We start from the raw sequence: 142,221 nt of genomic DNA on the forward strand, positions 1-142,221 counted from the left end.
CACTTTTAGAGTTATTATATACTTAAAAATATTCGCAGGTACGAATTAGCCTTTTCAGTTTGCATAAAAGGACGTAGCAGCCAACACGTGAAGCTCAACATTTTTGAATTTTCGTCTGCTAAGCAGACCCTTTTTTGTTTTATCGAATAACAGACGAAAATCCAGCAATTTATAAACTTAAAGCACTGACTAAAAAGGCTAATTACCACGGAGAAAAAAATAAGGAATCGTACTGTAAAACAATTTTAAAGATTCATTTTTATGCAGAGAGAGAATGGGTGCAAAACACCAGTTGTTTTTTCACTGGTGATGACGCCAAAGAGACGGCTCTATGGCTGTAACGTCCTTACGAACAAAGATGACCCACTAGAACCCCAGTGACGCGTTACAATTTTCTTACAATACGACTCCTTACATTTTTCGCGTTAAATTCTTAAACAAAACTAACTAATTGAAATTTAACCGGTACGAAACGAGGATTTTCCGACCATGTTAGATTCGTTATTATTACTTGTCCTTGATTTATATACACGTTAAAAAAATGCAATTTTTAAAATTGAATTTATACCCCTATCACGATAAACGGTTTCCTTTTAAGAAATAGCGGAGGCTAATTTTATTAAAGTTTCTTCAAAATTGAATCAGTCGATCCTTTCTCTATACATGATAACTATTAGTTTCTCAGGGAGCCAAGTCAAAAGATAATTACGTTAAAGAACATTTTTCTCGGCCCAAAAATTTCTTATCGCTTAACTTCAATCGCGGAAAGGAATGTATACTATCCCTGCTCCAGGAACCCCTTTTTATCAGAGGGAGAAATAAGGTTCATTTTTTAAACTCGGTACGTATAAGAATAAGTAGATAAGGGGTTAAAAACACACGAGATATTTTTCGTATTATAGAAAATAAGATTAATTTTTCAACCGTAACACGTGCGGTAAATTTGTAATTGTGCTTGTAGAAGAAAAAAATCGAGGGGTTTGTCTGATATCCGAATAGTTTCCCTGGCAATTAAGTCAGAGACGGATGAGTTAGGGTCGATGCCAAGATAAAAGCACCGTTTAACAATAAATGGTTAGTCTTAATTAATTTTAACCCTTTTTTATCTCTTTAGAAGAAAAAACGGAATGACTTTTCAAAAAGATAACATTTTAAATTAGCTCATTTTTTAAACAATTAGAGCTGTTTGGCCAAATGATTAATGCTTCCACTTTTGAGCGAACTCGTTAGACCGAGGAGCCTACTACCAAGGGGCAGATAATACATTTAGCCAGCCCAACTCCATGACGTCACTAACACATACCAGCTAATCTTTTTAATTTTTGTTTCACTAATTAAATTATTCATCATCAGAGTAATCTGATTTAAATCGCGATTTAAAAAAATCATTATATTTAAACATCTTATAATCTATTTATGAAAAGGTACAAATGTAACAATTTCGTTTCAAACTAAATTACAAGTAATAATTAAATTTAACTGAGATTAACTATGAGTTTAGTTTATATTACCGCAGCGCGTAAATTATTTATAAATTTTTCAAGAAAAAGGTCGTTGCTACATTTCACATCCTACATAGACAACGACTTTAGAATTGAACCGAAAACGCTTGAAAGTTTTACATAACTTAATATATAATGTTTTTGAGTAAACGGTACGCTATCTTTGTTGTAAATATTGGCACAAAGAGGGTCTACTCAAACTAAAAGCTGTTTTTACAATTAGCGCTTCCAACTGCCAACTTTTCCGGTTATTCAAGTCGTAATTTTGAGAAGTCTGAAAAGAATCAGTTAGTAAGATCACGTTTATCTTTTATATTTACCTCACGGAGAAATCCTATTTCAAAATGTATCTGATTCATTATCCCACCCTAGCAAACAAAAGATATCCTTGTGATATTCCCAAGAGCTCTTCTAACCAATATGATATCCTACAGACTTATATGATTAATATATATATTATCTTGAGGAAGCGAATCAAAATAAACAGTCATTAAAATGAATTTAATCGGGGGCAAATGTAAAATCGATAACTGCGAGCAATCTAAAATCCGTTCTCCTTACAACGGATTCCGATTAGTTTCGGGTTTAAACTATACTCACATCAGTTGCGGGTTAAGAAAGGCAAAATATCTAGTACATTTGGCCGAAAGGTACTAGCATGAATTTCCGATAAATTGGCAGCTGGAATTTCGAATTTCGCCTATTTTCTGTTGAATTCCTAAAGGTGTGTTATATTAATTAATTTTAGAAATGTCAATTGCGTAAATTTCAAAGAGATCAATAAATATTTAATGTTGATTATTATTTTTAAGCTTAGCGTATTTTTAGTATTATGCTCCTAAACAATCGTCAAAACGCACGTTCATGTACGTCAACGTGCTAATCTCGGCATTACCCATTCTATACTTACCCTGGACTCAACAAACGAATTTTTTTAGGTATGCCTCACTAAAAATGAATTATTAGAATTATTCTTCAATCTTATCTATGTTAATTAATTATCACTTTGAAATATAACGCAGTAGACGTTATTTCCCAAAATTATATAACGCGCGCAGGAATATTCAGAAATTCAACCGTAAACAGGCCAATTTGAAATTCCCGCCGCCCGTTTACTGGAAATTCGTACTGGTATATTTTACCTTTCTTAACCTGCAACTGATTATATATCTGGTATAGATTTTGAACCCATATTAACTGATCTGTTAATATAATATGGGATAATCTGATAACTGATTTATCACCATTATTTTTTCTGAGAATCGGTTTAGAAGCACTACTTACTTAGAATTTAGTTTGCTCGTGCCTTTACGTATATTGCTTTAACTAGACGTTCACGTACGCGTTTCCGGGTAGATTCTAAGTCTCCTAAACATTTGAGGGCAATATGCACTTCTGTTTACAAAATTAATTATTTTTTGTAAGCCTCGCATCCCCCCACAAGAAAGAGATCATACGATACCAAATCGCGGGAGGAAAGCTATATTTACCAAATATAAAATTTAATTAAAAGCAAATGGACTTTTCCTTATTTTGGTTTCCTTTTGGGGGAACGTTTATCCATCAACCGAGCCAGATAAAAAAAAATACTTTTTTTTTAATTTTACGTGATACAAGGCGTTTTTCGCCTTTGAACTTAACGCCAGCGAGGGATAATTTTAATTAACGGGATTTCGTGTTTTTTATATACGGTGTATATACTGTTATAAGTCGGGGCATATTTTACTGAGATGGAGAAGATGAAATTGTTAGTATTCCAAGAATCTATATATTTCTACTTAGAGAAAATGACTATGATGGGAGTCGAACCTTCCACAGGCACGAGAGGGGGAAAGGAAAACGTCACAGAGACGTCAGTTTTAAGGAACCAATGAGCAGGCCCGTAACCAGCCGCCAAAACTCGGGGGTGCTCAATTTGTTTTGGGGGTGCCAATGACTTTCAATGATACTAAAAATCGTAATTTTTGAACTCCCACTCCTAACATTAGTAAATATACCAAAATTGGCTTCATTTTGTTACTTTTTAAATAATGAATTAGCCTAAAAATACCAAGGCAATGTTATATCCGTCGAAAAAATTTTGATTGGCTAGTTCGGTATTTCTTCAATTGAAATATTTAAACTTTTAGTGCAGTGAAACGCGCGAAAACTAAATTTTTCAAAACTATGGTAAAAACATTTGAAATATTTACTGAAATTAAATTGTGATGCAACTTTCTTTTTTGATTAATATTCAAATATTGTAGATCATATCTTTGTGTAGTTGAATGATCGACTTCTATTTTGGGTCGGTCGAGTTGGGGAAGCTGAAGTATTCATTTGGGGGCGTTGAGCATCCCCTGGCGCTCACCCCCCCCCCATATACGGGCCTGCCAATTGGATATTTTATGGGGGCGGAGCTTACTGTTAGAGCGTGAGGGAAATCGGGTAAAAAACATGATTAAATTAAAAAAACAACGACTAATTTCACACTCTGTACAGAGGCATTATCAGACTCTATCGCTGGTAAACTGAAAATAATTATAACAAGGAATTTCGCAAAGCACTAACGGCGCGCGACGCACTCTCGGTGGCGCGTTCTCATTAGCACGTGACACCGAACCGAGCGTGCGTCGCGCGCCGTTATGAAATAAAAGCGGGCCTAGCTTGCTACATACAACGATACGTTTCGGAAGGGGGGTCACGTGGCTCTGTGATCTCCCCCAGTCTACGCCACTGGGAATATGTGGCCAATATGTTCAGCGGTTGGCCTACCACCAGGGTATTTGTGCTCCACTAACAATGTAAGTTAATTTAAAGGGAGACATTCAGAAAAAACCTAGGCCTTTAATGAGATATATTATATATCTCTGACTAAAGGTACTACGATAAAACCCCTTTAAACAAAGTCTCAAATCATCTTTAGGGAATTTTCACGATGACCGAATGGAATAATATTTCAAAGCCTTGGGTTTTTATTCTGCGCGACATAATGTGAATGACCTTATAAATTTGTTAGGTAATAAATACAGGGACGACCAGTCATAAAAAATAATTGTTTGGGTTATAATGGCAAAAACTGTAAGTCTGAAATGCGACACCCCGCGATAGTTTCGAATTTATTTTGAGTTTTGAGAATTAAGCAGCAACAATGAACGTCTACGGAAAACGCGTAGAGCGGGTACATTTCTACACATCAATAACGACAGTTTTACAAGTTTTATTGCCAGGCGTAATCTCTCAATTATAATCGTGACTGCGCAGGCTAATAAGAAAAGCCTTCAAGAATTTTCCAGCGAATCAACTATTTTCCGTCACATCTACGATCTTGTTATTTTTTTATTTCTGTGAAATATTTGTTACGTTAATTTTTGCACGAGACAATGGAATTTAGAACGTTGATATAGAATTTCAAGTATGACAATATATATTTTTAATTTTTTTTAAAGGGTTTTAAAGTAATAAAAATACCGCTTGTGTAAATTAAATCCTAAAAAATACTCTGGATAAATCTACGACGTAAAATGTAACCAAATTTCACCTGATAATAGCCTCTCGAAAAACGAGCGATCACGCTTTGGTTTAAAAAAAATTGGGTCGGAAATTCCTTCCAAATTCGTGATTTGGGTTTTTTTTAAGAAAAAAACTTTCGGCGTGTCGAGAAAGAGAGAGAGAAAAAAGCTTCTATCTTCGATAATATTATAATTATTTTCCTCGGCTTTGACGTTTCCGGAAAAGTTTGTTTACGCCGGGCTCTTCACTTCACTCTGACTGACGCGAACGTCCTCTAGTGACGAACACGGCTACTACTTATTTTTTTTACATTTTTTTCATACCCGCCATGCCTCTTTGTAATTAAGTTGTCTGATATTGTGGGAAAAAAATTGTTTTTTTTTCTTCAAATAGTCGATTTGTTTGCACTGTACGGAGAATTCCCTACTAGAGAACTGTAACCAGAAGTATATAAAAAATCGTATGACAGAAGTATATAAAAATATCGTGTGACAGAAGTATATAAAAATATCGTGTGACAGAAGTATATAAAAATATCGTGTGACTGAAGTATATAAAAATATCGTGTGACAGAAGTATATAAAATATCGTGTGACTGAAGTATATAAAAATATCGTGTGACTGAAGTATATAAAAATATCGTGTGACAGAAGTATATAAAAATATCGTGTGACAGAAGGATATAAAAATACCGTGTGACAGAAGGATATAAAAATATCGTATGACAGAAGTATATAAAAATATCGTGTGACTGGAGTATATAAAAATACCGTGTAACAAAGGATATAAAAATATCGAATGACAGAAGTATATAAAAATATCTTATGACAGAAGTATATAAAATATCATGTGACTGAAGTATATAAAAATATCGTGTGACTGAAGTATATAAAAATACCGTGTAACAAAGGATATAAAAATATCGTGTGACTGAAGTATATAAAAATACCGTGTAACAAAGGATATAAAAATATCGAATGACAGAAGTATATAAAAATATCTTATGACAGAAGTATATAAAATATCATGTGACTGAAGTATATAAAAATATCGTGTGACTGAAGTATATAAAAATACCGTGTAACAAAGGATATAAAAATATCTTTTGACAGAAGTATATAAAAATAAATTATGACAGAAATATATAAAAATAAATTATGACAGAAATATATAAAATTTATCGAAATAGCAGACATAAATAACTTTAACCGGCGAAACCTAATTTCAAAATTTTTTACAAGAAGTATAGGAGACCATTATTAAAAACGGGAATAATTTCATTGGACGACCACAAAACGTTTGCCCTCGTGTGGACAATTTTTGTACTATTGCGACTCTCCAAAATTGAATATAACATTCAAATTTCAACTTCAATTTTTTTAAACTATTTTGGCAATTATACTATTTGTGTTTAGCTTTTTGCACGCAATATTCCTTTGATATCCACAAATTTGCTACTATTCGCATGAGTAACATAAGTATGACACTTCCAACTGATAAGTGTTTTTTGTATCTTTTATTATTGTAATCAGAATTTAGTAGCGTGCAGCTGAGGAAGGACCGTGGTCCGATAGCTCCTGTGTATTTTAAATATTTTAATTAACATAAACATTTTTATTGTCAATTAATACCACGCGAATTTTAAGGTTTGGGTTCGTGTGATAGGTAAAAAAGGACTTTGTAAACAAATCGAGGTAACTAGCGTAAAAAAGTAAACTTTAACAGTATTTAAAGTCCCCGCTGCTTGGTTTGGCGCTTGTTGCAGCCTATTTCCAGGGGCTAGTAGGCCACACTTTGAAGCTCTCAGGCGCTCTTTTAACTCATCGTAGGAAAATGGAACAAAAAAGATACACTTCTCAACTCACCCCTACAACTCCTTCAAATTTGCGCATAACCTTTTGAAACGCCCTGTATTTGCTTCCACGTTTTTTCGCTAAAAAACTAACAATATTACCGAATTCGTAAATTACATAATCCTCAGATAATTGTTTTTAACAAAATGTATTTCAGTCTCGTGTGATCTGAAAGCAATTCCCCATCCACGATACCCAATCTTCCCTACACACCTCAATCATCAGCAGCCATAAGTAAAACGTCAAAGCAATTAACTTAAGTTATAAAGGGAAGCCAATTAAAAACTACTCTTAATTAGCGGGCCAAGTCTTCCCAGGAGCTATTAAAGCGGGTAAGGAAAAGGGGGACGCTTGTCCTCATCAATTAACGGCATTTCAATATTGAAAAGACCGGTGCCGCCCTCTACCAACGTTCTTTTCGTGACGAAAAGGATTCGCAAAAAGTATCCTGGAAAATAATCAATCATCGATTTTAACGCCAAATTTATATTACAACAGAGGCGCTCGCAGGCTGCCGTAATTTCATTCAAAAGAATCAAGAACTTTAATGTGGGTTAAAAACTAACGTCTTTCTTCGTGGCTTATTTTGCGCGCGATATTAAGGGGGTACATTCCTTCCCACTACGCGGTGGGATAACGCTCGCAGCGCCACTAGTAGCCGACACGTGCCATTGAGAATATGGCCATTCGTGCCTCACGTAACTTGTAAGTTGCTAATCACGATTCTAACCCTATTTTTTCTTCTCTTTTATCGTAAATAATGAAAAAAAAAAGCCGCGGTAATAATAATATTATTCGTCCTTGCTCAAAACCAATTTCCCTGTTGGCAAACAAGAAGTTCGTACCCGCGTATTCCTGACGTCAAGAATTTGCATATAAACCGCGATTTAGACGAATATCGGCCCAATTTAGAGCTACGTCCACTACAACGTGGCATATCCATTATATTAGTTTCGCACTAACGACGATTAAGGGTCAAGTTAAAAACGGGAAAATAACTCGCGCGAATAAAAAATACAGCTTATTATAATAAGCACATTCATAAAACGTGACCAGACGCCGAGTTCGATCTTTCCCGCACTTAAGTTTAAATTTAATTTACTAGATTTACCAGTCCTTTTTAGGGATACTAACGACGTATTTTTCTGGCATTTAGTCCGTTTTCCTGCTCAAACAGAAGTTGCTTCGACCAAATTAACTCTTGAAAGGGTAAGAGGTAGAACTAATCCCGTTTCGAGATGGTAGCTGTCATAAACAGCTTATTTATATTTTGGCTATTTACCAGCTCGGGTCCTACACTACCCCCGAGTGGCCAGACATTACCATCGCCTACTAGAACTTTCTGAAGGATTAGAGGCCAATTTTCGGACCTGTCCCCAACACATGACCCCATTATATTTGCCGAGAAACTCGCCAAAACACTTCAAAGTTAATAAGCTATTCGCTCATCTTTATATCTAACAAGCTTTACAAATATGCCAGTTACAGTACTGGGTAACAAAATATTTCGCGAACCATCGTACAAAATTCGGGCGAAAAAATATAGCCATTTTTATTTAATTTTAGACCGGTATAATATTAAATTATAAATCGCGTTTTCTTTAAATTACAAGGCTTAGGAAAACCGCTCCCATTTAACCAAATACCGATGTCAAAAGAAGGGAATAGGTAAAAACTACACTCTAAAGGGTATGGATGGGAAGTTGGTTAACCCTTGGTCCGACAAAGTTTCGGAAAGTTTTCGCGTCTATTAATTAAAAGGCCTCTTTCGGGTATTATTCGCTTACATACGCCATCTGGAGGCATTTCCCGGATTTATCCCTACAATTTTTTTTAAACAAAATAGTAGTGAAAAAAATATTAAAGTGGGGGCCCTAAAGTATTATAAAGGTCAAGTTTCATCAATTACCAAAATTTCTAAAGCATTAAAAACTGAAGAAAATATATATAAAATATATTTTTTAACCCCCCCCCTCCCGATAGCATTACCTTCAAATATATAAAATTTCTTTAGTGAAAGTTATTTCTCAAATGTCGTGAGTAGGCATGGCGCTTGGTATGGCTTAGAAGGTGAGCAACGTTTAATTCGGCTCAACGCCGAAAGGGGCGCTAGTTACGCGCTTTGTTTGAGATAAAGCAAAAAAAGGGCATCGTAGTATTAATTTAATTAAACTTTGAACCGTAGAAAGTTTGATTCGCGGGTGGGGAAACAAAATCGGTATTAGCACCCCCCCCCCTCGCGTTTTATATTTTTCAGACATGAAATATGATTTTTCGGCCTGGGAAAATATAATATTTAGGTCTCGATTTTACGTTGTAGCGTACTATTTTTTTAGGGTCAGTTTTATTGACCAAATATCTGTAGCGTAATGGATATAATTTGCCAGCGAATTAGCCCAACAATTTATTTTTAAGTGATTACATTGGGGGGGGGGGGGATTTTGATGTATCGATTTGCTCCAATTTTCGCATTTTTTTGTAGTTTTGAAGATATCGTATGTAAATTTCATATAACATAAATTATATTAAATTTATATTATATATATAATTATATTTTGTAACGCGCAGTTACCTAACGGTTTTCTATTCCAAATTAATGGTCTTTTATATTACGAAAAGATTACTGAAATGAAATATTTCCATAAAAAAATCGCCATTGATAGCGTAAGCTTAACTGATTACTAGCTCCAATGTTTACAATTTATAACAAATTTTACACCCTTAAAAAGTTATTGTGAAATGTTGTAACTATGTTTTCAATATTATAATTGTCTTTCACGTAAGTATGCCAGTGATAAATTTATTAGATGGTGGAAAACCACTTAATTACAACTTTGAATATTTTTCTTTGACCTGATAAATAGCCAGTACTTACTTTAAACAACAATGGAAATTTTGAAAGGAATTTATAATACATAAAAAAACTGATAGCCTTTACTATTAATTCAGATAGGTTTCGGGCTTAAATATCTGGTTTGAATTTTAACCAATAACATCTGATCTGATATTGTGGATAAACTGGGTTTAAACTATCTTATATGCATTTTATGATAATATCTGAACGCAAATGTGGATAATCTAATACCCGAATTATCTTAATTATTTCCTCGTTATCTGAGAATCGTTTTGAAGCACTATTTATAATTACGCTCAGCATAACTGTGGCTGGGCTTCAGACTAAGTCATTAAGCTTAATAATCCCTATCGCCTCGTGCAGGGAAGCACGCATTAGTTTATATGTCACGTATTTTTGTCGCTAGAGGCGCTTATAACGTCAATTCTACGTAACTCGACACGTAGCTATCAGAAATAATTTCGACTAACTGACACACTTATATAACGTAATTATGGACTTATGGTACTAGAGACGAGAGGCCAATTGGTACCCCTTTGAAAAGGTACCGTCAAATCCTCGATTGAAGGGGCAAATACAGTGATCGAACGTTCATCGTTAAGAGTTATTCCCGAAAGTACAGGTTTGGTTGCTTCGGCAAATCCAAAGGGAGTCGATTCCGTTACGTAAGGCGAAATGGAAAAAAAGCTAGCATTTAATATGGGTCAAAATGAGCGTATAATGACAGTGCGGAACATTCCAGCACTCTCTCAAATAGAAATCTCCCGCGTAATAATCCCAAAGCGTTGACTATCTCGAATTAAAACCTCGTGGCCAAGCAATGACAAGTCCGCGGGATAATGATGAAGGATGACCTTCCACCAGCCAACTTGTTAGCTACATCCGTGGTTGGGAAAACGCGACAGGATTCGCTTCTCGAACGCGCCCAAGTGCAGAGACAGAACTACAGTAGGCCGAGTTGCGGTGCTTGTTTAAGAATGTATGAAATTTTCATGGCTCATTATTATATCGAAAGATTTTGGGGCCGCCCAAATAAATCACTCCGCAGCTTGGTGCGACTGACCAATTAAAAATTTCCCAAGTCTTATCGGCGACTAACCATCTTTATTCCGCGATTGCCGCTTCTCAGAAAAGGTACGGGTAAGTAGACTCGAAGAAGCGCGTTCTTCTAACGATTGTAAAGCTGTTTCAGAGCTACAGTTTGTTACGTTACGAATCGAAAAATACCATCAATGAAGTCGAAATCCCGAGCAACTCAACAGAAAAAGGTTTTCACAAATCTTGGCATTAACTTGAAAATTGTGAAATCTGGTTGAAAATCAAGAAATCTCTAAATTATTTAAACATTTCCGAAATAACTTTGAGATTCATTATCATTTGTAAACATATGACCACCTAGAGTAGAACTCGAAATTAATTTTAGTTACCTCTTCTAGAATCTTATTTCTGTGAAAATTATATACCCTTTCATAACGTGCAAGTTATTATTGAATTGATGTTAGGCCGTTGATTCCAATGATTCAAATGTGTACAATTTGTTGAAATGTTTAATGTTGATTTCCAAAGTGTTCGTATTTCAGTTGGTCATTTCCAAAGTATTCGTATTTCAGTTGGTCCTTTCCAAAGTGTTCGTATTTCAGTTGGTCATTTCCAAAGTGTTTGTATTTGTTGGTCATTTCCAAAGTGTTCGTATTTCAGTTGGTCCTTTCCAAAGTGTTCGTATTTCAGTTTGTCCTTTCAAAAGTGTTCGTATTTCAGTAAGATAATTGTACATTAGGTTTAAGGGTAAAAAACCACACAAACATGCAAACTTCAGAGCAGGCACCTAATTCATGGCCATTATAGAAAACGTAGAAAAATACACTTACTCCACGGTAAATAACTGTCCAGTGAAATACTATGCAAAAAAGTTTTAAACGTTATAATGATGATCAACATAGGCTTTGCAAAACCATACATACTTTAATCAGTGACGGGCAATTAGTTTTGATGGCTGGACAAATTAAGTTGAAACAATTGAACGGGTCACAAAAGTCATTTTTTCAACTAGTCCAACAATCACAAAGTCTCAAAGAACTGTTTCTACTGATAATTACAACTGCATTTTGGACATCACTGATTTAAATTTGAGAAAACAGGACTTAAAAAACCGATAAGGTTCGGGGCAAATTCACCATTTAGAATATACAATTCTTTCTCTCGCTAAAGGTTCTCTCAAGATTCACTTGGCAACGTTACGTTTCTTAAATACCTTGTTACCTTTAAAAAAATATATAAATATAAAAGGCAACTTCGAAAGATCAAAGCAAAAATTCCAATTTCCTTCGACGGGCGGGATGGCTAGAGAAAGCGTCTATTTATCGCTAATTTGCTCCTAATAATTCCTAAAACAACCCAAAGGGGGCGTTCCAAATAGTAGCCACGTTTTCCCACAATATATACACCTCGACTTGATTCGCGAATACCTCCTCTATAACCTCGACACACAAAAAAAATATAAATATATATACAACATACACTGTATATAAAAAAAATAAACGTTAAAAAATGGGGGAGAAGCGTCAACGCCATCTAGGTGCGTTTTTTTCTCTCTAAGAACATATCCACCCAGCGTATTGAAAACTGCAGGGAAACATGAAAGTCAAACTGACATGTTGAAAAGACGCCGGGTCGAGTTCGGATTAGACAACGCGGCTAAATCGGAAGGATCCCAAAATGAATATTTTTTGAAGGTTGCGTCCTTCTGAAACAATACACGAAGGAACAAAAACCTCCCCGACGCTAATTGATTCATTAGAATTGCTAAACTTCGTCGCCCACCACTTCGCGTCGCCTCTGTCGTCGGCGTCCCGTCCTTTGGTGACGCGATCGCGTTGAACGATGACGTAATCGTAGTCGGGGGCCGTCCCCCTCCTTTGTGAAAAGAAAGCCGCTATAAATGAAGTCATCATTTTCCGGTGCCGGCAAGATCCCACGCTCAAGTTTCGCCGTTATCTTCATTAGAGTTATTTTTATACATTTAATGTACTCGGTAGAAAGTTTTCTTTCTTTTAATTGTTTGGGTCGCTTAATTCCGAATTTATTACGATATTTTACACTCACTAGAGCTACCATCTCCCACACCCAATTTAACGGAACAAAACAAAAATGAGTCGTAGAAGTGGAATTAAGAAGTTGAGATAAGAAATATTGTTTTCTTTCTTTTATTTTATTTGGTAGACTTGAAATGAAATGAGACGGAAATATATTGTGACAAATTGATGTATAGTTTATTTTTAAAGACGACAATTGTTCGGAAGACTTGGTGTAGGCTGGTAGATTGGAAATATTATTTGGATAATTCATCATTTGGATAACGATATTTCGGGGAAAGTATAATTTGGGTCATATTTAGATTTAAGATCATTGGTGTTTTGAATTGACGATGGAATTGACGCGTTCGATGAAATGTAGTCCTATCAAAAGGTTAATTCTCCAAATAGTCATCCGGCTAAAACAGGAGTGCCCAAATTGCCATTTTTTTAAAAATCGGAATTTTTGAGGTTGAGATCACGATTTCAAGTCAAGGTCGCCCTTTTTTTAGTAGTTTTTTATTAAAAGATTTCAGTATATTTTGAAGGTCGACAACAATATTTTCGAAAAATTGCCCATTTGGAAACTCCTGGACTAAAAGACACATAAATAGTCGGCCAAATCAAAGACACATAAATAGTCGGCCAAATCAAAGACACATAAATAGTCGGCCAAATCAAAGACACATTTCGCAATTGGTCACCCGACTAAAAGATGCATTCTCCAACTGGTCGGCCGAATAAAAGACACATTTCCCAACTGGTCACCTGACTAAAAGATACATTCTCCAATTGATCACCCAACTAAAAGACACATTTTCCAATTGGTCACCCGACTAAAAGATACATTCTCCAACCGATCACCCAACTAAAAGACGCATTCTCCAACTGGTCAATCGATTAAAAGACACAAGAAACACTCCAAATGGTCGTCCGACTATAAGAAACACTCCAAATGGTCATCCGACTAAAAGAAACACTCCAAATTGTCGCCCGACTGAAAGAAACACTCTAAATGGTCGTTTGACTATAAGGAACTCTCCAAATGGTCGTCCGACTAAAAGAAACACTCCAAGTTGCCGTCCGACTAAAAGAAACACTCCAAATGGTCGTCCGACTAAAAGAAACACTCCAAATGGTCGTCCGACTAAAAGAAACACTCCAAATGGTCGTTTGACTAAGATACACATTCTCCAAAACGATACTTCAATTTGAGAAAAGTTGATTATTGAAATTTTTGGCAATATTTGTAGATGAAAACAATTAACTCGCGAGTTTAATATTCCTTAGACCAAATCTCCAATATTGAATTATCCTGAAAATTTAAAAAATCGGTATAATGATTGTGATATAAAAATGTGATTAATATCACTGGCCAATTGGTAATGGGAAAGTAGCTATAATAAATAAAAAATATATACCGAAGGCAATCAAATTTGCATAGAATTTCGAAATGATATTTCATATAAGTTAATTAGACGGCAAATCTTTGAGGTTCGGCTACACCTCCTGATTCGGCACTTTTCGTTCAGACATGCCGGCGACAATACCGTCGTCGAGAGAAGGGGTTTTACCTTATAAATAAACCAAGTCACCAATTAAAATGTTTCTAATGTCGTGAAATTTCCGAGTAAGTGCGAACAGTCCTCTCCGCAAATTTAAGATCATATTAGCGGCGCTTTTAGAAGAATTTTTCTGACACTCATTTTCAATCACTGCAATGAGAATTCATTTTCCCCGTATCTATATTAAGTGAGGATATTTTCGTTTTGCGGAGATTGGACAAGGCGCCTTAAGAAACGCCATGGGTCCGTATGGGAGGGTACAGCCGACTCCCCGTTAATTAGCTGACCGAAACTGTCTAAAAGAAAATCGATGGTAATTAATAACAAACCTTCGTAGCATAAACGTAACTTTTCCGATGCACCTCGAAAAGAACCGCTCCTCCATTAATATGTATTATATAATTATTTATTATTTATATATTTATATTATTTACGTTTGATCGCTTTGACGTATTATACTTTGATTTGGTATGAAATTGCTTTGACGAACTATATTTGGATTTCCTTTATATTGCAATTTTTAATCGATTTAGATTATTTTTAAGCAAACAAAAGAGCTTTTTTTTGACGAACTATATTTTGATTTCCATTATATACCAATTTTTAATCGATTCTTAAGCAAATAAACGAGCTTTTTCAGTGCTTTAGCGAACCATGATTTACCATTTATTTAATTTTTTAATTCGAGTTTGAATATTTTTAAGAAAGTAAACGAACGTTTTTATCGATTTGACTGTTTTTGATGATTTCCTATTCATTTTAATTGTTAAATTGAATTTTGATTATTTTTAAGCAAATAAACGAGACAATTGATTGATTTGATCAACCATATTTTTATTTACCTATATATTTTATTTTTTAAATGAATTTTAAGCAATCAATCGAGCTTTGATAAACTGTACTATATTACTTATTATTTAATTAATTTTGATTATTTTTAAACAATTAAACGAGATATTTGATTGCTTTGATGAAACTTATTTTGATTTGATAATCATTTTATTTTTTAATTAGGTAAATTTCGATTATGTTTAGCAATTAAACGAGACATTCCTTGATGCACCGTATTTTGAGTTTCTATATAGTTAATTTTTAATTCAATTTAAATTATGAAATTAAAATTGTTTTAATCTTTTAAACCTTTCCAATTACGAAATACAAAATTGCACAAGTTTTTGACGATTTTGGACATATTTTGATTTGATACTCTATTAATTTTTACCATAAAATAACAATGAAAGTGGTGCAAATAACGGAACATGCAATATTTAGCCTTAAAATATCTGTTTATATATATTACACAAAATGTTTGGGAAATCCATTTTATAATTATAAGTAAAATCGCAGTATTTCTGTAAGATATTCCCTCATGGCGCTTAAAAATTTTGCACCACTTTTAAACATTTAATTTCCTTATGTCAAAGTCACACAGACCAAATAGAGAAACGACCATGTTTAAAGGATTTTTCTAAAAGAATGTTTATAGTTGGTCCTCAATTTTATTTTTAAACCCCTTAAAAACATTTTGGGGGGACAATTTTTATTTATAAATGCTAGCTTATTAAATGCTCCCTGTAATAAATTTTAGTAGAATTTAAGAATTTCAAACGTTAACTTTTAAGAGATTTCGGACATTTGAAATTATTTGGGCCCCCTTGGTAGGATTTGGGCCCCCTTTAAAATTTCAAAGTAGGAAATTACTAAAATATATGAACCTTCATATATAATCTATTTTGATTATGTTTTTAGTAATTAAACGATCTTTTTGATTACTTTGACGAACTATTTTTTTAATTACTATATGATTTTTTTAAATCCGATTTTGATCATTTTTAAACAATTAATCGAGCGTTTTGATTTTGTATATATTTAATTTTTTAAATTACATATTTTTATTATATTTAAGCAGTAGATGTTTCTATAAAATAAATGCAATGCAAATTAAAAAATAGAATATGTTGCTCTTAAGACACAAGACACAGCTTTATTAGAATATTCTTATAAACAAATAGAGGTAACCAGCGTACAAAAGTATACTTAAACAGTATTTGAAGTCCCTGCTGCTTGGTTTCGCGCTCGTTGCAGCCTACTTCCAGGGGCTAGTAGGACACACTTTGAAGCAAACTGGCGCTCTTTTAACTCATCGTAGGAAAATGGGGGGAAAACAGGCATACTTCTCAACTCACCTCCACAACTAAATTTGTGCTAAATTTTTGAATAACCTTTTGAAACACCCTATATATTTATAATTACTAAAATATGTCGACCTTCGCGTATATTCTACAAAATAGTTGAAGTGAAAGTTTAAAGATGGAAAGCTCTAAATCTCCATCAATGTAGTAGGATTGTACGTTTTACAACTATATAGGAAGAGCCTAATCTTTCCATTTATAGCTGAAAATAAGCCCGCGGGTGGGCAGTCAAGAGGCGCACTCATCGTCAAAACAAAACCATTATCAGAAAGAAGAGACAAATACGTCAGCCTCCCAAAACAGCCGAAACGATGTCTGTAGGCCAAACCCTAACGACACCACTCATCCCCCAATTTTCAACGGAGCTAAAAAGAAATAAATTCGCTCTTAACACCTCCGACTTTCGAGTGACGTCATCGTCTCTACAACGTAAGGCTCGCGTCGTCCCACTTTCTCCCAGTCACGCGACGCCTTCGAACCACGGCCGCCATCTTATCCAAATTTCATCGCGAAACCTTCCCTAATACGCGCGCTCAATGGGAAGCCTTACGCTTCATTAATAACGCCGCCTGAGGAATTTTTCGCGCCTTCGTGGAATAAAACGTTTCTGTAAACAAAATACTCGACACGCCTTAAAAAAAGGCCAACTTAGGGCTACCGCTAAGTTATTCCGAAAGCTACGACGGGGGTCAAGTCAATACGTTATAGAGATAACGTAAGCCGTCCGCTAGTGTCCGGTAGGTTTGGCTTGTCGCTAAATCTTAACACCCAATTTCGTAAAATAAAATTTGTAAGAAGCTCTTCTACGAAATACCTTCGTGTTTTGTTTCGCGCGTAGGCCTAAAATCGCGTGTGATATTTCATCGCCAGTAAAATTTACTACGATATCATATACAAGACACGCTTCGGAAGGTACAAAATCGACGAGTAAAATGTAAATATGAGCCGGCGCTGAGGGGGTAATAGCTGGGTTGCGGCAGGAGGGTCCTGGCTGAACCGAGAGTTGCCGACTAACAACTGGAATTACAATACGTAATAGCTCGTAATCTTTTTCTTCTTGCTCGGGAAGAAAGAGACTTTTTACAAATTATGCCGAGAAAATCTACAAAGACCGAAAGACCGACTCGAGCGAGGAACTGGGGGCTTGAGAATGGATTACGCCAATTTTTAAGGGACCAAATATAAAGGTTAAACCTTCCAACGATAGAATATCACGTTACAATCTGTACTAGTGTTGTAAGTTGGAAAATGACCGAGGCCTCTTTTCCGGAAAAGTTTCCGTATTTTTCCGAAAAATACTTAAAAAGTTTTAAGTCCATGATTAGTCTAATATTGTTTGCAAATTTAAATAAAGCGCCATATTAGCCTCATTTTTTCGAATCTAAAAGTAAAACTAAACCTCTAGACTAGTTTAAACTGATTAACAATGTAACACTATTAATGTTTCGTAGTATGTTTATTGTTATTAGACATTTTATATCGATAAAAAGCTTAAAATAATTAAAAACCTTAAAAAGTAATTTATGTTTAAATTTTTTATTTTTCCGATTTGCGGAAATTTTTTGGAAATATTTTCGCATTTTATTTTTTCCGGAAAATTAACAACACTATCTGTACTCTTGGTATAAAACCGACGTTTGAAAAATGTTTAATTTATGTTATAAAATAAAACGTAGTTGACTGATAGCAAAAACCACGTATCATTATTTACGTGGTTTTGGCCTTTAAGAGTTATTTCAATTCTTTGGTAAATACTGATAGCAGTGGCGAAAACTGTAGTCTTTTATAACAAATTTTCGCTCAGATATCACCTTCTTATAATTAATTCAATCAATATTTCATAATACCCACTATATAGTTACGTGGCTTTTGGTTTCAGACAACGCAACAAATATACAAGTGTGGTTCTTGCATTCCAATAGACAGTGACGTCAGAGCTACATTAAAACAATGAAGCCACTTTACTTTATAGAATTTACATTTTCATTTGGGATCTTCAAACAAACATTTTGAACTCCTTGAAATTCGGTCGCACTTTACAAAACCTTCATACGCGAAGTTAAGTATAGTGCTTCCAACGGTCAACTGTTCCGGTTATTCAGGTCGTAATTTTCAAATATCTGAAGATATTCAGTCCGATTATTTTTATCTTTTATATTTCTCCGCACCCAGAAATCTGATCTCAAATTGTATCCTATTCATTATTCCACGTAACCGATCTGAACTGATTTACTATAATTCTTCTCATCAGAATTAGTTAGCTGAACAGATCTCCGACTTAGATGTTAAGTAGATATACCTATAATCTTGTCTAAGCAAATTGAAATGAACAGTCATTAAAGTTTAGAAAGGAATTTCATCCGGTGATGTGTAAAAACGATAACTTTGAGGCACCTGAAATAATATTAATAAATAATAATAATAATCAGCTAAGCTAATACCCAAGGCACCCAAGTCATCGAGCGACTTATAATGCCTTTTAAACAGGTGGGCGGGTTACAATCTACTCACCTTATGTTTTCCGGCTTACAATGAATTTTGATAAGTTTCGGGATTAAACTATCTAGTCTGTATCTAATATTTGATTTATCACAACTATTTTCTGGTCGCAGTTGGTAGCCCGACTTTTTCAACTTTCAAGCGCTTTTGCAAGAACTATCTTCGCCTCAACGACTAATGAAATGTTATCAAAAATGGAATGAACTAAATCGAAAACAATCGGAAAAAATAGCGAAGAAAAGAATAAGGTTTTAGTTGTAGACGTTCCCTACGCCGGTGAACGAAAACCGTGAAATAAGAACGGGAATAATTTAAGGTGCAAATATTTGGGCAATAGATGGCGCCTCAAATTCGTGCGGCCGTGCATGAGCTTGTCCATTACAGTGCCAAAGAAGCAACCTCCATTTAACTTTCAAACCCGGATTACGTAGTAACCTCCCCATCAGTCGAACATCCCATTGTTTCGCCTTCCCTACAGTCAAAAGACCCACCATTCGTAGCGACTAAATTCACGGGACAACAACGCCTAAGCGTACCGATGAGGTACGTGATTCGTTGTTTAAAGCTACTGTCGAATTTCCGGTAAAGCGATACTAGAGGATATCTTAACAAGGATTATGATTTACTAGCCGCGCGCCTGACCCGTACGAAATCGTAAATGCCACGTTGTACAGCGACCATTATATTACTCTCCAAGCGGAACCCGCGTCAGTATACACTAATGGGTACAAAAAAAGCAACTGCGCCAAGTGAAACCAAGACTGTACGCGGGTTGACAAAGAATACGTGGCCGCAACTATATCCTCTGTTTTCATGATACCCCGGATAATACTCTCCGCCCACTCTGAGAGACAGAGACTCCAATCGTACCGGAGTGCCTTCCCCCTTTTCCAAGAGAAGGGGGGATGGATAACGCGAGCAAAGGCGGAGAGGCGTGATTTATATCTAGGGGATCACGAGGAGAACAGATTGCTAACCACATATTATCCGCTCACACTGAATAGATTCTTGGCGCGTATCCAGTTTCCTTTAAAGAGAATCTTTTAACAAGTCCCCAAGAAATCATCCCCCTCTTCTAAGTCTATTATCTTGTTATCCAGCCGGGTACCTCGCAAAATTGGGCATGAAAAAGGGGCGCCCAAGGGTCCCCCTTCTTTCCCGGCACCCTTGGATGGGGGACGTCTGCCCCCTGGTGTATATTACGACTCGAATTACAGATAAGGCGCGATTAAATTACGGAAATTTGGGAACCCCTCCTTTTGATTCCGCTTGGATGAACATGACAAGTTCGGCGCGGAGAAAAACGAATTTGCAAAGAAACGGCAAACAGGGGGGTTACAAATCGTTTCTTAGGAAAGGAAATTCAAGCTGAAAGGCAAGCTCCTGATCTACCGCGGGAAAGGCAATTTACTAATTGTTTTTCTCCTCTAGAATCTCGTATTTAATCTATTTATAAACGCGCATAGATTTATAGGTAAATTGATTTCATTCGCGCCCAAGGGTGAGGTAATTGCCCCGTTATTTCATGTCTTTGGTAAATTAATGTGATTGTTGTGAATCTTACAAGGACAATAACCCAGAACTATAACGATAACCACTCACGAGATGGAAGAAATGCTATGGCTGAAAGGTGGGGTTTTCGTATTGTTGCAGTTCACAATTTTTAAAAACTGGAGGTTTGAAAACGACATATTTCACCTGATAATTAAAATAAGCTATTGATAAAAATTATACTAATTTTGTATAGAAAAACTAAGAACACTTAAAATGTGCAAAACACAATATAGTGAGAACCATTATTAAGGGACTAGTCTGCTAATCAGCTATACATTCACTTAATAAATAAAGGATATCAATGGCCCAGAATTGTTATAGGAAATCAATGGAAGTGACAGAATTGGTATAGGAAATCAATGGAAGTGACAGAATTGTTATAGGAAATCAATGGAAGTTATAGAATTGTTATAGGAAATCAATGGAAGTGACAGAATTGTTATAGGAAATCTATGGAAATAGCAGAATTGTTATAGGAAATCAATGGAAGTGACAGAATAATTATAGAAAATTAATAGAATAATTATAGAAAATTAATAGAATAATTATATGAAATCAATGATAGTCGTAGGAAAATTTAAATAAATAAAAAAAATGCAGAAACATCGTCGGAAATCATAAAATAATTGAAAGAAATCTATGGAAATAGCAGAATAGTTTTAATAAAGCAATGGAAACCGTAGGAAAATTGTAAAAAAGTCAATATAAATCGCAGAAATATTGTAAGAATCAATATAAATCGCAGAAAAATTGTAGGAAATCAATGGAAATCGCAGAAATATTGTAAGAATCAATGAAAATCGCAGAAATATTGTAAGAATCAATGGAAATCGCATAAATATCGTAAGAATCAATGGAAATCGCAGAAATATTGTAAGAATCAATGAAAATCACCTAAATATTGTAAGAAACCAATAAAAATCAGAATAAACGTTTAGTAAACCAGTAATCAGGAGTACAAAACATATCCTAGTGACCCCACTCGGAAATGTAACTTTTTACATAATCAGGAAATCAGTTTTACCATTACCTAAAAAACAACAGACAATGTTTTCCAATTAACAGAGTATATTTAAGCTTTCTGTAGGCAAATTAGGCTAACAGAAATACAAAACACCCCAAACCATTAATTTAAATTTGTCTGCCAAAAACCAGAAAGACCAGGTGCTAATTGTTAATTTCATCCGCGATCGGGGGGACGAACACACGACAATCCCCTTTCAAACAACACGAATAATACATTAAAAATTGTCGAAGACTAATTCATGAGAATGAATATACTATATATATAAGCTTCATCGTTTTATAATAACAGGTTTCCATAGCTATTATTATACCGCAGACTAACTCAGGTGCCACCCCATCCTTTAGTAACGAAAAATATAAATTGCTACGATAAAAACATCTGTTACAGATGATACCGGCGAAATATTAAAGGGTTAGAGTACGCTGGAAAATTTCCAAATTTCAAATACGCCAGAAGAGTTAATTTTCAAGTTGCATTTTCAAGTAAACTAAACGCAAACTTAAACAAGTATTAATCGCACTTTTTTCTTATTTATAGACAAATATTACGCTCTGAGATCGGGAAAAATGTAAGGGATGTTAATATTTCAAAGTGACCTAGGTCTAGTTTAATTTCAAGGTAATCTGTCAAAATTCGGGACACGAAAAAAAGCGAACGCCAAACGAAAAAAAAGTAGAAGTTGAACAATTTATATAAATTTTATTGGCGCTCTGGTCCCAACCTACGAGATTTTCATATAGCTTATATTTTACCTCCCCGAGAGAGATAATTGTTATGTTAAATTACAAGCCAGTTTCCCTCAAAAGTGACAAAAAATTGACCTTAACTATCTTCCTGGTTCAAACGCTCACGCCAAGAAAGAAAAAAACAAAAGTGGTTTTGATACACGCGGCGGCTATCTCTAAAAATAACGAAGATGTAATGCACCGTTTAGACAAATATTAAACAAGATGTCCCGCGTGCCTTACATCGGTAACCACCCCCTTTATTGCCATAAATTAATTTCTACGTAGTCAACAGAAGCGACTAACCCTTGACATTTTTCTGGGTGGTTCGGGCTTCATACATAGTCTAATAAGGGGTGAATCTTCATACGTTTATTAGTGTTTTCATAGATCATAAGGGGTGGAGGCAATGCCCCGTTGTACCCCTCTGTGGGCGCCCAACAATGCGGATTACGTCATCTTGTTTATTTTCAGGGGTCTACGAAATTGATGTCAAAGCCTATTTTTTTAAGCTGTTTTGGTTAATTTATGTTAGGTTATGTTACCCTATTAATACTAAGGTATTTTGGTTGATAAATTACCTTTGGGGCTACTCGAGGATTTGTCACCAATAAAAATAGATTGTATACCCTTGGCCCGAATGTGCCATTGAACCGAATTCCAATCGACCGAAAACCGCGTTTTGCGCGGTTTTCATTCAATATAATGTTAGGGATACATTTTATATAAATATATAAACGATACAATACATATAAAACTACTATACATTCGGTCAAATGGGAATTCGGTAGTATGGGAAAACTCCAGCGAATTCCCATACGACCGATTCATACGATTTGGACAGATTTTAACCTATCCTAACCTAACCTAAGCTCAACCATAACTATAGCCTATACTATACCATATACTATGTCTTTAGTGTCGGTTTGACTTATAAAACGTGCAATGTATTCTAATTATTGGCGTCTGACGGCGCCGCGCACTCACTTCGCTCGAGAGCTGGGGGCACGCGGCGCCACCCCAACCGTATTGCTATCACGATGGTCTGTCTATAACGCAACCTAGAGGACAGTACCTAACCAAACGCACCTAGTTATATCCAATCCGATATTAATCCAACCTAGCCTAACCTAACCTACCAAATCAGATATTACTTAATTCGGTTGAATGGGACCCCGCCGACTTTCGTGCTATTTTTATAATGATTCGGTCGAATGGGAATTCGGTTGAATGGGACCCCACCGAATTTCGTGCTATTTTTATAATGATTCGGTCGAATGGGACCCCGCCGACTTTCGTACTATTTTTATAATGATTCGGTCGAATGGGAATTCGGTTGAATGGGACCCCGCCGACTTTCGTGCTATTTTTATAAATATATTGGTTATATATTGATTCGGTCGAATGGGAATTCGGTTGAATGGGACCCCGCCGACTTTCGTGCTATTTTTATAAATATATTGGTTATATATTGATTCGGTCGAATGGGAATTCGGTTGTATGGGCTATAACCATAAAAATATGAGACCGTTGTTACTTTTAGTCACACGTAGTCAACTAGGGCTGGTATTACCAGGTCGGAATTCATTATAACCAGGTTGTCTCTAACACCGGAAATATATAAATAAAACATCTCGGTAAATCGACGCACGGTTATTGTTGTTTCCATAGACTCCCATGTTAAAAACCTTAATCTCGAATATCACAGCTCAAACATGGAATTCAAAATTACGGCTTTTTTACGGTGCAGTTACTCGATAGATCTAGTTACGTCCAAAATGTGGTTCAAAACGGTTAACTTTTACCACGCGTATAGCGAAGAAAAACAATTATCCATTTGGGTCGCTGATAAGGAAGCTTCGCTCGCTACCGCTCGCTTTGCTTCAATTATTATGAACTAACGTTTGGGCATACAACAAAGTACGCTCATTATTGCAATATTTAATTTCCGATAGCGTCACCAGTATAACGTATATATTAAAATTTAAAATAGGGTCAATGGAGGTAAGTGTGATCAAAATATTTTTTTGGCGTTTACCTGAAATTGCTCTTAAACTAAAAATAGCACCCTCTTAAGAATTGGTAGAATTAATACGGCCACTTTATCCTACACAACCACGCAATCAAATATAATATCAATTAAATAGAGATATAAATATTTATTATTTAATTTAACTCCGTTACTGATCACACTTACCCCCAAAATGCGGGGCAAGTGTGATAGGGGGGTGGGGTAATTGTGATCACTTGAAATCCTTGACCAATCGAAATAAATTTGCATACATAGGTTAAAAATGTTGTCCCAATAAAGCTATATTTGTTTCGTAGACCTAAAATAATATCTTCGTGTGGTCACACTTACCCCAAAATGCGGAGCAAGTGTGATAGGAAGGTTGGTTAATTGTGATCTTGTGAAATCCTTGATCAATCGCAATGAAATAGCATACAGTGGATAAATATGGTGTCACAATAAAGCTCAATTTTTTTCATAGCTGTAAAATAATATCTTCGTGTGGTCACACTTACCCCGCACCGCAAATTTACAGAACTTTTCTTTTGGGCATAAAATCTCTAAACACGAGTAGAAGAGTATAACATTTTTTCAACTAAAACTTTTATAAACTAAATTTAATTCAAATTAATATTGAAAATATACAAAATGTGTATAATGAAGTATATTTCAATATCCATTCATCAAATATTATGTTATAATATTATTTAGGGAAATAATAAGGGGTGATCACACTTACCCCCTGATCACACTTACCTCCTTTGACCCTACTCTAAATAATATTTTCAGCAATAAATTGGAGCAAAATTAAGAAACTACGACATAAACAGCGTAAGCCATAAGCCACCCCTAAAACCACGTCAAATGAAACAAATTCAAAAAGAGAATTTTCCGCAAATTATACGTTGTACTTATAAAGATCACATAGAAGGGACAACCTAAACTGGCAGCACCGCGTTTAATAGCTCCGAATAGGTCCGCCCAAAGAGCCAATCTTGCCAGCTTAAGTTGTCGCGAAATTACGTTAAGAAAACTCCCGTTTTTCACGTAATAGTCGTGAAATTATACACTCCTTAACAATTATGATTTCTTAAGAGCCGAGAGAAAAATGTAAAATTGCAGTCTTTTATGATAGCCCAAAAGCGATAGAACATTGTCTAGATACAATGGAGCGTGCTTTATTTTTATCGGGTTAGAGGTGAAACTTCCAACAACCATTTATTAGAAATTCACGCGTTCCAGAATTCTCATTCCAGAGCATTTCACGACGTAAAAAAAGCAATTAAAATTAATTTTTTTCAAAGTTTAAAATATTTCCTAAATTTTACATCAATTGGGAAAAATTGAACTTTGCGAAAGCTCGTAAAATTACGATTCGAAATATTTCAAAAATGCGTGAAATGTACCCTACTCGAGCAGACGAATTTTATCGTGGTTATGTTATAAAAAACAACTCAATTGCGGAGGTGTATAGTTTTAAAGTTCACTTCGAAGGAAACGCGTTATCAATTCGTTTCAACAAACGATAGTAATAACACCATAAAAAACTATGAAAATAGTGGGTTCAATCGTACGAAACCGTTTCCTCAATAAACACGATTCCTCCATTTTTACGATGAAACTATTCTATGAATGTAAACCTGACTTCATATTTGGTTATTGCTAAAAATAACAATCCTCAAAAGAAAAAAATCGGACAAAAATACGCCAAAAAGGCTAACTTCGCGCCCAAAAACCTACAAAAACAATTCTTGGAATATTGGTGTCCGAAAACGTTACTACCAAAACGTTTTATCACCCAACAACTAAAAACCACGACAGTTCCTGTAAAGGTGACTTTCCCGAAAAACAATTCTTCGAAGAATCGTGTACACCACTTATTATAACCGTAAGTCCGAGACTTAGAAATTATAGCGTCCGAAAACGCTACTCCCAAAACGTCTCATCAACCCACAACTAAAAACTACGACAGTTCCTGTAAAGGTGACTTTCCCGAAAAACACTTTTTCGAAGAATCGTGTACAACTGCTAAACGTATCATAACTCTAAGGCTTAGAAATTAAAAAGAGGGTGGAGTTGCGAAACTATACGGTGGAGAAAATGGGTAGAAAAAAAACCAGGTTTTATTATCCACCCGCATCATAGTGGAACAAATCGCGTTGGTGTTATTGACTATGGGTGGGAATTCAAACATCATATATTTTCCCGGAATAAAAAACAATGGAACTGGACGTTGGATGGCGCCAGGAGTCTTTGGCTCCCCCCCCCCCCTCTCCCCTTCCGCTTCTTCCTTCTCTTCAGTCGCGTGCCCTACTACCCACAAATATATAATATATATTCTCCACTAGATGGATTAATTCGCGTGGGCGACTTCTGATAGAGGCCGCTCCGGAGTTATTACCCCCGCGCGCGCGATAAAATATAAATTGCTGGACGCTGGGTGGCGCGTGCGCGGGCGGGGGGGGGCGGGAGGACATCGATTTTGCGGCAGTGATAAATCCTTTCGCTGGCAAGGATAGCTCCCAGCGCGCTCTTTTTGAGACATTCGTGTTTATGCAAATCGGGGATAACTTTCGGGAAGCCGAGATATACAAACGTAGCCTCCTCTCTATTTATCTTATAAGCGGTTAAATAAATTGCCCAAAATTACGGGGTTTTCGTTGGCTTGACCTTTTCCAATTCAAAGAGTGGGCGTCGGACGTGATGTACTCAACCAAGTAGCGATATTACATTTTTCGCATTTTGATGGCGTAAAAATACGAATTCGAAGGTTGAGATTCGAAGGTTAATTTCTTATGTTAAACGGAATTATTTTGCTTCTGCGTGTTTTGCGTTCAGAGTAAAATGGTTGGCGAGTTTGATCTACTGGCGCCTGTAGAAGTGTTCCAACCGTTTTGCGCAGCTGCGGCGAGGAAGAGTTTATTTACAGGGGCGTCAATGCGGGATTTTCTTAAGGTTAAGATTTGAAGGTTAATTTACTATGTTAAACAGAATTATTTCGCTTCCGCGTGTTTTACGTTCAGAGTAAAATGGTAGGCGAGTTTGATCTACAGGCGCAGCAGTGTCAAGGAAGATTTTATTATCGAGCTTTAAATATTTTTTGGAATATTTTCGCTTAGTGTTTTCTCTTTAAGGTTTATTTCACTAGAAATATGGATAATAGTATCGTAGTTCTCCTGTTTTATAGTATTCCCATTACAATTAAAAATAGTAAGCAGAAGTACAGCGGAAATGATAATCATAATCATCTAGGCTAATACACAAGGTAAGCCACGCGCGCCTACAGCTCCTTACACCTAGGAGAAACAAACACAGCACCCCACACAAGGAGAACGCAACCCGTCAAAAGTCGTGGATTTTCTTGTGTACAGTTTTCATTGGCTAGACGCTTTAGCGCCTGCTGCCGTCGGAAGGGAAAATTCGGAAATTGTCTTCCCCCCGCCCGTAAAACGTTCAGCTTAAAGGCTCGTGACGCTCGTCCAATGAAATTCGTACACAACCCTTCGTTAGCGTGTTTAAAGGCTAGCTACGTTCTCCTTGTGTTTGTTGCTCCTAGCTTACACTAACTATTACCGTTAACCTCGACAAGTTTTTATGGAAAGGGGAAACCAGAAGAACTCGGATTGAAACCATCTGTAACCCGTGAGGACAGAACTTGCAAACTCAACGTGGAAGGATTGGCCCCTAGTTTTGAAGCAGACTGCAACACCCTGTAATTTAAAAAAGTTGTTTAGTTTGGCTTTAATTCTGAATTTGGAGGTCCATTTTAAGGACGTACAGTCCAGTGACGCACCCAGGGGGGGGGGGGGCAACCTCCCAGGAAGAAGAAGAGGAAAATAAGCATGACCGAGGCCTTCATAAAACGTTTTTTGCTTATTATTACCTAAAAATGTTTTGGGATTCATTGCCCCCCCCCCCCCCAGAAAAAAATCTTGGGTGTGCCACTGGTACAGTCAGTTATTTTTTTTGTGTTTCTGTTTTCTCAAAAGTGGACCATCTTTTGTAAATTTTACAGAAGGTAAATTAACCGTCAAAATTTCAATTAATAATAAAAAATTCGATTAACTGTTTATTTATAAAAACTTGTTGAGTTTAACGGTAATAGTTAGTGTAGGGAGCTGTTCGCTCTCGTGGCATGCTGGGCTTGCCACCACCCTCCTACGCATTGTAACCCGGCAACCTGAATTAAAGGCTTTAAAAGTCGCTCGATGACTTAGGCCTACGGTGGTGCCTTGGGTATTAGCCTAGCTGTTTATTATATTATTCACGACTATAATACGACTTAATATGCAACAAAAAGTATTCATTCGGACAATTTTCGGATATGGATTTCAAAGAAATGAACGGAAAATTTCTTATCCGAACGCCGAGCCCTAGGTAAATCACCTTACTTGGGGCCAAGTAATTAACTTAAGGAGGAGCTCCCGGGGCCCCTTATAACCGATTTGCGGGCCCCCCGAGTAAAATGAAAAGTAGGCTCGAACCTACGTAACATATCCCTGACGCAGCAGCTGCTATTGCTGATACCGCCACAATAACCTGCAGCTAACAAGGAGACTACCCGAGGTGGTTATCTCCGATTTGGTTCAAACTCGGGTGGCAAGTAGACCTTCATGTAACTTGAAAAATCCTAAAGGGAATTTATTCAATGGGAAACGGTTTTGCCATGGCAACGAAAAATGTTTTTGACAACATAAAATGGAAATTTTTCCTATTTAAGCCATATCAGTTCATTTTCACCCATTTGGTTCAAATTGATCAATTTTGATTTTTTGCGTCAATTTTTAACATTTTTTTAAAACGTTTGGTATTTTAAACTTTTTTCAATTTTGTAATTTTTTTCACAGGGAGGACCCTTGGAATCGGTCCAAATCCCATGTTATTTTCAATGGGAAAATTTCCATTTGATGTTGTCAAAAACATTTTTCGTTGCCATGGCAAAACCGTTGCCCATTGAATAAAATCCCTTTAGGATTTTTCAAGTTACATGAAGGTCTACTTACCATCCGAGTTTGAACGAAATCGGAGATAACCACCTCGGGTAGTCTCCTGTAAGTTAAATCTACATACAGTCCTAATCATTGAAAACCAAGGAACGTTTGAACCAATCGCTGTCGGATAATTTGCTTACCTTAGTTGGATTTTCGGAAGTCATATGACGTCACCACCCTTTTGGTCGCCAACGAATGTTTTTATACCTTAAGCGGATTGTCGGAAGTGGGTACGAAAGCGGGGGCGCAGGTTTCAGACGAAGCCGTTTACGTCATATTGACGTAAAAGCTTCCGGATCCGTCCCGCGTGGCTATCCGCCGGAAGTTAATCCCCCCCTCCACTTTCTAATAATCGTCTTAAAGAAAAATGAGCGCGCGGTAACAAGACGTTCCCGATTGATAAGGCGGCCGAACAAATAGTGTCTCGACGCGTGACAAACTGAAACTCGGATAGAGAACGCCAGAATGTCCGTCACCCTTGTACCAACTAATATCTCGTCAATGACGTTCGACTCACGAGTGCATAGATAATTATAAAAGGACCTTTTCATTTATGAATTCCTCTCCACATTATTATTTCTATTATACAATTTCCTAATGACGATGAGAAATTCTTCTATGAGTCAAACTTTGATCCAAATTTGGAATCTACGTTCAAGTTGCTATTAATAAACCCATTGATTTCTGCGAAATATTTCGATTATCTATTTCAGATGCTTATAATTATTCCCTCCATATGAAATATTTTACGTAGAGCTAAGGAATGTAAAGAATAGGAAGTATGCAAGCAAGTTATAAACTTATGTCTATACTTTTCTTTTAACTTATTTCGTACCATAAGTAATATAATACTATAAGTATGACACTTGTAATTGTTTTAATGCTTATTTTCTGATCGAACCTATACTCTCTGTCTCGCAACCAAAGGCATAATTTCGCAATAACTCAGAAAATCAATTCAGTGATATTTTTGTTAATTGTCATACTTTTTTTATTATGTTACTTATGGTATATGTATAAATGTTACGAATAGCGAGAAAATTAGGATAGCTTTAAATTTCAGAGCAACTGGGGTTTATAATTCAAACGACTTTAAATGACGTCAACAATCGCGTAGTGCCCGGGCCAAGTTCGCCCCAAGAGACCCGTTATTAATGGAGATAACTTCTCGTTTCTGGAGGGCCCCAAACTGCAATGGGCCCTGTAATTTCTACCGGCTAGCCCATAGGGCCTGCAAAATGCCCCCCTCTCCCCCCCTCGTAGAGAGTAGAATTGTCAATTACGTCCCTTAAAAATTGGAGAACGTGTCCAAATCCTTAGGGTTTGCACAATACCTATATTCCATTAAGGCTTCCTAATGAGCCTAAGGATATATAACGTAGCCGTATCCCAATCTACGTGGAAACGCGTCCGCGCACTTTCCAAACACGCCGATAGATGTCGGGACCGCTATCTAATATCGGCCTTATAAGCTTTAAATTCCCATACTGTCAGCCCCGGGAATCCGAAGCTAGTTCGATATACCCGTAAACGAACGCTTTTGATGTAGAGAAGTCGCTCCAGTTTAGTTAGGAATTTGCGGAATAGTCAAAAGTGTCGGTTTTTTTGAGCCCGCGACGCATTTTTCGGCGCGTCAACTGGAAGGAAGAGAGAGTGGGTTACAGGAACTTGACTCTCGTTTCGGGCGAGACGCGAAACAATCGTGGAACAGGTAGAGAGCGGCGGAGGCAGAAACGACTCGCTGATTGGCGGGAACGGGCGTCACGTGACAATCGACACCTTTCGCCTTTCTCTCGGGGCCGCATCGCCGCCTTCCGAATCGCCGGAGCAGTCGGAATATCTGGCTGTGGCACTTTTTCCGCCGCCGCACGGCGCGAGCGATCACACGTGCTTGGCGCCGCGTTAGAAGAAGGTCACAACGCTTCGATCGGCACCGAGGAGAAGTTCAGACAGAGCACGCTTTTCCGCCAGCGCGGATTGATATTCGACCATTGCCCAGTTTTCCCCCACGGTAGAACAGTGCCGATACCGCGACTAAGTTTTCTCGTTTCGAAAAATCGAGATTTAATTAATTTAATCGAATTTAATCATTAATGGTCGGTACCGCGTAAGGTGCGTGAAATAACGAATACACACCGCTGAAAAGAAAGCCGAATTTATAGATATCGCTATTAATGCTCCGTTAAAGAGATAATTTTAAAGTTTACGTAATTGTCGTATATTTTTTAAATCGTTTAGTAATTGTTTGTTAAGTTCAGTAAAAAGAGTGAGGGACGAAAGAGCGGTCGTTTTTCGTTAAAGTTTATTTTGAGATGTTCGCGAGGATTTGTACAAGAACCACAGTGAACCCAGTGAAAAAATTGTCCAATTTTGCAATAGCTTCGCTAAACTTCTCTATCGCGAAATCTCCGTTGCTCGGACGCGCCAGTGCAGGCAGGGAGCGACCATTTACCAAGTTCCCCCGCGCTGCACCGGACCAAGCAGCACTCTCCATGACTGTTCACTTTACCAACCCATGTTTATAAAAAAGTAAGCTCTTTTTATTACACATTTACCATCTAATTCGATAGTCGGGGCTGGAAATTATTTTTTTTTACTATTAAAATTTTCTTTTTGAATTATTCTTTTTTGTTTTTTTTTTCGCTTTTAAAGTATTCGAGAAGCTTAGGAATTGCGAAGTATTATTTGGGCAGTCCTATGGAAATATTTTGGATATTAAAATTTTCGGTAAAATAAACGCGAGAGGTTTGGAAATTGTCATGGAAATATTTTATATATTATAATTGTCGTTTCAAATTATTCTTATTTTGAGGGTTTTTTCGCGGTAAAAATAATTGAGTTTGGGGATTGGAAAATTATTGTTCGGGGATTGCTATGAAAATTTTCGATTAAATTAAATGGGGATTGCTTAAGAAATATTTTAGATTTTAAGATTTTGGTTTAGAACTATTTATTTTTTTTGGATTTCAATGTATTGTTTGGGTATTATAATTTTCATTTAAAATAATCAATTTTGGGTTTATTCTCATTTAAAATACGCGAGATTTTTCGAGATTACCAATGGAAATATTTTGGGTATTATAATTTAAAATACGCGAGACTTATCGGGATTGACATGGAAATATTTTGGGTATTATAATTTTAATTTAAAATTAATAATTTTTGGGTCTATTCACACTTAAATTACGCGAGTTTCGGGATTGCCATGGAAATATTTTTTGATGTTTGGGAATTGCAAATTGTTTTTAGCTAAAGGATGTTAAGAGTGATGTTTTGATATTTTCCCAAGAAATAAATGAAGCATAAGGCCTAACTGTCGAAGAAAGGGGAGTAAATGAAAACAGGGAGGTTGCAAAATACGAGTTTTAGCGGTTTGTTTGCCTGTTACGTAACTTAGCTTACGACTTAACTCGCATCACCGAGGAATTTTCAAAGAATCTTTCTTATCAAATATTGAGTAACGCAGAAAAACTACAGTGTATCTTTCTTAGTTTTACACGCGGCTCAAAAAAATAAAGATTTAAAACCCAAATAATTTTCCTAAGCTAATGGTTTGTACTAAATTGTATAAATGGAATATTTGCAGAAATTGTAAATTTTTAGAAGCATAAAAGTTTGATTGGCTTGCCTTAAACAAAAATTCGAAGTTTTACCATCTTTGAAAGAGTTCGTAAAAATGTCCTAAAAATATAATTTTTGCTAGTTATAATTTATGTTTTATATAATATCTTTTTTTTATAATTTCGGTCATCTTTTCAATTTATAATTACGTTATATTTAACGCAATTTCGGCAACCTTTTAAATGATACAAATGTGAAAATTCAGTGAAAACTGCTAATAACGAAAGTTAATAAAAAGTAACAGGGTTCACTACCAACCCAAAATAGTAATTACCCGAGTGAAAACTTCTACTAGCTGAATAGTACATTACTTTTAAGGAATTTACGGTACTTCGAATTACGTAAATATACCGGTATATAGGTATATATAGACTAGCGTCCTTGGACCAGGAGCGCGCTGTGTATCTAAATAGCTGAAAACCGTTATGAGCACGTAAGAATTTCAACTATTTCATTACCATAATTAGACGCTTAAATTAAATCGTGCAATGAAAAAGAGGACGCGCCGGCAGCCGCGACCAAATAAATAACGACATTTTTTTCCTATATTTATAATACGGTGCCACAATTTTATTTTTAATACACTTGATTATTTAAACAGGGATGGGAGGGGGTGCAGACGTAACAAGTGACGAAAGGATAATTGGAGGGATAGCGGGGGGGGGGGAGGGTAATTTGGGGAGAGGACCCTGTCGCGACACCCACCACTAGGCTGCATCACCGCAAAAAATAATTTGCCGACACGACATGCGGAGACAATTTTTGAAGGGGACGAATATGACACGACAAACGGGCGCCCATCGCGTATTTCCGACGAAACAAATTTGCCAAATTATAAGTTATCCGCGTCAAAGGGCGAAATTTCTACCCAGGCGCCCCACTTAAATTACTCGGGAATTAAATATTTTTTGGAGTTATGTTAACGCGACGATGAAGTTATTAAACTGTAACGTTTTAATGAAGAATTTAGTGTTTTAAAACATTTTGCTCTCTAAATTTTTAATTATCTATAATTTTTTTTAAACCAATAACTATAACTGAAGCAAAGCAAAAAAAAAGCTAGTCACTCATATTACTAAAAATTTCGTAGGGTTGATATTTGGATTTTTAGCTACTGGATTTTCCATATAAACAGGGTTCGTACAAAATTTCCGGAATTAAATTCCCTGATATTTCAAAATTTTTCCTGACCATTTTTGTAGAATAAATGAATGGTTTGAGGTAAAAATCTTGAAAAATATTTTCTTTCAAATATTTATTTGCCTGATTTTTTTGGGTCATTTTAAAATTCCCTTACTTTTTGGGACTATTTTCAAATTCCTTGACTTTTCCCTGACATTTTGGAATGATTTTCGAAGTCCAAGACTTTTCCAGGTTTTCCAGGTCGTGTACGAACCCTGATAAAATCAATGGGAAGAAAATTCAAAGATTTTGTATTTGTGGATTTTTAGCTATATTTTAGACCCCTAATTGGCGTTGTACCCGTGTAAAAAGCTAATCTTTGAAAATGTTATTTTCCATACGAATTTCAGAGTTTTAAGCAACAACGATTGAATTAGCTGCACGTGTCTCAGTTGTGGATTCGCGATAGAGAAATTATCAAGTTTTTCGCGGACACCGTAGATAAAATTGATGTTTTGCATTTTCATTTTTACTACCACATAATCCGCTATCTGAAAAAGGCTTTTGTAAAATATAGAAACGTAAATTTATGGCGTTGTATTGTCGATTGGAACCCGCCCAACAAAAGACTCTATTTTCACTTTAAATCCTATATATGTATTTTTTCCATTGAATAACACACAGTTGGAAACAATGCTTTGTATCAGATAGTCGAGAATTGATTAGACACTGAGCCCCGGATAGAATTTGAGATAAAATTCGTTGAACTCTAAACCGGCTTAACCGATGGAATTATCGCGTAGAGGATGGTACGAACTGTACCCTCTCGCCTAACGTAGCTCGAACTAGCAGCTAGGCTTGGAGGATGATAGCTTATTACGTCTTTTGCCGCTTATCGACGGTCGCGTTCAAATTTAACAGATAAAAATTAATAAAAATGTCTCCGTTTTCCGTTCGTAATCAGGCTTGTATTATAACGCGTGTGTACAACAATGAAAGTAATTAACCCCACCTATTGATGAACGACGCGCTTAAATTCGGCTGTATGGCTAAGGTATGAAATTAAATCGGCTCGACGGGGCGACACCTATTAGCCAAGTCGCTCTGGTGTTAATAACCTCTATATTTATCGTATCAAAGATAATAAAGACAAGAAAAAAGGAGATCTTGAAAAATGCGCCGCTAGCAATTAATTCTAGCCGAGTGAAAATGCGTGCTCCATATTGTTTTATTCATTACGAAAAGTCAAACGCCCGCTGAGACGCGAAACTAAAAATGAGAAAATGTTTTCATTCACAAAATAGCTACCATACATTATAATTTCGACAAATAGCTCTTACTAGAATCATAAGTAACATAATTAGCCTAAGTATGACAATTAGCCAAAGTTATCACCAAACTGATTTGCAGAGTTATCGCGCCCCCTAGTATCTAAATATTCCCAAGCCGATACAGGGTTGCCACACGTCAGGAAAATCAGGGAATTTAAAAATGGCCCTAAGAAGTCAGTGAAAGTTCAGGGAATTTTTATAATTTGTAAAAATTTAGTTAGAAGTCAGGGAAATGAATTTTCTCTTGACACTTTTTGAAGGCAATTTTACTCTAGATCTATGACAAATTCTATGATTATCATTTATTTCCTTGAAAATTTTGTTAATTTTTTCAACATGGCGTTAACCTTTTTACTGAAATATAAGTCCATTTAAATTTATTAACTGCTGATAAAAGTAAAATATAACATTAAAATTTTGGAGTTATAAAAGTCACGGAAAATCTTTTAAAGTGGTCAGAGAATAGTCAGAGAATTTGAATCTGAAAATTGAGTGGCACCCCTGCGAAATATACTACTGCCATATTAAACTCAGTTCGGTTGCTAAAACGAATGTACACTTTTTAAAAATATGCATAATTGATGAATTTAATAATAACATTATTCTAAAATTTAAAAAACAATTACGCTTTAGTTTTGTGCACCCCTTATTTTAAAACAAACATCATTAGAATAGTCGCATTGTGATGAATACGTAACAGAAACATTATTAAATTTAATTATTAACCATTTAAAAATTAAATATTGAACAGTTTGCAAAAATTGTGGTGATTGCAATTGGTTGAAACCCGACAGCTGCCATTCACGTTTTATTAGCGCAAAATGGTCCCGTTTTAATCGGGTTTGCCAATTGAATGATCATCAAGTGTCATATTTTCGCAATTGAAATCGACTGATAAAAGTCTCTTATCTTTCTTGAAGTATTTAGTGTCCCGGGAGACAACGATGAAGTCGAAATTTTTGAGTGCGCGCACCTATAACAATATACGAGTCGTTAACGAACCTCTTAAAAATATTTTCTAAATTTACGTCAATCGAGGCGCGCGTTCAATTCTCGCTAAGTTCGAGGGAACTTACCGATGCATTGTGGCGGGGGGGTTTAAGGGGTGCAATATAGCCGGGTCTTATTACGTTAGCAATGCCGAATGTTTTCTCGAACTTCGAAATAAATGTTCGAAGTTTTCGGAGGCCTCGGAGCTTTGAGGTTTTGGAGAAAGTCAAAACCGAGAGACAGAGGCCCTTTTCGGGAAACGCGTCGCGCTAAACCTAATTTAGATATCGGGGTCAAGTTTAGGTTATCGGATGGAAATTTGTAATGTCAATGGTCCCCGTACTAATTTATGACGCTGGATTGCCAGTTCGCGTCCCCGATACAACGGAATATATAGATTCTTCAGATATTACAATTTATTATCGAAAGAAAATAAATTTGTTAGAACTTTAAAATTTTATTAGGAACTAGGCTTAGCTGGTGATGCGATAAAAATTAGGCTTAGCTTAGGTTTTAATAAAATTTCAAATATGTGTTCTTGAATTAGTATTTAGGTGCATTTTACACATTTTATAATAAAATGTAGTAGATTCGCGTTACCAATTATATGGAAAAAACATTTGCACCAGATGGCGCTGTGTGTATTAAGGCGTGGTTTTAATTTTCAGAGGTTAAACCTGCATTTTTATCACTTTCTAGGGTACCTGTTAACTTCCTTTAACGTAATGTAGTCGAAAAAGAAATATTAATTTTCTTAATTTAATTAAATTAACGAAAGTATTTTTCATAACGGTAATACACAACACTAGCCCAGTTGCGTCACTATGGTTGTAACTCATTTATCACCTTCTTATAATTATCACTTTTATCAAACCATAAAGAAACATTTAATGGTATGCTGCTAATGTTACTTGTAATTTGTAAGTAATTACTTTCGTACTAGACGTTCACTATCACTGAATAATATAGCACTGGTTACGTAACATTAATTAATTAATTAATTTTATCCAGTAGTACTTTTGTTTGCTTATAGTTGAAATAAATAAAATGTCTGTATAAAACGGAAATAAATAAATTGTCCCTAGTGACTCTACTGTACTACCCTCATACCTGACGGTCGTATTTCAAACCATGGTAAAAAAGAGAGATACCCAGTAACTTGAACCATCCTAATTGGCAAAACCAAAAAACAGCGATTGTCAGCGGCGCGCGAAAGATACGCCTTTAAATACAGTTATCAAGCCACCAGCAAAGTTGTGAAAAAGTGACCGGCTAAACTTCTCTACAAAACAACGAAAAATAGGCTTTTTTTAAAGAAAAAAAAGTCGGGAGTTAAACCGAGGGAAGGGGAAAAAGCCTTAAAACGCGAAAAAGACACGCTACCGGTAAACCTTGGATGGATTCTTTAGCAACGGGCATATCGTCAGTTTGCGCCCCTAGATTGAAAAGATTCCCCGAGACACCATTGTTAGCGCGTCTTCTCTAGAAGCCAAAGTATCCCTTTTATTCTACAGCGAGGAATGGCCCACCTCAGCGGGGCACCCTCCTAATGGTAATTGGCGTTCGGGACGAAAAAGGTACCACCAACCTCACCCGCCATGAATTCCATCGTCACCTGATAGTATCTGCCTAATATAAGACTCGCCACCAACAATCACGATCTCAACTAGTAGGTAACCGGGAAAATTTTTAGGAGATGCTAAAAGGCGGGGTTGAATACGGTGACAATTTTTGGGTTCTTGGAAATCAGGTTAAAGTTTGCGGGTTTGGCTGCCGGAATTACAGGGCATTATTTGCCGCTTAAAAAACGACTCGATGGTCCCCCTTTTTCGGCGGGAGATTAAATTGGTACGGTACACCTTCAAAAAAAAAGGGCCCATCCACTTACGAATTCTACAATTACCGGAGCTACGTCATAAGGGGGACCTTCCGTAAATCATCGTGTATGAATGATAAGAACATAATAAAACCGTCAACCCCAGATATAGGAAAAATTAATCGCGAGTCATCCGACCGGGCTACCATTCTAACTCAAAATAAAACAGCCTTGTTTTAAAACAAATCACGATTCTAACCCTTTCACAGTTACGCGCGAACAACGCATTCTTCCCGCTGATGAATAGGGAAATAAATGTTTCGCCCCTGATAGCGATCTCGACGCCATCTAAATTGCGAAACTTCAACTATTATTTAAAAAAAAACGCGTTAATCGCGCTAAGCCTCGGCGCCCATCGACCAATTTTAAATAGATTAATCAAATTGTAATGGCATCCGTTTTTGAACGATAACCAGTTAGCAAAGTATACAAACTAAATTTTGATTGGGTTGTTTTAAAAAAAAAATAACAAACCCCCGTATTAACTGGTTCGAGGGGTTCGTCTTTCAACAACTTTAAAGTCGTGACATTGTCTCAACGCGTACGCCAAAGACTTTGATTAAGCCTAAAAAAACCCCGAAACCCTTGTTTACTCAAAGCGGAAAGATGATCAATTTTAATCCAACGTTTTTAGACAAGTTTGAAGTTTAATTAAACCAATCGAAGCAGATGGGGTTACGCAATTTCAAGCCCGGGAGCTTTCGTCGGGGGACTTTGTACTCGAGGGAAATCTTTGAGAAGATCGGCCGATTATCCGAGACACACCAGGAACAAAAAAGCGTTAATAAGATAAATCTTGAGAGTTTGGCAAAGATTAAAAAACTAAACGGGGGACCTTAATTAAACAATAAAAGGGCTACTCGTACACCTCCGCCCGTTATAACTGGCCCGTTTAAACCTTGATAAACTTACTTCTCGATTGTTAAATTCGGAATAGTACCGAAATAATTGTCGAATGATAACTAAAACCCGCTCGTTTTGGACTTATGGCACCTTCGCATCGACTACTTTCCTACGCTATAGCTTATCAAAACCTGAACTCCGAATCTTTATCACTTACCCCGTGGCGATAAGGCACAGATAATTTTACGTCAATTCCAATTTACAAAAATAAAAACCGTACACAAAATAAAAAAAATGGTAGGAATAGAAGCTACTACAGACATTTCCCCCTAAACTTCATCAACATCGCTAAGTCTCCTAATTCTCAAATAATAAAAAAATGAGTTTAATTGACAGAACTCCCAGGAGTTTATTTTAAATATTATAGGAATTATAGGAAATTTTATAGAAAATATAGGTATTTATAAGAACATGATTAGGCAAAAAATAGGAATGTTTAGGAACATTTTAGCTAAAAATAGGAATTTATAGGAGCATTTTAGCTAAAACTAGGAATTTATATAAACAATTTTGAAAGAAAGAGGAAATTATAGGAGTATATTGAAATTATAGAAATTTATAGGAACTCTGGGAGCCCAACCTTTGATGTTTTCGGGAACACCGGACCTAAGCCAGAGTTAAGCTCTATTTAGAAGGCAAATTTTTCCCAAACGTTAAGGCTGTTTTCTAATACATTATTTTTTTAAATTATAGGAATTTCTGGACATAGCTATAGAAAAACTAGAAAATTTCGAAAAAATAGGAATTTATAGGATCAATTTTGAGAAAATAGGAAATTATAGGAGCATATTGAAATTATAGGAATTCATAGGAATTATAGGAGCTCTGGGAGCCCTGAATTGATTAAAAATTGTGATCATAATTTTTATACTAATTTTTAAGTTTTCGATTGTTAAAAAAAGTGTTCACTATTTTGTTTCAACTATTGTAAACTTTAGTTTAATGGTTTTAAAAAAATAGTAAAGTATTTGACACGTTTTATAGTAAATATATGTTTATAAAAAAATGTTACCCTGGTGGAATCAAGATACAAACCTCGGACATTCATAAAAAAATATCTTAGTTTTACGAGATACAGATGGAGCTACACTCGAATTTTAGGGCGTGGCTATTTTGAAAAGTATAACGGAATGCATTGCAGCAGATGCCAATGTTACCGCTCACGGTTCTTACGAACCAAAATACGTTCTTGCTATGATTTATTCATTAAATAACGAAATCAAATAGTCCCCCAAACTATAATTTAATTTCTAAATAAAATAAAAAAGTTCTTCGTATAAAAACAAACGTTTCCAATTTCAGGCCATGAACGCGCTGATGACGTTTACAGAGTTTTTTTAATATAAAATTGTCGGTTGCTGCGGCAAGGTAGGGGCGGAAATGAACCGTGAACTCGTCTAAATTCATGAACTTAGTACTCGCTCACTGTACACAACGGAACACGACGTAAAAACCCTTTCTCGAGCGTGCCAGAAGCCCGTTGACGACTCCCGCTATTTTATGTAAATTAATAACGAGAGGGCGGCAGACAGCGCGGAAATAACGCGCGAAGACGGTGGAGGAGAAAGGGTCAAAGGTCAAGCGTATAAAAGAGTGTACGGGTATTATCGCGTTGAGTTAAATAAAGCCAAGAAGGCCCATTCTAAAAGTCAATATTATTCGGTGAAGTCGATTTAAATTAGTCGCGCTTGTATTTATTTGAATTCACTGATAACGCTATTGCGTCAATTTTATAGTTTACGAAGAGCCACGTAGTGGCCAACGAGAGAAACTCATTGACTGCTGGATTTTTTATTTATCGCCCGCTTGGGGTGGCGGAGTGGTTAGCACTTTCGCCTCGCAGCAAGAGGAGCCGGGTTCGATCCCAGCTTGTGGCACTGGGTGAAAACTCGGAACAACTCCTTCTGCGTTGAGTTTGCAAGTTCTCTCCCCACTGGTTTAAGGGGTTTTCCCACGAGCTCTTCGGTTTCCCCTTCCATAAAAACTTGTTGAGGTTAACGGTAATAGTTAGTGTAGGGAGCTGTTGGCTCAATCGCGTGGCATGCAGGGCTTGCCACCACCCTCCTACGCAGTGTAACCCGGCCACCTGAATTAAAGGCTTCAAAAGTCGCTTGATGACTTAGGCCTAAGGTGGTGCCTTGGGTATTAGCCTAGCTGATAGATACCTTAGCAGACGAAAATCCAGAAATTTAGGAAATTAGCCAGTACGTTGTGCTCTTTGAACTGAAAAAGTTAATTGATTTTTCTTACTAAACCTATACTAGCAATACTAATTTCATAGTGGGTTACTGGGTTTGTTAATAGGAATTTTATTTGTAATTAGAGCAGTTAGAAATCTACTATTTTTTCCATTAATTGGTAATTATTAAACTTCCAGACATTATCTAATTTTTTTGGTATATAGCCAAGGTATCCTACGTGAAGATAGTATATTTCAAAATATAGAAATATTATAAATGTAATAATATTTAAACACTTAATGATATCGTTATTAAACTGTATACAATGTTTTGTTCAAAAATTTAACCGATAAATAAATAAGCTTTGTTATTCATGTTAAATCTAGCCAACTATTCATATATAGTTCAAAAGTGGAAAACATAACAGATGCCTGTAAAAACGTGGGTCGAAATTGCCAAAATCCACACCTACAATCACTTGAGGATTGACGAGGTAAAATATTTCTGGCGACTCATAACCTCCAGATTCCCAAGTCTACAGAAAATATCAGGCCCTTAACGGAAGTCAAGGTCTACTTGGATATACATTCCACCAGAGATGGCCCACTATCCCCAATGGTCTAATGAATCGCTTATTCAAGGTCACTTACTTTTCCCAGGGACTATATCGTCCGGACAATTGTAAAATTCCCTTAATTCCGTATGATTTACAGGATTCGCTGAAACTTCATTTAAAGTCAAACTCGATTGTCACCGCGTTTTACTCGTCTCAATCTATCAATACCAATATGCCAGTAGAGCCAAGTAACACTGACTAAAAACCAGCCGAAAATATTTCCCACAGTACTTAGAAGTAAAAGCAGACCGCTTCTTGGCATATTTGGGAAATATAAGTCCCTCGTGACACGGACCAGTTTCCCCAAAGATGGACATCTCACTTAACAAGCCCGAGGCGATCGGGGCCGAAGCCTTGACCCCACACTCGGACGCGCATCCTTAATAAAGTAGGCGACCTACAGCGAAGGTGTAGGTCGGACCATCAAGGACAAGCCGAAAGCCTCTCCCAAAAAGAACATTCACCCGCTCCCCCCTTTCGAAAAAGATCAGTCCATTTTGGGACAAACGAAAGCCATAAACAATAAAACGTATCTAGGCAATGACGGCTCTATTTTACGCTACTACCGCTAACATTTAAGTTAAGCCACCATCGACCCCACCCGGAACGTATGAATTGGCGACAGCTTAAGTTGACAACGCGAGCGATGTTGACGATATAGTTTTTGGTGAAAAGATCAATAGCGTAACACTTTTGATTAGCGGTGGCAGGCACGAAATCTAGCGTGTTTAGATTAAAAACAAGTTCGCCATTGCGGTGATAAACGTTGTTTCGCGGTTACCGCTGGTGGCGTGATACGAAGGACGGCAACGTACGCGCGGATTAAGTAACGTTCACCAAAGACCATTATTGGTCAGGTTAAAATAACGAAAGGCAGACTGAAAGGGGACCTTTGATTTGGGGAATTGTTGCGTTTTAGCCTCCCCCTCCCTTCTTCTCATTTATAATACATTATTCCGTGATTTGGACGCGGGGCGTTACTACACGAACGGAAAAACGCGGATTTTTATGGGTTAATCCGGGTTTTAACCGGGAAACAAACATTAAAGGAGGCCTCAATTCCGCGGACGGTGCTTTCGCCCGGTTACGCTTCTTAGTCACACTAGGCCCTGTTAAACTTTATTACGCCGTCGTGTTCGCGCCTTTACCCCTTTTCTTGGCGTATTTCGGACGACTCGAAATGAACACAACGCCCCCTAGCGACTCAAACGGAAACGACACTTTAATATAGCCGGCCACGAATCCATACCTCTACTTGGAATGCAGATTTTCGTCTCGATGTGGCTGACGGTTTTTTTGACGTCACTTTTTTAACTTAACAAACAACAACGTGAGAGGGGAGCGCGCGCGGAGGGGATTTTTTCTCTCGTAGGCGGGGCCAAAGCCGTCAGAGTGATCTTACCATTCGCGATACGGCAGGATAAGCATTCCAAGTAGAGGTATGGATCCCTTAGCCGGGTTACCTCCGTCTAAAAAAGTTAAATTACTTTACCTTTGAAGTTTGTAGTCATACTGCTATTGTTATTCGATTGAAACATGTACTTTCGCAAGCTCCCGTTGATTTATCAAAATACCCCCGACGCCGCGAAATTTTGACCGGCGGAGGCGAAGAACTAAAATTTAACTGCGGCGCTGCGTTTATATGAAATTTGCACTACCAAATTAATAATTGAAATGTGATAAAGAAAAAACTACATTTTTGTTTAAGCTGCAAAGAGACTGATATCAACGGAAAATCTGGTAGCCCTGTACAAAAATATTTAAACCGTCGGCGGCGTCGGGGTCTAGTACATATCATATAGTGAGTTTCTTTAAACTATAGGGTGTATTCTCGTGACGTCATCATCGCTGTAGTGGAAGGCTTGTGTCATCCGCCATAACTATCTATCTACCTTAGAGCAATGGCCGCCATCTTCTCGTGAATACCACCTATTAAGAAAATATGGTTTATGATTAAATACGCGATTACGCGGTGTAATTTTTACATTTGATATCGTTAGGCGGATTAATACATAATGTAAATTATGAGCCGTGATGCGGTGTATTCTTCCGCGGTTTAATTAACGGTAAATTATCCTCAATTGGAAACCAACAACTTCTGGTCCTACTCTAATGAATACGCCGTTCAAAGACCTTACCTAAAATCTTTGGCAACGTCAATAAAAACCTTACTTCCTATATTTAAGTCTATCCAGGTGACGTCCGTGAGGCAATTCGGTAAAATTCAAAGCGTTACGCGCATTACCCTATTCTACTGGCAAGATTACATCTAATGTCCCTTACACTACAATGGCGAAACAAACTACACTTGTCAGTGAATTTTAAACTCTACGCCGGCCCGTAACAAGCCTTAAAGGTTGAAGGCCTCTTGATGGGTCAGTGACGTGCTAGCGACCCTTAGAGGGGCGAAGAAATAAACCTTGTCAAGTTTAAGGGCCTAACACGCACTCTTTACAACGCCAAAAAATGTCTAAAAAAAGCTACCATTTGACCCCCTCATTTGACCTTTCGCGAGTTTATGGTACGCCCGAACTATTCAACGCGTTAGCTCATACTCTGTAGAATCACGGGGGTACCATCCGGCGCTAAATTGGAAATAGAAAAAACATTTATAACTAGATCAGGCGGGGGACAGTATAAAATGATAGAGAACGAAACGGGAGAAATAAAATAGCTCAATCGATTTATCAAAAAGACGCGAAGATTTTTGCGTCCTATAACGCGCGAAGATGTCACTAGAGGGCGGGCGAGGAAACGCGCGTAACCCCGTCTAGAATTTCGATAAACCGTCACTGGCTAACGAGCCAAAGACGGATAGACTGGTAAAGTTTGCGCTTTCGAACGTTATATTTAGCGATCGCGGGGATGCGTTTGCCCTAAGCCTTGTCCGTATGAAATGAAAGGAACATCATTGAATGGGGGAGGGTAGGATAACGCTCTAGATCTGCTCTATTCATTTCTCTTTTTTATCGTGGCCACGAGGGGGCGGACGTGTCAGGATTGTCAGACATGGCGGTTAACCCCAATTTCCCCCGACAGCATTAACGATTACCGCACCCTCTAGAGGAGGCTACACGAGAAACGTTTTTAGATGACGCGCGCGCGCGATTCGATCTGTCGTCTGTAATCGTAATGGCATTGGTTTGCGAAGAGCGGGTATTATAGATGGCGCGCGCTCTGCCGATTGTGTGGCGCTGACCTCAAATCGCTCTTTCCCTTCTAATCATCATCCATAAGTCGGACTGGACGTCGAGGGACTGCCCACGTAGACCGATTATTACTGTTATTACGTAATATCCGCTACAACTCCATTCCCTACTTAGGCCTAACTGTCCTTTTGACGATATACTTGTCATTATTAAAATAATGGTTCAGATTTTTAGCTAACGTGATATTTAATTAATAAATTTAAAAGATCTATTTATTAATATAAAATCTTACTTTTTAACAAAATTTGTATTTGGTAAGTGTTGACCTATTATAATGAATAACCGGTTACAATGGCAAATGTAATTGTTATCTACAACTTAGAAAAGTTAGAAGATGCTGGTTTTACCCCAAGATTCAGACAAATCTGGTGGCTCAAATGCTAAATTACACGACGTTTTTACTCTCTTTTAAGAGGACAAATAATTTTTTGAAATTTGGAATCTGGGCTTTTTTTTTAATAATAATCAGCTAGACTAATACCCAAGGCACCACCTTAGGCCTAAGTCATCAAGCGACGTTTTTAAAGCCATTAATCCAGGTGGCTGGGTTACAATGCGTAGTAAGGTGGTGGCGAGCCGATAATGCCGAGAGACCCATCAGCTCCCTACACTAACTATTACCGTTAACCTCAACAAGTTTTTATGGAAGGGGAAACCGAAGAACTCGGGGGAAAACCCCTTAATGATTGGTAGTATCTGCTATCCCGAGCTCTTCGGTTTCCCCTTCCATAAAAACTTGTTGAGGTTACATTAATAGTATAGTGACTTAGTGTAGGTAGCTGTTGGCTCGCGTGGCTTGAAGGGCTTGCCACCACCCTCCTACGCAACGTAACCCGGCCACCTGCATTAATGGCTTTAAAAGTCGATTGATGACTTAGGCCTAAGGTGGTGCTGATTATTATTAATATCCCGAGGTACGTAACGGGAGCAGTGCCGGATTAAGGACTAGGCCTACTAGGCACAGGCCTATGCGCCTCACCATTGATGAAATCAATGGATTTTTCACTGATTCGGTTTAAGAATTATTATTCTCGTGACATAAGTCCAGCTTCGGGACACGCGAGTTTTGCGTTTTTATACTTTCCTTACATAGGCTTCAACCAAAATCTACCTAGGGTCCCACCTTCAGTAAATTTACTTTAAATTCGGTAATAATTAAAAATTTAATCATAAGAAACACTTCAAAAATAAACCTATAATAAATTTTAAATGAGCCATAAATTAATTTAGTCCCCACCTGTGGAATGTTGACATTTTTTGAGAATAAAAGTTGTAAAAATGTGTCCCGGAGTAGGTGAGGCAAGATTGACGTCGCGTTGGAAATACGATCCGTGCACTGAAACTGACACTTTTATAACCCTTCTATACTATCTGGCACGGCACAAAACCGTCACAGATAGCGCCTGCGAGACAAATTGTTCGCGTAAATCCGATTATACCTGATAATCCAGGTACGCTTTTACCCGTACTAGAAGTAAGACTGTGGTTCTCCCCGATAAAATTAAATGACCCTGAAGTTTCGATATGTCAAAGGTATATTTAGAATTTACGCATATGTCAAAGGTATATTTAGAATTTACGCATATGTCAAAGGTATATTTAGAATTTACGCATATGTCAAAGGTATATTTAGAATTTACGCATATGTCAAAGGTATATTTAGAATTTACGCATATGTCAAAGGTATATTTAGAATTTACGCATATATCGTAGGTATATTTAGAATTTACGCATATGTCAAAGGTATATTTAGAATTTGTGCATATGTCAAAGGTCTATTTAAAATTTGCTCATATATCGTATGTATATATATAATTTGCGCATGTGTCAAAGGTATATTTAGAATTTACGCATATATCGTAGGTATATTTAGAATTTACGCATATGTCAAAGGTATATTTAGAATTTGTGCATATGTCAAATGTCTATTTAAAATTTGCTCATATATCGTATGTATATATATAATTTGCACATGTGTCAAAGGTATATTTAGAATTTACGCATATATCTTAGGTATATTTAGAATTTACGCATATATCAAAGGTATATTTAGAATTTGTGCATATGTTAAAGGTCTATTTAAAATTTGCTCATATATCGTATGTATATATATAATTTGCGCATGTGTCAAAGGTATATTTAGAATTTACGCATATATCGTATGTATATTTAGAATTTGCGCCTGTGTCAAAGGAATATTTAGAATTTGCGCATATGTCAAACTCAAAGGTTTATTTAAAATTTGCTCATATATCGTAGGTATATATATAAAATTTGCGCATATGTCAAAGGTATATTTAGAATGTAACGCATTTTCCCCACTGACTTTAAATTATGTCAAAATACGACGACAAACGCGGTAAAGAAATAACGCGACTATTAACACCTTAGACCACACCTGTTATTACTACAATAAACGTCAAATATCAAACTGGGTTATTGTAGTTAAAAGACACCTCCGTGGGCGCATCATTTTTTTAACGACTTCGTAAAACCTCGACGAGAAGAAGATTCGGGTTTTCTCGAAGACGAAATCACCGTATCCGGAAATTTCGTCGCTTAGGAGCATTGACAAACGATAGAATTATCACTTTTCCCGAGAAAATGGCTCGCTCCCCCTTTTGAGCCCAAAATATAACACCTAGTTGCCATTCGCCCGCTAGTCTGTTCAAACAGGCACGTTTTACGGCTATTCTAGACGACTTTATACGGTCTAAAACAATGAATATTACGAGCTGCCTAAACCTTCCATCGAAGCCGGGCCTCTAGGATTTTTTCCAACGCTTACATTTTGAGTTAACCCCTAAAATGTCTTCCATTTCATCCCCACCTTTGGAAAATGCGTACCATAGCTAAACCTTTTTTTGCCTCAAAAAAATTGGGAACTTCCTTAGAAGTTTACCGACTAACTTTCGCGAGAAGAAAGTTATGTAAAATAAATGTTGTCGTAAAAAACACTGCTATTCCTTTTGTATAAAGGCGCGATTATTTTTTTTTGTCCCAAGTCTGGTATGTTCGAAAATTTGCATTTTGTTGAGCCTGGTTCGTTTAAATTTGCGGGTGCCATATGGTAAATTTACTTTTTTTTTTAAAAAGGGATAATATTTATAGGAACGTATTAACTGTTAAAGTTTAAGGGGATAATTTTAATAGTATACTTAACGCTTGTAAAAGTGATTTAAGCATGCAGCAGATGTTAACATTACGGTATAGAACACAATTTCTAAAATGTGTATGTTGGTTTTTTTGGTTATTATGTAAAATAAACTTTTGGGTCCATCAAAATATTTTAAAACACTATAAAATTAAAACTAATCTGGCAACTGAAAAAATTAAGTCGCAAACGTATGCTAAAAGAAAGGTATTAAAATTACAATCAAACCTCTTTAATTTAATATTTACATTTACTATTTTAGTATGTAGTTAAAATTGAATAAAAACAACGTATTTAAGTGCACTATAAAAACTTTAATTTTTAAAAACAAAAATTAAAAATCAATCAGTTTCGGCGTTACGTCTTACGCTGCCATCATCAGGAGTGAATGAATTTTAGTATGCGTTGATGGAAAAATCGTTTAATAATTAAAATAATTTTGAATTATTCGAGTAGGTGAATTAGTGCATCCAGTTAAATAACAATTTATTAATTATCTGTTGAGCTTTTAAATTTAAACAAAATATTTTTAACACTAGTAAAAAAAATTTATAAACACAGAAATAAAAATGCCCTACCGAAATATATTTGAAAAAAGATATAAAACTAAAGAACCTTCTCAAAAGTCACATAAAGAATACTGAAAACTTATTTAAGATACGTTAAATTTAGGAGATAATTAGTTTCTAAAAATATAACGTTTTTATTTCCTGGGCAGTATTACAAATTATCCCGCTATAAGGCTTGACAGTAAATTCTAAAAACCCCTTTTTTAAAAATCTAAATATTATTATTCCATATTTCGAACGATAAAATGAGAGCCGCGTATTAACTTAGCCAGGAGCGCGCGCATCTGTGGCGCCAGTTGCTGAAAAATATATCGACGAATCTTTAATAATGTTGATGATGAAATTCTTGGTAATTTTTCCCTTATTTTCTAACGCAGCTTTTTCTTCCCCTTTTCTTTCTAACCCCTTCGCCATTAACTCCCATTGTCACCTTTCAATTGACGCTCGACGTTGAAAACCGGTATAGTTTCCGCCGCGATCTTCTAGACGGACATTTCATTAATCGTATACCTTTCCCTCCCAAGTATTCGCTCAACCTGATATTAAAAAAAAAAGCGAGAATGGTCAAACTACCGTTATTTCGAAAGCGAAATTATTTCGCGTAAAATTAAGCGTGTAATTGGCAAATACGAGGGATAATTAGTGACGGTTTACCCCGACAACTTTTTATAACTTCTATCTTTACACACAAGTTAACCTTCCGTTTTTTTTCGCGTATTTAAATAATTATTTTTTATTACTTTATGGCTTTAAAAATTAATTAAAACCTTTAAGTTAGCGTGACCACGCGGAATTTTTAGTGTGTGCCGCGGATATAAATATTAATTCGTATCTCTTCTTTTTATTTCGAAAGTCGGCGTCGGCGTTAATTGCTTCATTTGAGGCGGTTTTTCATGCCAGAATGATTAGCGCTTTAATTACAATTATTACGGGGGTTTTTCTATCTTTGAAATTGCTAAGAATTGGGATTAAAAATAATGTGTCAGTCGACGGGAACCCCGCGATGGCTAATGAGTGTCTTCTCTGCTCGTTTTTATTCCCGCCACATGCCCCTATTACTTCTTTACCTCTTGAAACACTAGCGCCGCCAACCGACAGGTTACATTCGCGAAGAAGCCGACAGAACGACACGGAAACAAGTTGACCATGTCGAGATACGATCGACCTTCAGTAGCTTCAAACTTCGGTCAGCAAAGCTTTTGATGTAGGTCTAAGGCCAGGCGCTCACTGCGCTTCGTAACGTCTCCGTCATACCTTTCACAAGCCTTTGCTTCGTAACGGATACAATGCCTTGTGGAAGGCAAGGCGGATACGAAACGGAGAGCCAGTGGGCGCCTAGCCCAAGTCAGCGTTGCCAGGTCCTGAAACTCGTAACAGAGCGAAAAAATTATCGATCCCAGAAAAAAATTATCGTACGCGTGAAAACTGGCGGTAGATTTAAATTGTGTGTGAAATAGTGACGTTAAACTTGTGAAATAAATTTTTTTAATAACATTTAAAGTTCAACCGATTGAAAAATTTTACAGTCTCAGTTTTAACTGGATTTCAGCCAATTAAAAAACTTATCATACATGATCGTACGCGTGAACCGAATTAACGAAAAATGCTTACTATATAGTACGCCATTAAAAATATCGTACGTCCCAAAACGTATCTCGAAATTATCGACGTGTACGATAATTATCGTACGTCTGGCAACGCTGGGTCACTCTAAGTCTGTTGGAATTTCCCTAACTCAATTTTCTTGAATTTTGATATTTCTACCATGAGCCCGATTTTGAACGTAGGTTAATCAGCTAGGCTAATACCAACCTCAAAGTGATTTCTGAAACCTTAAACTGATATAAGTTTTAAGAAGATGATTTTTGCCCTGATTTCCGTTTTTTAAGATGATTTTCAGATTTTAGGATTGATTTTTGAACAGATTTAAAAATTTCCCAAATTCAATATTTTTAAAACCATTTTTTAACGGATTTTTTTTTAAAATATCTCTTAAAAATTTATAGTCAAGATGTAGAGTTGTAATTATCTACTAGATTTTATAATTTCTTAAAAGCAAAGTTAACTCTTAGAGATATGGAACATATTTTGAATACTTTAAATACAGTTTAAGTTTACTTGTTTACGCTGGTTACCTCGATTTGTTTACACAGTCCTTTTTAACCTATCACACGAACCCAAACCTTAATGTTCGCCTTACCCTGCTGCTTGGTCTTGCGCTTGTTGCAGCCTACTTCCAGGAGCTAATAAACCACACTTTAAATTTCTCTGGCGCTCTTTTAACTCATCGTAGGAAAATGGAGGAAAAACATTCATACTTCTCAAATCACCCCCAAAACCTCCTTAAAATGTTTGCATAACCTTTTGAAACACCCTGTATAAATTTTTCTTTGTTGAAATTGGAAAATGACGAAATGGCGAACAGACACACGGACTCAGTGATATTAGCATTTCATTACTTCCACGGAGCGAAGGTGTCGGCGAAAGAAGAAAGCGCGAAAAGGTGTAAGAAGCGCATCTCTTTCAAAGGTCGTCGTTGTGTGTGGCGACGCAATTTCATCATATCCCAAAGACGGCAATTAGGCCCAAATATAATATTATCATAACCAGGGCCCAAAGGGACCATTGCCTTCAGCTTGAACCCTACTCTTCCATAAAAAAAACCTCTCTCTCTTCGGTGTGTTTTATTAGCGGCGGAAAAATTAAAATATTTCAGCCCCGGACAAAATGGCCCGTTCACATTGTACGTTTTATCGTCACTGTCATCAACTTTTTCTTTGATAGACTAAAGTGTAGCTTCTAAACGTATTTCAATTAAATAATTTAAAAAATATGCTCTTGCCGTTTTATACCATAAGTATATATGATTGATAAGTAAGTATGACACATCCTATTCTGCACGTGCAAATAGTTCAAAACACAGACTGTATAGCGTGTTTCATCAGCTCACTCTTGCACACCTCGATGCCTTTGACAGGGCCTCGATCATGACGTCACTTTGAAGATAACACTCAGTAAAATATTTACGAAAGATATATACTTACGGAATAATATTATATACTTATATGTTATTACGTCTTTGATAGGCAATTTTATTTCGTTAACTTTGGGCATCGATAGTTGAATAAACACGTTGTAGTAAGTGCAAGTTTGCAAATACATTGATTGCTTTGTTTAAAATGACTATAGAGGTATTTTAAATTTAAAATTATTAGACGGAAACAAATTTCAATATAAAAAAGTAATATGCAAATTAAAAAAAAGGATATTTAAAAAGAATATTTAATTTACAGTGTAATTTAGAGTGTTTAATTTTATTTCAATTTAGGTTATATTTTATGTAATTTTAATTTAAGGTTTATTTAATTTAATTTAATTGTTATTAATTTATTTATTTAAAGTACGTTTAAATTTAATTGTAATTTACGGTATATTTAATTTAAAGCATGTTGGAATTCAATTGTAATTTACGGGATATTTAATTTTACGAATAGTTAATTTAATGTAAATTTAATTTTAAGAATAATTAATTAATTTAATGTAAATTTAAAGAATAAATAATTTAATTTAATGTAAATTTAAAGAATAAATAATTTAATGTAAATTTAAAGAATAAATAATTTAATGTAAATTTATGAATAAATAATTTAATGTAAATTTATGAATAAATAATTTAATGTAAATTTATGAATAAATAATTTAATGTCAATTTAATTTTAAGAATAATTAATTTAATTTAATGTAAATTTAATTTTAAGAATAATTAATTTAATTTAATGTAAATTTAATTTTAAGAATAATTAATTTAATTTAATGTAAATTTAATTTTAAGAATAATTAATTTAATTTAATGTAAATTTAAAGAATAATTAATTTAATTTAATGTAAATTTAAAGAATAAATAATTTAATGTAAATTTAAAGAATAAATAATTTAATGTAAATTTATGAATAAATAATTTAATGTAAATTTATGACTAAATAATTTAATGTAAATTTAAAAAATAAATAATTCAATGTAAATTTATGAATAAATAATTTAATGTAAATTTAAAGAATAAATAATTTAATGTAAATTTAAAGAATAAATAATTTAATGTAAATTTAAAGAATAAATAATTTAATGTAAATTTAAAGAATAAATAATTTAATGTAAATTTATGACTAAATAATTTAATGTAAATTTAAAAAATAAATAATTTAATGTAAATTTAAAGAATAAATAATTTAATGTAAATTTATGACTAAATAATTTAATGTAAATTTAAAAAATAAATAATTCAATGTAAATTTAAAGAATAAATAATTTAATGTAAATTTAAAGAATAAATAATTTAATGCAAAATTATGAATAAATAATTTAATGTAAATATAAAGAATAAATAATTTGAAGTATAATTTCGAAAATATTTAATTTAAAGTATAATTTGAAAAATATTTCATTTAAAGTATAATTTAAAAAATATTTCATTTAAAGTATAATTTAAAAAATTATTCATTTAAGTATAATTTAAAGAATATTTCATTTAAGTATAATTTAAAAAAATATTTCATTTAAGTATAATTTAAAGATTATTTCGTTTAAAGAATATTAAAAATATTTCAAAAATATTTGGAAATTATATTGAATATGTGAACGGAGCCGTCGGTCTAGGTTGATCGCGATGCCGCAAAGAGTGTCTCTGTTTGATGTTTGAACGGCATTTTCTTTCCAACAAGTCTGTCACGTTAACAACGCGTTTGCGGATCTTTCTCCGCGGCGCTCCGATATTCGCATCATACCCGTACACCGACGCGGCGCCAACGAAAACCGCAAAAGCGATTGCTTTATTATATCTCCCCCCGCGCGCAAAGAACCCATTTTTTTGGCTAGACCCTATCAAAATTCATCGACTAATTGAATTCTAATAATATACCATTTGCTCCGTCGCTTCGTATAATAAGAATTTGACTTTTTCCCAGTTCACACGTGACACCGGTCTATCGTGGCGGTATTTTTCCACAAACGCTTACGTAACAATCCATTGTTATTGCGACTACTAAATTAACCGCGCGGGAATTAAAAGGAAGAGACAGTCAGTCAGCCAAGTTAGCCCCAGAGGCGCGGTTTTAATAACAAAGCTCATTAGCGTACGGAGAACATTCGCAAGTTTTGGGGTGTTTTTTTTTCCGCGCGCGCTAAATTTTTCTTCCAGCGCGTAGTGAAGTGTAGTTGTACGCGCCAGCTTGTCGCGTGCCTTTTGGCACAGACGTGACGTCACCAGACACACCTCTGTTTTGGCGCCATTCATAAAGATCCTAGACTTATTTTGTCACTGGCACACCCCCTTTTTTGTGTACCCCCTTCACTTGTAATATGTGTTGTGAATTTCACTTTGACGTTTTATCAGAAGTTTATAATATGTCTTACTACATAAGTATCCGATCAGGGCGTAAAAAATTAAACGTACTTTCCTAGGCTTGACACCCATAAGTCTATAATATTGTTTGTCACTTTGGGGAATGTTTTACTGAGAGCTAGTAACGGAGTGACGTCATCACAAGAAGAAAACCTCCCCCTAGCGAGGAGCTGTCAAAGGCTACGTGTGATGCGTTAGGAAGCGGACGCAAAACGGCGGAGAAGCCCGTAATGTAGCGTTGTAAGTCGGAATATTTTCCGCGGAAAATGACCGAGCCCTTTTTTTCCGTAAAATTTTCCGAATTTTTCCGAAAAAAATTAAAAAAAAGTTTTCATTCCATGATTAGTATAATATTGTTTGCAAATTTAAACAAAGCGGCACTTTCGCCTAATTTATTCGAATCTGAAAGTAAAACTAAACCTCTAGACTAGTTGAATCTGATTAACAATGTAATATGTAACACCATTAATGTTTTGTAGTATGTTTACTGTTATTAGACATTTTATATCGATAAAAATTTAAAAACATTAAAAACCCTTAAAAAGTAATTTATGTTCCAATTATTTATTTTTCCGATTCGCGGGAAATTTCCTGGAAATTTTTCCGCATTTTATTTTTCCGGAAAATTAACAACACCACAACATACTGTCTTGTGAATAGCGCTCAGTGATACTTTTGCATGTGAAAAATTAGAAGTGTCACACTTATATAACAATATTATACACTCATGGTACACCGTATCTAGACTTAAAATTTATCGCGCCTATTACTTTTCCTAGCCATGTAAAATATTAGAATTACGCTGCGTAGGAATATGTAATAATTAATAAATCAGTTTCCCGGCTGTAATAGATTCAGCGATTTCAGTCTCACGTGACACGACGTCATCCATGCTTTTTCGCATAGATAAATAAACCCGCACCAAATGGCGGTAAATGTCAAAGCTACGAAGTGAAATTACTCTATATGGTAGAATTTATTTACAAAAATAGTTTTGAAAAATCCGCTCAAGGTACTTGTTTCAAGCGAATACAATTAGCAGGATTGGGACACACTTCTGGTTCTATGATATTGACGTCGCGGCGGTCTTCGTTGTTTGTGCCAATTTTAACACGAACTCTAAATTGACAATTTGCGTGTCGCAAAGGAAGATCTGGTTTTCGTGAGCAGTACAAATGGAAAAGTTTTCGGTAGTGTGTGCTTCATTTTGTTTAATATGTGACAACGTGTTTATGTGAAAATGTTAGAAAAGCAGATTTTTATCGAAAGCGTAGTCACTCGTAAAGTCTTTGTAGATTTCCGAAAAACATTTCTACTAATTTATCTGTGATTTCTAGTGATTTTCTTAAGTGATTTCCCGTGATTACCTACTTTTTGAGGTTAACGGTAATAGTGAATGTAGGGAGCTGTTGGTTCGCGTGGCATGAAGGGCTTGCCACCATCCTCCTACACATTGTAACCCGGCGACCTGACTTAATGGCTTTGAAAGTCACTTGATGACTTAGGCCTAAGGTGGTGCCTTGGGTATTAGCCTAGCTGATTATTATTATTATTATTATTTGTACACTTGATTACTTAAGTGATTACGTCCTCGAATTTAATGTTGAAAGGCTGAAACGTTTGAGGTAAATTATAAATAAGTAAATTTCCTATCATATCATTAATTATTTTAATATTATCATTGTAATATTATTATATTATTATTATTAACATATATTTCTTGAGAAGTATCAATTTACTTCTGATATTACTGAAAATATGTAAATAAAACTTCTCTTAAAAATTAATTAATTGATTATTTATATTTTTCATTGGTATCGATTACAATATAATTATTATAATATTATTAATACCAAAGAATAGCCAATAATTGTTATATGAATATTCATCAATTTAATTTGGAAGACGCAAGTTCAATTTCGGTTGGGAAATTTATAAATAATCTTCTAAAAATATCCACGCTAATGAATTAAAATACTGGTATACTTGAGCGAAAATTCCAGTCAGACCCTGACGATAAATTCTTAATTCGAGGGGCTAAAAAACTCGTTTCAAATTAAAAACAATTTAAAAAAAAAGCCAAATTATCATACCGACGTCGAAACATAAAAAGAATACAAAATAAAAAACCCTTTAATTCGAACAAAGCAATTAGAAATTAAATAATTAACCGTCGTTCTGTAGATAATAAATGCAAACGCATTCGGAAACCGGAGAAAACTGGTCAGTCCCCGCTAATAACCAAAAAGCCCTTGTAACCGAAAACCGCCTTTTAATCATCAAATAAGCGACCCTCCCCCCTTAGAGAAAAGTTGAAAAAAAAAAAAACATGGCGTCGAATGATGACGTCATCTAACCTTCGCGAAGGGCACGAAAATGGACCCGTAAAAGAGTGCCGACGTGTTTTAAAAGGATTTACCGCTTTCAATATAATTTATTTTTCGCCTTAGAAAAATAAAAAATACATATAAGTATTTGATAAATGACTTGGAAATGTCTACGATGCTCTACAAAGACACCGAATTTTGAACAGGCGCGCAATTCCATAACGGGTGACTATTGGAGGGGAATCGAGGCACCCGTTCAGAAGGTCCCGAATCACGATGGCCTCTCGCGACGATCGATGTGGTACATCCTTTTTTATCCCCAAAAGGATGAAATATCTAGAACGAAACTGTATAAAGCGCGTAAGAACGTCTGGGGAAGAGAATATAATCTGTGCAGAAAGAAAAATGTTCGTTTATGGAACCCGACGTCCTTGTCATGGCCGTATAGCTTCAGAGTTGGCGGTAACTCTCTTTTTAACCTCGATTTTTGTAGTGATTGGAGCCTGTCGAAAACTGTGTTAATTAATGTTATTGGTCTCGGAGGCGCCCGGCCTAAACTCGCGCCTAGACTAGTAACAAGCTGCCGCGTTTGCGCTAGACAGAAACCCTGCTTCAAGATTTATACAATGTTGCGTATCCCGGATTCCCGGTACGCGATGGATACGCCCGATTTTAAATGATTTATGTTTTATTATTATTATTATACTTCCCCCCCAAAAACGAATTAATTTATCATTTTAGGATGAACATTTTCCGGAGCCTTTTTGTTTTGGAAAATGTTCCGTATTTTTCCGAAAAAAATATTTTAATTCCACATTGTTCGCAAATTTAAGTTTCGCCTCATGTGGTTGAATCCAAATGTAAAATGAAACCTCTAGATAGTCTAGAATAAAAACCATTAAAAAGAAACATGTTTAATTTTTTTATTTTTCCTATTTGCGGAAAATTTTGGGCAATTCGGAAAATTTCTCGGAAACTTTTCCGCATTTAATTTTTCCGAAAAATTACAACTCTAATTATGTATAATTATTCAAAATAATCCTAAGCGACTGGTTCAAATACAATTTAAGAAAATTTAAAATTTTATAATTTGTTGTGGGTAGAAAATTGCCATTAAGAGCTCAGTGTATTGCAAGTATAGCTTCCATATACTTTGTCATTCCAAAATTAAATTAATTGAATAAAATTATTTAATTTTAATAATTTTAATTTAATTAATATTAAAATGATAAATTCTAAAAAAAAATTCTTAAAAGTCAATTTTGTATTAAGTATCATTTTATCCTACGAATGCGATTACAACCCGCGCTGTGTCATACAAGGAAACACACCCACAAGGCTACTGCGAAACTAGACATACCAAAAGTCCCAATCAAAGAAAAACCGGTACCTTAAAAATTGTAACAGGTAACGTAATAATATCGACAGACGTAGGAGCAGACAGCTATTACTGTTATAGATTATAAGTCGTTTTTTTTTATCAATTGACGTATACATTTCCATATTTTTAAGTTTAATTTCTATAAAACGCGCAATTATATCCATCTTTTGCTGTAATAATCCTTGAATCAGAGCGCGCACTCTCTCTCGGCCCGGCCTTGTATTCTCGCTCAATTTTTAACTAGGTTTCCACGACATCGAAAATACGAAGAAAAAAAAATACCACGAGACTGAGAATATATTAGAAGGACAGTCACCCATCCCAATTTTTAATTACTTCTTCAGACACAGCCGCCTTCACAAATTTACAAAGCTTCTGGTTAAGAAAACGAAATTCGAAATTTTTTTAAAGTACACAAAATCCTCGGATAGATTATAATTTTTTAAGCCTTGGTGAAAATATTAGCGTAGTTAGTGGGCGAATGCGTTACGCGGGAGCGATTTCAACCCATTGTTTAGAGGCTAAACGTCTCGGTTAAAGCCTAATTTTATGGGCAAATTAATGGGTGAAAAATGGTATTGACGAAGAAGCGAAAACGCCCCTAGATAAATTATTTCGCGATGACTTCCTAAAAATAAAGGGGTACAAGGTACCCATCAATGGTAATTTACGGGGAAAACACCCAATTCGGGAAGGATTTGAGGGTTTTAACGCGTTTCTTCGGATTAGTTTGACAGCATAATGGTTTGCTGTTTGTTTATCCTTTTTCTTCCTGAATTTATCTGTAAGTTGTGAAATTTTTATTTGTATTAAATTTAACATTTTTTATTTCAGGTTCATACAAGCTGTTGTCCTAGTATACCTCTATAGTCAAATGGTAAGTGTTGTTCTGTAAATTATAAAATAAGTGCTTTTCGAATTCACACGATCAAACATCGTTTGGGAGCATGATTCGCGAACCAAATTGCCTTCGTGTGAACGGAGAAAAAAAGTTCCACAACGTGCTAGCTAGTGTTGTAAGTCGGAAAATTTTCCGTATTTTTCCGAAAAAAATAAAAACAAATTTTCGTTCCATGATAAGTCTAATATATTGTTTGAAAATTTAAATAAAGCGGAATTTTCGCCTCATTTTTTCGAATCTAAAAGTAAAACTAAACCTCAATACTAGTTTGAATTGATTAACAATGTAACACTATTAATGTTTTGTAGTATGTTTACTGATATTAGACATTTTATATCGATAAAAATTAAAATCCTTAAAACCTTTAAAAAGTAATTTATGTTTCAGTTTTTTATTTTTCCTAATTGCGGAAAATTTTCCGCATTTTATTTTTACGGAAAATTAACAACATTAGTGCTAGCCATACAAACATTAAACCTAGGCTTAGCTCCAAATATTAAATATAATAATGTTCGTCCACATAATTTTCTCCGAATAAAACTAAATGAAAAAATTTATATTGTACACCTTTATTAATGTAAACTGATTTTTTAATAATAGTGTAGGCCTTTGTTTAAGAATTACGAGTAATTTTGTTCACCGGTTGACCCGCCAAATCTCGGAAATTTTTCGTGGAGCGTGTGATCGAAAACCCAACGCGTTTCTACGAACACGAATCGGTGTAAACTGCGCTCAACAACAATGGCTTTGGCAAAAATGTTGTCTCGCGAATAGGGCTATAGTAGCGTAAGGTTAGTGGCGACATCAATTGATTAAAATAAGAAACTTTTAGTAAGCGGAACTGAACTGGAAAAGAGACATTTCCGAACGAGGAAGTGTTGTCATCTGTCGGTGGAAACCGCTAAGCCCATCTCTCGTTGGGAAGATTTGGAAGATGGCAAACTTTAATGAAACGTTTTGGGAAATATTTGGTGTCCCGGAGCACCAGTTTTTGAATGGGGAGTTTGGGCGGGTAACAAATTAAAGGGCAAGATAATTATATCCATGAAAGATAATTATAGATAAAAAATACTAATAATTATGATACCAACTGGTTCTTTAACACGCCAGCTTTCAAAAATAATTAAAAGCGACTTTTAATTTTTCAACTAGATGTTGAAAAATTAAATGTCATTTTTTACGAAATTAAATTCTGGGTGGGTTTAACGAAAATTTGGAAAGTCGCGAATGCTTTTTCAAGTCGTATAAACGGGACGTCTAGAACTCTAGATTTTAGGCGTACGCGTTCACGTTTAAACTTAAGTGTATAGAGTGGTATCGCTCTGTAGCTTTGGGCTATGGCCACCATTTTGAGGGCAGTTTTTTATCTATAGGAAAAAACATGGGTGACGTCGACATACGTCACGCCGATATTACTCTATATGTTTAAAAATAATATTGTTTAAAATAATGCTAACCTATTAAATATTATAGTTATAATTATTACAATTTTTATCTATAATTATCTTTCATTCATTTAAAAAAGCTTGGAAACAGAGCCATTATATCAGGTGTAGTCTTTGTCAGCTAGAGGGCGATTTTCTTCCTATGATGACGTCACTCCAGTAAATTATATCCCAAAAGAGGCATACTTACGTAATGTATTATACACTTATGGTCATACATATAATATACGACTGAATAGTGTAATCTAGGCTTACATTTAATTTCTATAACACATCCTAATTAACAAGTATAATGACAACGCTAGAGGACTTAAAAATATATCGAATATTGATATGGATGAATGTCCGCGTAGACGGCGTATCTCAATAGTGACAGTAACGAGTGTCGCGAATTATAAAACGCGCCTGAGACCGCACAGGTCGTTGTCGCGAGCCCGCGATTTCACGCAGTTTTCCCCTCTAAATGACCATATCATTTTTCATTTTCACATCCGGAGTTTTTCAAAAACGTTTCCTACAAGTTCTAAAACGAGACAAGCGGTTAATACTCATTAGAGGCAAAGATGGGGAACCGACAGCTACCTGCGCGGCTGACATTTTTTTTTATTAAAAAGCAACTTTGGCTTCTTTTTTATTTTTGGTTTTTAGCCCCCCTCCCCCTTCTACGCCGCCGCCATCAATTCAGATTGAGAGAGACCAAAAAGTTTAGAAGAAAAAAGAAAAATTATTTCTTCAGAGTTCGTGTTTAGTGTTTGAGATTTTCTCTTCAAACCCCTCCCCATTTTGCTCAACGTGGAAAGAAATCGCGACAGAGACTCTCTTGCGAATTGTGGCGTGCTTGTCTGTCCGTATAAATTGGAAAAAGGGTTGATTATGTTTGAAACACTTTAAATTATTAAATATGATTAAATATTCCATCCGGAATTATTAAATATGATTAAATATTCCGTCCGGAATTATTAAATATGATTAAATATTCCGTCCGGAATTATTAAATATGATTAAATATTCCATCCGGAATTATTAAATATGATTAAATATTCCATCCGGAATTATTAAATATGATTAAATATTCCATCCGGAATTATTAAATATGATTAAATATTCCATCCGGAATTATTAAATATGATTAAATATTCCATCCGGAATTATTAAATATGATTAAATATTCCGTCCGGAATTATTAAATGTGATTAAATATTCCGTCCGGAATTATTAAATATGATTAAATATTCCATCCGGAATTATTAAATATGATTAAATATTCCATCCGGAATTATTAAATATGATTAAATATTCCATCCGGAATTATTAAATATGATTAAATATTCCGTCCGGAATTATTAAATATGATTAAATATTCCATCCGGAATTATTAAATATGATTAAATATTCCATCCGGAATTATTAAATATGATTAAATATTCCATCCGGAATTATTAAATATGATTAAATATTCCGTCCGGAATTATTAAATATGATTAAATATTCCATCCGGAATTATTAAATATGATTAAATATTCCGTCCGGAATTATTAAATATGATTAAATATTCCATCCGGAATTATTAAATATGATTAAATATTCCATCCGGAATTATTAAATATGATTAAATATTCCATCCGGAATTATTAAATATGATTAAATATTCCGTCCGGAATTATTAAATATGATTAAATATTCCATCCGGAATTATTAAATATTATTAAATATTCCATCCGGAATTATTAAATATGATTAAATATTCCATCCGGAATTATTAAATATGATTAAATATTCCATCCGGAATTATTAAATATGATTAAATATTCCGTCCGGAATTATTAAATATGATTAAATATTCCGTCCGGAATTATTAAATATGATTAAATATTCCGTCCGGAATTATTAAATATGATTAAATATTCCATCCGGAATTATTAAATATGATTAAATATTCCATCCGGAATTATTAAATATGATTAAATATTCCATCCGGAATTATTAAATATGATTAAATATTCCGTCCGGAATTATTAAATATGATTAAATATTCCGTCCGGAATTATTAAATATGATTAAATATTCCATCCGGAATTATTAAATATGATTAAATATTCCATCCGGAATTATTAAATATGATTAAATATTCCGTCCGGAATTATTAAATATGATTAAATATTCCGTCCGGAATTATTAAATATGATTAAATATTCCATCCGGAATTATTAAATATGATTAAATATTCCATCCGGAATTATTAAATATGATTAAATATTCCATCCGGAATTATTAAATATGATTAAATATTCCATCCGGAATTATTAAATATGATTAAATATTCCGTCCGGAATTATTAAATATGATTAAATATTCCGTCCGGAATTATTAAATATGATTAAATATTCCATCCGGAATTATTAAATATGATTAAATATTCCATCCGGAATTATTAAATATGATTAAATATTCCATCCGGAATTATTAAATATGATTAAATATTCCATCCGGAATTATTAAATATGATTAAATATTCCATCCGGAATTATTAAATATGATTAAATATTCCGTCCGGAATTATTAAATATGATTAAATATTCCATCCGGAATTATTAAATATGATTAAATATTCCATCCGGAATTATTAAATATGATTAAATATTCCGTCCGGAATTATTAAATATGATTAAATATTCCGTCCGGAATTATTAAATATGATTAAATATTCCATCCGGAATTATTAAATATGATTAAATATTCCATCCGGAATTATTAAATATGATTAAATATTCCATCCGGAATTATTAAATATGATTAAATATTCCGTCCGGAATTATTAAATATGATTAAATATTCCGTCCGGAATTATTAAATATGATTAAATATTCCATCCGGAATTATTAAATATGATTAAATATTCCATCCGGAATTATTAAATATGATTAAATATTCCATCCGGAATTATTAAATATGATTAAATATTCCATCCGGAATTATTAAATATGATTAAATATTCCATCCGGAATTATTAAATATGATTAAATATTCCATCCGGAATTATTAAATATGATTAAATATTCCATCCGGAATTATTAAATATGATTAAATATTCCGTCCGGAATTATTAAATATGATTAAATATTCCATCCGGAATTATTAAATATGATTAAATATTCCATCCGGAATTATTAAATATGATTAAATATTCCATCCGGAATTATTAAATATGATTAAATATTCCGTCCGGAATTATTAAATATGATTAAATATTCCATCCGGAATTATTAAATATGATTAAATATTCCATCCGGAATTATTAAATATGATTAAATATTCCGTCCGGAATTATTAAATATGATTAAATATTCCATCCGGAATTATTAAATATGATTAAATATTCCATCCGGAATTATTAAATATGATTAAATATTCCATCCGGAATTATTAAATATGATTAAATATTCCATCCGGAATTATTAAATATGATTAAATATTCCGTCCGGAATTATTAAATATGATTAAATATTCCGTCCGGAATTATTAAATATGATTAAATATTCCATCCGGAATTATTAAATATGATTAAATATTCCATCCGGAATTATTAAATATGATTAAATATTCCATCCGGAATTATTAAATATGATTAAATATTCCATCCGGAATTATTAAATATGATCAAATATTCCATCCGGAATTATTAAATATGATTAAATATTCCGTCCGGAATTATTAAATATGATTAAATATTCCATCCGGAATTATTAAATATGATTAAATATTCGATCCAGTATTATTAAATATAATTAAATATTCGATCCAGTATTATTAAATATAATTAAATATTCGATCCAGAATTATTAAATACGATTAAATATGATTAAATATTCGATCCAGAATTATTAAATATGATTAAATATGATTAAATATTTGATCCAGAATTATTAAATATGATTAAATATGATTAAATATTCGATCCGGAATTATTAAATATAATTAAATATTCGATCCAGTATTATTAAATATAATTAAATATTCGATCCAGAATTATTAAATATAATTAAATGATTAAATATTCGATCCGGAATTATTAAATATAATTAAATATGATTAAATATTCGATCCGGAATTATGAAATATAATTAAATATTCGATCCGGATTTATTAAGTACGATTAAATATTCGATCCGAAATTATTAAAAATGATTGAACATTCGATCGGGAAGCTTTTAGATAAATATTACTCTTTTAACGAAGTTAAATTGTCCAATATTTCACCTCCATTAAATACGTCACTTCAGTATTTATTGTGGCGCCATCTACGGTAATTTGCCATTTAAATCAAGATTTAAATAACAATGTATTTCAATGGAGGAATAAAAAATGGGAGAAAATAGGGTTTTAAAAAATTAAAATGCATAGAAAATCTGATTAATTAATTTAATTAAAATTTAATATAATTCAAGATTGGCTAACTGTTAAAAGTAAAATATCCGTTAATTATACAGGAAAATTGTCATTAATTGTAAAAAAATAAAAAAATTAATTAAAATAAAAAAAATCAGATTTAAATAAAAAAAATCGGTTGATATAATTTTTATTAAAAAAGTCTTAAAACTTCCAACCCTGGTAATTTGTCAAAATTAAGTACTATTTAAGATTTGTAGAAACGGATGAAAACTAAACATTTATTTTTTCTAATTCTAAACCGTATTTGATGTTTACTATTTAGTTACTAAAAAATAAGTTACTAACTAATACTTGTCCATAGTAGGATTCGTAATGAAAATCTGGGGTCACTAGTCTCAGTTTACAAATTTAGAATGTCTAATAATTGAGGGTCACTACAACATCGCAGACCAGTTTGTGAACGTCAGGGGTCACTGGTCTCGAGGACCAGTTGAAAAAAAGAAACTAACCTTATTTGCGAGAGTGGTACGCGACGAGTTATTTCCGAGAGATAAATAATTAAATTCGGGACGAGCCAAAGAAGCGCTCTTGGAATCCTGCCGAGTAATTATAGCTCAAAGATGGACAAGTGTTCTTCACTCGCGCCTAATGAGAGAGAACACTATCTGCCTAAATATCAGGAAGACCCCCCTTCTAGGTCCCCCTCTCTTTACTGCACGTTATAGCTCTAAAAATAGCCCGGAAAATATCGTTTTCGGAGGTGTCGAGGAATTCGTTAAGAGGGTTGCTCATTTTGCCGCCAAATTCTTCGGTACCCTTTAATCAGCCCATAAGGTTCCGCTTCCAAACCAGACGGACCAAATCTTCCCGACGCCGATGGCAAGAATTTATTTTATTTTAGAATTGGCGTTATCTTAGACCAACTAATAAGGGACGGTACACTCAATAAGGAGATAAGTTTGCTTACAAACAACGCCTGACGCTAGCGCTGCTGTGGCTGCTCTAGGCAACTTGTCTATTCAAACGGAACTGCATCGTAAATCTTGAAAATATGAAATTTGATAGTCCCTTTTTGCAGGTACTTAAAATTTAATACAGGGTGTTTCAAAAGGTTATACCAAAATTTGAAGGAGTTGTAGGGGGTGAGTTGAGAAGTATACCTGTTTCTTCCTCATTTTCCTACGATGAGTTAAAAGAGCGCCAGAGAGCTTCAAAGTGTGGCCTACTAGCTCCTGGAAGTAGGCTGCAACAAGCGCGAAACCAAGCAGCAGGGACTTTTAAATACTGTTTAAGTTACCATTTTACTCTGGTTACCTCGATTTGTTTACAAAGTCCCTTTTTACCTATCACACGAATCCAAACCTTAATGTTCGCGTTTCCCAGCTGCTTAGTTTTGCGCTTGTTGCAGCCTACTTCCCGGGGCTAGTAGGCCACACTTTGAAGCTCTCTGGCGCTCTTTTAACTCATCGTAGGAAAATGGGAAAAAATAGGCATACTTCTCAACTCACCCCCTAAAACTCCTTCAAATTTTGGTATAACCTTTTGAAAAACCCTGTATAGTAATCTAGTATTACTTACTTAACAGAATTTTAATTAGGAAGATGTTTACTCGAACTAAACTGAAGATGGCGCTACACAACACTAGCTTCTTTTTACATAATTGCACCCGACGCACGCTCGGTTTCACGTGTGTGCGCCGTTATTAAATAGCAGCGGGAAAGCCCCCTTGTTTTGTGTGGTGCCATCTTCATCATAGTCAGCGGATTAAAACCCGAGTAGATATATTGCACACGTGTTCCACAAGAAGGCGCTCGCGACGCGTTCATAATGTGAAAACCCTGGTTGAACATTGAGTGTGGCTCGTCCCTTATGTGTTAATCTAAGGCGTTATCAATTAGGGCCCCGACAAAATCCCTTGGAATTTCAAAGGTATATCTTTGCCGCATCGCTCTCGGAATGCCTAAAGCTTATCTAATAAGTGCGCTCGTATCCCAAATCATGTGCTTTATATATAAAGCCTATAGGAATATCAAACGGGAATTTATTTACGACTATTGACTTTGAACCCTCTCCAGAAACGCCGATCGATAGAGATAAAATTGATGTAAGCCCGAATTTAAACGACAAAATTAAGTTATTTTATACAGTCTTATGTTGGATTTATCTAATAAAACCGTGTAAAGGGATAGGCGACATCAGATGTAGGGATAATTTAAACCACAAATTTAAGTTATTTTATAAGCCTTTGACGGATAATAAATCTGTTTAAAAGGATAGCAGACATCTGGGGTGACGTGATTTTTATAGTAGAAAACCACCAAATGGGGTGAAAATTGCGTTACTTTACAGCTAAACTAGATTATATAGTACTATTTTATGATATTTTCCGTTTGGCTGAAATAAGGACTTACCGAAAAACTTATTTGGAGTTTAAATTAAACGGAGATTAATCCGATAATTTCATGTTTTTGACGTGAGGAGCGCAGCTGTTGATTAACTTTTAGGGGGGAAGGTCTGTATATAGAAGCCTCTATTACTACCATCTTATGCAAAATCCGTCTTTTCTCCAATCGCAGTAGAAGATGACTCGTTGCAATAGTGACTATTCTAGATAGTAGCAACAAACACAGCACCCCACACAAGGAGAACGCAACCCGTCAAAAGTCGTGTATTTTCTTGTGTATAATTTTTCATTGGTTTAGCGCCTGCTGCCGTCGGAAGGGGAAAATTCGGAAATTGTCTTCCCCCTTTCCGTAAAACGCTCAGCGTAGAGGCTCGTCCAATGAAATTTGTACACAACACTGCGTTAGCATGTTTAAAGGCTAGCTGCGTTCTCCTTGGGTTTGTTGCTCCTAGATTCTAGTGACATCATCATTTCCATAGTCGAAGGCTAGTATCTTCCTCTTGCATTCATCAGACCCTGCCTTAGAGTTATGGCGTCCATCTTGTCTAAATATATCCTGAATACGTCCTATAACATTCTGATAAACAACTCGGCGTGTAAACTTGTTGAAAACTTCTATCGTAGTATGTAGATTTTGACTGAGTGAGAAATTAAACCATAATATTGCGAGTAAAGTTTGGCAAGACCAAAGAATGCGCATTCTTTGAATAAACTGGGAAAGGTTTAACAGAGCGAGCGAATTCCGCGAAGTCTGCTCCAACCCGCGCAGGTCCCTAACCTTTGGCTTGGTATTCGAGAAATTTGAGTCTCTGGTAAAGATCGTCTGCATTTATGGCTGGCAGCGATTAAAAGCGAACAAATTGAAAGTGTCTCAATAGAATCGACGAAACCGCGACCGTAGAAGGGGTGTCGCGCGGCAAAAAGCCCGCAGTGATTCGACAGTATTCGCACCTTCTCCGCGCGCTCAGAGAGGAAGAGTTCGGTTGATGCATGGGTGGAAGCGCATTCCACAGATCCCGTACGGAAAAATAGTTAACTTTTATCCCAACGGCCGAAACACTAATGCGAACGAGACCTCGCTTCTTTATAGATCTTCCATTAAAGCCGTATCGAAATTCGTCACGCTCCCTAGTGGCGTTGCCACGAACTAAGTCAATCGTGTTTGGAATTTAAACGTTTTTTCGCTGCATTACTTAGTATATTTTTATCTTTTTAGATTTTTTTCCTTATATTCCTTAAAATATCGCTAAAAATATTGGAAAATTGCGTAAAATGATACGCGGTTTATGTCTGAATTATTTTTATGTACTATGAATGGTATTTGTGTCAGGAATCGGGATGCGTCGATTGTAGATTTCCGCTGATTACGCCACTCGGATTTAGCCCGTTTTATTCTATACTTAAGCTAGGTACTAAAATGCATACCCAAGTTCGTATCTTCATTTGAATATTTTTATCATATTATCAGCGGGACTGTCAATTCGTGGAACTATTCAATGGTTTTATCAACATTCTTTTATGTCTGTCGCTATAATAGTCGGAAATTACGGCAAATTATCAGTTTCAACTCTTATAATATCCAAATATTTACCACTAAGGGATGTGAGGGGTCGTGGGGTGGCGGAGTGGTTAGCACTTTCGCCTCGCAGCAAGAGGAGCCGGGTTCAATCCCAACTTGTGGCACTGGGTGAAAACTCGGAACAACTCCTTCCGTATTGAGTTTGCTTAAGGGGTTTTCCCTTCCATAAAAACTTGAGGTTAACGGTAATAGTTAGTGTACTGAGCTGTTGGCTCGCGTGGCATGCCGGGCTTTCCACCACCCTCCTACGCATTGTAACCCGGCCACCTGAATAAATGGCCTTAAAAGTCGCTTGATGACTTAAGCCTAAGGTGGTGCCTTGGGTATTAGCTTAGCTGATATTTATTATTACTATAGTAATAGGCGCCTCAATAAAACATCTTCAAGGAAATTGCCAATAAGTAATATTTCCGAGAGCCCGAACTTGCGAGTTACTGTTTATATAATGTAGGGAGCTGTTGGCTCGCGTGGCATGAAAGGCTGGCCACCACCCTCCTACGCATTGTAACCCGGCCACCCGTAATAATAGCTTTAAAAGTCGCTTGATGACTTAGGCCTTGGGTATTAGCCTAGCTGATTATTATTTATTTTGTATTAGAAAAAGTATTCATGAAGTAATTTTCTTTCGTGGAGCGTGTGAATTATTATAGTGCTTGTTGAAATAATGAAACCTTTTCACTTGTACTGTATGCAACAAGTGTTTCCTTTTAACCAAGTAGCTTTTTGACATATTAAGGCTTAGCAAAAACACGACGTTCTGTTTACAGGTGAAAAGTTTCCATTATTTCAACCAGCACCTTATAAACAGTAACTTGCAGGTCCTGGCTCTCGGTAATATTACTTCTTGGCGATTTCTTTGAAGATGTTTTATTTAAGCACCTATTGTCTTATAGGTTTAGTACAGAAATACGTTTATATTTTTCTGTTTATACTCCCAAATCCCAATACAAATTTTCTCGAATAGAGCTCATTCATCTCTAGTGCTTATAAAATGGTTTTGACAAGTTTAAATTCAATGGTTGAATATGGTTATAAAGTTTTATGTTCAATTAATCCACTAAATATCTCCAGATTTATTTTAAATACCAGGGAAATGTTGGACTTATATATATTTTTAGTGTAAATATGAAATCAAATAAATTCTGCTTGAACTAGAAAAATATCGTTTTGCAAATACATAACCTTTTTGAATGACATTTTGGCGTATCTTTTAGAGTACGATTTAAGATTTGTATAAAGCAATATCAGATAGCGAGATATTTTAGGTTCCTGGTTAGTAAATAAAAATTAGGACAACTCGAATTGTTTTTTTTAAAAACATCCTGGGCTTAAGTGATGTTTTATCGCCCGTGTCACTCCACATGATAATCGAGTCAAATGATAGTTAAGGAGTCGTTAATTACTATAGTAGTAGGCGTTATTGCGACTGATTAAGGGTAAGGTAATTGCGGGATATCGTGGTACTTATTTACTAATCAAGGCGGAACTTTCGTAACAAAAATATGAGATTAAAAGTTGGACTTGGGTCAAGATAAAGCAGATATTCGAGGAATTATAGAAGCACTTATAGAAAATTATACTATTCGCGGCTTCGTTTACTAGCCGTAATTCCGTTATTATGAAGTACATTATTGTGAAGGATAAGTTAAGTTAGAAGAAACCACCTATGGACTGTGAGAAGGATGATAAAATACGCGAAAAAGTAGATAAGTCCATAATTAAAAGGGATAATATAGCTAAATCCTAAACAAATTTGAAGAAATTTAAAAACTTACTAATAACTCGTACCGATAGGTCTTCGAGCAACGCGAAACTCGGATCAAATAGATCTTCGAGTAATAAACTAAATTAAAACTAAATAAAATAGCCAGAAATTCCAACGGTAGACCGGTTTCGTTCTATTTGGAACTCATCAGTAAGTTTTTAAATTTCTTCAAATTTGTTTAGGATTTAGCTATATTATCCCTTTTAATTATGGACTTATCTACCTTTTCGCGTATTTTAACATAATTGTGAACACGATTGAGCCTAAGATTGAAAGGATTAGATTTCAGAACGAAATTATCTTTCCAGAGGTCGAGGCTGCTCCTGGTGCTCCAAACAAAATTGTCTTTTGACTCTAGATACAAAATAAAAGCGAAATTCCGATAACGGGGCTTTTAAATTTAGTGGAGTGATTCCCCCCAACTGTTCAACTTCGCCTCAATGTTGCAACTTCACCCCAATTTAATTTTTACATTGAGGTGAAGTTGCATAGTTAGAAAAGCCTCGTTATCAGAATTTCGCTTTTTTTTTATCTAAAAAATTCCAACTATTCAGAAATTGAAAAAAGGCGTTATACGGCTACCGAGTCTTCTACTACCAGAAGTATATATTATTTTTATTACGAGAGAAGTATCCATTTAGAACGTAAAAACGAAATGTGTACCTTCGCACTGTTCGCAGTTTTCAAGCAGTTTTCTGTTAAACTGTGCTCAAACATTAACAATGTAAAATGTAAAAATTAGTTAGAGGCGTTACCCCACCGATTCGGTTTCCCCTTCCAAAAACACTTGTGAGGTTAACGGTAATAGTTAGTGTAGGGTCACTAGGGAGCTGTTGGCTCGCGTGGCATGAAGGGCTGGCCAGCACCACCCTCCTACGCGTTGTAACTCGGCCACCTGAATTAATGGCTTTAAAAGTCGCTTGTTGACTTAAGCCTTGGGTATTAGCCTAGCTGATTATTATTATTATTTATAAAAACTAATAGTGAGTGTAGGGATAAATTGACTTGGTATGAATGACTTTCCACCACCCTCCAACGCGTTGTAACCCAGCCATCTGGTGGTGCCGTAGGTATTATTTATTTTATTAATATACACAAAAGTAGTGAAAATAGTCATTGGGTAATTACGCGAAAGATAAAGTCAATAACCTTGAAATTCACGTTCTATTCATAAACCTCTAGAGCTCCAGTTATCTTAGGTGACACTTGAAAACCTCAACTTCACGTCAATTTAAAACTAAACATCAATTTAATTATTATTCTATAAATATTAATGCATTTTGTGGAAATTAGCGTAATACTTAATTTAATAATATTAATTATCTTAGTTCGTCGTTCATTGTAGTGCTCGGCATTCGATTAATTTTTATCCATGAATAAAATAAGCTCGGCGATATTTAAATAATATTTATTTAAATAACCAATAGTTGAATAAAAATTGTAAAATGTTTAAATAATCGAAAGTGAATAAGCCTATTATTTAAATAAAACAAACAATTATTTAAATAAATACCACTTTTAATCAAGTAAATGCTTGGTTGCGTAAAAAACAATTAAATATGTTAAAATGATATTATTTTTTAAATAAAACGGAAAATTTGTGGATAATGAATAAAGAATTCCGAGCACTAGTTCATTGCAAGGAGAAACCGAAGTACTCGGGAAAAACCCCTTCGCCAGACTGGGAGATAACTAGAAAACTCAACGCGGTGTAGTGATAGCGGAGAAATGCACTCCCTCGTCACTCCGCCCTAGATAGATATAATAAGTATATTACGATGGCACAAATTTCTGTGAAAAGCGGAATAAAAAGAATTTTTTGATACGAGAAAATTCCACGACGCGTAAAAGATTCTATTACGAAGTTATTGCAATATCCACGTAAAATCTGAAAGCAACAATTACTACGTGACTGGCAACGAATTACGCGCACTTTCTCTATAATTAATCGAGTATAAATAATCGTCACGATAGAATACGGTCGCGCTACCTCGCTATCTAATCGAGACGCGCTAAAAACAGATCTAATTTCATTTGAGAACGAAAGGGATTACAATTTAAAGGCAAACACAAAACTAGCGCTAATCAACTACGGGATGAAATACGGTAAAGATCAAACGAAATCGTGAATGTAAAAGCGCCGATTAAAAGTTTACCTGGAAATCCGGTTCGTATCTACGGCGCCAAATTAAAAATAATACGCGCAACCCGGAATGATATTTCATATATTGGCGTATTGGTTCAGTTTTGCCACAAATCTCGGGTGACTTCCATTGTAATAATGACATATACGGTCAATGAATGATAAAAAATGTACGCGAAGTAGAGCGATCAAATTCCGAAATTAGTTAACTTATAACATTTTGTAATTTTCCAGTGGGAATTTTTATAATCCTCGTCTATGACCTTGTTCTAGAGCTCGGAATTGTTTATTCATTATCCACAAATTTATTTAATAAACGTTGGTAAAAAGAATATCATTTTAACTTATTTAATTATGTTTCTTACGCAACCGAGCATTTATTTGAATAAAAGTGGCATTTATTTAAATAATTGTTTGCTATATTTAAATAATAGGCTTATTCACTTTCGATTATTTAAACATTTTACAATTTTTATTCAACTATTGGATCTTTAAATAAATATTATGGAAATATCGCCGAGCTTATTTTATTCATGGATAAAAATTAATCGAAATCCGAGCACTATTCTAGACTACATTTCTTATTGTACTTTACGATATGAACTTAAAAATTAAAGTTGTAGATCAAATTTAGTTCCAAAATTGGACACTTAGATCAAACCTTTCATTCCAAAATGAATTAAATCTGAATTGGATGCAATCTATTCGATCCAAACAGAATTAGATTCCGGCTGGATCAAAATTTGAACATTTAATCAAAACCCTTTTGTAAGCGAACAAGCGCCGGTACAGTTTAAACTTCACATAGTTCTTTCTATATTAAGATATTTGAAAAGTATTAAATTTTATAATTACGCGCGTCATCATTTTAAATATAAGCTTACGTCACAGCTTTATTAGAATAGTTTTAACACGCGCGCGTGAAAATTCGAGGTTTCTCGCGCCCTAAACGCGCGCTCGTAATATTACCAAAGTTAAAGTGTGACGTAGTAGCTACATTCAAACAAGAAAACCGCGTTAATTTATAAAAACACCTATTACCACTTCAAAAAAAGCGTGGCTTCGCGCACGAGTAGAAAAAGATACGTGACATTTCCACTAACGAAATCAGGTAGCCAATATCAATACACGATAAACTGATAGTCAGGTTCGGCGAGGGAGGAGGGGGCATGTACAATACGCGCACGCTACATTAGGACTTAATCCATTGGATGGATGTGAACGACCAATATCTTAATATCAACAGTTGTTTAATTGATAAGCGAGTCCAGGTGAAAATCATGGCCGCTCCCCGAGAATCGCTATAAAAGGGACTCGGAGGCCAAAGACGGATTTCAACCCAGTCGGCTCTTGCCCAGAGTAGTTGCTTTTGCCGTTACGTTAATCGCGGAATTCGACGATTTTCGCGCGCTAACTTCGCATTCACGGCCTCGAACATGGGAAAGAGCCAGATGCCAATTTATCTGGCAGACGCGCTTTATTAAGATGCGAATCGATCGCACGCTCCTGATTTCATTATTGGTACACCAAGTGAGTGTCGAGTGCGCCGCTATAGTTAACGTCCCGAAGAATCGCGATTTGCATTGGATACGTCATTTGCGCAGTGTGGTTAATTGGTTTGCGCCTTCTTTGCAGGTACTGTGTAAAGCTCCAGTTTTAGACAAAATAACGTCGATTCCTAAAAAGGGCCAGGGCCTCGAGACAGTCATTCAACTCTACAACTACAAGAGCGGACGATACCTCCAAATTTTAAACAAAGAGATTACAGCCAACGCGGACAGGAACGATACGCACGGTAAGTTATTGTCTTCGTCACTATCGCGATTCCAAATATCGTAGTAGCGGATCGTAGCGGAGACGTTTTAATTAAAGAAAATCCGATTAGGCCACTAAATAGTCGACGTAATTTCCAATTCTTCATTCTTATCGCGAAGCAAAAAGCCAAAGTCATCCGTCATAAGAAAGACGAACAAAAAATAAAACGAAAAGCTGCAGAAATTGAGCCATAAATATTAGTTCAGATCCCAGCTGCCGCCGCGTCGTACGCTTTCGAGTGACATAGTCATCTCTACGGTGGAAGGCTAGCCTACGTCCCGTTTTCCCCATTAAGGTCCGCTTTCGGACCGTGGCCGCCATCTTAACCAATTTTCTCGCGAAACTTTCTTATCGGTAAATTCGATTCGCGAGGGGCTTATCGAAGAAATAAAGAAAAGTGCTCCCAGACCTAAGCATCCGTGTAAAAAGTTCGCCGAGGTTCGGTAAAAATCCATAACCAGAGAATAGCCGACATTTAGCGAAACTCCGGGCGTTACGTCGATGCCTCGATCGTCGATGGGATAAAGTCGAGAAAGTTTTCTCTCGAGTAGAAACAAAAAGCTTAATTTACGATCTTCGGATCCCGGAGAGAATGAAAACGTTTCTTTTTTGTTCTTTGTTGACGTTATCGAGTCGAGAAAGAACGAGAGAATCGCAAACCTTATAATAAATAATCGGATTTATAGAAAATTTCGGGATCTCGGTGGATATAGCTTCAAAGCGGCGGAGTGTTCTGGGAATTATGATGGATGACAATGGATTAAGAGTAATCGTAAATCAAACGCGAGGCGAGACTGCACGCGATATCGCAGTCCTCCGAAGAATGTCACCCACTCCGCGGATTTATCGCGTCACCAGAAGTGGTACTTTCGCGACGAGGAACCAATATTTTGCCTCAAAGCGCTTCACTTTACTGTCATCGGCAAATATATTGAACTTTGTCGTAAAGTCTTCATTACTAACTTCCATAATTTCAGCGTTTACAATTTCGACCCGAAGGGCCTTCATTATTATGAAAGGCGTTCGCTCGCTGGAGTTTTATTAAATCAGCGTTGTAGCAAATTATAGGGTAATGGTGAGAATTTAAAAAAAAAATTGATGAAAGGGGTGGAGTAGTAGAGGCCGTATTTTGGACGATATTTTGTTGAATTACTTTTAAGTGATATTTATAAAATTCAAAACGTAATAAGTCTAATCAATTAGAAAATGATAGGTCAAGTACGAATAAAAGGCGATTGGACTCTCGGCCAAATCCTGTACACTCTACAGAAGAACCAGGTGCTCGAAATCTTGTAATTCACTTGAAATGTTCCGAAATCCGGATGGAAATCGGCAATAAATTCCTAAAATCGGCGTAAGAAACAGGAAATCAACGCCTGTTTAAATCTAAAAATCAGAATAAAATCCGGAAATCAATACGAAAATAACACTTTAAATCGGAAAATCAGAATAGAAAACAGGAAACGAGTACGAAAATAATACTTTAAATCGGAAAATCAGAATAGAAAACAGGAAACGAGTACTTAAATAATACTTTAAATCGGAAAATCAGAATAGAAAACAGGAAACGAGTATACTAAAATAATACTTTAAATCGGAAAATCAGAAGAGAAAACAGGAAACGAGTATACTAAAATAATATTTTAGATCGGAAAATCAGAATAGAAACCAGGAAACGAGTATACTAAAATAATACTTTAAATCGGAAAATCAGAATAGAAAACAGGAAACGAATACTTAAATTTATACTTTAAATCGGAAAATCAGAACAGAAAACAGGAAATGTGTACTAAACTAATATTTTAAATCGGAAAATCAGAACAGAAAACAGGAAATGAGTACTAAACTAATATTTTAGATCGGAAAATCAGAATAGAACACAGGAAACGAGTACTTAAATAATACTTTAAATCGGAAAATCAGAATAGAAAACAGTAAACGAATACTAAAATAATATTTTAAATCTGTAAATCAGAATAGAAAACTGCATGGGGATCATTCTCAAAACCAGAACAAAAAACAGCTAACATTTAGATTTAAAAATCCCGTCCCCCAATTTCCCTCGTGAATGAATGCACGTTTTAATCAAATCACGTGACACGCGAAAAGAGTAACTTCCGGCTGAAAACAATAAAGGGGCAAATCCGTAATTGAAGGCACTAAGTCGAAGGAATGGCACGCGCGGACCCTTCCATTCGTTTATTTGATGAGGGATCAAGAGAGTCGGAAAGGCGAGTGCGTGAAAGCCCCGGAGTAACTGATATGAAAAGGCGTTTGAGAAACTTCATGCAAAATATCTCAAGCGTGAAATTAGACTATCAATCAAACGACTGAGCCACGAGAAAAAGAAAACGGCTCTCTCTTAAATCGACTCGAAGATTTGTCTTCAGTCCGTCCTTCGAAAATTCTCGGATATTTTTATTTTACCAAGGCGTACTTAAATCCACTTTCAATTTCTTCCGAAAAGAAAATACCTTATAACGAAATGCGGATTTATTTGCGTAAACGCTTCAATCAAGATCGAGTACCCTTAACAGTTGCAAAAACAGGGGAGTTTTCTCGGGGTGAAAAACCCATCGTAATCATAATTTCATAATTTCCGAAGTTTTTGCGGTCACTTAAGTGGCGCCTATAATTTTAATAGAAGGTATAATTTTAAAATATTATAATATTTCGAAAGGAGTTATTTTTTCTACGAATTAGTCAGTAGGGGCGCCATCTTTACGTTATGAAAAATAACGAAACCGCCCAGTGAAACATCGTAAAAATGCTGTGATGGGCACTTTTGTTAAAGAACCACTCAGCTCGCGCCGGGCTGGCACTCGCAAAATTTTGAGCGGATAAATTTTCGCTCTTTTCTGAGCGTTTAAGTTTTTACTCCTCTCTTTTCGCTCTTAACTGAGCGATAAAGTTTTTGCTCCTCTCTTTTCACTCTTTTCCGAGCGGTAATTTTTTTGCTCCTCACTTTTCACTCTTTTCTGAGTAGTAAGTTTTTGCTCCTCTTTTTCACTCTTAACTGAGCGGTAAAGTTTTCGCTCTTAATTGAGCGGTAAGTTTTTGCTCCTCTCTTCGCTCTTAACTGAGCGGTAAGTTTTTGCTCCTCTCTTCGCTCTTAATTGAGTAGTAAGTTTTTGCTCCTCTCTTCGCTCTTAACTGAGCGGTAAGTTTTTGCTCCTCACTTTTCACTCTTTTCCGAGTAGTAAGTTTTTGCTCCTCTCTTTTCACTCTTAACTGAGCGGTAAAGTTTTCGCTCTTAATTGAGCGGTAAGTTTTTGCTCCTCTCTTCGCTCTTAACTGAGCGGTAAGTTTTTGCTCCTCACTTTTCACTCTTTTCTGAGTAGTAAGTTTTTGCTCCTCTCTTTTCACTCTTAACTGAGCGGTAAGTTTTTGCTCCTCTCTTCGCTCTTAACTGAGCGGTAAGTTTTTGCTCCTCACTTTTCACTCTTTTCCGAGCGGTAATTTTTTTGCTCCTCACTTTTCACTCTTTTCTGAGTAGTAAGTTTTTGCTCCTCTCTTTTCGCTCTTAATTGAGCGGTAAGTTTTTGCTCCTCTCTTCGCTCTTAACTGAGCGGTAAGTTTTTGCTCCTCACTTTTCACTCTTTTCCGAGCGGTAATTTTTTTGCTCCTCACTTTTCACTCTTTTCTGAGTAGTAAGTTTTTGCTCCTCTCTTTTCACTCTTAACTGAGCGGTAAAGTTTTCGCTCTTAATTGAGCGGTAAGTTTTTGCTCCTCTCTTCGCTCTTAATTGAGCGGTAAGTTTTTGCTCCTCTCTTCGCTCTTAATTGAGTAGTAAGTTTTTGCTCCTCTCTTCGCTCTTAACTGAGCGGTAAGTTTTTGCTCCTCACTTTTCACTCTTTTCCGAGTAGTAAGTTTTTGCTCCTCTCTTTTCACTCTTAACTGAGCGGTAAAGTTTTCGCTCTTAATTGAGCGGTAAGTTTTGGCTCCTCTCTTCGCTCTTAACTGAGCGGTAAGTTTTTGCTCCTCACTTTTCACTCTTTTCTGAGTAGTAAGTTTTTGCTCCTCTCTTTTCACTCTTAACTGAGCGGTAAAGTTTTCGCTCTTAATTGAGCGGTAAGTTTTTGCTCCTCTCTTCGCTCCTAACTGAGCGGTAAGTTTTTGCTCCTCTCTTTTCACTCGATCTTAATTGAGCCGCGAAATTGTCGCTCCTCTCATTTCAGTTTTGCACTCTTTTAAAAATATATTTTACCGATCACTTTCGCTCAAAATGCCAAAAACCGCTCGAAATGGGAGGAGCACGCCCATCAATGCAAAAATGCGAGAAATGGTTTCGGCGCTTTGATAAAAGAGAATGACTCTCGGATCCCTCCGGTTAAAATCCAGGAATTTGGAGGAAGAGACGCCATGTAGAAATAGTTGGGCGTCCACCCGTTATTCGGAGATTTTATTTAATATCTCACCAACATGGCGAAGGAAACGATTTCCTTTTATGGACAAAGATCGGAAATGCCTTTTCGCAACATCTCGTATAAGCCGACATCATCTCCAAAACGTATTACATTCGCAGAGACACGGATCGACTTAAAATTCCTATTTTAATATTAAATTCCGAGGGGCACCTTTTTCCGTATTCGTAAATTATTCATCTCCATAAGACGAATGACAATCTCAAGCCATCTGTTGTACTAAAATTCGTTAAAGTTACAAAATAAATTAAAATTAAACGCATTCTTTAATAGTATAAATATTGTTTTTAAAGGTTCTAATTGCAACGTCATTTTGCAAACAATTACTATCAATATGCTTATTACATAGTTAACCAATTAGCTTCCTTCATAGGGGCACTTTCTCGTGACGTCATTTTTCAAAAATATTATTATAAATAGGTTTATTCACCGTGGTATTGCTAACCAATTAAAACATTCATAGGAGCATTTTCTCGTGACGTCATTTTTCAAAAATATTATTATCAATATGTTTATTATATTGCTAACCAATTAATACGTTAATAAGTTAACTATATCCTGTGACATTAGTGTTCAAGTAATTATTATCAACACCTTTATAGGAGCACTTTCTCGTGACGTCAATATAAAGCACTTTTTTTGATTCAAAGAACCAAGAAACGTGTTGTATGGCAAAACGGTCTTTGAGAAGAATACTGAAATTTGTAGTTTGCCAACATGGCATTCTCTGAAAAGTCCCCTGTAGTCAGTGCTTTCATATTTGGAGCTATACTAAATGCTCAATAACCGCGACTTGAAAGAAGCTATTCAAATAACAAACGTGGCAACGCATAAATGATAACAGACATTTAAATTAATCATTGTAGAACAATACGCGGAAGACGGTGGTGTTACCAAGGATACTTGGAAATCGGCGTAAACACGACGGTTAACACTTCAAAGACATTTTGAAGACGGTACACAATTTTAAATTGAAATTCGTTAAGATACGTGATCTTCGTCAAAAAAACACTTGGCTTTTCATCTCAGCAGGGGGTATTTTCCCATTATTCTCTCGACTTCAATTTGAACGATGGGACTTTGATACGGCATTTTCTCGTCACTAGCGCTCGATAGACAATGCTACAGCTATCGAGCGCGACATTTTATTATCGTATTTTGATGAAAAAACGACCAAAGGAGAGAGATTTGTACTGAAAAATCCCCCCAGCTGAGCTGAATCGATAATGAGAGATAATATTTCTGGCGTTTAATCAAACTGAAGAGCCAGATCCCCCGCGGTATCTCGTCTGACGTGCCCTTATCCTCACTATTGTTTCCGTGTGGAAAATACCTTACCCACTTCACTCTCTTTACGTAACTGCAATTTTACAAATTTACCGAATTTAACGGAACCTGTTATGGCAAGCCTAAGTAAAACCGTAAGCCTATCATAAGGTCCCCATAAGTAAAGGTCTACTATAGGGGCCCATGGTAACGGCGTTGTCCTGGAGAGAAGAAAATTAACGTACGATGATAGGGCAGTAGCGACATCTTCTTTTTCAAAATTTCTACTTCTAAAATATTATCTTACTTGGTAGAGCAGCCACGCTCGGGTTGATGAATGCCACGCAAAACGAGTCTAAATCTCTAATTTGAAAAATAAATACCTTCAGAAACAAGTTCTCTTATTTCTATTAGCCAGTTTTAGGTTCTGATGGATCATTTTGCAAAGATAGATGTTAGTTTTAAGTTTTAAAGTGATAAAATTGTGAATAAGCCTTGGTTTCGGTGCTAAGGGGCAGGGCTCGCGGCGTAGATTTCTCCCGCCTGGTTCTATAGTTTAAAAACATTCGCGCACGCCTTCTGCGCATTCGTCATGCATTGCGGGAAATTAATTTCAGAAATGCGTATGTGATCGTCAAAAATTTGGCTCAGACCTTTACTTATGGGGGCCTTATGATAGGCTCATGGTAAAACTAAATATACTCTTGGTTTACGAATGAATTAAATTTGGAAAACATATATCAAGGACAACGTCATATTTGTTTGAACCTTCCTTAAATTTGTGTATCTTGAACGTAATTAGAAATAAAAATCTAATTTTAACCGACCCAAGAGCGTAAATGGAAGTCGCCATGAAATCAGAAATTTCCGTCGTTGATAAAATAACAAATTTTTAATCACTTTATTACAAATATGATAAATCGAGGGGCTAACCACTCTCTGAAAATCTGTACACCGATTACATAAATATGAAAATGAGTACAGCCTTTGGTAGTGCTAAATCTGTACTCACTTACGTAATCATTTTAGTGCAATCAAAGCTACAGGCTTGTACACCGATTACGGGGAGTGGTCAGCCCCTCGTGATAAATATGTGCTAGCTATTACTGTTAACAACAAAACTATTTTTAACGACAATTTTTGTATATATATTTTTCCCTCTAGCGTTGTTACTGATGGGTTCTGATCACAAAGGGACCTACATCAAGGGTTACGTCTCCGGGAAGTTCATCTGCTTCACCAAAAAAGGAGAACTGAAATCTCGAGTAAGCCGCTTTTCACTGTCGAATTTTTATATTTTTACGTGCCAAAAAAGCGCGCCACTTTAGCCCCCATCGCGGCGAGAATCAAAGACGCGCGCACCCGCCCTGCCAACATCAAAGGAGACCCTAGAATACGCGTGTAAGAATCGGTAAAGTAGCAAATTCTATTATATTTACTTCACCACCTCCCATTCAAAGAGTTTCCCGAATAGAAAACACCCAAAATAGAGATCGAGACAAGGTTAAGAGTCCCTGGCGTTGAAAGGCGGAGTCAATAGGCCGAAAGAATCTCGGTCGTCGACAAGAGCGACTGTCGAAGGAAGGGTTTCCCGAATGGGTTGCGACTGGCAGGATTTCGAGTGCGCCAAGTGCACTCTTCAATCTGTACTCTTTATATTTGCAGTCGCGTTCGAGTACTGGCCAAGTTCCTTTGTGGCCTAGCGTGGCCTAGAATGGCCGAGCACACCTTTGAATATTATCAAATAATAGAACCGAAATACGTAACTGTTCTAACAAATAACCGTAAAGAATAGAGCTTTTTATTCCACAAATATATTCATTTTAGAGCTGTTTCGCCTATATCAGGAATGCGCAATATTTCCATTTGAAGGTCGAAATCGCCCTGTTAATATTAGTTATTTTTAGTATAAGATTTTAACCCATTTTCGAGAAATTTCGAGATAATCTTGTTTATAGGTTATTTTTATTTTAAGATTTTAATTTATTTTCGAGAAAACGTGTTGAAGGCCGAGATCTCCATTTTGAAGGTCAAAATCGCCCTGTTAATATTAGTTATTTTTAGTATAAGATTTTAACCTATTTTCGAGAAATTTCGAGATAGCATTGTTTATTTATTATTATATGATTTATTATTTTTTGAGAAAACGTGTTGAAGGTCGAGATCTCCATTTTGAAAGTCGAAATCGCCCTGTTTATATTAGCTATTTTTAGTTAACGTTTTTAACCTATTTTCGAGAAATTTCGAGGTAGCCTTGTTTATTTATTATTTATTATTATATGATTTTATTATTTTTTGAGAAAACTTGTTGAAGGTCGAGATTTCCATTTTGGAGGTCGAAATCGCACTGTATTTTAAATATACGATTTTCGAAACGGTTGTCTCGAAATCGTATTTAAGTCGAGATCACCATTTTCAAGGTTAAAATTCCCTTATTTTTTATTATAAGATTTTAATATATTTTCGAGAAAACGTTTTAAAGGTCGAGATCACCATTTTCAAGGTCAAAAATGGCTTATTTATATTATTTAGTTTTATAAGATTTTAATAAAATATCGAGAAATAAGTTTTGAAGGTCGAGATCTTGATTTTCAAGGACGAAATCCCTCATTTAGTCAACGCTTGGTCCTGATTAGATTACAACGAGGAATTTCTAATTTTAGTGATATCCGACTATGTTGTTCAACGTAAAGGAGAGTTTGAATAAAGTTTGTTTAGTTCAAAGACTCCGCTTAAAGTTAAGAAATTGAAGCCGAAAACGCCACCCACGCCGTCAATTTGACAATTTACAACTTGCAAACAAGCGCGAGTCTCACCTACAGAATAAATTTGGAAAATTGAGTTGTTTAAAGTTTCAGGTGACTGCAGGGTGGTCCAACCGGGAAAAAAACCAAAACCGATCTCTGCCCCCTAAATAAGAGGTATATTTTTAGTTGTCTTCCTTCTCACTCGGGGTCGCCGCGATCGCTTTTCTCCTTCCTCAAAATACAGTTCTATTCCCGCCGCAAGTTTCTCCATCCCATAAATTATTAACGGAGATTTAAAACGCGGAACGACACGATAGAAGTAGATCTGATTTAGGCCAAAAGAATGGAGAATATACCCTTCAACGAGTTACAACCAGACGTTTACCGTATCGACTCGACTCGAACATTAGCGCGGCGCTATACGGAGGCGGAGTAACGTTAAACATCCGCTACGAACGGATAGATCGCGGAGAGTAGAGGTTGGAAGAGCTCGGTACTTTTCGACACTAAATAATCCCTTTGAACTTTTTCTTTCTGTCTCTTTTGAGTCGCCGACACAGTTTGACACAAAAAGGGGAGAATAAAGGATTTGAGAGGGTTTTAACGCGCTTCCCTATTATGCCTTTTCTACTCCGAGCGCTCGCCAAGACCGCTCTACGCGTTTAAGTCCACAATAATGGAAGAAACAGACGGGGAAGCCGATTTCGAAGGGGATTATCGGCTTACGCCACGAAAAGAGCGAACCCTGGTGACCAAAAACGAACTCTTTCAAATAATCAGCTAGGCACCACCTTAGGCCCAAATCATACCTTCATACATACCTACATAAATACCTTCATATATACATGCGTACCTTTATCTATATATACATAAGTAACGTAAGAAAAATAAGTATGTCACTTCGCTGTGTTTTTAAATATCGTACCGAACCTTCTTTCGACACTGACAGTCCAGCTCCGATTTGGACTTGCAACTAGATTTGTTAATTTTCCGGAAAAATACGGAAATCGGAAAGTAAAAAATTGAAACTCTAAACTAGTCTAGAAGTTTAATTTTTTTTTGGATTCGAAAAATTGAGGCGAAAATGATGAGAAATTTTAATTTTCGAGCAATATTAGGCTAATGGTGGAATTAAAACCCTTTTTTTTATATTTTTCGGGAAAATACGGAAAATGTTCCTGAAAAATTTGTAGAGTTACAACTCTAGACTGAGTAGTATATTATCCTCCTTGGTAGTATTATATTTCGCCATTAGCATATTTAGACACTAGGGGGCTCTGTGCTGAATTCAATCTTAACCGCTCAATAGGCAAAAGATCTTAAATTTAGTTCGATTATATATTTTTTTATCATTGTCATACTTATTTGTTATGTTATTTATGGTAAATGTATACATGGCTCAAATTTCTCGAATAACCGTGAAAAAAGACCGGTTTAAATATTTTACAGATAGTGTTAGATAATATATATGCAAAGATTATTAGGCGTTTTTTCACGGGGCGGGGGGGGGGTTATTGTTTACCCGACGTCTGGGCAAATATGATCTACACGGGGCGAAACGTTACCACTATTTTTGAAGAACACCAAAATTAGCGACATCTAGTGCCAGACGTGTATAACAATATCTCCCTATTAGATTTATCTATTACCTTTTGCTTCTGACTTTTCAGAATGGCTTTCTGCAAATAAAAACTGGTCAAATACGTCTACTGATTGTCTGAAATTACATGGTATATAAATAACCAGTGCAATTTTTAAATTTAACATTAGAAGGCGGTATATTTTAAGTCGTGAGTACGTATTTTGGAGGACTTGTTTAATTATTATTACCCTAGATGGATACGTCCTTCGCAAGAAACATTTTATATACTTCTGATAGTACGAGGTTAAATTCAAATAACCTTACTCGGTATTGAAGACAAAATATTAGACGGGTTAAGAAAAAGCTAGAAAACTTGAAGGCGTGTAGAGGTAAAGTTATCCTTACACGTTTTCGGGCTCTGGCTTAACCTCTCTATTTCCCGCAGAGCACCCCGATAGAGTACTCAACCATAAGAGATGCCTTTTGCTATGAAAAAATGCAGTTTTTACGGGTACTATAATTCAAACGTAAACGAAGGCCATATATACAGTACGGATTAATATTAATCATTAAGAATGCCACCTAGTGGTGGTACGGAATAAATTACAATAATCTACGTTGGCCCTAATAGAACCATTTTACCCAAAAAATCCTTATTATATACGGTTTTTTAACGAAAAAAAAACACTGATTCATAGGTGGTCTTAATATACAGCCAAAAAAATTGAGGGGTACTATAGTTATGGTAATTAACATTAAGCCCTACGTAGAATAAATATGCAACTGTGATTACAAGCTATAATCATGGGAGGGAAAATCATTTGTACCATCTCCTTGCCATGTCCCTCGTTTTAAGTACCTAGTCAATTATTCCGCGTAAAAGAGCAAAACAAATTTGAGTGATTAGCGGCAGTCATGAATGTGTAATTCGACCTATCACCCCCCCCCCCCCCCCCTATTTCCCGGTTCGCAAATTACTAACAATTTTTGAAATGTCTTTATTTGCTTTTCGAAGTGGGGGTCATTTCTTCAGAAAATATACAATTTTTACATTACGCCTCTGATACCAAAGTTAACTTTCTGTCTGATACTTGTGTAAGATGATGCTTAAAAACTGGGTTTAACCTTTTAATTTCAAATATGTGGAAAATAAAATTTAATTTATTAAACCATGTTTCATAAACAGTATCCAAAAGGTATAATAATCTTTGATAATGATACGAAGTATATAGATTTACAAGGGAGTTGGAAGCTTTCACAGGGGTAACGCCATTAGAGGTCGATTATTAAATACACCAAGTCTCAACAGATGGCGCCAGCAGTATCAAACGTAGAGGGTTTTATTATCCAAAAAATTGTGAAAAATATTAATTGAATGCTTTACATAAATCATCGATTAAATATATTTTACGAGTATTTTTTCATAATAAATTACTTTCTCGGCTAAATGTTTAAATTGGCGCCATCTAGTTTAGATGAAAGCATTAAAATCGAACCGCTAATGGCTTTGATCTAAATGTTGATTCCTTGTAAGCAATTTGTGAATTGCAATTTTTATCGACTCGCATTTGCAAGTCTCAAATCGAAAGTGAACCTTTAGGGGCGACCCCCCGGCACCTTATTAGCAGAAGTAATAATAGATACAGAACGAAAAAAGAAACGGCTTCTACGAATAGGATTTGTTGAAGACGTCCCCGCCCTATGGTAATTGTCGTGTACCTTCCTGATAACTTAATTTCGGGGGTTCCAGCTGTACCTGTTTTGTACTCCTTTTCAAATTACGGGTATTGTACCCATCATTTTGGTCGTTTGATATAAAATATATAAAAACATACAAAGTATCTTTACAAAGTTCCCCGTTCAAGATAAGACGGACCATCTCACCCGAGTCTTCCTTCGCGGCGAACATAATAGATTCCCAATGGCCGTTGCCTTCCAACGCTAGTATCAGGTAACACGAATCCGAATCCCAATATAAATAAATAGTAACAAGAATATAATCAAGTTAAGGGAGAATACGCGACAGTAACCCTGTTCGTCTCGTGATTCCCAAAAGGAAAGCCACGCCCCTCCACATTCCCTAGCGTAATCTTTCCCCATTTTTCACGGTAGGGGGAGACACTGTGGACTTTCTCTCCGTGTAGGTGGATAGTATTTTCCGGAAATCATGAAAGCGGAGGCTATAGTTGTCGTGGCACATTCCCTCTAAAGAGAAATGCATTCTTGGTAATAGAAATCGGACATTGTACGTCAAACGCGTATACCGACAAATTTCTAGCTTCGGGTAGTAGCCGCGTGTGGGCGCCACCGGCGGTTTTTTTTAATGTTTTTTTTTCCACTTTTTTAGAGGCAAATTTAGAGAAAAAAGGACCCAAATCTATATGACGCGCTAAGGAGAGACACTCCTGAATTTTTCGGGGGGAGAATATCTGTTATAGGAGTGCCGCTTTCTAGAGAAAATAGCAACCAAAGTCAGTAATGGGCACTTCCTCACTGAATCAGCGGATGTAATAATACGTAAAAAGTAGTAAAACATACATACGAGCCAACAAGTTTTTATGGTCTTGGCTAAAACGCGTTCGCACTTTACTCGGGTAAGGTGTAACGTTTTATAGAGGTCTTAGCTAGCTTGTTTTTTTAAACATTACATATTTATGGCGGTTTAAATCGGCGATAAAGTTATCAAATTATTCTCAATTCGAGGTGAAAATACGGTAGCTCATCCTCTTCCGAACCTCGTGATTGCAGATCCGACCAATCAGATTGCGGAATTTTTCCAACCCTGTGTTTCCGGAACGGAAAGCTAGCCTTTTAAGCTATTAACGAGGCTTAGAATTAATTAGAAACGTGTTCTTATAAGCTAATAAAGAGGCTTAGAATCGATTAGATTTGCAAATTTTGCGTACGGGATTTTAAGCGATTTCAGAAATCAGAAACTGATTTTGGGATTTCCGATAATAACTTTCGTGTTGATTTCTGTTTTTTTTTGGCTGATTTCGAGATTTTCGCCCAGATTTTGGGATTTTCAAGTTGATTTCAAGATTTCGAAAATCGTTTTTCTCTAGATTTTTACGAATATCGGATACCTCGATTAAAAACGTGTTCTCATAAGCTAATAAGAAGGGCTATAACCAATTATAACTTGTCCTTATAAACTATTATAAAGGCTTAGAATCGACTAGAAGCGATTCCGTACAAGCCATATTTAATCAAAGCGAATTAGTTGAAAATGAAAAGGTAAATCCGGCTTAAAATCGACGTGAAACGCGAACGGGCCGCCTAAAAGTACACTTTGTTTACTCAATTTCGGCGAGTAAACGAAGACATTGACGGAGGCCCAATGAAAACTAGACAAAGTCTTAACAATTGGCAGAGAAAACGTCCCGGGCTCTTTATCACGGTCCGCGCTGAATAGTCTAGTTTCGAAGCGAGATACCGTGGTAACCCCGTCGGTTAGTTACGTAAAAAGCCAAGTACCCGTAGAGACAGACGCGAAACGGTGTACCTGGTCGCAACAGCCCCCCCCTGGCGTGCCTTCGTGGCGAAAATACGGAGCGCCTGCCTTCGTAACAGAGTGTGAATTATAGCGGGGATAAGTCCACGCCACGATAAGATTTCGCGAGACAAACATTTCTATTTCCGAAGCTAGGTAAAAAGGGTGGTTGCCAGATAGCTAAGTGGAATTCTGGTTTTTTTTTACGCGAAACCTGGTACCGAAGTACGCGGCGTTATATCTTTTTTCTTATCCGAAAGCGCCATAAACGCGTAGACACTTTAGAAGTACATTTCGTCAATAAATTTGTTCCCAAAAAAATCCCATTCATTTTACATTCTCTGGTAAATACAACGCCCTTATCAGATACGAAATAAAATTTAATAGATTTGATTAAGAAAAATTCGTAAAATTTGTAAACAAATCCACGAGAAAAATACCTTTAAATTACAGATAACGCGCGTTATTTTTAGCCGGATTTCAATGTAAAATATCATAAATTTGTGTTTTTTTGGTGAAAAACCATGGACGAAGTATCTTAAGGTTGTTTCGCTGACTGTTGTACCTTCTTGTCAAGTCTAGAAGCGCTTTAAGATTTCATTCCATTATCGCTACGTGAAGTTGATAGAATTCGACCGCAGTGATAGGAAATATACTAAAATTAACCCTATTTCTAGTATTATTAAGCAAGAGCTCCCGTGTATTATTGGTCCATGGAAAAACATTTTCTTAACGGAACAAATGGCGCCATCTATCTTCAACGCGTCGAACTAAAACCTTAAACGGATTAAAATAATAGCAAAAACTTTAAGCTTCCTAATAACTATTCGTTTAATCTTCATTTTGCAAAAAGCTCCTACCTTCTAGTGAAGCAAAAAAAAGCTTTGAATAAATTTAAGTGGGTTTTGTAAAAAAAGGAAAAGACCTGGAAATGAAAGCGTTGATTTGACACTTCCGTTGGATGTAGTAGAGAGGGTAAAGTGTGCGGCGGTCGACTTTAAAGCGAATCGTCGGGTAACCCTTAATTCAAACAAGGTAAACGAAAGGTAAAGAAAAGAGGCTCCCTACAAAAATGCACGTCCCCAAATTCTCGTAAGAGTAAAAGTCACCATACATCACCGGAGTCTTTAGCCTCGTTCAAACATTTTTAGTCCCTATCCGCCAGAAAAACCTTTTACATTTCATTTAGCAAAAGAAAGGAAGAAATATGAGTAATAAGCCTACTTTTTTTAAACGAAAACGGGGTGCTGTTGAAAGTTCTCTCTGTGTCTGTCAGTCGGATATTGAAAAAACAAAAATAGCCGAATGAAAACTTCTCTAGTATTTTAAAGGCCTAATAAACGTTCATTGCGAAGTTCACACATACGCCACGAGCGAATTTGGCGCTGCGCGTAATTTCAAGGTGACGATGGGTGATAAATCTCCTTCGACAGCTAGTTTTTGCTGATTATTTTCCGTAATCGATGTACCAACTTGTAGCTTTGACTGTACTAAATTGATGACGCAACTGATTATAGATTTAGCATTACCAAAGGCTGTACTCAGTTCAATCTGTTTTTAATCGGTGTTCAGATTTTTAGGAAGTGATTAGCCCTTCTAGTTTTGGTATGAGACCAAGGCCTAGTGAAAACTGGAACTAGAGTGGTTAATTTTCCGGAAAAATTAAATGAGGAAAATATTACGAATTGCGGAAAATATTATCTAAATTGGATAAATAAAAAATTATAAACATATATTCCTTGTTTAGGGGTCTAGAGGTTTAGTATTACTTTTGGATTCGACAAAATGAGGCGAAAATGCCGTGAAATTTAAATTTGCGAACAATACTAAGCTAATCATGGTATTAAAACATTTGTTTACTGTTTTTCGGAAAAATACGGAAAGGTTTTCAGAAAAAAGACCTCGGTAATTTTCCCGAAAAAAGGCGTCAGTAAATTTTCCGACTTACAATTCTAACTGGCACCTATGAGCAACAAACACAGCACCCCAAACAAGGAGAACGCAATCCGTCAAAAGTTGTGGATTTTCTTGAGTACATTTTTCATTGGTTAGACGCTTTAGCGCCTGCTGCCGTCGGAAGGGGAAAATTCGGAAATTGTCTTCCCCCCCGCCCGTAAAACTTTTAGGGTAAAGGCTGGTCCAATGAAATTTGTACGCAACACTGCCTTAGCGTGTTTAAAGGCTAGTCGCGTTCTCCTTGCGTTTGTTGCTCCTAGATGGCACTATGTTTAAAGGGAGTATAACCACTCTTGTTTGGTAGGGTGCGCTTAGACTACACCGACTAGCTTCTACAAGCTTTCCTACTACTTCCTTGCGTTGTTCCCAATCCACCTTCCACTCTAAAAATCCAATCAGCCATGTATCTCATTTGCGAGGGGTAAGACACTCTGCGAACTCGGTGTACACTGCCTTACCTTTGCAAGTGCTAAATGGAACTCGCGAACTCTTGAAAATATGTACCTTTAACAGTGCTAAATGCACGATCTCGGTGTACAGATTATCTCATTTGTTCTCTAAAACTGACGTCTTCGAATTGAAGCACACGACGGTGGACGTATTTCGTTCCCCCCTGCTCGTGCGTAAATAGACCACAATGCATAAGGTTCGTCATAGCCATTCTCACTAAGCATACATAAATACGACCCTGGTACTAGTTTATCCTCAATAGCTAAAATATAGTGTTTCGTCTATGAAGATAAGGTTTATGACGCGGAATCTTGTTTTCCAGGGGTTAATAGAAAAATAAATTGCCACGAGGGGGGGGGGGGGTTGGGATCAAGACCCTAATACGACTTATTACCATTAGGCAGTCCTTAAAAATAAATTTGGGGAAAATTGACTTACCTGTAAGAGCGAGTAGGCCTCCGAGTTGGGTGGTTGCTTGCTCATGTTAACTCATTTTGTCTTTTCTATGATATAAGTACAAAATCTCTTACTTTAGTACCATAATGTCATAAGTGTAATGTATTTAAAATATAAATAATTAAAGTATACAAATATTTCCAATTGTTAAGTGTTTACTGAGCAGAATTTCTATAATGACTTATAATTTTTGATCGAATTCAGACTCGCCATTAGTGAGCTCCTGCAGATAGGCGTACAGCAACGACGTGATAATTCGTGGCTTAAGTTGCGTATTTTTATCGCTAGAGGCGGTTATCGTTTTCGAAATGACGTCAATAGGCACTTCAATTTCTCTTTTTTCTTTTTTTTTCTTAAGCGCAAGCGCGAGTCACTGAATAAAATAATCATATTTTAGTTTTATTTGTAAGGCTAAAGTCGATAGCGCGCGCATTTTTTCTTTCAAGAGGCGCGTGCGAAATTGAACGAGCCTTTCTAGATCGAAATCAAAAACCTGTCGAGGTTAACGGTAATAGTTAGTGTATAGGGAGCTGTTGGCTCCCGTGGCATGCAGGGCTCGCCACCACCCTCCTACGCATTGTAACCCGGCCACCTGAATTAATGGCTTCAAAAGTCGTTAGATGACTTGGGCCTAAGGTGGTGCCTTGGGTATTAGCCTAGCTGATTATTATTATTATTATTTGTATTATTATTATATTAAGCAGTGCTCGCTTTAACAAGTATGTTAAATTACTACTTCTAGGCGAATCATTGAACAGGTTTTATTTAAGCATTTATTCTTCTTCACTTCACAGCTAGATATCAGTAGTTACTTCTATTAAATGACATACTTAGGGTATAGAGCTATATAGACTTATGATAACATTTTTGATCTAGTGGTGGCATTCGCGTCAACAAAACAAGTGATAAAAAGTTATAGACTTATAATAAGACGTAATTTTCAGTTTCTCGTCGAAAATCGTTTAGGGGATTGTCATACTTATCCTAGTTATATGACTTATGATAACAAATAAGATGGTTGTTTTCAAATAAATGTCGACATACACACTGGATAAAAAATTGCTTCCGTAGGAACAATCATATTGGTTCGCATGATATACACAATTACTCCCAATTAATTGTGAAACGCGTGTTACATTAAGTATTAAGTAGGGACCTCCAAAGTCGTACGGTACGCTTAATAGAATTAAACACTAAAATTACCCGAATTTAAATCGAATTAAAAAATACCGACGCTAGTCCCTTTAATTAGGGAGTCATAACTTATATTAATAAAAATTTACCTCAAAACGCGGTAATTTTCTAGCCAGCGAGGGTTGAAATTAAACGCGCGTAAAATTGCTACCCGGATCAGAGCGCGCCCGAACGCGAGACTTATTATTAATTTTCGAAACCGTTTAAGTTATTATAACTGGATCACACGGAGGACGATGCTTGAAGATTTAGTGATAAAGCAATTTAAAAAAACACAGCTACAACTAATAGCTCTCCGTCCCTCCTAAGGGCGAAGGGAGATCGAGAAAAAAAATTGAAATTACCACTTTTCAAAAAATCACGCGGTGGTTATAAGTTGTCGGGTTGTTTCAAAGGGTTCGCGCGTTTTTGTGGGCCCCTGTACCCAGATATCGCTTCTAGAATCCCGGCAGAAATAATTTTGCGAAAATTTGCCCCCGGTTATTATGTCGACGTGTCCCGTAAGTTTTCTCTTTATAATTGATTCTGTTTCTCATAACAGCGATTTACTTCATTTCATTTTTAGACGGATTTCGTGACACGTTCTAATAAGTGTGATTTAAATTGAGAGAAGTTAAAAAAATGGTTGAAATGTTAATTTTAATTTTGACATATAAAGCGCCATTTGTAAGTAACGAAAAATTATCGTAAGTGTGACAGTTAAAGCCCCGAAACTAAAATAAAAATAATCGCGAATATATTTATCATAACCTCATTCGCTGCTAAAATAAGTGTTGGTTTTTAATAGTTTAAAGAGAAGTATTTTTTTGAATATTTTTTATTGATTATTAAAAATGAGTTGATAATGTTTAAAAAGATTATAAAAAATTGAGTTGATAATGTTTAAAAATATTATTTTAAAAAGATGATTAAAAATGAGTTGATAATGTTTAAAAAGATTGATAATGTTTAAAAAGATTATTAAAAATTAGTTGATAATGTTTAAAAAGATTATTAAAAATTAGTTGATAATGTTTAAAAAGATTATTAAAAATTAGTTGATAATGTTTAAAAAGATAATTGAAAATTAGTTGATAATGTTTAATAAGATAATTAAAAATTAGTTGGTTTTTCAAATTTATTTTAAAGAAAAATTAAGTTTTGATAATTTTTTTAATAGGTTATGAAAATTGTAATCAAGATACATTTTAATACGTAACTTCGTAATTCTAGGTGCACTTTACCAAAAAAATATTTGTAACAAGACTGTTTTAATTTTAAGTTACTAGGTTTTAATGAAATTGGGGTCAATACTTACTAACATCATTATCTACACTTAACATTAACTTTAATATTAATAAAAAATTTATTACTCCTTATGGCGGTTCAAATCAGTACAAAGAAAATAACAAACTGGCACAAATACTACACTACTACAGTCAAGTAACCTTCCACGAAAAAAACCCCAGTAAGAGAATTTTTCTAAAATCTAGTACTGGGTCAGAATTTGAAAAATGCCGATTATTTTCCAATATCGCCCGAGAAATCGAAATACGGAAGAAATAACCGTTAATTTTAGGAAAAACACTAAAAAAAGCGAGGCACCGTGTTTCGTATTATAGCTATATATTCAGCTAGCAAGAAGCCCTAGTAATATCGACGCGGGAATTTGGCATTTTCCAAGAAGTTAAGCAAAAAGCGATTTCCCCATCTCGAAAGAGTAAAACAGAAATAACATTCCTAAGCGAAGAAAATCAGAAAGTTCGAAGCAAGCTGCCGCAGACTACATCGAAAGGGGTCTTTCTCGCTCCCTCCCCCTTCAAAAGGTTTTAAGAAAAGGGTCAAATGTCAAGTATATGAGCTTGGCGTCTTACGTAAAAAAAGGAAGAAAAAAACTTTCAAGAAGAAAAATGTTATAGCGGGTATTTCCTAAAACATTTTCAAAATATTGAGAAACCACGAAAGGGTCTTATGGGTTTCGGTATTAATGTCTATTCGTCCCTTCGGTACTAAGACGCTTTTGATGGACGGGTTTCGTTATAAGCGATACGCTACGTCTTGTTTTAGGTAAATAATTAAAACATCAAAAAATATGTGCTAAGTTCAACCGTCCCTCTGGTGCCTTTACGGGAATACGGGAGTTTATGAGGAAGATGAGTTACAGACCACTAGGCTATCCGTGTCCACTTATAAATTTACAGAATGAAAAGTGTGGTTCCGATACTGAATAGAACGGGTTTTATCGTAACAGACCAACCGTGGAACTTTTAAGTTCTCAATCTAAGTTATTCTGGAACTGTAGAAAACGCGCCAATAAACTTCTGATAAAGATTGAGCTTTTATTTGTTCTAGTTAACTCGTTATTTTAATTATGTTGAGCTGGTTATGGTAAACCTTAGCTCTGACAGTGTTGTCTGGTTCAAGGCTAATTTCATGTATCGCAACAACTTAACTTTAATTAAACATTAAATTTAATACAAATTTACGACATATCTTGCCGGATTGCGTGCAGGGCCGTGCTTAGGGGGGGGGGGGGGTGAGCCGAGCAGTCGCCCAGGGCCTCTAAAATTTTACCATAGGGATGTATATACCGGAGGGCCGCTACACTCACGTCGTCAGTTTCGCCCATGCATTTCGCCCATGCATTTCGCCCGGGGCCGCGAGACCTCTAAGCACGGCCCTGATTGCGTGGTTGTCTATCCGTAGAAAATGTAGAATGGGAATAACAACTTTATCTTCTTGTATTACTTTAGGCCTATTAACGTCCGGTAATGTTAGGGCTTAAATCTTCTTCTATTGAAATAGATATTAATCGGAAGTACCCCGCTTAAACCCCTAGTTTTAGAACCTCTAAATAATAATTAGTATTAAAGGCTTTTAAATAATCAACTTTTTGGTATAATAAATTTGTTTATTTGATTATACAAAAAAGTTGATTATTTTCTTACGGGTTTTATCGTAACAGACCAACCGTGGAACTTTTAAGTTCTCAATCTAAGTTATTCTGGAACTGTAGAAAACGCGCCAATAAACTTCTGATAAAGATTGAGCTTTTATTTGTTCTAGTTAACTCGTTATTTTAATTATGTTGAGCTGGTTATGGTAAACCTTAGCTCTGACAGTGTTGTCTGGTTCAAGGCTAATTTCATGTATCGCAACAACTTAACTTTAATTAAACATTAAATTTAATACAAATTTACGACATATCTTGCCGGATTGCGTGCAGGGCCGTGCTTAGGGGGGGGGGGGTGAGCCGAGCAGTCGCCCAGGGCCTCTAAAATTTTACCATAGGGATGTATATACCGGAGGGCCGCTACACTCACGTCGTCAGTTTCGCCCATGCATTTCGCCCGGGGCCGCGAGACCTCTAAGCACGGCCCTGATTGCGTGGTTGTCTATCCGTAGAAAATGTAGAATGGGAATAACAACTTTATCTTCTTGTATTACTTTAGGCCTATTAACGTCCGGTAATGTTAGGGCTTAAATCTTCTTCTATTGAAATAGATATTAATCGGAAGTACCCCGCTTAAACCCCTAGTTTTAGAACCTCTAAATAATAATTAGTATTAAAGGCTTTTAAATAATCAACTTTTTGGTATAATAAATTTGTTTATTTGATTATACAAAAAAGTTGATTATTTTCTTACCTATACCTCTAGGTACATTTAAGTCTTGTCAGAATTGGAGTTGCTATTCCCGCTTTATATTTTCTAAGGTCTTATCTACCAAGTATTTACACACCAAGAAGCTAGAATAACAAATATCGAATAAATACTTGGCGCCACCTATATTTTCAAACTAGAACTACAGCAATAAAGTTCTTTAAAGACAACTCCGAGGTGTTGTCCTCCGAAGTGTAATTCTTGAATGTAACGCTAATTTCGATCTCCTTTCTTTTGTATTCGCAGCACAAGGGCAGAAAGAAGCTCTGCAGGTTCAAGGAAGATGTGGACGAGAGCGGCCCCTACCGACTGGGCTCCGTCTTCAACCGGAATTGGAAGATTGGCTTCGACGACGACGGTAAGCCCGTCCTGGGCTCCGAGGCCAGGCCCAACCTCATCACCGACCACAGGTTCATCTTCTTCAAGCACCTCCTGACGAACAAGACGGAACCCGACGTATACCCGGCCATCATCAATGACGTCAACAAGGTGAAGAAGGCCATCGAGACGCAAGAACACAAGAGCTCTCACCAGGCGCGCAAGGGCGCGGCCAGGCAGAACAACAAGAAGAGGAGGCGAAGGAGCACGACCAGGCTGATCGCCAAACTGACCACGGTCCGACGGAGGTTCTTAGAGGTCAAACCCACAGCCAGCTCGGTGCTGCCGATCAGGTGAAGGGGAAGACGCGAAACGAGACTCGATTCAACACGGCGTCTCGCGTTACTTTTTGTTTTTATAATTACACGAACTACGGTCAAGTGGTCCGCGCGCGCCCGCTTATGGCTCCATCCAGCGGCCCGAACGGGAGTCAACTAGAACGGAAGTGACACCGAGGATCTATACCATTTATTTATAGAATAATAATAATAATAGTCCGGGTAATTATTATTCGCGACGAAATAAAAGAAAAAAAATCGACCCTTTTCCCCCTTCTAATCCCACCCCCTTCCGAGGAATGATAGGGACATACGACGCCATCTGCCGCCGATTTCTATAACTAATCCCAATCCAATACGTCATCGACGACGAAAATTACAACAAAAAAAGTGTTCATAGACGTTTTAAGAACATTTAACTTCTGGTCGAATTTATCACACTACTGTTAATATATTATCTCTATTCCTATCCTTAACAAATAACAACGCTTATAATACCTCATGGGAAAAAATGTGTTTTTAAAAAAATAATATTTGTGCGATAAAAAACCCCCTCCTGTCGTGTGAACCAAAAACTCTATACAAAAAAAAACGTATTCGCTACATTCCATATATAAGAAAAATATATATATAACAGAAGTATTATTCCCAATTTTTAATATATGTAAACTCAGATCAACTAGTCCGAGTTAAGTTCGTCGGTCGGTCGCCGCTTCTTCGACCCCGCGCCCAATTTTTTTCCCCTCCCGAAAAATATGATAAATTGATTTTCCGCAAATTCATAATAGAAATTCAAGGCGTAATCGAAATCGGAGTTTTCTCGCCAGTTTTAACAAAATATCAGCTAATAGAAAAAACCTTAATAAAAAGAACGTTTTGCCCTGAAAAAGACAGAATTGAAAGGGTGGATGACCCGTAGCGGGGCGCCACAGTCAAAAGGGGCCTATCTCGCGTCAAATATTTCGGTAGAGGGAGCGAGGTACCCGAAAGTGTCAGAGAAGATAGGCGGCGCCAAAAAAACACCGCGATCGCAGCGCCGCCTTTATAGATTTCAAAATAACCCTATCTCGCAAGATCCGGCTGACGCCAGCGGCATCTTTGAAATTTTTTAATAATAAAATATATAAAATTTATTAATAAAATGAAAAGGTCCCGTTGGTTTTCTTCACCCCAATTGCGCCTCTGAAATATCAATAATTCAAATGTGTAGAGAATGCCGCGTTTTGACCGATAGGCTTTTCGGAAAGGTTTGTCATTGAAAATAACTAGTGACCCTAATGACCTCTATTAGTCGTCTTTGTCACGAACGAAAAAAGCACGCTTTAAAAGTATACAGAGAATCAGACGGGTTTTTATTTCCAATTTTTTTCTTTTATATTGTGTATAAAAAATAAAATCTCAGAGTGCCATATTGAAAAAAAAAAACAGAATCGTTAAAAAAATAAAATAACCCTTGCCCCCTGACCCCTTTCACTAATTAAAGATTTTTCGAACCATTAAGTAAACCCACAAATCGTAGTAAGCCACGAGTAAACCTTTTCCAAATTTAAAAAAGCTCTACATCAAAATTTACTTTCTCCTAATTATTCAAATATTGGGGAAATATTTTCGTTAAAATGAATTAAATCGAAAAATACATGATCTGATATCTTAACTTGTAAAAAAAAGATGTATTTAATACAAATAAAAATGCGAAGATTACTTTTAAAATTAAATTAATTCGATGAACATTTAAAGAAAAATATCTGGTTCAAAATACATTTTTAATTTACGAAAATTTCCAATCATTTAAAAAATGTCGCGGACATTGGTGTCCACCGTAGAGACACGTAATACGTAAGAAAACTAAACTTTAAAACGAAGAAGACCTTCGATGTAAAATTCTCCAAAAGTGAAAAAAAAAACTTAAATTCAGGAAGTGGCAGCGAAGAATAGGACCATCATTTAGAAAGTGTATTATATCGGGTCCTTTTTACTATCTGTCCGAAAAGAGAATAGCGTTCTGATAAGAACACCTTCGAATTTAACGCCTAACTTCAAAATACACCCTCTCCCCAGAGGGGGAAAATCGTTAGCAAAGATCCAAAGCTCTTACGAGAACCAAAAAAAAAGCCAGACTCTTCTCACGGAAGAAAGTCAATAGCGAGGCCATTATTCGAGTATAAAACAAAATGAAAAAAAGTAATAAAAGTTTTCCGAAACGATTTCTGGGTATTAAACGTAGTAAAGTATTGATAAAAGAACAGAAGGTTTTTCTCTAACTATCAGCGTTATAAGAATTCCAGTCCACAGATAGCGAAAATAAGGTACCATTATAAGAGCAACGACTAAGATAATCGATTGTTTTTGGGGAGGTATTTCTTGCCGACAAAGAGCGGTTACCGGCTCCGCGGCCCAATGTCTAATGAGGTTAAAAGTACCTCAGTATCGCCACCTCTCTTCTATCGATTACCACGAAAGAATGCGACAAAGTCGTAAATAAACGAAAACCGTAGCCAGAGATTAGGTTTCTTATCTGGCCAGCTTTGCTGGTATTTTGGCAGTAGTTAACACCCAACGATACGCGAATGACTTCGAGACTTCTATCCCTAAATGGAGCGAGGATCAGAGTGACAGCTCGTTAAGCCTTGGCACTAATGGCGCGGTGCGTTACCACTCTTTATCCCCCGAAATCTTTGACGTAAGACGTTTACCAATCTACGATGGTAATCTTCAATCAAAGTAAAAATACCAGCTTCTTATTTTTGGAAAACCTTCTACTCTAAGTGGTCTGCCCTTTTTTGTTGCGATTTATATTTGATAAAATTTGAAACTTTTATTGATAACGAAAGAATTTGAACCAGAATTCGTAATCTTCGCATTTTTAAAGTAGAAAAAAAAATAACCTTCCATTTTATCGAAAGCAAAAGTTGGTCGTATTGTATCAATATTTATTTTTTAAGCTTTTTATTTCTTATTTTTTTAATTAAATTAAGTCGCTTTTTCCCCAATTCCAATCTTTATATAAAAGTTCTTTCATTGTAATGTTTCTAATAAATCAGCGACGTATTTTTTAGTTTTTTTAACCCCCTGCCCCCCACGAAACTCGCTATATATGGTTTTTTTGTACATAAATATGATGAATTCAATTTGTACATACTGTTCATAATAATATATTTATTCAGATAGGCATATTTTATAAAACAAAAAACTAAAATAATGTCAATGTTCTTATAAAAATTTCATTGGAATTCTTGTTTTATGAAAAATAAAAATTGATGTCACTTTTAAAATTACGTTCGCCGTTATTTATTTATTTATTTATTTATTTATTTATTGCAATAACGTTTAAAATTAAATGGTTATTAATCTTCTTGCACACATTTTGAATTATCGGTTCAATAATTTAGTTCTCGCACACGACACAAACTAACTTGGCGCTGAGTGCTACAGCCAGGTAACGACGCCGAAGAATCTCCAGCTTATTTTCAGTCAAGGCCTATTGAAACGAAAACACTTTTAAAATTCAAGAATCAATTCCCAGGCCTAGTTTTTCGTGGTGTTTTGGTTAGGTTAGGTTAGCTTAAGTTACTACTGAATGAGTTTATGCCCAGTCAGCTCACCAAACAAATGGGAACAAAAATGATGATGTATTTATATTTCTGGCCGACTTTACGCACCTCATATCGTTGGTTTTCCTGCTGTCAGAATCTTTAAGCTATGAAAATTGAAAACCGAGGCTACGTTTCGTCCAACGTCATTGCAGGTCCGTTCGGTCTATTTAATCCGACTTATAAACGGTTATATCTGTCTGTCAAGAGTGGACCCAACTAAAAATCATACGAAAAATACTTCGCTTTCGAATGGATAGCAGCTTCGACTATACCTCTGACACTATCTTAAAAGATCGAGTTTATTTTTTTTCTGACGTTATTAACGTGTTTACGTATAGGGTTAAAATATATTATCTTACAAAGTCGGAGAGGCGAAAATTCGAATATTATCACGTATTTGCAAAACTCGAAACACGGGGCTTGGCCAAGTTAATAAGCATTTCTTATTTATACAAGGCTTTCTTCAGCTTGGGAAAACTCTGAGAAAAAAAGCAAAATAAAAATAATTAAGTTGGTCATTTTTGCAGCCCGTCAAGCGGAAAATCGTGTTATTAAATATGAAGGCAAAATAAAAAAATCACCTTCATTAATCAAAGCGTTGTTTCTGCCGATTAAGTTATCACGCGTCTCTATCAAAAACGCTCACTGCGGTTTGCCAACAGCTTGTTAATTAAGCAAATCGCTAATTTCGATTAAAACGCGAGCTACCCGATATCGTCGAGTCTTTCGCCTCTCTACTCGAGGCCATTTCAAATACCAACAATAGAGAATTTCGTTATAATTCCTTATTAAAAGTTTTACATTCACCTACCAAATCTTTAAAAATGGTTTCGAAAGACAACATTTTAAAGCATACCATATGTTACGTAATAACAATAAGTAGGGAAAATTATCAGAGTTTAGGTTTAGTTCTAAGCACAGAGCCCCTAAATATGGCCCAGGCGAAATATAATACTACCATGGATAATAACACTCTACTCAAATCGAGTGCAAGTCCACGTTGGAGCTTAGAAAGAATGTCAGTGTCGAGAAAAGGTTCGGTCAGGAAGTTAACATTGAAACAATACTAAGTGTTATACTTATCGTTATTATGTTATTTATGAGCATACGAAAAACCATTTCGCAACTTTGGCTATGAAAAAAAAATACGTATAATCAAAAGTACATAATTAAATCTTGGACGTAAATCTGCTTCGAGTTACTTATTTATAAATTATATTTTCCGATGATATTTTTTTTGAAAACAACATATGATCATAAGTCTATTATATTATTCCATAAGTTTGTCACTTTGGGGAATATTTTACTAAGAGCTAGTAACCGACGTCATCACAAGAAGAAAATCTCCCCCTAGCGAGACGCTGTCAAAGGCTACGTGTGTCGCGTTAGCAAGAGGACGCAAAATGGTGACGAAGCCCGTAATGCAGTCTGTTTTGTGAATATAACTCAGTAAAACTTTTGCATGTAAAGAATAGGAAGTGTCACACTTATGTAACAATTTATATACACTTATGATATGGCGTAATCTCCTACCTAGTATTTTTCTTTCGAAAATCATTTTATAAAATCAGCGGGTGCCTAAGGAGGTGCAAGGTACAAGCGAATAGTTATGGGGGAAAATACAAAAAGAATTTTCTTGTGCACTTTTAAATTCGTTATAATTTTATTTCAAATAATTTTGCGCAAGTACCTAGTATTTACCTTAATATACAAATATTACTTACTTCTGACACGATTAATAAATTACAGTGCAATATCAATCAATCACGAATTTAAGTACATTAGAATTTATAAATGAAATTGTTCAATAGAATGTTAAGTTTTAAGATCTACAGCGAATTTTATCTTAGCTTTTCTTGGTTTTGTTTTCTAAGAAGTATTTATAGGGTGGTTTAATTTAATTTGAGAGGCCTAGTACTGACGATATAACCCTCTTATAAAAATACCTTAGGAAGAGACGACGACCTTTAACCTCTCAGCCCACCCGTTAGCGAGCGCGGTGGTGACAAACCCATCCAATTTTCGTCACTGCTGGGAAAATGTCATCAGTTTGAAACGTCGCGACTGGTGACACGAACCTGCATCTAAGGAAACAATCTCCGTTTATTAAAAGTTCCGAAAAAGCGCGCACCTTTGGACAAAATTCAACTGCAGCGAGAATATTTCAGCTCTGCATTCCTCGGATAGTTCTGTTGGCGCCCGAAAGACTCCACGCTCTCAAAAAAAACTTTTAAAGTTTTAAAGAAAATTCTTGGGTCGAATTATATCAGGCGTACAGTACCCCAGTCTTCGTTTACAGAATACAGACGAAGTCGGTGAAAATCAAAAGTAGAGAAGCTACGCAACGACTTTTCACTGTATAGTTTAAGCTTATTTCAAACCCTACAAAATTATCTATATAAATTCCATAGAACTCTTAGCGGAATCCTATAAAATTACTCCATATTTATATAGAAAATATATTGAACTGTAATCGAAATCTCTTAGAAGAATGACCATAATTTCTTTAGAAATGGTATAGAACTGTAATAGGAATTCTATAGAAAACTTACCCTAATTACTATAAAAATATATAGAATTATTATCGGAATCCTGTATAAGAATGGCCCTAATTTATATGGAAATGATATAGAACTGTAATAGGAAACCTATAAAAAAATGACCCTAATTCCAAAAGAAATGATATATAATAATTATCGGAATCCTATATAAGAATGACCCTAATTTCTATGGAAATTATATAGAACTGTAATAAGAAACCTATATGCGAATGACCCTAATTGCTAAAGAAATAATATAGAATAATTATCGGAATCCTATATAAGAATGACCCTAATTTCTATGGAAATTATATAGAACTGTAATAAGAAACCTATATGCGAATGACCCTAATTGCTAAAGAAATAATATAGAATAATTATCGGAATCCTATATAAGAATGACCCTAATTTCTATGGAAATTATATAGAACTGTAATAGGAAACCTATATACGAATGACTCTAATTCCTATAGAAAATATATAGAATTAGTATCGGAATCCTATATAAGAATGACCCTAATTTCTATGGAAATTATATAGAACTGTAATAAGAAACCTATATACGAATGACCCTAATTGCTAAAGAAATAATATAGAATTAGTATTGGAATCCTATATAAGAATGACCCTAATTTCTATGGAAATTATATAGAACTAATAGGAAACCTATATACGAATGACTCTAATTCCTATAGAAAATATATAGAATTAGTATTGGAATCCTATATAAGAATGACCCAATTTCCGTGGAAATTATGTAGAACGGTAATCGTAATCATATAGAACAATAGTCGATTTTTTATAAAATCTATAGAAATTTTAGTTATATTTCTATAGTCAATGAAAAACATATAACTTTTCAAAATCTTTTCTATAGAAATAATTATTGAGAATTCTATAGGATGTGGAAAACCTTAAACCTTCTACAAGGTTTCATAGAACGTCTATAGAAAAATTTGAAAGGAGTATTTCCAGCAAGAGAAAATTTCATCGCAGTTTCGGCGCTAGCTATGTTAGAGTTCAAATTGTAGGGGAATTTCTTTAAGGACCGGAGGTGAGGGGAGGGGGGGAGAGGGTTTTACCAGACGATGCGACAATTAGCACGTACGGGCTTTCAATATGCAAATGCATCAAAATGAAAGGCTTAACCGATACGGGGCTAAAGTCCAACCCTCAACACTCGCGATTAAAGCGAAGGGCAAAAATAAAACTCTGTTTGAAATGTGTTGGAATTTGGGGGCGAAAGAAACAGAATCTACGGTTGAAACTAAACCTCCAAATCTCATTAAAAGAAATAAATTCTGGGTGATGGGCGAATTTTTACTTGAATTCTTTCAAAAGAGACTTTAACGGCGGTGATAAATACTGGCTCACGTCCAGTCGTAGTCGACCTTAGGTGTTGCCTAATCAAAGTGTTGATGTTTTTCCAAGTTAGATTAGGATTCTACCTGCAAGTAATCTCAATCCTTTTGAGGAATCGTAATCTTTTGGAAGAATCGTAGGCTACTCTACACTCTGGAATAGGGCACAAGTCGCTCGCTGACCAGGGGCGGATTAACCCTTTCGGCGCCTTTAGGCACTGACTAATTTTCCGCCTTTTTGCATTGTCTAACGGGTTGGTCAGCTAAGTAGGGGCAACCCACGTACTTCGACTGTGGGGCTTTATCACAGTTTTGGCGATCCTAGAAAATGGCGCCCTAGGCATGTGCCTACTAGGCCTAATGGTTAATACGCCCCTGTCGCTGACTTAGCCCCACCCATCAATTGATGTAACTAATATATATTATTCAAATTTCAAATAAACATTGAATTGAATTGAATTGAATCTCAATCCTTTTGAGGAATTGTAGGATTTAATCTGGAAAATTAATCCTTTAGAAGAATCGTAGACTAAAATCTGGAATATCAAATTATCAATCCTTTTGAGTAATTGTAGTATTGAATCTGGAATATTAATCCTTTAGAAGAATCGTAGGCTGAAACTGGAATATTAATCCTTTAGAAGAATCGTAGGCTGAAAGCTGGAATATTAATCCTTTAGAAGAATCGTAGGATGAAAGCTGGAATCGTAATCCCTTAGAGGAATTGTAGGACAATAGGATTGAATCTGGAATATTTATCATTTAGAAGAATCGTAGACTAAAATGTGGAATATCAATCCTTTTGAGGAATTGTAGGATTGAATCGGGAATGTTAATCCGTTAGAAGAATAGTAAGCTAAAAGCTGGAATCTTAATCTGAAATATCAATCCTTTATAAGAATCGTAAGGAAATATCTTGAATATTAATCCTAAGGAGGTATTGTAGACTAAAATCTGGAATCCCAATCTCTTAGAAGAATCGTTGTCTAAAATTTTAAATTTCAATCCTTTAGAGAAATTGTAAGTTAAAACTACAAATTGTAGTTTTTTAAAAACATTGCATTCCGAATAGTATGCAAACGACCTCGTTCTCTTTCATTGGTTGTAATATTCTGTGACGTCAAGCTATGGGCGAATGAGAGCAAAATAGCTGATCGAGTCAGGAGAGATTTTCTTACAATTATCGAAAAATCTTCAATATTTATAAGGAAACCCGTATAGAATCGCTTAGACAGTTTTGTCACGAATATTTCCATCTTTGGGTGTTTATATAAAATCTTCATCGATATATAGGATTTTTAAGATTTTAAGACCAAAACTTAATCGAAACATTTCAGTCGTTTTATTTAGATGCAAATTAGGTTATTTAGACGTTATCAATACAAGTAATAATAATAATAATAGTCAATAATAATAATAATCAGCACCACCCAAGTTATCTAGCGACTTTTAATGCCTTAAACAGGGGGCCGGGTTACAATTCCTAGGAGGGTGGTGGCAAGCCCTTCATGCCACGCGAGCTAACAGCTCCCTACACTAACTATTACCGTTATTCTCTACTAATCAGCTAGGCTAATACCCAAGGCCCCACCCTAGTCATCTACCGACTTTTAATGCCTTTAAATCAGGTGGCCGGGTTACAACGCTTAGGAGTGTAGTAACAACTTTATCATTTCACGCGAGCCACCACTAACTATTACCAGAACCTCGACAAGGTTTTATGGAAAGGGAAAACCGAAGAACTCAGGGGAAAACTCATTTAACTTGGAAAATCAACGCGGAAGGGTTTGTTCCGAGTTTTCCATCATACTAAACTATAATTTAATTTTCAATGTTTATTTTTATACCAAAGTAAGTTGTACAACATCCATACGACATTCAACACAAACGCATTGGACTAAGTAATTGCTAAAGACATATCCTAACACCGCGGAGATTACAGTCGACAATAGCACCACAGAAGACGAGCCGGTTTCGCGAAGAAGAAATGCCGAACTATCAGCGACCGTTATTAGACATTAGCGCGACTGAAATGTCGATATAGCGTGGACTCGTTAAGTAGCATAGGCAGTGGCCTCCCTGAGAATTCCAGCATCTAACTAACGAAGCCAGCCAACAAGGATGGGAAAGCCTTAACAAGCGCGACCAACTCGCGTGCGGTCCCTCAGTAACTGATCGGAAGGCGACATTCGTTAACAAGATGCGGGTTTTAAAGCTACAATAACGATACGCGACTGACATTCCCGCGATATTTCCACAAGGTCCTTCCACGCCACCATCACCCGATACGCGTCTACAAAGTCAACCGGAGGGGTACGATCCCTACCAACTACGACCTACAGGGACTATCCGCTAACGGTATACCCTTCGCGTTTCCACAAGGCATGAGCGCAAATAGGCCCGTTTAACTCGAGCCCTGGCGGCACTAATAAGCGGGAAGGGGAGGGGGTATGCTCAATACACGAAAGACGCTAATAGGAAAGAGAGAGAGAGAGAGAGAGAGAGAGAGAGAGAGAAAGAGAGAGAGAGAGAGAGAGAGAGAGAGAGAGAGAGAGAGAGAGAGAGAGAGAGAGTGTGTAACAGGGGCAGAGCGTCGTAACAAGACGAGAAGGCGGGAATTGCCACAAAAGAGTCGCTGGAATGCAGCTTCTTTGAGAATGGTTTCCCGTTCTCTAACAAATGATAGTGAACGTACATTACCGATTCAGGGCCTCATTTCTTTGGACTTTTATTTCGCCGAAACTGTTCACTTTTCCCTCTCTCAATTTTTTCTCTTTCGTGGATAAGGGAAAGTTATTTTAACGATTACGAGGGGGGAATTATTTCGCTATCAGTACTATCCTATTTCGACAGTTGTCATTTCATTGCGCTTTAAATTTTTGACGAAACGCGTCTATTTCTAGAACGATATTTGGTAAGTTAAGCCGTGCGAATCAAATATGGTTACGACGCGGAATTTAAAATGTATTGGAAAGTCGAACTGATAGATTTTTTCGTTCCGTTGAATTGGACGCGGCCCTGCACTACTGTCTAAAACGCTTGTAAATCTATCGGATTTCGATGGAAACTGTACTATAGCGTAAGAGACGTAATAAATCAACGGAGGGCCTTGAAAAAAGAGGGGGACCATTTGGAATTTTTTCTTTTGTACGAAAACGTGCGCTTACGCCTGGTGGGAGGTATCTGTTTGGACAGTTCTGTCTCTCGAAACTGAGCAGGCTTAGAAATAGTTTACTCTTTATTGGAGTTTCATCAAATTTCCAACCGAAATACGACGATAAACTCTAATTTATAGGGGCATATGATGTTGACTAAAGCAATTTATGTCATTTACACTAACGTGAAAAAGAAGCGTTACTAAATATTTGCTCATCATTCTAATAATTTGTCAGTGTTGGAAGTGGTGCTTCCAACGGACAACTGAGCAGGATATTCAGTCCTTCCCATTGCGCCGAATCCCATTCGACCGAATTCCCATTATACCGAATTCCGCCAAGGTTTTTGATGAAATTAACCCAAAGGCGGGTTTTGTATTTTTCTAATCGACCGACGCAATATTCACAATTGAGCGACCGCAAAAAAAAATAGTTTTTCTTTCTACTCCTTTTGATTTTTTATGGAAGCGTTTTAATATATTTTAAAGTCTGTTAGGTTAGGTTAGGTTAGGTAACACTGCATGCTGTTCTGACAGATGCTGAAACGGATAAAACCGAATCCTAAACCCGGAGAAGTGCGGGTTTTTCGGTCGAATGGGACAATCCCATTAGACCGAATCCTAAATCCACCAAAGTGCGGCTTTTTCGGTCAAATGGGATTGTTTCGGTCGAATGGGATTCGGCGCAATGGAACAGATTCATTTATATTCCACCCACTCGGTAATCTGATATTAGATTGTATCTAATTCGTTATACTTAACAACCGATCTGTTATTATTAACCTCACTGAACGGTTATCTGACTTATGTGGTTAAGGAATATATAATTTTGTAAAAAGCAAATTAAAATAAACAGCAATTAAAATTTCTGTCGGTCTGTTTACAATGAAAATCGGATTGGTTTCGGATTGAAACTATATCTGTTTTCCATTTTGAACCATATAATAATCTGATAATATCAAAAGTAAATGAACCGAAGTTATCAGACTGCTATACTCCCCATGTTGGAGGCGTTTTCCTTATGAAGTTGCATTTTGACCTCGAATTTGAAATTTTGCGCGCTCCTAGGCCGAATAAAAAAGTTTTTTGTTTTTATGAAACCATATTTTATACACAGAAATAGTAATACCCATAATTCCCAAGTGCAATTTATCGCGTCAAAAGACGGGGATGGAAATTAGCTCTTATTTGACTCGATTTTCTCATCAATTTCAAGGAAAACGCCCTCCGATTCTGAGCGCTATTTCGATGACTTCGGTTCATTTACTTCTGATAATATCTAATCGTAAATCTGATATCTGATTTATCAGAATTTTATCTGAGAATCGGTTGAGAACCAATAGTTAGTAGTAATAATTCAATTACGCACAGACCAAGCTACAAATGGTTTAAGTAAACGTTTCTTATTATAAATAAATTTTGCACCCAAAATGAACAGGAGGTAACATTATACCCACCACGTCGTTAAAAAAACCTACACCGAAGTATGCAAATTGTGGACAATATATTCTCGGCCACGGTGGGCCTTCGTTGTAAGTCGCAAATGGGGTCAAGATAGGAACCCTGCAAATCAGGTTAAATCCCTGGAAGACTCCGCAAATATAATCATATCGAGAGTATTAAGGGCGTTTACACCGTAAATATGGGCTTTTAAAAACGTATTGATGCCCGAATAACATCCCCCCAAAGCTCCAAGAAGCCAACGAGTCTTCAAAGAGAGATAAAAAATTGACTCATCCCAGAGGTTATAATATATGGATTAAAATAACGGTTCAAGTAACCTTGACACCAATTCCGTAGAAAAGGTGTTCAAAGATACCAAAAAGCGAGAAAAAATTCCTTCGGTAAATTTATCTATTTCATTACCGGTATTAAATCTAAGCGTACAAATTATCAGGCATTTTTCAGACCTTTAAAGTTTATGGTGGAAACACTAAACCAATATGTTTAGCATTTTTATAGTCACACACGCAACCAAAAAAAAGAATTTTCCTGTATTCTACGAGGAAGCTACGTGAAAGAAACTTTTTTTTTATCTATAACCTTTTTTTTATTATTTAGGGAGAATCGAGGGTGCATTTATACGTAAGCCCGCGCCGGTATGGGGGTAATATACAATACGATGACCCGAGGCTTGACCCCGGGGTTGAATAAGGTCAAGGGGTAATACATAATCCGCATCCCGTCACGAAAGGCATTGTGGGATACCGCGCACCACGCCTGTTTGGGATTCGCCACCAATGCCGCTACACACACATATTCGCCAGGGGAGCGACCATAAAAGGAATTGGACGGGAAATGGCTGAACGTTTTGAGTTAAAACTACCAATTTTAGTAGAAAAAATTATAAAATAACTTAATATTTAGAAAAATTATAAAATAACTTAATATTTAGAAAAATTATAAAATAACTTAATATTTAGAAAAATTATAAAATAACTTAATATTTAGAAAAATTATAAAATAACTTAATATTTAGAAAAATTATAAAATAACTTAATATTTAGAAAAATTATAAAATAACTTAATATTTAGAAAAATTATAAAATAACTTAATATTTAGAAAAATTATAAAATAACTTAATATTTAGAAAAATTCTAAAATCACTTAATATTTAGAAAAATTATAAAATAACTTAATATTTAGAAAAATTATAAAATAACTTAATATTTAGAAAAATTATAAAATAACTTAATATTTAGAAAAATTATAAAATAACTTAATATTTAGAAAAATTATAAAATAACTTAATATTTAGAAAAATTATAAAATAACTTAATATTTAGAAAAATTATAAAATAACTTAATATTTAGAAAAATTATAAAATAACTTAATATTTAGAAAAATTATAAAATAACTTAATATTTAGAAAAATTATAAAATAACTTAATATTTAGAAAAATTATAAAATAACTTAATATTTAGAAAAATTATAAAATAACTTAATATTTAGAAAAATTATAAAATAACTTAATATTTAGAAAAATTATAAAATCACTAATTATTTAGAAAAATTATAAAATAACTTAATATTTAGAAAAATTATAAAATAACTTAATATTTAGAAAAATTATAAAATCACTAATTATTTAGAAGAATTTTAAAATCACTTAATATTTAGAAAAATTTTAAAATCACTTAATATTTAGAAAAATTATAAAATAACTTAATATTTAGAAAAATTATAAAATAACTTAATATTTAGAAGAATTTTAAAATCACTTAATATTTAGAAAAATTCTAAAATAACTTAATATTTAGAAAAATTATAAAATAACTTAATATTTAGAAAAATTATAAAATAACTTAATATTTAGAAAAATTATAAAATAACTTAATATTTAGAAAAATTATAAAATAACTTAATATTTAGAAAAATTATAAAATAACTTAATATTTAGAAAAATTATAAAATAACTTAATATTTAGAAAAATTATAAAATAACTTAATATTTAGAAAAATTATAAAATAACTTAATATTTAGAAAAATTATAAAATAACTTAATATTTAGAAAAATTATAAAATCACTAATTATTTAGAAGAATTATAAAATCACTTAATATTTAGAAAAATTCTAAAATCACTTAATATTTAGAAAAATTATAAAATAACTTAAATTTCATTTTAATATAATAACTATAATTGCGTTTTTTATTTAATTTCATAATGATTTATCTAAACGGAAATTTTCTATCCTTTTAAAGATATTTTAAAAGTTTTGGTCAATTTCCAAAATGAATTCCAGTTGGTCAAATAAAGTTTCTAAAGACCATTTTTTTCCAGGAATAATTCAAAGAAACACTTCACAAAGTGATTGTAAAAATTAGAGTTCCCAAAAACCAGATGTATTATGTACTTCAGGATTTACACAGGTCTGATAGCTTTGTAAAATAAAATAGAGCTTCCTTAAAAATGCATTGACATTTGGTGCGCCCCTGAACATGAACATTATAAAGAGATGGGTATTTCTCTAGTAAGAGAAGTGTTATGTACTTCTGGTTATACTCATGATAGCTTTGTAAAAGTAAAAGAGAACTACGTTTAAAAATGTCGTTCAATTAAATTTTATACCGCCTATCAGCTCAATTTGCAAGCTAAAAGGCTATTACATCAATACCGCCAAAAAATCCCCCAAAACTATACGTAAGATATTTCCTTCATAAGGCATAGTAAAAATAACGACTAAAACAGAAAATAAGCAAAGCCCATCGGCCTAGGGAAATATTTACATTGGTAAACACGAAGTTCCTCATATTTTTAAAAATTTTACGAGAGGGAAAAACCGTTAGGTTAAGAATACAAGTAAAATATATATATATAAAAAATAAATATTTTATGAGCAGTCCCCCGAGGGTAAATTATTTAAAAAAAAACCTAAAAATATTTCAAAAAGGCGCTTTTGGGTGCGCGCACGATATTTTTTTTTCTTGGGGAATTATTGAAAGGGGGCCTCTTTTGTTTTAAGAATTTCACTTGAACCCCCCCTTTCACTTCGTTTGCCCACCTTGTAAGTTTAAAAAAGGGAGTTGATAGGGTGTTATACTAGCACTGGAGAGAGGTCTACTGTTCTTTTGCGGAGCTTTCTTGTTAGCGTTAACATTAATCGCGTTTAAGAAGTTTACGAGCGGTCGAAATTTACAGCTTTAGTTCCGCGTAAGAAAAACTTGTTAGGATGTACCGTACGGAGAGAGAAAAAATCAGTTTCCACGAAGAAAAAGTAGATTATATTTAACGTGTAGCGGTCGATGGAAAAACTCGCGCTGGGCGTTCGATGGTAACGAAATTTAATTGGCTTAGAAAGAGGGAACGGCGTCAAGTTCGCATTTTGTAATCTCTACTAACACAAATTTAGTCATTAAAATAAATATCGTAATTTTATTAAATAAGTGATATCAGAAGTATATTTAATATCTTACGAGATATTAGTATCCATCTCACGACAACCCTTCGCCGGGTTTCGCTGATTTTTCAAAATGCGTTTTGAGAGGTAAAATAGTGCGAGGCGAAATACGTCATATTATATATGGTTTATTAATCAGTAAATATTCCTACGCGGTGCAAATTTTCCTTTTTAAAATGTCAGGCGGAGTAGGACCTTCAGGAAACGTTTAAACGTGATTCAGGAAATTCGTGTCCAATGAAAACTACATTGAGTATGTGAAGTTACATTTTCACTTTTATGTCGTCGATTTCCATTTAAAGCGGAAACATTACCGTACTCGCCTATTCCCGTTGAAACAATATCCATTCTATCCGTTCAAAAATTGACATAAATATTCTCACTGTCATCCATTCAAATTCCTGATTCCGAGTAAAGTGACTGCATTGAAAATCCAGTCCCAACCATTTCCGATTCAAAGTATCGCCATCGCTTTGAAAATCCCCTCCCAACCATTTCCAATTCAAAGTATAGCCATCACATTGAAAATCCCCTCCCAACCATTTTCCGATTCAAAGTATCGCCACCGGATTGAAAATCCAGTCCCAACCATTTCCGATTCAAAGTATCGCCACCACATTGAAAATCCAGTCCCAACCATTTCCGATTCAAAGTATCGCCACCGCATTGAAAATCTAGTCCCAACCATTTCCGATTCAAAGTATCGCCACCACATTGAAAATCCAGTCCCAACCATTTCCGATTCAAAGTATCGCCACCGCATTGAAAATCTAGTCCCAACCATTTCCGATTCAAAGTATCGCCACCGCATTGAAAATCCAGTCCCAACCATTTCCAATTCAAAGTATAGCCATCACATTGAAAATCCCCTCCCAACCATTTTCCGATTCAAAGTATCGCCACCGCATTGAAAATCCAGTCCCAACCATTTCCGATTCAAAGTATCGCCACCACATTGAAAATCCAGTCCCAACCATTTCCGATTCAAAGTATCGCCACCGCATTGAAAATCCAGTCCCAACCATTTCCGATTCAAAGTATCGCCACCACATTGAAAATCCAGTCCCAACCATTTCCGATTCAAAGTATCGCCACCGCATTGAAAATCCAGTCCCAACCATTTCCGATTCAAAGTATCGCCACCACATTGAAAATCCAGTCCCAACCATTTCCGATTCAAAGTATAGCCATCACATTGAAAATCCCCTCCCAACCATTTTCCGATTCAAAGTATCGCCACCGCATTGAAAATCCAGTCCCAACCATTTCCGATTCAAAGTATCGCCACCACATTGAAAATCCAGTCCCAACCATTTCCGATTCAAAGTATCGCCACCGCATTGAAAATCCAGTCCCAACCATTTCCGATTCAAAGTATCGCCACCACATTGAAAATCCAGTCCCAACCATTTCCGATTCAAAGTATCGCCACCGCATTGAAAATCCAGTCCCAACCATTTCCGATTCAAAGTATCGCCACCACATTGAAAATCCAGTCCCAACCATTTCCGATTCAAAGTATCGCCACCGCATTGAAAATCCAGTCCCAACCATTTCCGATTCAAAGTATCGCCACCACATTGAAAATCCAGTCCCAACCATTTCCGATTCAAAGTATCGCCACCGCATTGAAAATCCAGTCCCAACCATTTCCGATTCAAAGTATCGCCACCACATTGAAAATCCAGTCCCAACCATTTCCGATTCAAAGTATCGCCACCGCATTGAAAATCCAGTCCCAACCATTTCCGATTCAAAGTATCGCCACCACATTGAAAATCCAGTCCCAACCATTTCCGATTCAAAGTATCGCCACCACATTGAAAATCCAGTCCCAACCATTTCCAATTCAAAGTATAGCCATCACATTGAAAATCCCCTCCCAACCATTTTCCGATTCAAAGTATCGCCACCGGATTGAAAATCCAGTCCCAACCATTTCCGATTCAAAGTATCGCCACCACATTGAAAATCCAGTCCCAACCATTTCCGATTCAAAGTATCGCCACCGCATTGAAAATCCAGTCCCAACCATTTCCGATTCAAAGTATCGCCACCACATTGAAAATCCAGTCCCAACCATTTCCGATTCAAAGTATCGCCACCGCATTGAAAATCCAGTCCCAACCATTTCCGATTCAAAGTATCGCCACCACATTGAAAATCCAGTCCCAACCATTTCCGATTCAAAGTATCGCCACCACATTGAAAATCCAGTCACAACCATTTCCGATTCAAAGTATCGCCACCGCATTGAAAATCCAGTCCCAACCATTTCCAATTCAAAGTATAGCCATCACATTGAAAATCCCCTCCCAACCATTTTCCGATTCAAAGTATCGCCACCGGATTGAAAATCCAGTCCCAACCATTTCCGATTCAAAGTATCGCCACCGCATTGAAAATCCAGTCCCAACCATTTCCGATTCAAAGTATCGCCACCACATTGAAAATCCAGTCCCAACCATTTCCGATTCAAAGTATCGCCACCACATTGAAAATCCAGTCACAACCATTTCCGATTCAAAGTATCGCCACCGCATTGAAAATCCAGTCCCAACCATTTCCAATTCAAAGTATAGCCATCACATTGAAAATCCCCTCCCAACCATTTTCCGATTCAAAGTATCGCCACCGGATTGAAAATCCAGTCCCAACCATTTCCGATTCAAAGTATCGCCACCACATTGAAAATCCAGTCCCAACCATTTCCGATTCAAAGTATCGCCACCGCATTGAAAATCTAGTCCCAACCATTTCCGATTCAAAGTATCGCCACCGCATTGAAAATCCATTCCCAACCACTCCCGAACTCGAAATAACTTTTTCCATCCATTCCCTTACCAAAATTAAGATATATATCTGGATCCTTTCCATTCTCGTGGTGTTTCCCACAGTTACTGTGGTAAATGCGCAAAATCGTTAGTAGATGGAGGATTTTCTTGTAAACTTTGGATAATATTGAAATAAATATAATCAATTGCTAACCTTCCAGGTCCAAATCTAATAGAAACAGGACCCCACAGAATGTCACGATCCCTTTAAAACCAACAACCTTGAACCGGACTAAAATCCCCAAAAAAAGGTCTAAAAAAAGTCAAGTTGAGAAAACCACAAGTTGGAAAGTACACAAATGAAAATCACCTAAAACACGAGGGAGTCTTAAAAGACGATTTTTAGTTTGTACCAGAAAATGGCGGTAACAAAAGACACTTTTTCCCCAATTTTACGGGGACAGGATCGTATTCCTCCAACCACCCAAGATCCAATTTAATTTAATAGCTTTTCGAAAACTAGCTACCTTATAGGCTACTTAAACGTCTTAAACCAATGCTATTTAACAACCGTAACCTTTTTCCGCATCCATATAATTTATATACATTTTTTACCCCAAAAATTTCTTTTACGAGCTTCGTAAGCGACTGATCGTGTCCGCGTAAAAAAGAAATCTTTGAAAAATGCGCCTTTTGCCTCCATTTTTCGAAGCAACCGGGATAAGTATTAAATTAGCTTTGTAATTTTGGATGTAAAACTAAATAGAAAATTGAATCAATTTGAAATTGATTCTCACAGACACGGGGGATATTTTCTGGCGGCCATAATCGATCAACCCTCTCACTATAGAATTCTTTCAATATTTTTTTATAGATTATTATGTCATTATATAAAATTCTATACACCTAACGGGTTTTTTTTAAATTGAAAATCTGTAAGAGGAAAAACAATTTTATCGTATTATGAAGGGATATACAAGGTTAGTGTTTCTAACCGATTCTCTGATAGCAGTTTTATGAACATAGAAAATAATTGTGATAAATTAGATATCAGATATTATCAAATCAGTTGATCAGGGACAAAATTCAAAACCAGATAGTTTAAACACCTAACTTATCCGAATTCGTCGTAAGCCACCAGATAGAAGGTGTGGAGATATCAGATATTATCAAATCAGTTGATCAGGGACAAAATGCAAAACCAGATACTTTAGGCCCCTAACTTATCTGAATGGCTTACAGTTATCGATTTTACATATCCCCCTATTAAATTTCTTATTTTGATTTGCTTATACAAGATTTGATGTACTATATGTCAGATATCTGCATCTGGAGAGATGAATTATAGATTCAAATCGGCTACTTACTTATTTGACATAATGAATCAGATACAATTTGAGATCTGATTACTGAGTGAGGGAAACATTCTATAACCTGATCTGACTAACAGATTATCTGCAGATATCTGAAAATTAAGACTTGAATAATCTGATACAGGGTGAAGCCTATTGCTCTTTTGTTTCTCGAGTGTCATACCCTCGATTCCAAATTAAGATGCAAGATATCTTCAGTCGAATCGTCTTTAAGTTGACGCGTTAATCGATGAACACAATAATTAACAAGGGGTATAATCCATTTAGCGAGGTCAACCTTCGTTTGGTGCCCGTTACTGTACAGACCATTTAATTCGCGTATCCACTGAAGTTCGTGTTCAAAATATCATAACCTGGTCTACACATACCCCTCAAGGGGGTGAGGAATTTCAGAGGGGGTTGAAAAGTGGGTGAAGCTTTGGTACAGTCAAAGCCCGAGAGAGGATTTGACCCGGAAACCCTCCCTTCTATTCGGTTTCTTCTGAGCGGACTTTCGCAGCTTGATATCCAGAGCAAAGTATCCGAGTAGCATTGGCGACAAACACGTCGAGTCGAACACACCCATGAAAATAGCGCCACAAATGTAGTCATAAGAGAGCAGTCTGACGGCGTGAAACGAGCGATAAGAGCCAGCTATCGGGCTTCACTTAGGACCAATCATTACCATACTATCAAAGTGGCGCAACCGGCCACCACACGCCTGACAATGACACCGGAGAGCTATTTTTATCAGTAACTGGTATACTGGCGCAACAGTAAATCACGAGACGAAAAAAAGAGAACACCAGAAAAATAAATCACGGCCGGCGTGTCCCCCCGCGGTTCTAGCAGTCCCTGTTCTCGACAGGAAAAAGAGACATTTTTGGAAGTCAATTAAAATCAGAAGCGGAGACACTTTAGTATATCTCTTAGCGGAGAGGAGAGTTCATTTAAAAGCTGCTCCAAGTACCACCAGAGCCCGTTAAAAGACAGAGCCGTAAATTCAAATTTTATCTCTTCATCCCGGAGACGAAATCTTCCAAGTCGACTTTTCCTCTCTTTTATCTGTCCGTTTCCATTGTACTGGTACTCGGGGAAGTAAGCCGTCGCTTTAAAAAGCTAACTCATTGCAAATTCCATAAGTTTCGAATAGCAGCGTTCACCGAATTTCTTTCAAGACGAACTATCGAATGGACGCAAAACCGATGTATACCAAGACGAAACAGAGTGTATATAATGTCGGCGTTTATATATTTTATAAGATGTACAAAAGTATTACACAATGGCCGAGTGGTTGTAAATAAAGAAGGAAATATATATATCACCGTGTTACAACAGCGTTGGAATTTCCGAGAGTTTTTACCTCGAGCCAACTCTGTTGAGACTGCTCTGTTGAGGCACCTCCCACGACGCAAAATATAATGGCGCTTAACAATTTAGCAATTACATTACCTTTCTGGGATTTTTGGCTAAAGTACGAAAGAATGTACACATTTTTAAGGTAGACCACGTGGAAATTTATAACTAGTGTTTTTCCCTCGTTTCAATTCGGTTACCTCAAAAGAATTCCAATTGAGGTTTATATATATTTTTTAAATTTAGATTTGATCTTATTAGATTACTCTCTGATGTATTGAAATAGATAAATTCAGGTTGGTAAATGGTAAAAAAGACCACTGTAGAATCTCTAAAATTACCAGATTAATTTTTGTAAATACTGACCAAGAGTGCGACAGGTTAACAAAAAATTTTCCCTTATGTTAAACACAAGAGAAAATCTGAAAGCAAGAACAGTTCGAAATCGTATCAATTTTTGAAGGTTAACATACATTTTCATAATTTGAAGTGTTACACTTCTGATATTTTTAAACGACTTCATTTGTAAAAACAAACGTCTAATTTTAATAAAAAATTAAATACCTACACGTAAAACATCCTCTGTTTGTTATAAATGGTGTTATTTTTACCCTAAAACGTTTGAGTAGCCACATGTATGTAGAATTTTTGTTAAATAAACGTTCTTATTATAAACGTTTTTGTAGCAACTGTTAATTAGATTCTTTTTATAAACGTTTGAGTAGAAACTTGTGTTTAGAATTCTTGTTACAAACGTTATTGTTATAATCGTTTGAGTAGAGACTTGTGTTTAGAATTCTTGTTATAATCGTTTGAGTAGCAACTTGTGTTTAGAATTCTTGTTATAATCGTTTGAGTAGCAACTTGTGTTTAGAATTCTTGTTATAATCGTTTGAGTAGCAACTTGTGTTTAGAATTCTTGTTACAAACGTTATTGTTATAATCGTTTGAGTAGCAACTTGTGTTTAGAATTCTTGTTACAAACGTTATTGTTATAATCGTTTGAGTAGCAACTTGTGTTTAGAATTCTTGTTTTAAACGTTTGAGTAGAAACTTGTGTTTAGAATTCTTGTTACAAACGTTATTGTTATAATCGTTTGAGTAGCAACTTGTGTTTAGAATTCTTGTTATAATCGTTTGAGTAGCAACTTGTGTTTAGAATTCTTGTTATAATCGTTTGAGTAGCAACTTGTGTTTAGAATTCTTGTTATAATCGTTTGAGTAGCAACTTGTGTTTAGAATTCTTGTTATAATCGTTTGAGTAGAAACTTGTGTTTAGAATTCTTGTTATAATCGTTTGAGTAGCAACTTGTGTTTAGAATTCTTGTTATAATCGTTTGAGTAGCAACTTGTGTTTAGAATTCTTGTTATAATCGTTTGAGTAGCAACTTGTGTTTAGAATTCTTGTTATAATCGTTTGAGTAGCAACTTGTGTTTAGAATTCTTGTTATAATCGTTTGAGTAGCAACTTGTGTTTAGAATTCTTGTTATAATCGTTTGAGTAGCAACTTGTGTTTAGAATTCTTGTTATAATCGTTTGAGTAGCAACTTGTGTTTAGAATTCTTGTTATAATCGTTTGAGTAGCAACTTGTGTTTAGAATTCTTGTAACAAACGTTATTGTTATAATCGTTTGAGTAGCATCTTGGGTTTAGAATTCTTGTTATATTCGTTGTTGTTGTAAACGTTTGAGTATCATCTTGGGTTTAGAATTCTTGTTATAAACGTTGCTGTTTTAACGGTTGAGTAGCAAATGGTATTTAGAATTATTGTTAAAAATTTACTTGCCATAAACGTTCTTGTTATAAACGTTCTTGTTATAAACGTTCTTGTTATAAACGTTCTTGTTATAAACGTTCTTGTTATAAAAGTTCTTGTTATAAACGTTCTTGTTATAAACGTTCTTGTTATAAACGTTCTTGTTATAAACGTTCTTGTTATAAACGTTCTTGTTATAAACGTTCTTGTTAAAAACGTTCTTGTTAAAAACGTTCTAATAATAATAATAATAATCAGCTAGGCTAATACCCAAGGCACCACCCTAGGCCTAAGTCTTGCTATAAACGTTTCTGTAGCACCTATTTACAATTCAAGTCATAAACTACATCGAGAGCCATCTTACAAATCTTACAACAACTTTGATTCCAGTCTTCTCTGATTTTGAAACCATCAGGTTAACGAGATTTCTTGTCAACTTGAACTAAGAAAAATAAAAAAGCGCACAATATTTATAATAGTTCTCATTAGAGCTTTCTCGTTAAGTTACGCGACGTTGAGCTGAGATAGGTGCTTCCAAATATTCTGGGTACCTAAATACCAATAAGACTAAAATGAGCTAAAACAATTAAAAAGGCAGTTGAACTTTATCTTTAAAGTATATGCTAGGACGAGTCTAGAATCTACGCTTCTCCATATTCTTGGTACCTAAATGCATATTATCGCTTATTAGTATTAGTATTATAACTACCAGTCAATAAAACTAAATTGAGTTAAAAAAATTAAAATAACAGAAAAAAAAGTATTTAAAATTTTAAAATAATTTCAAAATCCGTAGATCAAAAAACGGATTTATTTCCACCAGGTAGAAACGGGTGACCGTGATACAACACGGAGAGAAAGATTAAATTTAAACAAGACGGGGGGGTCAATCTCGGGAAGAAGCTGGGGGGGGGGGGTCAAGCTGGGAAGGGGTGGGGCCGGACACGCGCTGCCGTCTAAATTCTGGCGTGAAAAATGTCGGTAAATTGGCTCAGAAATTAATAGTCGGCCAATCTGGTTTCGGCGTCCAGCCTTGGCCTATACTCGCTCGCTGGATTTATTATAAGACACAGTAGCTGCGAATAAATCGATAGCAGCCCCCCCCCCGGTTTTTATCCCCGAATTATACGCGGTGCCCCCTAGCGGCAATCCGATTAAACCCTGGTCCTATCTCTCCGGGTATAATGGGTCCGTGATAGCGCCAAAGGATTTGTGCAGCTGATCATAAACTGGAGAAGCATCAGGGGGGGGGGGGGATAAAAATGGAATCTTATTATTATATTATAAACGTAAAACAACTAGGAGGGGTCCTTCTATAGATAAATTATTGAAATTGCCGAAATATTAAATTTGGAGATTTGATGCGCCGTGAAAATTCGATTGCTACGGTGCCCGCCGTAAGAAACCTATTTGTCATCACCCGTCCTTTTTTATTTTACTTTTTTTGCAATATCTTTTTTTTTGTGGGAAGCCTGTTTTTTACAAGCCTAAAATCTCCGGGTAATTATTTAGTCCTTTTTACGAGTTCAAATCCGCGGAAAAATTTTTTAGGGAATTATTTAGGCTTTTTTCAAGTATAAATGCCTTGGTAGGTTTTATTTTGGGAAATATTTGGCCTGTTTTCTTACAAGCCCAAACGAGCCTGGCAGTTGTTTTTGGGGAATTATTTAGCGTGTTTGTTACAGGCTCAAAAGAGTATGGCAATTGTTTTTGGGGAATAATTTAAGCCCAAAATTGCCGGTTAATTTTTCTTTACAGTATAAACAATTTTAAGGGAAAGGTGTATTCTTATTTGGGGCAAAGCTTACGTAATTCAAATTTATGAAATTGTTTACGATTTCAAGAAATTAAATTTGAGATAATTGTCAAAAGCACTGCTTTTCTCAACTTTTGAGGTTCCACAAAAGTTCAATTAACGATTGGAATTCAATTATTCAATTAACGATTGGGTTTTAATTATTCAATAACCGATTGGGATTCAATTATACGATAAACAATTGGGATTAAATTATTCAATAAACGATTGGGGTTCAATTGTTCAATAAACGATTGGGGTTCAATTATTCAATAAACGATTGGAATTCAATTATACGGTAAACGATTGGGCTTCAATTTTTCAATAAACGATTGGGATTCAATTATTCAATAAACGATTGGGATTCAATTATTCAGTAAACGATTGGGGTTCAATTATTCAGTAAACGATTGGGGTTCAATTATTCAGTAAACGATTGGGATTCAATTATTCAGTAAACGATTGGGATTCAATTATTCAGTAAACGATTGGGGTTCAATTATTCAATAAACGATTGGAATTCAATTATACGGTAAACGATTGGGCTTCAATTTTTCAATAAACGATTGGGATTCAATTATTCAGTAAACGATTGGAGTTCAATTATTCAATATAACGATTGGGGTTCAATTATTCAATAAACGATTGGAATTCAATTATACGGTAAACGATTGGCCTTCAATTTTTCAATAAACGTTTGGGATTCAATTTTTCAATAAATGATTGGGATTCAATTATTCAATAAACGATTGGGATTCAATTATTCAGTAAACGACTGGGGTTCAATTATTCAGTAAACGATTGGGGTTCAATTATTCAGTAAACGATTGGGATTCAATTATTCAGTAAACGATTGGGATTCAATTATACGATAAACGATTGGGATTTAATTATACGATAAACGATTGGACATCAATTATTTAAAACCGATTGGACTTCAATTAGTTAAAAACCAATTGAGCTTCAATTGTTCAATAAATGTTTGGCATTTAATTATTCAATTAACGTTTGGGCTTCAATTATTCCATAAACGATTGGAATTCACTTATACGGTAAACGATTGAGATTCAATTATTCAATAAACGATTGGGATTCAATTATACGATAAACAATTGGGATTAATTTATTCAATAAACGATTGGGGTTCAATTATTCAATAAACGATTGGGATTCAATTGTTCAATAAAAGATTGCAATTCAATTATACCGTAAACGATTGGGCTTCAATTTTTCAATAAACGTTTGCGATTAAATTATTCAATAAACGATTGGAATTCATTTATACGATAAGCGATTGGGCTTCAATTATTCGATAAACGATTGGGCTTCAATTATTCGATAAATGATTAGCATTTAATTGTTCAATAACCATTTGGGCTTCAATTATTCAATAAACATTTGGGCTTCAATTATTCAATAAACGATTGGGCTTCAATTAGAGTTGTTAATTATCCAAAAAAATTAATTGCGGAAAATTTTCCTTAAATCGGAATAGTAAAAAGTTGAAACAATATACTACGTTTTAAGGGTTTTTATTCTAGACTAGTCTAAAGGTTTAGGTTTACTTTTGGATTACACCAAATTAGGCGAAAATTCCGCGAAATTTGAATTTTGGAACAATATTAAGCTTATCAAGAAATGAAAATCTTTATTTTTATCGGAAAAATACGGAATATTTTCCGGAAAAAAAGGCCCCAGTAATTTTCCGACTTAGAACTCTAAATTCAATTATAGGATAAACGATTGTGATTTAACAACTATTTAAAGGTATTACACGACCCGAACACACAAATCTTACATAAAATCTTCAAATTCGCTTTGTCGACCTCTGAAGTGGCCATGTTCCTAAAAATTAGGGTCTGTAGTAAAATAGGTTAAACTTGTTGAATAAATAAGTTATTTTCCCATACTAAATTTTCGTGATTATCGTTCGTGTCTGGTGCTTCCGACTGATCCCATAAAACCCGAGACAGGGAGGTAGACTGCGGAAGGGCAAATAAAGTTTTTGGGAACCCTTGAAAAAAAGAGAGGAAAAATTGTAAACCAAGGCCTATAAGAAATAGACCGACCAGAAGAGGCACTTGAAAAGTCCAGCTCCACAACGGAAGCTCTCTCTTCTTTTAAGTATCGCCGACATTTTCGAAGCATTTTATAGAGCTCAGAAATAAAAGAGAGCCCTCTAGCGGTGGGGCTACGGACTCATTTTTCGCTTATCCAAATTGAACAAACGAAGGAGAAAAAAAACTATCCATAAAATATAGAAGATTATTCAAACTTAAATATAGTTCCTTAGCGTTGAAACTTCGTACTTTTAAATAGTGTTGAGAATGAGTGGATGAATCGGTGTTGGTCCATTTGATCGAAAAATATGTGATCGACAGTCGATCATTATACGTTGCAATTGATCGAAATTCCATTTGATCGAATCCCATTTGTCGTTTGTTTCATAAGATTGAATCTTCAAATGATCGAATACTATTTGATCGAATTCAAAAGTATTTATAGTACCAGTTGGTATGTTTTTATTTTACCGAATGTCAATATGAAGTGCAGAAGGAATAATGATGGAATAATTTATTGCTTTAACTGTATTAAGCCACAAAGATGATGGAATTTTTTATGACTTCGACGATAACGGCCCGTTGTTTTTGATATATATAAATAGGGTCAGGTTAGGTTAGGGGTCTGACCACGTTCACGGCCCTTCTATTGCTAAAAATTAGGTACAGAGTTCGTTTTTTTAATAGGTCTTTCTATGAATTATGTCCGAGAGAATATTTTGTTTTCTACGTCACTGCGCTCAGGTTTTTTTCTGTATATTATTTTTCTTTAGTACAGTTTAAAGAAATAATTATTATTCATAGAGTCTACTGTATCTCATTCTGACTAGATGTTGCCTTTTCGATTTACTCCCAAAAACTAGTAGTTTTACCGTACAGTAGCTTTCGATCAAATTTCGTTCGATCAAATGCCATTCGATCAAATGCAATTCGATCAAATGGAAATTTGATCCAATGGGACCCGTTCGATCATTTGGGAATCGATCAAATAGACTCAAACCGATGAATCTGACATTGCAGGATTTTCCGCAATTTTTTCGGAAGAAAAATTAAAATTTTTATGGGGTTTTTAAAAAATTTATTCAATTTTAATTTAATATTAATCCAGTTTCTATATACTGTCCTCAAAACCAATCGCACTAGCAAACATAATTAACAGACTGTCAATACTGTCTTGGAAATAGCTACAGCCTCTATAAAACATTGCCAACACTGCTTTTAACTATCCAGGGTTTCGAGTATTCGGCGTTAATAAGTGGCGAATTACGTCGACGTTAACCCGGATTACCCGAAAAAAAGTTTCACGACGTGGTTGAAATATTACCCAAATAAATTTCCAAAATCGAAACGTAGATGGAGGCACCGTTCGAGCGAAGACCCAATTAGATTTAAAACGCATTTTCATACCAAACCGAAAATATGAAGAAGTTAAGATACCGACGTGAAACGGAAAAAAAAATCTCAAGGATTTCGGCAATTTCCCCTCGAGGCGTACATTTCTTTATACTCTGGAACCTTTAACTATACCTAAGCCAATTACTTTTCTTTTCTCTGAATAGTTTCTCGATTGTTTTGGACAAGTGTTGAGCGCCCCCCAATTTGGCCAAATAAAAGTTGGGCGCTTGAGAAGTACTTAGCCATTTCGTGCCCCGTTTTCTTCAGGGGCCTCCGCTCCAAACCCAACGAAGGTCCCCAAATTAACTGACATCTCGCGGCGAGAATCTTAACAGGGGATATTTAAGGGCAACACCTGTATAGAAAACTAATTAGCCTAGCTTATAACGGAGGGTTGACCAAGACGGCTGGCTCGACGCTTACGCCGATACATCTTTTATCGCGCCTTCGAAACAAGCGCTGGCCTCATCGGCAGTTCTGTCAAATTGGGCTCCTACGCGATTCGTATCCGGTTGATCATCGTGTCTATGACCATTGATGGATGGATGGTCCGAGATGGAATTGCCCGTTCTTCGGGGATTCGCGGATGAGATGAGAACATTTCGTCTTTTCTCAAATTCGCCTTCTTTTTATCAATTCTACTCGGTCTTTTAAAGTGACTTATTTTCATTACAAAATTAATTGTAGACAACAAAAATGGACAAGTTCACACCATAAAAGAGTGCCTTTTCTTAAAATGTCCTTAACGGGGTTAAATTATATAATTTATATGTTGGGAAATGAAATTTACAATATTAAAAATCAAACACTTTTTACGAACAAAATTAAAAACTCTATACTCACTAATAAACTATACTTAAAATAATAATTATTTTATCCTTTAATTTTTTTATGTAACTTGTTAATATATGGTATTTGTTTAAATATTATCTTATTCTTCAATTCTTTTATTTATTGTTTTTTTAAACAACGCGATGTCAAAAAAAATTGTTTTGGAATTAACTTCAAAAATCCTGGTTTCGAAGCTCGGTTACTTTTATAAATAAGCTAACCTCGATCTCAGCGTCGAATTTTTTACTACAACCTGATTCAGTTTTCAATATTTATAATTTTGGTTATATTAGATTAATTCAATATTTATAATTTTGGTTATATTAGATTAATTCAATATTTATAATTTTGGTTATATTAGATTAATTCAATATTTATAATTTTGGTTATATTAGATTAATTCAATATTTATAATTTTGGTTATATTAGATTAATTCAATATTTATAATTTTGGTTATATTAGATTAATTCAATATTTATAATTTTGGTTATATTAGATTAATTCAATATTTATAATTTTGGTTATATTAGATTAATTCAATATTTATAATTTTGGTTATATTAGATTAATTCAATATTTATAATTTTGGTTATATTAGATTAATTCAATATTTATAATTTTGGTTATATTAGATTAATTCAATATTTATAATTTTGGTTATATTAGATTAATTCAATATTTATAATTTTGGTTATATTAGATTAATTCAATATTTATAATTTTGGTTATATTAGATTAATTCAATATTTATAATTTTGGTTATATTAGATTAATTCAATATTTATAATTTTGGTTATATTAGATTAATTCAATATTTATAATTTTGGTTATATTAGATTAATTCAATATTTATAATTTTGGTTATATTAGATTAATTCAATATTTATAATTTTGGTTATATTAGATTAATTCAATATTTATAATTTTGGTTATATTAGATTAATTCAATATTTATAATTTTGGTTATATTAGATTAATTCACCAAAAATTTTCGGCTTCTCTTTTACAAAAGTAATTATTATCAGAAGTATATAATTTACAATTAGAGATAATTTTTCACCGTCCCATAAGTTTATTCGCTTGAAACTTGTACGTAAATTTTGCAGTCTCAGGCTGATTTTTCAAAATATGTTTAGGGTAAATACGTTGTTATATTAATTTATAAAACTATTTCTAGGGAAAAATATGGTTTGTAAATAAGAAAATATTTAATTTAATATTTAATTTTGAGGGGTGATGCGCTTGGACACGTTTCATTTTTATATTCTAAATGGACTGTTCCTTTGTAAGATGCTTTATAAATTTACGCTATAGAGTAGTAGCACTCCGTAGCTTTGGCTATGGCCGCCATTGTGGACGCGAAATTTTTATGAATAGGAAAAAGCATGGGTGATAATTCAAAATAACGGTCAAAAACGCCGCCGAACAGTGTAGTAAAATAGTTTCGGCCGCGTAATCGTCGGCCATTTTCGGTATGGAGATACAGGCCGGAAGGCAGGCAAGGCTGCCAGATTTCGATAGACCGAAAACGGCCAACTCTGTTTTCGTTTTCAAAACGAAACTTTTGCGTCGTAGCTATCGACTAAGACTATTACTGAGGTAACCCGGTCACTGAATCGACTGATTGGTATTCATATCTGAAGCAAAGAACTCTCCCACGACATTTGTCTTAAAAATTTAACCCCTAAAACAGTATCCTTTACTAGTGGCACACGGTAATCTAGAATCTGAACTCGCAGCGATTCCCAACCAATTTCGAATCGTCAAAGAGGCCCAAATCAACAGGTAGAAACTAAAATCCTTATAACAAATCGTTCTAAATGGGGCCCCACAGTCCCGGCTATTTGTTTCAACTGAGGCTATAAAAAATGGACCTATAGCTTACAATACTATAATTATATCTACTGAAATTACGTCTTACAAATGGAGGGTGTTAAATAAGGCGCCAAAAAAATACCATCCAAATTTAAACAAGCCGCATTCTGTGGTAGCCAGTACTAGTTTCGTCCCTTACCAGCCACGGACTCCATCAAAATAGGTTAGTTGATAGCGAACGCGAAGATGGGACGGTTACGAAGGAAGAGAATATCGGGATGTTCGCTAACGGGCGATATTGTGAAATCGAAAACGAGGCTGTTAGGGCGACGATATGGTTCCGCGTATGGGCTCATAAAGGCGGTCGTGGGAAAGGAAGGTTATTTACGATTAAGTCGAAAAGGCGAGAGGTGCCAATAGGCCAATTGATATCGCCGTCACGAAATGGCGGCAAACGTCACGCCGCGGGGCATGTCCAAATATGATGACTTCATTCTGCAGGCCATCAAAGGAAAGCGCAGGTGTTGAAATCTTTGTAAATTCCGATTGCTAGAAAATAAGCGACATATAATCGTGACTAAATAAATAATGGTATAATTGCTTTTAACAGAGCGACGGTGAGAAAAATTAAGTCATTTCCCCGATATCGTAACGTATACGCGCACCTAGCTTATTTTCAAAGCATAGAGAGAAATATAATACATTTTTACTTCGAGTTTTTATTTTCAAAAATATTTCCGCGAAAATTATTTTATATGATTTTAATTAAAAGCTATTATTATGGACGGGGGAATGCGTTCTTACTAGGCCTCGTAATTTGGAAAGGAAAAAATTAAGTATTTTTTTAGAGTTCACTACAAATTAAGCGTTTTATCGTGGTGTCTAAGAAAAGATATACTTTTAAACGACTATAACTACATTGCCTCAAATTAAATTTTGCAGAATTTAAAAATGATTTATGGTTTAATTAATCGAAATTTCGCGGATAATTCTATTATATCGGTTTTTAAGGATGTCAATTGTACTAGCTATTCGCAATTGTACTCAAATTAAGTCTCAAATTAAAAATGGCTGTATACAAGTGTAAATTTAGTAGCTTTTTCGTAATTGTACTCAAATTAAGCCTCAAATTAAAAATGGCTGTATAGAAGTGTAAATTTAGTAGCTGTACGTAATTGTACTTAAATTAAGTCTCAAATTAAAAATGGCTGTATAGAAGTGTAAATTGTAGAAGCTGTTTGTAATTGTACTCAAATTAAGTCTCAAATTAAAAATGGCTGTATAGAAGTGTAAATTTAGTGGCTGTTCGTAATTGTACTCAAATTAAAAATTTCTGTATAGAAATGTAAATTTAGTAGCTATTCGCAATTGTACTCAAATTAAGTCTCAAATTAAAAATGGCTGTATAGAAGTGTAAATTGTAGAAGCTGTTCGTAATTGTACTCAAATTAAATTTCAATTAAAATCTAGCTGTATATACAATAAATATAAAATACAGTAAGCTTAAAAAAACGTAAAATTAAATCAAAGTCTGAAGATAATTTAGGAACATTTTCTAAATAAAATCTAAATGAAAATATCGTAAAAATATTAACTATTTGTATATTATATATTTTAAATATGAAATGGAAAACGTCCAAATAGTCAATACAAAAATAAATAAATTAGGAATGTTTAGGTAAATTACAAAAAAAAAGTATATTTTTGAAAATCTTCAACCAACAACAAAGAAAACGTTGGTTCAATGGGAACTTTACGCTGTCCCCCGGTCCAATTCGTTACGGGTAGATTCCCTGAGAATGTCGTTCGAGCCAGAGGGGGGAGGGAGTACTGTGTCACCATCGATTCTTCATGGACCATGTTACGCTTAAAATGTTGTGACACGAACTCATAGTTGGTACACACAGCGACAAACGGGGACAACCAAAACCAGAATTTATTTTCCAGTTTATAGCCCAAACAATCTCTCCTCAAAAGCCAATGGCATTTTTATGTTTTCGACCGTCTTTATAAACTACGCCAATTAGCGGACGACATGCTCAACAAGATTTAACAGCGCCTTTTAGCCGCTCGATTACGCCACTAATAATTTAGGAATTGACAATATCAGCCTATTTGAAGACGTTTATTATTACCTTCACTTTCAAACTGAGCTTAAATTAGTGCGGCTTTTAGGTTGCCATGGAAACCCTCGGAATATTTATTTAATTTAAACGCGTAAACTTTGTCCGCTATTGTCGTTCAAATAGTAGTGGTTGTAGGAGGTGATTTTGTAAATTCCCTCCCATGTTCCTACAATCCTTCTAATAGTAGTGGTTGTAGGAGGTGATTTTGTAAATTCCCTCCCATGTTCCTACAATCCTTCTAATAATAGTGGTTGTAGGAGGTGATTTTGTAAATTCCCTCCCATGTTCCTACAATCCTTCTAATAGTAGTGGCTGTAGTAGGTGATTTTGTAAATTTCCTTCCATGTTCCTACAATCCTTCTAATAGTAGTGGTTGAAGGAGGTGATTTTGTAAATTTCCTCCCATGTTCCAACAATCCTTCTAATAGTAGTGGTTGTAGGAGGTGATTTTGTAAATTTCCTTCCATGTTCCTACAATCCTTCTAATAGTAGTGGTTGAAGGAGGTGATTTTGTAAATTCCCTCCCATGTTACTACAATGCTTCTAATAATAGTGGTTGTAGTAGGTGATTTTGTAAATTTTCTCCCATGTTCCTACAATCTTTCTAATAGTAGTGGCTGTAGTAGGTGATTTTGTAAATTTCCTTCCATGTTCCTACAATCCTTCTAATAGTAGTGGTTGAAGGAGGTGATTTTGTAAATTCCCTCCCATGTTCCTACAATCCTTCTAATAGTAGGGATTGTTGGAGGTGATTTTGTAAATTTCCTCCCATGTTCCAACAATCCTTCTAATAGTAGTGGTTGTAGGAGGTGATTTTGTAAATTTCCTCCCATGTTCCAACAATCCTTCTTATGGTTTCTGCTATCTGATTTTTCTAAAATGGTTTAATAAGTACCAGCGAAGGTATGGCCAGATTTTAAATATGAGTGTGAAACCCCCACTAATTTGTTGGTAACCTTTTTTAAACAATCTTTTGTTTGCAAAAATAAATCGAGACATCAATGTTGTTTTAATATTACATAATATTACTAAATTTCGAAAAATATCGTAGCTCTGTGCCAAAAATTGATATTCTGTTTGGCTGTCAAGGAAATTTCATTTTCACTTTTCACAAATAATTGAATATGGCGCTTAGCTATAAACAACGGCTATGGCCGTTCCTTGGGCAACATGGCGGCACCCACAAATGACGCACAAAGACGGCCTTTATACTTTCGTAATTAAAAATTAACAACGTCAAGGAAGTTTTAAAACAGTTAAAATTTACGATCTCCATGCTAATTATTTCGGAAGGCTTCGGGTAATTAAAAATACTTTACGAAGGTGAGATCAAAGGGCAAGAAATTGACGAGCTAAGAAAAACGGGGATTACGTGATAAATACTTTTAATTAAAAGAAAATCGACCTAAAGAGAAGGTAAACAAGTTTGAAGTCTGTTTACTGTTTTAATAATATTAAAATTCATTTGATTATAATAGACTTTACCCAGTAGATAGACCGGTAATTTTAAACGAAACGCATTGGATGTGCAATTAACTGCTGCCTTATAGCTCCGGTGTTACGTTGTAATACCAACGCCCCGCCCTATTTCAAGCTCCATCTTGATTTTTAGATCTAGAGCGCCATCTGTTGAAAGGAAAAATATTATTATGTTAATTAATTTTTCAAAATATATATCATTTTATAAATTCATATTTTGCATATTAATTAAATTTCAGTAATATTATTTTATTGATTTTTTAAAAAAATATACTGTAATTTTAATCATTATATATATATATATATATATATATATATATATATATATATCATATTAACAATTATATAAATTAGATTTAACATTCTCGTCATAGTATTTTCCAAAAGGTATATAGCGCTTTCGTTTGATACGTTTTGGAAAACGTGTGACGTCACAGCTTCAGTGTACACCGGGGCCGCCATGACAGTTACAGGTTATTCTCAATAGGCGAATAACATTGGTGACGTCATGAGTTTCAAATTGAAAGCACTCTATATTTAAAAGTAATTGGAAATTGGGAAAATTTTGCATATTGTTGTTAATTTACCTTTCGCTCAATAGATGGCGAATAAATACTTTTATTCCACGTTTTCTCTGACGTAAATAGGTTCTTGGACACGTTGAATTAAGGTGCTGAAAAATCAGAACCACGAGGAATCTGCGAGGGAATTTCTGATGTCCGTTGAAATATTTGCTGAAAGAATCCTCAACAAAGTTCCATGAACTCCAGCGAGTTGTTGCTGAGCCACGAAATATACTGCTCCCCTAATGACATTTGACCCGCGCAAGATATTTTACAGTTTCGATTCGAAATCGAATAAAAAAACAGTGTGGGTGGCGAAATTTGCAATCACGCCATTTTATCGTTTCGGAGGTTTGGGTCAACTTGGTTGCTGCGAAAAATTGGCCATTTTACCACTTGGGGCCATTCGAAATATTTATCAAAATATGCCAAACATTTTGTTTCATGGATTTTTCAATCGACTTTAACCTTTTTTACATCGTTATTTGAATCGACTACAACAATGTTTCTTCCATCGTTATTTGAATCGACTACAACAATATTTCTTCCATCGTTATTTGAATCGACTACAACAATATTTGATGCATCGTTATTTGAATCGACTACAACAATGTTTCTTCCATCGTTATTTGAATCGACTACAACAATATTTCTTCCATCGTTATTTGAATCGACTACAACAATATTTGATGCATCGTTATTTGAATCGACTACAACAATATTTGTTCCACCGTTATTTGAATCGACTACAACAACATTTGATGCATCGTTATTTGAATCGACTACAACAATATTTGTTCCACCGTTATTTGAATCGACTACAACAATATTTGATGCATCGTTATTTGAATCGACTACAACAATATTTCTTCCACCGTTATTTGAATCGACTACAACAATATTTGATGCATCGTTATTTGAATCGACTACAACAATATTTGATGCATCGTTATTTGAATCGACTACAACAATATTTGTTCCACCGTTATTTGAATCGACTACAACAATATTTGATGCATCGTTATTTGAATCGACTACAACAATGTTTCTTCCATCGTTATTTGAATCGACTACAACAATATTTCTTCCATCGTTATTTGAATCGACTACAACAATATTTGATCCATCGTTATTTGAATCGACTACAACAATATTTGTTCCACCGTTATTTGAATCGACTACAACAACATTTGATGCATCGTTATTTGAATCGACTACAACAATATTTGTTCCACCGTTATTTGAATCGACTACAACAATATTTGATGCATCGTTATTTGAATCGACTACAACAATATTTCTTCCACCGTTATTTGAATCGACTACAACAATATTTGATGCACCGTTATTTGAATCGACTACAATAATATTTGTTCCATCTTTATTTGAATCGACTACAACAATATTTGATGCATCGTTATTTGAATGTACTATAATAATATTTGTTCCAGTGATATTTAAATCAACTACATTTCAATCGACTTTAATCTTTGTTCCATTGTTATTTGAATCGACAATCTTTGTTCCATCGTTATTTGAATCGACTATAATAATATTTGTTCCATCGTTATTTGAATCGACTACAATAATATTAATTCCATCGATACTTGAGTCAACTACAATAATTTTTGTTTCATCGTTATTTGAAAATACTAACCTTTGTTCCATTATCTCCCATCGTTATTTAAATAAAATATATAATCTTTGATTAATTATTATTTAAATAAAATATATAATCTTTGATTAATCATTACTTAAATAAAATATATAATCTTTAATTAATCATTTTTTAAATAAAATATATAATCTTTGATTAATCATTATTTAAATAAAATATATAATCTTTGTTCCATCGTTATTTGAATAAAATATAATCTTTGTTCCATTTTTATTTGAATACAATTTACTCTTTGTGCCATCGTTATTTAAATAAACTATAATCTTTTTTCCGTCATTATTTGAATAAACTATAATCTTTTTTCCGTCATTATTTGAATAAACTATAATTTTTTTTCCGTCATTATTTGAATAAACTATAATCTTTTTTCCGTCATTATTTGAATAAACTATAATATTTTTTCCGTCATTATTTGAATAAACTATAATATTTTTTCCGTCATTATTTGAATAAACTATAATATTTTTTCCGTCATTATTTGAATAAACTATAATATTTTTTCCGTCATTATTTGAATAAACTATAATCTTTTTTCCGTCATTATTTGAATAAACTATGATCTTTTTTCCGTCATTATTTGAATAAAATATAATCTTTGTTCCATCGCTATTTAAATAAAATATAATCTTTGTTCCATCGTTTTTTGAATAGACTATACTCATTTTGTTATTTCGCTTTACTACTTTAACATAAAAAGTGTGACACACTTACGAAACGTGATTATATACTTATGACTCAACCGAGAAAGAGAAAGCGCGTGTTTTTAGCACCTACACGCTGGATTCGAATTAAATGACTCTGTCAAATATCGTAATTCAATCAACGCGGTACTAGAAACTCTTTCTTCGACGTTTCTGGGGAATCGGGAGACATATTCGACACGCATTTTGTGTGGAATGACTCTGCATAAACCGCGCCAACGTCCACACGCACAATGGATGATTTATTGGCCATCGCGCGCGCTACATACATTGCCCACTAATACGTTCGCGACTTCTTCCTAAAAACACTCGACGTTTCTGGCGGCCAAATATTCAGCGTATCAATTGATTACGGCAGATTGGGACGTTGAACTCTCCCATCAACGGCACCCAAATCTAAAATACTACATTTCCAGGGTACATGAAATAATATGCACGGATTCAGGTTTTCAGACATTAAAAACAAATTGAATCAATTCACGTATATTACGTAAGGTTTTAAGTAACGTGTTAGAAATAAGTATGACACATCCTATTGTTTTAATGCCAATTTTACTTACCTTCGATTTTGTACACGCGACGAAACTGTGTAGTGTATTATACCGCGTATCGGTTCAATTTAGTGTTGTTAATTTTCCGGAAAAATAAAATGCGGAAAAATTTCCAGAAAAATTTCCGAAAATCGGAAAAATAAACAATTTAAACATAAATTACTTTTTAAGGGTTTTTAATGTTTTTAACTTTTTATCGATATAAAATGTCTAATATCAGTATACATACTACAAAACATTAAAAGTGTTACATTGTTAATCAGTTTAAACTAGTCTAGAGGTTTAGTTTTACTTTTAGATTCGAAAAAATGAGGCGAAAATGCCGCTTTATTTAAATTTGCAAACAATATATTAGACTAATCATGGAATGAAAACTTTTTTATTTTTTTCGGAAAAATACGGAAAATATTCCGGAAAAAAGGCCAAGGTCATTTTCCGGAAAATTTTCTGACTTACAACACTAGTTCAATTTAATAAATAAATATATTTTAGTTTCCCCGAACGTTGTTGGTCATTTTTACCTGTTCGGCGGTGTTCATTGTTTAGTGTATTATAGTGCTTGGTAGTAATAACTATAATCAGCTAGGCTAATATCCTGGGCACCACCTTAGGTCGAAGTCATCTAGCGACTTATAATGCCTTTAAACAGGTGGCCGAGTTACAATGCGTAGGAGGGTGCTGACAAGCCCTTCGTGCCACGCGAGCCAACAGCTCCCTACACTCATTATTAACGTTAACCTCAACAAGTTTTTATGGGAAGGGGAAACCGAAGAACTCGGGAAACCCCCCACCCATCCCCCTTCCTTTAACCACACCGCCACTCCACCTTATTTTGTTTAGTTCATGGTTAGACACTAGGTGGCTCTGTGCTTAACTAAGCCTTGATTGGACAATAACTCTGTAGTTCAATTCGATGAAAATTTAAATTGATTTTAATTTTTATGGGTTTTATGTTACTTATGGTAAGGGTACTGTTTTTGTGTACATAAAAAATTGTTTACTAAGACAAACAACAACGTGATTTTATCGTAACTTTATGGTCCCTTTAAGAATCAAATAGCTAAAAAAATCATCAAGAAAACCAATATTATATCTAATCAGGAAAAAATGAAATCTTTTAAAAAATCAAAGATATCTACCTCAAACTGTTAAGAAAAATCTAAGCAATAAATAATACCTGCCAGCAGTTTAAATTCTTTGGGAATACAACGGTCCGTTTAAAATGAGGGGTGTATCCGCGTGTCCGGGGGTCAGTCAGCTTCTGGTTGCGTCCGTTACGTAGAATGCGGGATTCCGACGAGCTTTAAGGTTATCATTAAATACAAAATGAATGACAACGAATGGCTAGCCATTAAGTACCTCCAGCAGCCAGTCGACCTATCATTATATTTCAAACTATAATCACTTCCTGGCAGCGAAGAAACAACAACCCAAGAAGCCGCTTATACTTAAACGTTGGACACGAAAATGCTAACAATAAAATTGGAAGCTATTCGCTGCGAGCCACTTTTGGCTGGCGTAATTTCGGATCACTTTCAATACACGAAACTTTCTCGATCAATTCGGGAAGATTAATATCATTGGATACGAAGTGACGACGTTAAATATTTACGGAATTCCATTGGTTATCGATCTTTGAACTAATTTAGCGAAACTAAAGCGATTTTTAAAACGGTCAATCACCTAATTTGAAATTTCTGCCACTAGGTGTAGCTAGTTACGTTAAAAATATGTCGTAGCGTGTGTTTAGCAGACGGTTTATCGATTTAATTTTTACTTCCTATGAAATATAAACTTCCATATTTGGAGTTTATCAAAAATTACGTATCTCTGGCGCTAGTTACGTTAGAAACATTTTGTTGCACTTCTTAGCAGACGATTTGTCGACTTAATTTCAACCGATGTAACATAATATATGGTTTAACAGGTAATTTCATCTTTCTGCCACCAGGTTTATCAAAATCTAAGAGTAGCTGTGGCTAGTTACGTTAAAAACATGTCGTAGCGTACGTTTAGCAGACGATTTTTCGATTTAGTTTCTACTCCCTTTAAGACTTCGGCGAAAGTGTGGTTGGTCACATTTTCGATAAAATTGTTCGAAATTCGAAATTTTAATCCGTTGAAACGTAGTTTGAAGGCTAAATACCACAAACCGTACCCCCCTGGGCGTTCACGACCAAACTGTCAACTAGTGATTAAATTTATAATTAGAGTGAAGTTGACCTTTTCGATGCATCGTTAGCTAGTTAGCTACTGTATATAAATCAGGGCGGTTGGTAAAGCAACAAGAATGGTTAAGTTACGACGGCGGAATAGCGTCCAATAACAAAACCTACTCGAAATTGAACCATTCTAGGTTGTAGACTAGGTACAAATACTTGCGGAAAAGGACAGCTAATGATAATACGGCAAAAAGGGGCAGTTTTTAGGAAATCGCCAAGGGTCCATTCGTGCGGAGCATACGGACATTGAAGACGAAAATGCTCTGGGAATTCCTTCCATCTCGAAAAGGTTAAAAAGAATTTTGACCTCGGGTAATATTTTATCGATATCCTTAAAAGACAGCTCTCGAACGAAGTAAAGGGATCACGCCGCGGAAATTGTTTAATAAAAATGGCTTTCCCCCTAAAATTGGGCCCTTTCCCTGTTCCGAGCTCTAGAAGAGACGCTCCGGGTCAAAAGGTTAATACGTTGACGAACTGGTGTTACGATAGAAAACTCGTGATCAAAATGTACTTCCAATTGATTGGATCTGATGGAGGCAGTTTCATTTAATACGAAGTAATTTTCTATTAGAAAAATATATCATTTTTTTTCCCAGTCTGAGAAGAATTTAACACGATTTCTACAATAGTTTCGTTAAGATTATATCCACGAAATGTTTTTCCCGCTTTTGACCGACATAAGCGCCATCTCTTGGCGAAAATTGTTAACATTTCTTCGAGTTCCATTTGGTTAAATTTTCGTTTGCTAAAAGCAAAATACACGCTGTAATTATGATTTTTGTTTGTTTATATTTAATTCTGAATTTAAAACACTATAAATAAATCACGACGAAGGATAATATTTGTGACCTAGAGATGGCTCTGTTGCTATAAAACGTGTTATTATTTAAATGATAAAAAATTCTGATATATAATGACCTTGAGAAGGTTACGCCATCTATTAAACGAAACAGCAATTCATTTTTACATGTTTTATCACCATCTATGGCATTGATAAAGAAATCGCTAGTTTTAAATTAAAATGTTAACTTAAATTAATTTATTTAGTAGAAAAAATTATTTACGTCAGTGAGTTACATAAAATCTTATAATTATTGTCGAAAACCGTATAAATATTTAAGTTACTTTGAAATACTACCGTGACGTGGCGGCACCGTCTAAGAATCAATATCATAGCTCTCACAATTTTCAGTCATGCAGTAGTCTGTCGATGAGTCATGTCTCAAAAACTCTCAATCCTTGAAGAGAAAAATATTAGAATAAATGAAAAGAACAATTATTAAAATAACAGTTAGCAAACACTTAAAAATAAAATACTCGCTATTAATAACGACGAATAATTTTATGCCAGATAATCGAGTATTAAAAGCTTTCTTAGGAAAATGTCGATATCTCACGATAGATGGCAGTAGCGTTTCAATTTTTTTACCTGGGTCGAAAATTTTTAGCTTAATTTCGTTGAGAGAATCCGGTTTTACCAAACACGCAAAACTGGAAACAAATGTAAAAGGGTAACGATAAAATTAAATTGGAAAACGTTCTATTATTAGATAAAAAAAAGATCGAAGGAATGGTGGTACCACTCTAAATGTAGTATTTAAAGGGGTCATAGCGCGGAATAGGCACGTACCCACGCGTATAATAAATGAATCGACTAGTCCTTTAATATTAGAAAAAGGTCCCGCGAAAAATATGCCAGAGCAATATTAAAATTCAATTTAAAGTTTCGGATAGAGCAAAAATAATAAATGCGGTTTTTTTAAGGAAAAAATATATATAATTAGCAGATTATAGCGAAGGTAAGAGAGTAAGTATAACACTAAATAAATCAGTGCCGGATGTGGCTATTTTGATGGACGGCCCCCTACTCTCGCAACACCCCTAAAACAAGGGCATAATCTCCTTCCACCTCCTCTCTCTTAAATACTTAATATTCCGTGGCCGAATTCGGGGGTACCTAACGCGCAACCATAAATATATAAGCGAGACAACCTTTAACTTCAGCCCTCGGCCGCTAGGTGGCAATTACAAGCAATTTAATAAAAGGCGCGGAATTTATTACTACACACCGCGCGCGCTCTTTTAGAACACGGCGCGAAGGCGTCAGATATATATATAAAATTATCTCCTCCGCTACGTCACCTGTCAATGACTCGCGTTACGAAATAGGGGGTAAAGTTTACGCCCGGATAGCTAACAAGTAACTCGAGGTAGCGCTAAGTAAAAAAAATCCCTTTAAAACAATTTATCTCGCGTAGTTTTAAATTTTGACGGTATCTTCAGAGCTAAGATGTAATAACCACAATTAAGCCAATTTTGGGTCGATTTTCAGCTTATAAAAAGCGAAAAAAAATTGTTACTAAGGGGAGGGGGCAGGGGCGAAATAACTTATATTTTTTCGTTCGGTAGAACCTCAACATCGTAATTTATAATTCGTGACTTTGGTATTAAATATCTGGACGTTTTTTAGCGTGGTTTTCCTTACTTTTTATTACATTATTGGAAAAACTGTTTTCTCAAAGGTCATTTTCATTGGAAACGAAGATATTTTATATCATAAATTAAGAGGTGTCGATTCGTACTCACGTACAAAACTGCCGTGGAATTATAATTTTGTTAAATTTTGCTATCTGTATTAACTGGGAATACAAAAAATGAATAATGAGAATTATGCCAAATTGAATGGTTGAAAATTTTAATATTATTAGTTTTGAAAGGTCATATATTTATATAAATTATAATCTTGAACTTCCCAAAGGATGAAAATTTTATCAGTTTATTAGTGGTCTTAGGATAATTTTTATATTATTAGTTTTCAAAAGTCATATATGTATATAAATTATAATCTTGAACTTCCCAAAGGGTGAAAAATTTCTCAGTAGAATAGTGGTTTTAGGATAAAGTTCATAACACTTTTGGGGGTTGAAAAATATTTAATTTGTAATATTTTTATCGTCATTTTTGAATTTGTAATATTTTGTGTCGTCATTTTTGAATTTGTAATATTTTGTGTCGTCATTTTTGAATTTGTAATATTTTTATCGTCATTTTTGAATTTGTAATATTTTTATCGCCATTTTGGAATTTGCAATATTTTTATAGTCATTTTTGAATTTGTAATATTTTTATCGTCATTTTTGAATTTGTAATATTTTTATCGTCATTTTTTAAATTGAAATATTTTTATCGTCATTTTTTAATTTGTAATATTTTTATCGTCATTTTTGAATTTGTAATATTTTATCGTCATTTTTATAATTTTTAATAATTTTATCTGTGCGAAAATAGCAAAAGAGTTTTGGATTACATTGCCTCTTCAGAGTGTTATTGATAATATACCTTTAGACCTCTGTTTCAGACTTTTAAAGTTACGCCAGGGTTATTCAACTTTAGGAGGTTAGATAGGTAAACATTCGAATGGCGCCCATAAGTCAGAAATGTTTTCGGAAAATTATCCCTCTTTTATCGTTATTGCTCAAGAGCACCATCTAGTTTATTTACATTGAATAAAGATAGCCTTAATTGTATATAAATATTTACTGAAAATATGTATTTCTTTTCTAAATTATAAAAGTATATAAATTTTAATAATCCATTTTCATAACTAATCGACCCCACCATTGTTTTCTTATATTTTCACGAACTTCTATTTATCTGCAATAGGGGGAGCTGCTAATCAATCAAATACAATCCCCATCCTTCACCCAAGTGACACTCGTCCATAATTAGTTACGTAAAAGTTAAATTTAACTCTGAAGTTAGTTGGTGTAACTGAAATTAAAGCTGAATAAAACTAGTTCATGTTTTTTAACTATAAATAGCATAATAGTTGGTACTAAGTCCAGAAAAACCAAATATTGTACATTAAGTCCCCGGCAGATGGCGCCACTGTTTCAATTTGAATGACGATTTCTAGTCGGCCCTTGGAAATACCATGTAAATATTTATTTTTACGTATGGAAAATGCGGGGGCATCATGTCGAGGGGGGAAGGGAATATGGCGTTGGAAGACGTAATCTTTAGAGCAAACTGGCTAATTAGTTTTTTAGGTGGGTAGTAGCTTTGTTTTCGACTTGGAGCAACGCTAAAAATCGCCCTAACTTAAGCCCAGTTCACACTATACAATTAATTGGGCCACTTAATTGAAACCAACTAATTGTAAGCAAGAAAATTGTACAGTGTGAACAGAAAAAGTTGGAACAATGGTTACAATTTTTCTGTTCACACTATTCAATTTTCTTGCTTACAATTAGTTAGTTTCAATTAAGTGGCCCAATTAATTGTATAGTGTGAACTGGGCATTAGTCATTCCCTCTAAGAATAAATAAATTATTGGTAGTCCATCTTGCTTCTGTAAACGGAGCGACTCGTACGTTCTTAGTACCCCCCATGCGATCTTGGTGGCGCGACTTTATTGTCATTGTAATGTTGCTACCGTCATTTAAATATCAGGGAATTCAACATGAACTTAAGGAGTTTGATTTTTGGATTGAAAAAATTTACATAATTAGTGATTATTTCGAAGTCCAATGTGTTTAATGATACAGATGATTTAAAAGGATTATTTCGTTTAAATTTACACATTTATTTCAAAGGAAAATATTGTATATTTACAAATGGCTCTATAAAACAAATGAATAATAAATGTACATATATAATTTAATACAATATTATATTATTTATTTAACATAGGAATAGTCGAAATATTTTAAAACTTTTTTAACTAATTTTATCTAATTGGTCATTTTAAAACTTGGGGCTATCGAGATATTTATCAAAATACGCCAAACATTTGGTTTCATGGATTTTTCAATCGACTTTAACCTTTTTTACAACGTTATTTGAATCGACTACAACAATATTTGTTCCGTCGTTATTTGAATCGACTACAACAATATTTGTTCCATCGCTATTTTAATCGACTACAACAATATTTGTTCCATCGATATTTAAATCGACTACATTTCAATCGACTTTAATCTTTGTTCCATTGTTATTTGAATCGGCAATATTTGTTCCATCGTTATTTGAATAGACTACAATAATATTTGTTCCATCGTTACTTGAATCGACTACAATAATATTTGTTCCATAGTTATTTGAATCGACTACATTTCAATCGAATTTAATCATTGGTCCATTTTTATTTGAATCGACAATAATCTTTGTTCCATCATTATTTGAATAAACTATAATTTTTGTTTCATCGTTATTTGAAAAGACTAACCTTTGTTCCATGATCTCCCATCGTTATTTAAATAAAATACATAATCTTTGATTAATCATTATATAAATATAATGTCAACTTTGTTCCATCGTTATTTAAATCAAAATTTATAAAGGGAAGTATATTTGTATTATGTAATAATCACGTAAATGTAGAAATTTATAAATTAACAAGTTAGCCAGCTTGCCAAAATATACCTGTCCTCGGAAGAATTTGCCCTTGGGTGTATTAACTACTGAACACGGTACTCAATGATATTCCGCCATCAAAAGCGGCCCCCAAAAAATTATCCCGGTGCTATCCCAACCAGCAGATTATTTTTTATTTTAATTATAAATATTACAAATGTTATTGTATTAAACAAATTTCCAATATCAATAGAACAAAAAACCAACTTTAGACCCAAAACGTTATTAAATTACCAAAGCAACAAAATGAGAAATAGAAAATAAAAATTTAAAATTATTAGAACGCTCACGAAACGAAAAATATCCGTGCGAGAAACTATTTCACAGAGAAAAACCAACCCATGGTATTATAGGTCTTAAGCAATAAAATGTATATGGAAAAACCAAAGTTAAACCAAAACTATAAGTGAAAGCACTAATAAAAACTGCATGGGCTCATGACGCCAACCCAACGAAGCCGATAAAAATCAATACAA

General features: G+C 35.2%; 1 protein-coding gene across 2 annotated transcripts; it reads left to right on the top strand.

Moving 5' to 3' along the window:
* The first annotated feature begins 31,211 nt into the window (after positions 1-31,211).
* On the top strand, positions 31,212-99,584 carry LOC149948624 (fibroblast growth factor 8b-like). Of its 2 annotated transcripts, none has more exons than XM_090173685.1 (5): positions 31,212-31,865; positions 58,848-58,890; positions 74,275-74,434; positions 81,309-81,409; positions 95,910-99,584. In XM_090173685.1, exons 1-5 carry the CDS (start codon positions 31,852-31,854, stop codon positions 96,336-96,338), a joined length of 747 nt encoding a protein of 248 aa, XP_090029811.1. In that variant the 5' UTR covers positions 31,212-31,851; the 3' UTR covers positions 96,339-99,584. The 2 variants fall into 2 exon arrangements, with proteins under 2 accessions (XP_090029811.1, XP_090029812.1); XM_090173686.1 differs by lacking the exon at positions 31,212-31,865 and adding an exon at positions 56,899-57,094.
* Positions 99,585-142,221: the final 42,637 nt, after the last annotated feature.

Source organism: Leiobunum rupestre, chromosome 4, assembly GCF_980474605.1.
Source record: "Leiobunum rupestre chromosome 4, qqLeiRupe1.1.hap1, whole genome shotgun sequence".
NCBI classification, from domain to species: Eukaryota; Metazoa; Arthropoda; class Arachnida; order Opiliones; family Sclerosomatidae; genus Leiobunum; species Leiobunum rupestre.

Bases quoted from the DNA above. Each gene is read 5' to 3' on its own strand.
- LOC149948624 (XM_090173685.1), top strand. The intron at 58,891-74,274 runs GTAAGTGTTGTT...CCTTCTTTGCAG, and splicing joins TATACCTCTATAGTCAAATG to GTACTGTGTAAAGCTCCAGT. The intron at 81,410-95,909 runs GTAAGCCGCTTT...TTGTATTCGCAG, and splicing joins AAGGAGAACTGAAATCTCGA to CACAAGGGCAGAAAGAAGCT.